Below are 144,179 nucleotides of genomic sequence, written 5' to 3'. Positions count from 1 at the left end.
TCAACCTTTAAATGTATAATAAAAAAGTTGCAGAACAGAAAATAACAATTGTATTATTGGAGGTTTATAGGAACATTGTGACTAGACCTATGTGGACAGCTGCAAGAACAAAGGATTCCTATATCAAGATATTTGCAACAACAAGCCAAACCTCCTCCTTTTTTAGTATTAAAAAATCCTGAATTCCAACTCTGGTAAAACAGTTCTTTGGGACACTAGTCCTTCATCTTCTTGGTCTGCTGGCTTTCCAAGTCTTATTACTTGTCCCGCCACCTTCTCTCTAGATTTATTGATTTGTTCTGCAGCAAGGGGTATGAACTTGGACCCAGTAACAATTATAAGCAGGAAAATTTTCATCCTTTTGTGTTTTATTCATTTTTTAAAAAGTCACTTTTAGGCTCTGTATGTATATTCATAAAATTAAAAAAATTAGAAAAATAATAATTTTGACAAAGATTAATTTAATCAAAGATTAAATAAAACAAAAATCTCATATACAACTTTTTTTTTTTGTGGATGAGAGGCAAAAGTGACAAAACTTGCTTACTCAGTTAATATCAGGAAGAGGATCTAGCTTCTTTTATTTAAAAACAAAGTAGGCAGAAAAAGGTAGGTAGTGATATTGTAAATGGAATCCTCACAAACACTTCAGGCTCAAACTCAGGTTTGGGCATTTCTATTTAAGTATCTTTTGTGTGTGTGTGTGCCTACTTTGTGTGCACATTCAAATTTTAAACCTTTTAATAAGTGATAATTTTAAAGGCAGTGACTTATCCTCTCGACACTGCAATTCAGATATATAATGGACAGTTATCTGTTGTTCTCTTCAGCAAAACTGTTTCTTTGAATGAAAAAATTCCAATTTTAAAATCTGAGATAATAAAATGAGATGTTGATCTTATCAATGAATTTATATGCTGGCGTCCAGTTAGAGTGTGTCATGAGTAAAATTTATTAATACAGAACTTTTTCTGAATTGCGTAATAGTCTGTGGATTCGAGTTTGAAATGTAGGTATATGATAGGCATGTGAAATTATTCTTTTGATTAATTGCATGGAATACATCATAAGATAGTAAATAAGAATTACCAATGGAACTCAGTAAAGAAGAGTTGACTTTGGAAAATAGTCTTCACTAAAGAAAATTCAGAAAAAAACAATATTTTTTCAGGAGATTTTTAAGCTATTTTTTGGAATAAACATATTTATACAACATTAAAAAGCCAAGGAAATATTTGGTGAGTTCTTCAAATTCATTCCCTGGTATGTTGAAATCAATTCTTAGTGTATGTAAATAAACTAAAGATGTGTTTGTTACCAAATTTTATGTGTGGACACACTAATTTTGACTTTGTTAAACTAAGCCTGTTTCTTACAGAGAGATTCTTCCTGTGTACTTGTATACATGGAAATCAGTAGACACTGGTATAGCATAGAATTCAAATCTTATTAAGTTTAATGTCTAACATATTTTGATGGTGAGTGAATCAGATTGCATAGGCTGTTGCTGACCCCAGACCGGTAATTTTTTGGAATATTAAATTCTTGTGCATTTCTTGACACCTAGGGGGAGGGAGTGACACATGCCAGAGGAGAAAACAGCTCAAAGCACACCAACTTCTAGAACCTTAGGTCAATAGAAGTTTTTCAACTACTTTATAGGTGTATCTGTCTTAAAGGACAGTTCCGCAGATGCAGTATAAGAAGCAACCACTGAATCTCAGTGATTTAGTATCAGGATATAGTTTTCTGTTCACTCTGTGTGTGCCTCAGTGATCAGCTTTGGGCTCTATGTCCCCTTGTCCTCACTGAGGGATTTTTGTTTGTTTGTTTTTTGTTTTTTAGGGCCCCACCATAACATATGGAAGTTCCCAGGCTAGGGGTCTAATCAGAGATACAGCTGCTGGCCTATGTCACAGCCACAGCAACACGCAGATCCAAACTGAATCTATAACCTACACCACAGCTCATAGCAGCCGGATCCCCAACCCACTGAATGAGGCCAGGGATCAAACCTGCATCCTCATGGATGCTAGTCAGATTCGCTCCCTCACTGAGGAATTCTGGGTGTCAGAGTGTCTGTCTGCCATTTAGGGAAGTGATCACAGGGCTTGTTACTTTCCAGTTTTCCACCTGCAAATGCGTCATAATCCCCCACTCCTCTATACTTGGCTGGCCCAAGCCATATGGCTATGCCCAGGTTTCAGGGGGCAGTTAAGCACAATTTGACCATATGACTAAGAGAGAGAGCCGAAATGGAAATAAAAATATGAAAGGGCAATACTAATTGTTATGCCTGCTTGGAAAGCTGGTAGTATCAAGTAGTAAGCTTATATTCTCCATCCTGCATAAAAATAAACATTTTCCTTCTTGTGGACAAACACAGTTCCCTAGATTACTCAGTGCTACTGTAAAAAGCCCTAGTCTTCTGAGATGAGGCAACATATAGGACATAAAGATAGGAAATGCTAGTTTTTATTTTTCCTGGACACATTTGATTCTTCACATGTTATGAGAATTAGATCTGTGGCAATTTGGACTAGACCCCTAGGTTAAGTCCTGAGGTGCCAGAAAGACTGGAGAACTCTTTTCCTAGCTATTTACATTCCAAAACCTATGAAGTCCAGGACTTGGCAACATCTCTAGGTCACAAAAGCAGGAGACATTCAGTATTTATCTGGGCCTTGGAAAGATGAATTTACATTCCAAAAGTTCAGAGTGGGAATCCAGGATTCCTGCCATCACTTCTCAAAGAAGCAAAAGTTATATATTTTTTCTCCTTTTTTTCATAAAGGGAGGTAGATAGCTGTCTCTCCAATGGATGTAACAGAAAAATGCACTGGTCTCCATTACTTTGGAGATAAAGACTGAAGTTTGGATGCATAAGACGTTATGCATGACTTTCTTCCTGTCACCTCTGGGGTAAGGATAAAGAGGTGAGGGACCACAATGCCGTTGTTTACTTTTATTTTAATTAACTAATTAATTAATTAATTTTGTTTAGGGCTGCACCTGTGGCATATGAATGTTTCCAGGATAGAGTTCAAATCAGAGCTAAAGCTACCGGCTTCCGCCACAGCCACAGCAATGTGGGATCTGAGCAGTCTGCGACCCACATAGCAACTCATGGCAATGCCAGATTCTCTGACCCACTGAGTGGGGCCAGGGATCAAAGCCGCATCCTCATGGACACTAGTCAGTTTCGCTACCACAGGGGGAACTCTATTTTCTTTTGAGGTGAAACATAACAGTCTATCTTTGATACAGAATACCTCTGCCTCATTTGGATATTCAGGATAAAATTAGTAAAGATTGATATTAAAAATCTAGCACTTCTCTCAGGGATACCAGGCAGATGCAGACTCAGCATCAAGCTCAGGCCTCTGATGATGTGCTTGTCTTCATCTCATGGGTGTGCTAGAGGGTCCATCTATGCGTCCAGCTGTGGCACCTCTGGATACAGAGATTTTTGGGGATAAAAAGTATTTGCTTTGCATACATTCAATACACAAGGACTGATTAGGTTCAGAACACCATAATAAAATGTGGGAAAAGAGAAGAATGGAAGTCACAGCCAATTTGTTCATTCAATGATGACATCTGCTGGACAATGTATCTATCACAGGCCCTCCACCCTCCCACTCCCAAGACTACTCATTTTTCGTAGTATGAAAGTTAACTGCTTACCACACCTATTATCTTCTCCATATACTCTGGACTGTGCGCTATTTGTATCTCACCACTTTGCATCCAGAACTTCCCCAGCCATGGCTGGATACACACAACAGTTAATTGAATATGCCGGATTAGAACTCAGTCAAGAATTACTTACTGAAACTAACCCTGAGCAAAGAATCACACCTGGGATGAGGTCCCTGTGAAATTCCCCATCCTCTCAAAAATATCTGATTTTTCACTGTTTGACTCTTTCAAATTGCCTTATACTGCCTGAAATTTACTTTCTATATTACAGATAATTTTTTTAGGGTTAATAATAAACACAATAATTTTTATCTCTATACACCAAACTTACATACATAGAGCCAATGTAAGAAAATAAAACATTTCTAATATCCTCTTAAGGCATCGTGTGAAAAATGACACTGAAATAAATCAAACATGCCACCCAGATGAACAGATATACAACTCTTGGAAATCAACTAAGAAAATTTAAATCAACTTTCATTCTAATTGAAAACTCTAAATTAAGGAATAGTGCTACCCACCTCCAATTTTCTTTTCTTTAATGTTTTATTGTCATTGATTTACAACATTCTGTCAATTTCTGCCGTACAACAAAGTGACCCAGTTATACATATGGAATGAAGCACTTAATGTACTTGCATGCACAGTGAGTATATAGTTTTGAATAATCTCAATAAGTGCACAATATGTATTCATGAGGTGATATAATGCTTCTTGGTTTGATAAGGCATTACTTAAAGAATTTCTTTTGGCACTCCAAAGAAATGCTTACCGATAAGACAACAGATGTTATATTTAAAATTAACCTCAAATAAAAATAGCAGGTGTGAAAACAAAAGTCAAGTGGGATTTATCTCTTGCTCCCTCCCTCTCTTGTCTCTGTCTCTTTAACTTGCTTTCTTTCCTTCCGTTATTTATAGGAGACAATTTTTATCCTTACACATTCATGCTCTCAACAAATATTCAACAAGTACCTATTATGCAATATTTCTATACAATAGTGTTCTGAGGTTTGGGCAATTTTATACATTTTGAATTAATTTTTTTTGAGTTTTTAGTGCATTCATGGAGTTCAAAAATCTACATTATATATATATATATATATGCATTTATATATATAGTCATTGATCCTGTCCCTGGCCACCCTGTATTGACTGAACATTCTTACGGAACTGTGTTTTATAAGTTCCTGTGTAACCTTCTCTATATAAATACAGGCAAATACATACCATTAATTACCTCCCTAAACAAAGGATATGGCTCTGTTACATACCTTAACTATGATCTTTGTTTGTTTGTTTTTTACTTAACTATGTATCCTGGAAAATTTCCATATCAGGGTATAAAAACCTTCTTCATTATTTAAAAATTCTTCACATATGTAGCTATACTATAGTTAATTTAATCCATCCCATTTAGATGGACATGACTAATTGTCATTGGATCGTTTGCTAACAGACAAGTACTGCAAAAAAATAACTTTCTATGTAAAAAATAATTTTAGGTGTTTCTGCAGGGAAAATTCCCATAACAGTGGCTGGACAAAAACATTTTAAATTTTGTTAGGTTTCATCAAATTCCCCTCAAGATAGGTTATGGTATTTTGTACTCCCATTAAGAATGAATGGGGAGTTCCCGTCTTGGTGCAGTGGAAACGAATTTGACTAGGAACCATGAGGTTGCGGTTGGATCCCTGGCCTTGCTCAGTGGGTGTTGCTGTGAGCTGTGGTGTAGGTTGCAGACATGGCTCGGATCTGGCATTGCTGTGGCTGTAGAATAGGCCAGCAGCTGTAGCTCTGATTGGATCCCTAGCCTGGGAACCGCCATTCCTCGTGGGTGAGGCCCTAAAAAGGCAAAAGACAAAAGACAAAAAAAAAAAAGAAAAAAAAAAAGAATGAATAGAAATGCTTTTATTTTCATATATGCTGACCAACAGAGTGTATTGTCATTTTTTTTTTTTTTTTTTTTTTTTTTTTTTTTTTTTTTTTTTTTTTTTTTTTTTTGTCTTTTTGCTTTTTTAGGGCTGCTGCCTGCGGCATATGGAGGTTCCCAGGCTAGGAGTCTAATCCAAGCTGTAGATGCAGGCCTATGCCAGAGCCACAGCAATGCGGGATCTGAGCCTCTTCTGCGTCTGTGACCTACACCACAGTTTATGGCAATGCCAGATCCTTAACCCACTGAGCGAGGCCAGGGATGGAACCTTCAGCCTCATGGTTACTAGTCAGATTCATTAACCACTGCGCCACAACGGGAACTCCATTGTCAAATATTTTGAATTTTGATAAATATTATAGGTAAAATTATCATAATATTTTAACTAAGATTTAATTTATGGTGAATGAGATTGCAAAGTTTTCATTATTTCTCAGGGGATCTTTTCATTTGATTTTCAATGACCTGTTCATGTCTTTGCTGTGTTTTCTCTTGGGTTATTGGCTTTTTTTCTTGGTTTCTAGGTATTTACATACTTGAGAGATTACACTTTGTCTGAAACAATGTTATTTTTATTTTTAGGTTGGCTAAATGTCTTTCTTTTGCTTATGATAACATTATGATCAGTTTTTCTTTTTTCTTTTTGGATGTACCTGCAGCATATGGAAGTTCTTGAGCCAGGGATCAAATCTGAGCCCCAGCTGTGACCTATACCACACACAGCTGCAGCAGTGGTAGTCCATAATCCACTGTGCCACAATGAAACCTCCTGATTAGTTTTTCTTATACTGGTATTAAAACAAACAAAATAAACAAACAAACAAAACCTCTTCTCACTTAACTTAGACTTCTGCATTTTAATGATGAGAAAGTTCTTTCTCCACTCCAAGGCTATCAAAAATGCATCTATGTTTATTTTTGATAACTTTATGGTTTCATGCTTGAAGTTAGTTGATTTTTATTCTATTGATAACTAATCTTGGAGTTTCCAATTTAGGAGTTATATTATCTGTAAAGAGTGTAGATTTTACTTTACTCTTTCATATTTTAAAACTTGTGATTAAAGAAAATTTTTCTACTACAACTGCAATGACCAGTGCCTCTAGCTCCTTGTTCATTGGTCATGTAGAAGTGAACCTTCTCTTCTTCTGGCCTCCAGTGTTGCTGTGCTGGTTTCTGGGATTGACCTGTCTGTGGACACCTGTGTGCCTATGTATGTGCTAATGAGTATTTCAGTGATTTTGATTTTGTGTTTTCTTTCTTTGTAAAATAAAAAATTATTATAAAATTTATCAAGTGCCATTTCAGCAAAGTGATCATGTAATTTTTTTCCAACTTAGATCTATAAATAGAATTAAGCATAATAAAAGATTTTTAATATTTAACTATCTTTTTATACCTGGAATAAATTTCATTTGTTATTGATGCAGGTTATTTTAATGTACTACTAGAAGGGATTGCTACCATTTTACTTAAGATTATCTTAAATATTGAAAACTGGTCAATATTTTTTGCTGATTTGTCCATGATTTTTTTAAACATTTGAAAATAAATGTAACTTATAGTTTATTAAAATAATTTGCAATCTTATTTTTTAATGTGCTATAGAATAGTTTAATTTGAATAATTTGTTTTAAAGTTTAGGAAAATTCTCTGTGAAACTGTCAAAGCCTAGCATTTTTTACTTTGGGAAATAGTTCTTTTATATATAACTTTTACATTGATTTTTTTTTTCTTTTAGGATTTATGGACATATTTGGTAAGCTGTATTTTACTTGGAAAATACTTATTTCATCCTTATTTTAATTTTGTTACACTTAGAGTTAGGAATATAGTCTTTTAATATTTTAAAAGTCTTTTAATATTTTAAAATATTTTAAAACTTCTAAGCTTATTTCTTGAAAACCTTTTTTTGTGTTTATAATTGCCTTCCTTTTTTTTTCTTTTTTAAAAATTTTGCTATAGTTGATTTACAATGTTTTGTCAATTTCTACTGTGTGGTAAAGTGACCCAGTCATCCATACATATACAATTTTTTTCTCATATTATCTCCCATCATGTTCCATCATAAGTGATTGGATATAGTTCACTGTGCTGTACAGCAGGACCTCATTTCTTATCCACTCCAAATGTAATAGTCTGCATCTACTAACCCCAAACTCCAGTCCATCCCACTTTCTCCCCCTTCCCTTGGTAACTAGAATTCTGTTCTCTATGTCCATGAGTTTTCTTCTGTTCTGTAGATAGTTTCATTTGTGCTGTATTTTAGATTCCACATATAAGTGATATCGTATGGTATTTGTCTTTCTCTTTCTGACTTGCTTCGCTTAGTATGAAAATCTCCAGTTCCATTCATGTTGCTGCAAATGGAATGATTTTGTTATTTTTATGGCTGAGTACTATTCCGTTGTGTGTATGGAGAACATCTTTTTAATCCATTCATCTGTTGATGGACATTTAGGTTGTTTCCATGTCTTGGTTATTGTGAATGGTGCTGAAAAAAAAAATATGTGTGTATATTTTGGAATGAAAGTTTTGTCTGGGTAGATGCCCAGGAATAGGACTGCTGAATCATATGGTAGATCTATATTTAGTTTTGTGAGGTTCCTCCATACTGTTTTCCATTGTGGTTGCACCCATTTACATTCCCACCAATGGTGTAGGAAGATTCCCTTTTCTCTACATTTCTCTCCAGTATTTGTTATTTGTGGACTTATTCATGATGGCCATTCTGATTGGTGTGAGGTGGTGCCTCATTGTAGTTTTGATTTTCTTTTCTCTAATAATTAGTGATGTTGAGCATTTTTTCATATGCCTATTGGTCATCTGTGTGTCTTCTTTAGAGAAATGTTTATTTCGATCTTCTGAACATTTTTCAACCAGATTGTTTTTTGTTGAGTTGTATGAGTTGTTTGCATATTTTGGAGATTAAGCCCTTGTCTATTGCATCATTTGCAACTTTTTTCTCCTATGCTGTAAGTAGTCTTTTTTTTATGGTTTCCTTTGCTGAGCAAAAGCTTGTAAGTTTGATTAGGTCCCATTGGTTTATTTTTGTTTTTATTTCGATTGCCTTGGGAGACTGAGCTAAGAAAACATTTGTATAGTTGATGTCAGGGAATGTTTTGCCCATGTTCTCTTCTAAGAGCTTTATGGTGTCTTGTCCTATGCATAAGTTGTTAAGCCATTTTGAGTTTATTTTTGTTTATGGTGTGTTTTATATTGATTTTTTTTCCTTTAGGATTTATGTAGATTCTATGGACAGCTCTAGTAAGCTATAAGCTATATTTTCCTTGGAAAATATTTATTTTATCCTTATTTTAAATTTGTTACACTTAGAGTTAGGATAGTAGTCTTTTAATATTTTTTTAATATAATAATTTTTATTTTATTTTTTTATTCTATCTGGTCTATAGTGTTCTGTCAGTTTTCCACTATGCACCATGGTGACTCAGTTACACATACATGTATACGTTCTTTTTTCTTACATTATCATGCTCCATCATTAAGTGTCCAGACATAGTTCCCAGTGCTACACAGCAGGATCTCATTGCTAATCCATTCCAAAGGCAATAGTCTGCATCTATTAAAGTTACTTTGCTTCTAAGTTTATTTCTTGAGATTTTTTTATGCACATAGTTACCTTCCTTTTTTTTCTTGATTAAAATGGTTAAGGATTAATTCTTTTATTGATTTTAAAATAACAACCTTTGCAGAGAACTATAACTAGTCACTTGTGATGGAACATGATGGAGAATAATGTGAGAAAAAAGTGTATAATAGAAAAAAATATAAATTTTTAAAAAACAAAAAATAAAACAACAAGCTTTGCTTTTTATTACCTTTATTCTAGTTTAACTAATTTTTTCTTGGTTCTAATCTGCTCCCATTTTTTGTATTTTGACTCATTTGTGTTTGCTTTTATTTCTATATTTATTCTTCTCTTCTATATGCTTTGTACCTGAAATATGTAGTACATTATCATTACATTCCTGGATATTTTTGAAGTTTTAGTTTACAGCTCTTTGATCTAAAAGTTTTTTTTATGACAAGATTTTAACTTTCAAAACTTAAATTATTTCCAAGTGGAAGGACTTTTTGTTTCTTATTTTATGTTAATTTATGGATTCATTATATTATGATTAGGGAGTGATTCTTGTATTATTTCTACATATTTGGATTTATGAGGTCTTTTTTATGACCTAATATATGCACTTGACACAGGTTCTGGGTGCCTATTATCAATGAACATATTTGCATATATGCTTCAGACTTATTTTTAAAAATATATCATTTAGGTCTTCATTAGTCTTAACTATATTTTTATCCCCCATTCTGTCTTTGATTGGCTGTGAATTTTTACAAAGAGTGTATCATGTAAGTATCTAATGCCATTCAACACAATTGAAGTGATTTTCGTATTTTTTGTATCTTTCCCATTTCTTCACATGCTTGCAATGTCATGCAGCTGTTAACTGGAGGATTTCCAGATGGTGTTTTGACTTAACTGTAATTTGTTAAAAGTCAAAAGTCAAGAACTGTCTTGTTGTCAAAGAGCAGATTCTGGACTTGGCGTTCCTGACACAATGTCACATTTGTGATTTCAATGCCATGAACATCCTCCCTTCCTCTAATGAAACTTATGAAAAGTTTAACAATTCTTTTGTTATTCCTTGAAATGAATATAATAGTTCAAGTTGATGAAAGTTACTGCCATAAATCCCTAAATGTGACTCCTGTCTACTTAAGGTCAAATTCCTTCCATTCCAATGATGTGCGTGGCACTCTTTCCCCACAAAAGAAGGCTTTGCCACAATCCATCACATTTCATTGTACTTGTGTAAGTGGGTACATCTATTATGCACAGCCAGGGCTTAGAAAGATGAATGATGTATTGGAGAAAAATGATGACTCCAATCTCTTATAAGATGTATGTATTCTCCTCAAGTTAAACATACAAACATAACAAGTATGCCTAGAGGTCACCATGAAAGAAGAAAGCAAGAACTATCCTTTTGATGCTTTTTTTTTTACATTGAATCTTGCCCTTATTTAGAAATATTGAAGAGTTACCATGACTTATTTGAAGCAAACTCCTTTAATTTTGAAAAGTGCACAAGGAATTTAAAAATATGTAAGAAAAAATTTAAAACCTTGTGCTTACAAATGTATAATAGCAATTCAAAATGCTTTAGGAACTCAATAACAAAATATGAAAAGATCTTAGAGGTAAAATTCACAGAAGGGAAATAGATCTGGCTTTAATCATATAAATCTAACATAATCTTGAAATAGTGTCTCATGTTTCTGTATAATTCTGTTGAAGTTGTTTCTTCACAAGGCAATATCAGTGATGGTAATAGTGTGGTGCAAAGGGCATTGTAATAGACTGCTGACAGGAATGCAACCCCCATTTGTGAAGAAATTTCAATATGAATATAATGGCGAAATACTCTTACCCAATAAAGCACTTCTTGGGTCCAAAGGAAATACTTAGAGATTATTTCTAATCTTTATATACAAGTATTATTGTCATTGAAATACTATTTATGACAAAGACATTCAACCCTCTTCCCTGGACATAAACTAAATGTCCATTATAGGGTTAACAGTTTAAAAAATTGTATCATATTGATAATATTAGAGATAACACAGTCATATAAAGTTAGAAGTTTCAAAGGAAATTTAACAGCATGGAAAAATACAGCATTACATCATGTAAAATGCAAGTTAGCAGCATAGTTCTATTTGCATGTTTATTTTTATATACAGACACAAAACATAAAACAATATTTTAAGAAACATGTTCTTACACAAACACGTAAAAACTAATATTATCAGAAGTAAAATACCAGGATGTTTACAGTAGATATTACTATATGATAGGATTATCTGATTTAATTTTGTCTTTAATTATTTTCCACAGATTTATTTTCACTTTACTTTTTTACTTAGTATAAAGTAAAAATTTTAACTGTATATTTTTGTTGGAGGAGGGACTTATGCTTATTTGTCTCTAATTTTAGCTAATCACCAATCATTTTTGCAGGATTATTAGATAAGCCAATAATCACCTTATTGCAGTCAATGTTATAATTCAAGGAGCTTCAAGGAGCAGGCCCAGATTCACATACTGAGCCTTCCATCTCTGCCCTTGTTTCCTGGTGATTCCTTCCAAACTCCATTCTGAAGCACCTGCATCGTTCTTTCCATCTGCATGGAAAGAAAAATGACTCTCTGTCCCTGCGTAAAGTTTAAGTAGCCATATTGTTAAAAATATAGAATAAAGAAAAAGCGTAACAAAAAATAAGCCACAATCACACAAAACACAAACACAAACAAAACAGTACAGGGCACATTTATTGCAATGAAATATATACAGACAAGGATTAAATCTATAGTACATTTGACTAAAACCATGCATAGGAAATTAAGTGGTGATCTTCATTACTATGGAATCATCTAGCCAAAAAGTTAATGTGGTGAGACTTTTCAGTTTATTAAAGTTAATGCTGGCCAGAAGATGTGTTTGAGCTGTACCTGAGTCATCTCACCTTGCAGCATTTGCTGTACTGCAGTGCTGCTTTACTAGTCTATTGTTGTTGGACTGAATGATTACTTCAAGACATCCTGAGAGGTCTTGTGATCCCAAGTAGAAACAGCCATGACTCACCTGGGAACCATCTGCGAAATGACGTTAAGATGATGGATAAGCCAAGACAGGGTTCTCTTGCCTACAGAGTTTTTGATTTCCACAAAGACTGAGGAGGTGGGGGCATGTACCAAATAGTTTTGCAGATACAGAGCACAAATGTCTGATTTAATTCTCCTCTCAAAATATTGAGCAATATAGAAGGCCATCTCACTCCCTGGATCTAAGCAAAATCTTTTGTAGCATTGTCAAATTCCACATCAATCTCCTTCAATTCTAGTACTTCAGGCAGTGATAGGTTAACATTTTCTTTGCCATATACTTAAATTTAAGACTTTTTTTTTTTGGTCTTTTTTGTCTTTTTTTTTTTTAGGGCCACACCCACAGCACATGGGGGTTCCCAGGCTAGGGGTCTAATCAGAGCTGTTGCTGCCAGCCTACACCACAGCCATAGCAATGCCAGATCCAAGCCGTGTCTGCGACCTACACCAGAGCTCATGGCAATACCAGATCCTTAAACCACTGAGCAAGGACAGGGATCCAAACCGTAACCTCATGGTTCCTAGTCAGATTCGTTTCTGCAGAGCCACGCCGGGAACTCCTAAGACATTTTTTAAAGCTTATATCTATCATCTGTCTATCTATCTATCTATCTATCTATCTATCTATCTATCTATCTATCTATCTATCTACTATCATCTATTTAAGTATCTATCTATATCTTCTATCTATCCCCTTACATGAATAGTAGTAAAGATGCATATTTATTCATGTACCACTATTTTAACACTTATCAGGTGTTATTTCCAACATATCTGTGTTAATTCCCTCTTTTTCCCTCAGAAAACAAACAAACAGGAGTTTCCGTCGTGGCGCAGTGGTTAACGAATCTGACTGGGAACCACGAAGTTGCAGGTTCGATCCCTGGCCTTGCTCAGTGGGTTAGCCATCCAGCGTTGCCATGAGCTGTGGTGTAGGTTGCAGACGCGGCTCGGATCCCACGTTGCTGTGGCTCTTGTGTAGGCCGGTGGTTACAGCTCTGATTAGACCCCTAGCCTGGGAACCTTCATATGCCGCGGGAGCGGTCCTAGAAAAGGCAAAAAGACAAAAAACAAAACAAAACAAAACAAACAAACAAAAAAAAAAACAAACAACAAAACCTGGGCCCCTGACTGGTACTCTTTAACACAGAACTTTTAGCCAACCAGATAGTTATAAGACAAAGGTATATTTTCTTATATACTTGGAATAGTATGCAAAAATGAGGAGTGATTCAAAACATTACTAAAATAGGTCCACATTCTCTTAAAAAACTGGCACCTGGTTACTGTCAGCATTAAAGACGTCTTTGAATCAAGTGCTTTTCTTGAGTTATCCAGATTGGTTTTTTGTGACCAAACCCAGCTCACATTTACATATTCTTCCAAGTCATTATAAATTTATCTGATTGGGAACTAAAATATTAGTAAAAATATTCATCTGATTTAGTTGTTATTTAACCTTATAACATGAATGTAGCATTAGCTCTTGATTTGTATAGCAAAATATTCCTCCAGGCTTCTACATTTGAGATAATCTCTATTTAAACTAGGCATTTAGATAATTAGATAGTTCTAAGATGTCTCATTTATCATGGGAGAATATAGTCACAGAATCCCAAGAAGATAATAATTAGCCCTATATAAAATTTTCACCATCTAATCTCCAAAAATGAGATTTTCCTTCCTAAGACTAATTCTTTCCATTTCAAAATTCAGTATGCAAACTTATAATAAAGAATATTCCTCCATTATTTTTAAAAATTATTATTTTTTTAATTGTTATTTCCCCCAACACACTTTTTTTTTCCCACTGTACAGCATAGGGACCCATTTACACATACATGTATACATAAATTTTTCTCCCATTGTCGTTCTCCATTGTAAGTATCTAGACATAGTTCTCAGTGCTACACAGCAGGATCTCATTGTTAATCCATTCCAAATACAATAGTTTGCATCTGTTAATCCCAAGATCCCAATCCCTCCCACTCCCTCCCCCTCCCCCTAGGTAACCACAAATCTATTCTCCAAGTCCATGATTTTCTTTTCTGTGGAGATGTTCATTTGTGCTGGATATTAGATTCCAGTTATAAGTGATAATATATGGTATTTGTCTTTCTCTTTCTGACTTACTTCACTTAGTATGAGAGCCTCTAGTTCCATCAATGTTGCTGAAAATGGCATTATTTCGTTCTTTTTTATGGCTGAGTAGAATTCTATCGTGTATAAATGCCACATCTTCCTAATCCAATAATCTGTCATGGACATTGTGTTGTTTCCATGTCTTGGCTATTGTGAATAGAGCTGCAATGAACATGTGGGTGCATGTGTCTTTTGTAAGGAAAGCTTTGTCTGGATATATGTCCAAGAGTGGGATTGCTGAATCATATGGTAGTTCTATGTATAGATTTCTAAGGTAACTCCATACTGTTCTCCATAGTGGTTGTACCAGCTTACACTCCCACCAACAGTGCAGGAGGGTTCCCTTTTCTCCATACCCCCCTCCAGCATTTGTTATTTGTGGACTTATTCATGATGGCCATTCTGCCTGGTGTGAGGTGGTATCTCATGGTAGTTTTGATTTGCATTTCTCTTATAATTAGTGATGTTGAGCATTTTTTTCATGTGCTTGTTGGCCATCTGTATATCGTCCTTGGAAAAGTGTCCATTCAAGTCTTTTGCCCATTTTTCAATTTCGTTGTTGGCCTTTTTGCTGTTGAGTTGTATAAGTTGCTTTCATATACTAGAGATTAAGCCCTTGTCAGTTGCTTCATTTGAAACGTTTTTCTCCCATTCTGTAAGTTGTCTTTTTGTTTTCTTTTTGGTTTCCTTTGCTGTGCAAAAGCTTGTCAGATTGATTGGGTCCCACTGGTTTAGCTTTGCATTTATTTCTGTTACTTTGGGAGACTGACCTAAGAAAATACTCATAAGGTTAATGTCAGAAAATGTTTTGCTTATGTTCTCTTCTAGGAGTTTGATGGTGTCTTGTCTTATATTTAAGTCTTTAAGGCATTTTGAGCTTATTTTTGTTCATGGTGTGAGGGTGTGTTCCAGTTTCATTGATTTGCATGCAGCTGTCCAGGTTTCCCAGCAATGCTTGCTGAAAAGACTGTCTTTTTCTCATGTTATGTTCTTGCCTCCTTTGTGAAAGATTAATCGACCCTAGGTGTCTGGTTTTATTTCTGGATTCTCTATTCTGTTCCATTGATCTGTATGTCTGTTTTGGTACCAGTACCACACTGTTTTGATGACTGTGGCTTGGGAACATGGCTTGAGGTCTGGGAGAGTTATGCTTCCTGCTTGGTTTTTGTTCCTTAGGATTGCTTTGGAAATTCTGGATCTTTTGTTGTTCCATATAAATTTTTGGAGTATTTGTTCTACTTCTGTGAAAAATGTCATGGGTAATTTGATTGGGATTGCATTGAATCTGTAGATTGCTTTGGGTAGTATGGCCATTTTTATATTAATTTTTACAATCCAGGAACATGGAATATCTTTCCATTTCTTTACATCTTCTTTAATTTCCTTGATTAATGTTTTATAGTTCTCAGCATATAGGTCCTTTGCCTCTTTGGTCAGGTGTATTCCCACGTATTTGATTTTGGGGGGTGCAATTTTAAAAGGTATTGTGTTTTTGTATTCCTTTTCTAAAGTTTCACTGTTAGTATACAGAAAGGTGACTGATTTCTGAATGTTAATCTTATATCCTGCTACTTTGCTGAGTTTGCTGATCAGTTCAAGTAGTTTTTGGGTTGAGTCCCTAAGGTTTTCTATACATAGTATCATTTCATCTGCATACAGTGGCAGTTTTATCTCTTCTATTCCTATTTGGAAATACAAAAAACATACAAGAATACTATGAACCATTGCATGCCTACAAATTTGATAATATGGAAGAAATGGACAACTTTCTAGAGTCTTACAGCCTGCCAAAACTGAATCAAGAAGAAACAGACCCACTGAACAGATCAATCACTAGAAATGCAATTGAATATGTCATAAAAACACTCCCTACAAACAAAAGTCCAGGACCAGATGGCTTCACAGGTGAAATCTACCAAACATACAAAGAGGAACTGGTATCCATCCTCCTTAATATTTTTCAAAGTGTTGAAGAAGAAGGAACACTCCCAAAGACGTTCTATGATTCTACCATCACCTTAATATCAAAACCAGGCAAAGGTACCACCAAAAAAGAAAACTATAGGCCAATAGCTTTGATGAACATAGATGCAAAAATTCTCAACAAAATTTTAGCCAACCAAACCCAACAACATATCAAAAAGATCATACACCAAGACCAGGTGGGATTCATCCCAGGTTCACAAGGATGGTTCTACATACACAAATCAATCAACATCATACACCACATTAACAAAAGAAAAATAAAAAAAAAATATATGATCATCTCAATAGATCCAGAAAAAGCATTTGACAAAGTCCAACAATCATTTATGATAAAAACTCTTACCAAAGTGGATATATAGGGAACGTTCCTTAACATAATCAAAGGAATTTATTACAAACCCACAGCAAATAGAAACTCAATGCAGAAAAATTGAAAACCTTTCCACTAAGTTCTGGAAAAAAGACAGGGATGCCCACTCTTACCACTGCTATTCAACATAGTATTGGAAGTCCTAGCCACAGCAATCAGACAAACAAATGAAATAAATTTCTCCATTATTGATGTTTGACTGCCAAGAGCTTTCAAAGCCCATCACCATCTCCCTGCTTTACCCTACATCTGAAAAAGCTGATAAGAAAATGCAGTTTTTCCTCCTTTGGCACAAGCAGTGAATTCAAACACTGCAAGTCCTGATCTGCCAGCAAGACTGTTCACCCCAGGCTAGTTGCCTAATTACAGTAAAAGCTAAACCCATCTCCTTTCCCTGTAATTTTTAAAGTCATTTTCACACCTTCTTGGGAGCCTGCATTGCTTTCCCCAGAAAGCCTCATTATGTGAGCAATTACCTTTCCATACCTTCTTAGTGTGTGTCTAGTGAGGCAGTATCTCTACGTCTCACCAAATTTTTAGTGGGATCCATCCTGCCTTTGTGAGCTGATCACAACACAGGTTCAATGGGTTCTACTCAGTGGTAAAAGGAAGACACCCCAGAAATAATTCTAATTCCTCTTTCATGAAGCAAACTTTGAAGTATTTGCTACTGATTATTGCTTTTCTGATTCTTTCTTCTTCAAGCTGCTTATGTCCAGTTTGTTTTGTCATCCTCTGGATCTGGTGGACAATTCACCCTGATAATTTGACCTTTCAATTGTTTTTGTTAAGAGAATTCTAATTCATAAAACCTCTTTATCTTTCCTGTAACTTTCCAGTCCAAGTGCTAGTTCATTCAAGGTGTGAGTCTTGACATGCCTGGTAACTCATCTTCTGTATTACTCTGTCTACTGTTCTTCTACTCCTGTTTCACTTCCTAGAAATTACAGTTCATTCTCTGTACCCCCATGTACTGCATCCTACTATGAAGAGGTAATTGAGTGACAAGTTCAAGGCCTTCTTAGGTTGCCCCATGGAGCTAGCATTATGCTGAGCTCCTACACCCCTCCTACACCTCACAACTACTCATAGATTATATCTCTTCTGCAGCATGATCCATGGACCACAGTTATCAAATAAAATTCCTTCTGTGAGGAGCCATATTTGTCATACATTCCCAGCCTTACACAGAACCCTAATTTAGTCATCTTGACTCCAAATCTTCCTATCTGGGGAGGATCTGAGTAAACATCAGGAATTTCTAGAATCATAATTAAAATTCATCTCTCAGATCCAAAGATATAGAGCCACTCTCTTTCTTTCCTCTTGGGTCATCAGGATGAGTCTTTGTGTGGAAAGCTTACATGCCTGTATCTTTAGGTCTTCCCCTCCATGGAGGCTCAAAGTCCATGTTTAGGGACTTCCAACTTCCTGGAGAGAGTAAAGGGTGGCTTTCAGTGTTGTAAGAACCCAGATGGAGAAGCTACAGTGTCTCAGAATTTATCATTCATTTTTCATATGTTCATGTAAATCCTATTTTTGGAATCCCCCTATTTTTGGTTTATGCTCATCTTTTCAACACATTTCTCCAAGTGTGTGGATCCTCTGTTTTTTTCTTGTCTGTAAAACATGTAGTCTTCCTGGGCTTGGGGATGGACTCTTCTCTGAAGGGGTGGGATGGAAAGGGGATCTAGATATCTAACTACTTATTAAACAGCTTTAAATGCATCCTCTTTATTTCAATATTCCTTTTATCCCAAGTTACAGAGATACTTGGTCCTATCGGTACCTAGCCAAATGAAGATTTTTGAAGTGAGGATTGGATTGGATCTGTGGTCCATATTCTCTCTAGCTTCCCCAGAAATGTTGTTGATATATTCTTCTCCTATTCACATACTTTGGTGTTTGCTTTTCTGTTTTTTATTTTTTTTTAACTTTTGTTTTTTGTTTGTTTTTTTTTTTTTTTGCTTTTTAGGGCTGCACCCATAGCATATGGAAATTCCCAGGCTAGGGTTCTAATTGGAGCTTCGGCTGCCAGCCTATGTCACAGCCACAGCAACACCAGTTCTAAGGCATGTCTGAGACCTACAGCACAGCTCATGGCAGCACTGAATCCTTAATCCACTGAGTGAGGCCAGGGATTGAACCCACAACCTCATGGTTCCTAGTTGGATTCATTTCGGCTGCGCCATGATAGGAACTCCTTAAAACGTTTTGATTTTAGTTTTAATGTAGTTTCAGGATGGGCCACATTTAGATTTATATGTTCAATCTGCTGCCTTGACTTAACCATCTACTTCTTTGTTCTTGAATTATGTCCTAATCTGGAGTCCACAGAAATATCCAAAACTAATGAAGATTCATCCTGACCCAAAAATGCCATGATCTCAGAGATTTACTTATATATGATGGGGAACATGATGGCTATCACAAACCTTACATTAACCTTGGAAGAAGAAACTACCACCCATGTTTCCTGTCAAACTCCATGCGCACGAGAACATCCACAATTCTGGACTGAGGGACAACCTCAAAAAGTTCTGGTAATACTGGAACCAACAATAGGGTAGCTGTTATGGATGGAATGTTTGTGTACTCCCAAATTCATATATTGAAACTCTGACAGGCAATCTTATGGTATGTGGAAGTGGAGCCCTTAGAGTTAGAAGATGTCTTGGGGGGGGATCCTTATGATGGGACTTATGGCTTTATAAGAAGAAGAAGAAGGATAAAATCTCTTCCTTCCTCCTTCCCTCTCCTTGTGGGCACACACTATGGAAAGACGATAGGAGGACACAGAGAGGATGAAGTTCTGTATGGAAGAGAGTTTTCTCAGCTCTTCAGAGAGAAGTAGAGATGTTAAAGCCTTTTGTCTTGTCTTGACTCTCCAAGCTAGTGGGTTTTTTTTTTTTTTTTTTTGATCTTTTGTCTTTTTAGGGCTGCACCCACAGCATATGGAGGTTTCCAGGCTAGGGGTCCAATTGCAGCTAGCTGCCAGCCTATGCAACAGCCCCAGCAACACAGGATCTGAGTCATGTCTGCAACCTACACCACAGCTCACAGCAACACCAGATCCTCAACCCCCTAAGCAAGGCCAGGGATAGAACCTGCACCCCCATGGTTCCTAGTTAGATTAGTTTCTGCTGTGCCACAATGGGAACTCCAAACTAGTGCTATTTTTACTGGAGTCATGGGACTGATTTTTTTTTTTTTTGAGGTATAGTGAACCAATAAAAACATAAAATTGTAAGGTATTTACAGTGTACAACAAGACCATTTAACACACATATACAGTGTAAAAGATTACTCCCATTGAGTTAATTAACACATCCATCATCTCATGTATTTATCAGTTGTTTTTCTTTTTGGTGAGAATACGCATGTTCTACTCTTAGCAAATTTCAATTACACAATGCAGAGTTATCAACTATAGTCACTATGCTATACATCAGAGCCTCATATTTTATTCACCTTATAACTGAATGTTTTTACCTTTTCACCAACCTTTCCTGAGTTCCCCCACCTGCTGGATCCTGACATCTGCCATTCTACATTCTGTTTCTGTGAGTTGGACTTTATTTTTAAATTCCACATATAAATGTGGTCATGAGGTGTTTGTCTTTCTTTGTCTTATTTCAGTGAGCATAATGCTCTTTAGGTTCATTTATGTTGTAGCAAATGACAGTATTTCCTTCTTTTTAAAAGGCTGAATGATATTTGAGAAATAAAAGAAATCACATTTTCTGTATCCATTCATTTAATGATGGACATCTAGGTTGTGTACATACCTTGGCTATGGACATTTAGGTTGTGTACATACCTTGGCTATTATGAATAATGCTTCTAAGTACAAGACAGAACAGATACCTTTTTGAGAAAACAAATTTGCTTCATTTGACATACACCCAGAAAAAGAGAAAATCAACCCTAAAACTTATATGGAACCATTAAAGATCCCAAATAGCCAAAGTCATCTTGAGAAAAAAGAACAAAGCTGGAGACATCCCATTTCCTGATTTCAAACTATATTATAAAGCTATAGTAACTAGAACAGTATGATATTGGCATAAAAATGACAAATGTATCAGTGGAAAAGAAGGGAGCCCAGAAATAAATCCACACATGTATGGTCAATCTATTTTTGACAAAGGAGTAAAGAATATAAAATGGAAAAATTTCAGTTTCCTCAACAAATGGTAATGGTAAAATTGGATAGCCACATGTTAAAAAAAAAGGAAAAAGGACTACTTTATAGAATATACAAAAATTAACTTAAAATGGATTAAAAACTTGAACTTAAGACCTGAAGCTATAAAGCTCCAGGAAGGAAACAATGGGTAAGCTCCTTTATATTCTTTGGCAATATTTAAAAATTTTTTTTCCTACAAGGGAAACAAAAACAAAAATAAACAGGTGGGACTACATCAAACTAAAATGCTTCTGCACAGCAAAAGGGACCACTAATAAAAAGGAAAGGAAACCTATGGAATGGGAGAAAATATTTATAAACCCAATATCCAATAAAGAGTTAATATTCAAAATTTTCAAGAGACTCATACAACTCAATAGGAAAAAAAGAGCAATAGGCCAAGTAAAAAGTATATGGATGACCTACAGATATTTTTCCAAGGGACGCATAAAAATGGCCAAAAGATACATGCAAATGTGCTCAACATCACTAGTCATCCTGAACATATAAATTAAAATCACAAGGAGGTATTACCTCACACCTATCAGAATGGCTATCATCAAAAGGACAATAATAACAAGTAGTGTTGAGAATGTAAAGAGGACTCTTAGGCATTGTTGGGAATGTGAACTGGTGTGGCCAGTTACAGAGAACAGTATGAAGTGCATTCAAGAAATTAAGAATAAGACTACCATGTGGTCCAGCAATTCCACTTCTGGGCATCTACACAAATGAAAGGGAAGGGAAGAAATAAGTTTAATGAGGAGTTGATAAAATGCATTGAGCAAAACCTTTATGACAAATACTACCCCTTGAATGAATGCTATGAGACTAGCATTTACTACAAAAGGATTCATATGCAACTATCACACCTTCCCTCATGGAGTGGTACTAAGGAGCTGTGTCCCTTAAAAAATAGCTTGAAGGAAATGACAGCCTGACAGCTGAACAAAATGAGTCACAGAGTGGGTAGGAGATAATACAGTGAAGCTATCCAATGTAAACTGTTCTGATAAGCAGGTTAGACTTGACAGGAAACCAGGAAGGGAAATAGCTTAAGTGAGAGGCAAACAGACTAGCAAAAGGTTATTTTTTCCCAGGATAAGAAATGTGAGCTTGTTTTTAAAAGAAAGAAAAAATGCCAAGAGTGAAGGGAGGTTAAAGGTAAAACAAGGGAACATGATTAAGAAATAACATTCTCAGAGCAAACAGGAAGGGAGGAGATTCAAAATACAGGAGAAGGGATTAGATTTGGACACAGGTAGGAATAGAGCTGAAAGAGATAAACAGGGTTTATGATAAGCTTCCTTGTTTGAAGGAATTCATACTGCATAGTATTTTATTTTTCAATTGGAGACTTATCTGTTAAGAATTGATATTAAACAAATTTAAAATAAAATTGTGACAACTGAGATGGAATGGGGAAGTGATATAAGGTAAATATGTTGTGGAGCAGTGCTAATGGACAAGTCTAGGGTCTGTTCTTTGCAGACCTGGCAAGACCTTTGTGGGGCTTACCTGAACATTTGCTCACCATTTCTGGTGGGTTTAGCACTGAGTTTCTACTTATGAGCTATTGAAAATTAGACTTTTATGGGAAATGAAAATTCAGTGATGACTGTTTTTATAAAGGTGATTGGTTTTGTTAGTGTTAAAATAACTGTGCAGTGATGGCATATAATGAACTGACCTGGAATTTGAAATAGATCTAAGTTTAAATGTTGGCTATGCAATTTGCAGTGTGATCTTGAGCATGCAAAGTACTCTCTGAAGCTTGGTTTTTGCAAGTTTTACTTTTTTTTTTTTTGTCTTTTTTGCTATTTCTTGGGCTGCTCCCGTGGCATATGGCGGTTCCCAGACTAGGGGTTGAATTGGAGCTGTAGCTGCTGGGCTACACCAGAGCCACAGCAATGTGGGATCTAAGCCGCATCTGCAACCTACACCACACAGCCCATGGCAATGACGGATCCTTAACCCACTGAGCAAGGCCAGGGATCGAACCCGCAACCTCATGGTTCCCAGTCGGATTTGTTAACCACTGAGCCATGATGGGAACTCCAAGTTTTATTGATTCTTTTACAGTTTGGATTCCTTTTATTTCTTTTTCTTCTCAGATTGCTGTGGCTAGAATGGTATGGGGTTAATGATGGGGTTAAGTGATATACTTTGTTATTTTATTACGTTATGATCTTTGTCATTGCTATAGATGTGTGAAAAATAAGCTTTCATGCAGTCTAGTTCTAACCTCTCAATGAAAGAAGTATGAAAGACATGTTGTCAAGAGACCATGTGGTTTGGGAGATACGGCCATGAGAGATAGTACTCCAAAGATGGTTGCAAGAGCATCCCTCAAGCCACATGATCTTCTAACTGTCTGTCTATCATATTCCTTCTATTGATAGGCTAGAATTATATACCATGCTCTTGAAACAAAGCAGACTCCTGAGACCTTTGACTAGTCAAGTTTGGCCAAAGTGTTGTTTCATCAACTCCAAGACTGGATCATGAGAGCAGTTGCAGATTCCACCTTGCTCACTGAAACACTCCTGCTGGAGTCCTGTGCTGTAATGTGAAGAGTTCTACTGCCATGATGTCACTATTCTGTCAGGAAGTCTGGTTGTCCCATCTGAAACCATCAAATGAAAATTTATAGGACTATATGAAGAGGGAGAGATGATGGATGGCCAGCCCCCAGTCCCTTTTCACCTATAATCTACCTGCAAGTTCACATGAGAATTTGGGCCAGCCTGCCCTGCCAAGTTGTCTATGGATACCTAAAAGAATCATGAGAAATAATAGCATTATCATTGTTTTATGACACTAAGTTTTGGGGAGATTTGTTTTACAGCATTAATAAATGATATGATAATTTTCCCAGCTTTTCTCAAATTTACTTCTTAAAAGGCTTCCTTGATAAATGGAAAGATTACATTCATTGTCACATTATGTGTATAGTCTTCAGAATGAGATATTTAATTTCTAAAGTTGAAATTCTTTTTCTCCTCACATTTATGGCTAGTGATGTATTTTCTTTGATCTGTGCGAGTTAGGATACTCCCTTTCCATCCCTCTTCCTTATTTCCATCTCTTTGGGGAGAAATGAATCTGAATTTCATAAATGAGAGCAACAGGAAGTGAAGGATGCATTGCTTTCTGGATCAGTATATTTACTAGAATCAGCAATCCTTCCTATAGCATTAGGTTATTTGAAGTTATCTTTATACTATGTAGAATGTATTTTCAAAGTGTTTTAATATTTCCCCATCATTTGGAGATGATTATGGTTTTCTGTTTTCTCTACTTCTGTAACCTCGTGATTTTCACCTAATTTTCACACATGGTTGACTCTTCATGTATTTTGCAATGTGGTTTCTCTGCATTTTAGTACTGTCAGTGGCCTTTTCATGTATGCTAATAGAGCTCTTACTTGCAAATGTACCTCATTTGGCCAAACTTTTTTTTCCTTTTGAAAAATTACTCAAACATTAATTAACCATTTGATGTTGGAACTCTCAAGTTTACATTTCAATTAGTTCAAGATTTGAGGAGCAAAACTTCACAAGGAGAATATGTTTGGAGGAAATTTGAGTATACTATTGAAATAAAAGAATATAAAATTAATACAGGTTGAAATTTAGACATTATTTATTCACTTCAACAAATATGTATTGACAATCTACTTGGACATGTGCTTATATGTTTAATGCTAACTTCACATATGATGACATAAAAATATTATTGATACCTTGATGAGGCTCTAATAGGTGATGTAATAGATATTGCTTATTTGGAATACTTTCTTTAGCTCCTATAGAAGATAGGATAACTTCGCCAAACATTCCATCTATTTCTTCCACATTTTCCTGGCACCATGCCATTAAGTAGGACCAAAGAAATGCTCCGCCAATGAGCTGAGGGCAGAAGTGACTTTTTTTGCTTTTCGCCAAAACATGTAAAAGCCAGTGCATAACACGCTGGTTCTTCCTCCCCTGATTATGCAATTTTTTTGGCCAAACTTTCTAAAGCACCTAGTCTCTCTGATTACTTATTGAGCTAGATGATGATGATTATGGTGGTGCTAATGATGTGAATTCTTTTTCTTCTTGTTCTTTTCCAGAGATTTCAATTTACTTGTTTAGTATTAAAGGAGTTAACTATAATTAAAATATCTTCATTCTCTTTGTATATTTTAAAATCCATAATCTTGATTAACCTTAGGAAATTTGTATCATCAAGGAATAATAGAAAGTTTTTCTCATTTTCTTGCTCAGGTAGCCCTGCTTCCTTGTCAAAAAAGGTTGCAAGACAAACTTGGGTTAGGGTTGAAGTTTGCCTTTGGCATTGCTGAGGGTACCTCCCTTTTCTCTCTCCCATTCTGGATATCAGCTCCTCATCCCACCTCTCCCAGGTCTCAGAAACCAAATGTGCTCTTTCTTAAAATCATAGAAAATATTAATCTCAAGTCATTAAATCACACTGACTGCTAATGACAACATATAATCTCTTCATAAATACTTGGAGTTCCCATCGTGGCACAGTGGTTAACGAATCCGAAGGAACCATGAGGTTGCGGGTTCGGTCCCTGCCCTTGCTCAGTGGGTTAACGATCCGGCGTTGCCGTGAGCTGTGGTGTAGGTTGCAGACGCGGCTCGGATCCCGCGTTGCTGTGGCTCTGGCGTAGGCCGGTGGCTACAGCTCCGATTCGACCCCTAGCCTGGGAACCTCCATATGCCAAGGGAGCGGCCCAAGAAATAGCAAAAAGACAAACAAACAAACAAACAAACAAACAAAAAACAAAATAAATACTTTCTTTTAAATGGTAGAACCGTGATAGAAATGAAGACCTCATTGCAGAATTACCAGTGGGTGGTGAATGTTTTTGAAGGTGGCATTTGTTCTCTTTAATGACCCTGAAATAACACTTGAAGGTGATCACTGGATAGACAAATGTGTTTCAAACACACATTCACTGGCATTTGCTTACATAAGATCACTTTTATTCAGATTTGGATCTAAATTGGCTTTTTAATCTCTAGGTAAAAAAGAATATGCATTTGATATCTTGAAACTATTGCTTTTCAACCTACAGGATTTTCCTAAATACAGGAAATACACTTCAGGTATGTGGCATAAAATGAGGACTTTAAGTTCTCAAATAGATGGCCAAAAAACACATGAAAAGATGTTTAACATCACTCATTATTAGAGAAATGCAAATCAAAACCACTCTGAGGTACCACCTTACACCACCCAGAATGGCCATCATCAAAAAGTCTACAAACAGTAAGTGCTGGAGAGGGTGTGGAGAAAAAGGAACCCGCTTTCACTGTTGGTGGGATTGCAAATTGGTGCAACCTCTGTGGAAAACAGGATGGAGATGCCTCAGAAAACTCAAAATAGAATTACCATTTGATCCAGCAATCCCACTCCTGGGCATCTATCCAGAGAAAACCATGACTTGCAAAGACACATGTACTCCGATGTTCATTGCAGTTCTATTTGCAATAGCCAAGACATGGAAACAACCTAAATGTCCATTGACAGAGGAATGGATCCAGAAGATGTGGTACATATACACAATGGAATATTACTCAGCCATTAAAATGAATGAAATACCAGCATTTTTAGCAACATGGATGGACCTAGAAATTATCATGCTAAGTGAAGTCAGCCATACAATGAGACACCAACACCAAATGCTTTCACTGACATGGGGAATCTGAAAAAAGGACAGACTGAACTTTTTTGCAGAACAGATGCTGACTAACAGACATTGAAAAACTTATGGTCTCCCGAGGAGACAGTTTTGGGGGTGAGGGGATGTGCTTGGGCTGTGGGATGGAAATCCTGTGAATGATCATTATGCAACTACAGATGTGATAAATTCATTTGAGTAATAAAAACAAATAAGTTCTCAAAGAACCTCCTCTGCTTTTTCTTCGTGAAAACAGGAAGTCTGTGTCAGTACATAGGATGAGGAGGAACATGTTTCTTACATCGCACATAAATCAGGTCATTTAAACTGCAGCCATCTTGTCCTTGGGGATGCCCCTCTGAAGATGTTTCTTAAAGAATATTCCATTTCCAGAGGGTTAGAGAGAATGTGAGTTACACTGTGTGACCTCTTCTCTTATGAATTCTGTTCCTGTGAGCATTGCTTCTTTTGGATGCTGAATACATGAGAATAATACCATTACAGGCTGGTTCAATGCTGCTGGAATCACAGTGACTGTGATTCTACTTTACTCACCACTTGGAAGCTGGATGTATGTCACAGATACAGAATTGATCTTTTTTAGTTAGTTTTATCTATTGGTTCCGTTAATATTAACACATTTTCCAGGATCCTATTGAGGGCAACATTTGCTTTTGTTTTTGGATGTCTAATTCCAGCACATGTGGTAAAACAGTTACTGATAATGAGATATTATGGGTAGAATGTATCTCCTTGTTTATTGCATTATGTTGCAAGTATTTTGACCCTGTGCTTTGTATATTATAGCAATTTAAAAATATTTGTTAAATAAATATCACTGTGTCATCAAATACCTGGATCTGAACCCCTAGTCCACCATTCCTAGTTGTGTGACATCTCTCTTTCCTAGTTTCCTCATCTATAAAAGGGTGGCTCTAATAATAGTTTCCACGCATTAGGGTGGATTGTGTTACTACAGAGAAGGCTTTTTAAGAGTGCCAGCTTATGAATAGTAAGTGAAGCCTTTACTCACCCAACTTGCCCAGAACTAGCTCCCACCCTCTTGACCATCCCAACAGAATTTTTAAATTTAATTTTAGGGCTGCACTTGTGTCATATGGAAGTTCCTGGACTAGGAGTCAAATAAGAGCTGCAGGCCTACACTGCAGCCACAGTAATACCAGATCTGAGCCACATCTGTGACCTACACTGCAGCTTGCAGCAAGGCCAGATCCTTAACCCACTGAACAAGACCAGGGATTGAACACACATCTTCACAGAGATATTCGGGTTCTTAACCCACTGAGCCACAATGGGAATTCCCATCCCAACTAAATATAATTAGAGTCTTGCAGGAAAAACTGGGAGGGCTATAAAAAATAGAGATGCCTGGGTTCCCACACTGAATGTGTTTGATTGAATTGGTTGGAGTTTGACCTGGGTATAGAGATTTACAAAGGCTTTCTCACCTATATCCTAAAATGCAACCACAGCTGAAGAAACACTGGACTAGATGGGGTAAATAAGGCCTTATCTACCACTATCTTAAGGCTTTTCCTCAGAACATTGGGAGATCACCAATAATATAACAAAATTACTCTGCTTAGATTTACAACTCCTTTTATGCTAGATGAAATCCAGACAGATAAATATCTTTATAATCTTAACATTGTTAAGGCCTGGATTCATGTCTCTTTGGCCCAGGGTATGTGGGTTGTTAAATTTGCTATTGTAGGGCCATCTCTGTGAGAAAGGAACAGCCTGATTAATGATGAATTTTACATGTGTATATACTTTAGAAGTGATGATTGCATATTTTCAAACTTCCTTTGTAGGGTCTACTGCTTTAACTTAGTATCAGGGAACAGGATGGGCTAAGACTCTGGAAAGCCATATGTTTTGCTGTAAGAATTCCTTAAGTATGATGTCAGCAACTGACAAGATGAAAAATGGCCCTGTGATTCATTTCCAGTCTCAGGCTTATAGAACCACTTAAATATTTTGAAATGCCCTCCCACATCCTGTGATTGTACTAAATCAGAACTGAAAAGATCTCAACAGTCTGAACTTGATCCAAGGGTTAAGATAGCATACTCTTTATTTTCTTTTTCACCAGACACTTAAAGCTATAAAAATAAAGTTTATAAAGAAGTATTAAGTATGCTTACCAGACACATTTGCTCTTCAAACCTACTATCATACTCAGTAATAAATTGACTCCTTAAGTTAAAAAAAAATACAGATACCCCTCATAAGATTCTAAGCATCAAGTGCACATAATGAAAAAAATAGATCCATGGGTTTTTGGAGCCATTTGCAATTCCAGACCATTTTGGACCAGTCATTAATATCTTTGGGGCTTTGATGCCTTGTGAAGTTATTCTCAAGCAATGTTCTCACTGACTCAGAGTCAGGGGCTGGGCCAGTGGGGCCCCTCAGTGTGAGGTGTTTCCATGGCATAGTAGGGCTTCTATTGTCCCCCAATATATGGACTTGGAAAGCAACACTGAGAAAATCAGATGGGAAACACATGTTGATCCTGTTTGGAAAACACGGCTCTTTCCTTAGATACAGCATAAGCTTTATATCAAGAAAGAATGCAAGGTCACTGAAGAACATCAGAATCTCACTTGAAAGATGTAAACAGCAGTGTAAGAGCCCACAAAAACAGTTCAACTAAAGTATTTTCTAGCTGTTCTTAGCAAAAAAGGGGGGAGCCTTGACATTTGCAGAGAGCTGACTCTACTATACTCAAATATCAGATTTTATTTTTAGACACAGACTTAGGACTGTAATATTCATTATGCTTTCATTCACCCAACAAGTATGGATAGAGTGCCTACCAGGTGTCAAGCATTAAGATAAGAGTTAGGACCTAGTAGTGAACAAGCCTAGCAATTCTCATTCTTCTTAGAGCCAATTATGAGCATTAGAAAAGCAGCAAGAGAAGTTCTTTTGTGTCTCAGTGGGTTAAGAACCCAACATAGTGTCCATGAGGATGCAGGTTCAATCCCTGGCCCTACTCAGTGGGTTAAGGATCCAGAATTACCGCAAGCTGTGGTGTAGGTCCCAGATGCAGCTCAGACCCCATCCTGTGTTGCTGTGTCTGTGGCATAGGTCCACAGCTGCTACTGCGATTCAATCTCTAGCCCAGGAATGTCCATAAGCTGCAGGTGCGGCTGTAAAAAGTAAAAAGACAAGCACTAAGAGGAAATTAGCAATAAAGCTGATATTGCTAGATCTACCAAAATCTGGGGGAATAGAAATATACCTATAAAACTTAACATACATAAGATACTGTTCTAAATGTCTACACCAAATAGCTCATTTAATCTTACAGCACTCTGTGAGGTGGACTGTGTTAGTAACCTTCTTTAATATTTGAGAGCAATGATACACAGAAAGACTAAGTAATTTTCCTAGGGTGACCCAGCTAGCAAGAGTTAGAGCTGGGGGGGTCTCTTCTTATCAGATGGTCTGGTTTATGTTTAATACTTTCAGCTATATTTTGGGCCAGTATTACAATGATCAGATACTCATTACAATTTTCTAAGAGAAAGCATATTAATTCAAGTGATTCTAATGCAAAAAGGCTTTGGTGTTCTTTATCTGAAACTGTAGCACAAGAACAGCAAGAAAACTTGAATGAAAAGCAACAGAAGGATGACAAAGAAAGTGCTGCTTTAAGTGCTATGCCCACTTCACTTGCTATGCCTTAATACTCAAAAATATTTTTAGAAATATTAGTTTTATAATTTCAAATATAAGAATAATCAACACTCAGAGTTCTCACTGTGGTGCAGTGGTTTGGGGATCTGGTGTTGTCTGTTCTGAGGCTCAGGTTTGATCCCCAGCCCTGCACAGTACGTTAAGGATCCAGCATTGCTGCCATCATGACATAGGTTGCAAATGCATTTCAGATTCAATCTATGGCCTGGGAACGCCCACATGCCGCAGGTGCAGCCAAAAAAAGAGAAAATTACTCATTGTAGAAGAATTGTAAATACAGAAAGGTAAAAAGGAATGAAAGCCATTAATTATTCTCTCCAAATAGAACATTTTACTTCCTTCTATTCTTTTCCTATCTGTATGATATACATGTATAATTATGACAATGTGATTGTGATTATGACTCAAATTTTTATCCTATTTATTGCATCTATGACTGTAATGTGAACATATCTTATGGCATGAAAGGTTATTACTAAACCCTATTTTCAAAAGCAGTGCCCCATACCATCTTTTCAGGAGTAGGGCCTTCCATACTATTACTTGATACCAGTATTATCTAGAACATGATGTTTGGCTGAGCCAGCTTGGTGGTTCAGGAGTTAATATGTCCTTTTTTATCTTTAATGTGTCCAGAAAGACGGTCTGGAAAAACTTAAGTTACTGCTCAATGATTACGTCAGCTATCTATCTAGTGAGTGGTGCAAATATCTCCAAATTAGTGACCACCCTCTGAAGGAGGAAATCTTCTCCATGGAGTGGGTAGTTGCTTATCCTTTGTAATATTATGATGCTACTTTCCAAAGACTGAACCCAGAGTCAGTTCCTGAACAAGTGAGATACATGGGTTATAGCATAAGTATTTTTGATTACCAAGGCATGTAATCCGAAATCATCCTGTTATTTATGTCTCCAGCATTTAATACCACAGTGCATGAATTCTTTGTTATGAATCCACTGTATTGTTGGAGAAAATAAATAATGATGCAGTTCATATAATTATCTTGGAGACTGGGCCTTTGACAAGGGAATCACACATTTAAAGGTGGGTGGCAAATGCTGCCTTGCCCATCAAGAGAATGTCTGAAAGCCTTGGCTTGTCCCTAAATGATCTTTAAAGAAAGCTTCTGTGGCACAAATGATTACAGAGGTCATATAATTTAAGCCCCAAATTCTGCTAGCAAAGCAAGACTCTTGTGTGTTATTGGGTACTTTTATTTCTTAAGGAGAGAGAAAGGTGAAAAGATAGTGAAAGTAGAAAAAGCAATTTCTCAGAGTTTCTGCTGTGGTGCAGTGGGTTAGGATCCAGCATTGTCTCTATGGTGGTGCAGGTTTGATTCCTGGCCTGGGAATTCATACACTGTGCACGAGGCCCCTCCTCCCCCAGAAAGCAATTTCTCCCCAAAACCACCACCACTACCACCAAAAATACGCCCTGCCAAATCCAGTTACAGTAGAAGAGCTGATGAAGTTGAAAGAAGAGAGTAAAAGAGGGGAAAAGGAGATGGAATGCAGGAAGAAGATCATATGGTGAGGAGTATGTGGAAATTCTACTCGGGGGGTATTAATTGAATGAATGGTCTCACCTGGCCTACTCTGTTGTTCAGGGGACTGAGGCTGCATTCAGGCTATTTCATTATGGATTTTGTAACCTTGAAATATGGTACATTTATTTTCCTGTCTTAGAGAAAAGAGCAGAATAATGAGAAACTCCATTTACCTATCAAGGCCCTTATCAGGATGTGGTACGTATTAGACAAAGCTATAAAAATCATTTAAAAATAGTAATGCGAATTCTCACTGTGCACAGCAGAAATGAATTCCACTAGTATCCATGAGGATGTGGGTTCGATCCCTGGCCTTGCGCAATGGGTCGGGGATCGGGCGTTGCCTTGATCTTTGGTGTAGGTCGCAGATGCGGCTTGGATCCTGTATTGCTGTGGCTGTGGTGTAGGCTGGCAGCTGTAGCTCCAATTCGAGTCCTAGCCTGGGAACTTCCACATGCCACAGGTGTGGCCCTAAAGTGCAAAACAACAAAAAATAGTAATGAGGCCCCTTATTGTTTAACAATAAATACCTCTTCCTATGATATTCGTGAATCTAATTTCTATCCTTAATACCTCTATGTGATTGGTACATTTACATGAGTTAAAAAAAAAAAAAAAACCCAGCTGTTTACTTGCAGAAAGTCCCATAATAGCGTGCAGTTACTGAGTGATTGCCATGAGGTCAACATGAGTCTAAAAGGTCAAGTGAATTTTCCAGTTTAATTCTCACAAATATTCCATGTGGCAGCATTCTATCCTTTTCCAGGTAGAGAAACTGAGCCTCTGGGAGGTAACTTATTCCATGGTGGGTCACAGTCTGATTCCAGAAGCTATTCTCTTATGTTCCTAACATCCATATTTGGTAAAAAGAAAATGGAAGTTTATATACATTCTTTTTCTCATATTATCTTCCATCATGTTCTTTTCCAATAGCCTGGATATAGTTCCCTGTGCTGCACGGTAGGACCTCATATATGTATGACTTGGTCACTATGCTGTACAGCAGAAATCAACTCAATGCTGTAAATTCACTATACCCTAAAAAAAAGTAAATACAAAAAATAAATAAATGGGGGCTTAAGGCATATTTAAAAATATTATTTAAATTTTCCAACATTGTTTCAAGTGATATTTTCAAGGTAGTGTGCTACACCGGCATTATCATGATAAATGATGCACACAGTGTCCGCACAAGGAGTGTAAAATGTAGAAAGATTATTAAATACAAATCATGGATTTGTTTTCCATGCATTACAATCATAAGTCTGGGTGCTCTGGGCCCCTTTTAATTTTTATACCATAACTATCACTATCAGGTTCAGTACCTTAAGATATATATTTATTTGATTTGTGAGACTTTTATTTTAAACTTCACCTCACTAGGAATGTCGACTATGTTATCAGTCAAGTTGAAACTCCTTTTTACATCAAGTATCTCATCTACCAAATGATGGTAATACCTGACACTGATGGGGGAGAAAGTAATGACATTGTTTTTAGTAGAGTTCTCAGCTCTGCGGTAGGGCAAGGCAGACAAACACAAAACTCCCTTTGTCCACCTTGAATTATATAGGAGAAGCAAATCCTTGATCTCAAGTTAATAAGAGGAAGCTACCTCAGTGGCCTAATTTGATAGGTTACAGGTTGAAGCAGATATAGAGGATCAGGAAAATAGCAGGCATACTGTGAAATAAACTTTTTTTTGTCTGCACCCACAGCATATGGAAGTTCCCAGGCCAGGGATTGAATCCCATCTGCATCTATGCCCTATGCTACAGCTGTGGCCACACCAGATCCTTAACCCAATGTGTCACAGAGGGAACTCCAGAAATAAACTTTTGCTTGCTGTGTGTTTGTTTTCCTAAGGATGTTTAAATAGTGGGTCGAAACCATGGTGACAGAGTGATGCTTTGGAGAAGCTGTTCGCTGGTGGTAACAGAGGTGAAAGGATAAAGTTGCAAACACACTAAAAAGAGGACAGAAAGAGAAGGAAATAACTCTGGCTCTAGAAGGGGAGTTTCCTGAGCTGAAGAGTGTTTCCCAGCACATAGAACATTTTGCTGTTTTTAATGTTGAAAATGAGAGTCTACATTCAAGTTGTTTAGATGTGTTCACATGCTTATGATTTTTGGAGCTCATAATAAGTGTCCTAGGAATGGCTTGTCTTAGTTTACATCAGAAAGTAATTAACATCATCACGGTGGTCAGAAGTGTTCTTCTTAGGTCCCTAAAATATGTGCTGTTTTGGTCCTGAATTACTTGCATTATTTTTTTTTTTTTCTTCTGGCTCTGCTTTCTTAGGAATAACTTAGAGATGACAAATTTTGCTTTAAGTTTTTAGCTCTTCCTCTTCCTCTCCCTCCTTCATCTTGTTGAGTATAACCATATTCTGGCTGGACAGAATTTTCTTACTTTGAAATATTCAGGATAAAATCTAAATTTTTAAATTTCCACAACTTCTGCAACCAAAATTAATGGTAGTAGAGAGTGTATTCATGTGTCAAATGGTAAATATAAATTATTATTTTGTTCATAATGTAAAAATAATGATTTCATTTAAAACTCATTTTCAGGGCATGATACATGTGCGGTGACCCTTGGGCAGGCAAAATCAGCATCACATACTATTTGGTTAAAAATGTAAATTTGTTGGTTTTATTCTAGACCAACTAAATTAGAAAATCTAAAGTTGGAGTCCAGGAATATATATTCTAACTAGCTCTTCAGGTGATTTTCATACAAATTCATTTTTTTTTTTTTTAGGGCTGCACCTGTGGCATATGGAGGTTCCCAGGCTAGGGGTCAAATTGGAGCTGTAGCCACTGGCCTACACCACAGCTACAACAACACAAGATCTGAGCCACATCTGTGACCTACACCAGAGCTCACAGCAATGCCAGATTCTTAACCCACTGAGTGGGGCCAGGGATTAAACCCACATCTTCATGGATCCTAGTTGGGTTTGTTACCACTGAGCCCTGATGGGAACTCCCAAACTTGAGCTTAAAAAGTACCAGTTCATATGCCCACTGGCTCTCTTGGGCAGACACAACCATAGGATCCCACTTGGACCCAAAGTGGAGAGGGCAGCTCGTTCCTCTGCTCCTCTGTACACAGAAGTACCCAACTTTGCCCAGAATCTTTGGTAAACAACCAGTCATCTCTAGCTAGCACAGATCTTTCAGAGGAATAGCTGTGGTGTGAGAAAATGAGTTTTAAAAGCTACTGGAAATGTGGGGCTTGCCCAGAAGCCACCCCATTTTCTTCATTTTCACTGCTTTAAATCTAAAATTTAGTGACTTTTTTTTTTTAACATGTTGTGGGCATTGTGGAAAAATATTCAACCAAAAGTCTTGATAGAGAAGAAAAAGATTTCAATGAAGAGAATTATTCTGAAAGCAGGAGCCCTGAATCTTATTTTATTTCTGTCAACTGCTGAGTGACATAATGAAAAATTGTAACATTTTAAAAATAAATGCAAATGAAAATAAAGACTTGAATATTGAGTTTACTTTCAGACGACATTTTATCACTTTCTATCACTATCACTATCACTTTTGAGTTTACTTTCAGATGACATTTTATCACTATCACAACTTAATATGTTGTGATTATAATTACATTCAGTAATTAAATGGAATGTATTAGGTTGTTTATTTTATGCTTTTCAAAGGTAGTTTCCAAGAATTAAAATCTTTGTCTAGAGACAGAGGTATTAATTACATAAATATTGAAAACAATACACATGTAATATTCCTGTCTTTTCATCAGTTTCATGTGTTTAAACTTAAAAGAAAACTTTTTACCTATCAATATAAAGTATTTACAACTTAGAATTATTCCTAATAGTGTTATAAGGTAGACCACACAGAACTTAGGAATTACGTTTTAAGTATTTTTTCATTATTGAGAATATAGTAATAAATGGGAAAAATAAGCAGTTATTCTAGGATCTAAGGAAACGGTAACTCAAACAACAATCTGGAAGGAAAGTACCTGGGAATATATACTTGTTAAATGAATGAAAAACAAAGTTTAAAGAGTTAAAGGGTAGTAATTTACATATGACACAAAGAGCCTCTTCTTAGTAATTCCCTAGAGTGCTGCGGCTGACAAGTTCTTCTTGACTTAAAGTACCTATCAAAAATGGTCTCCATGTAACCATAAGTGTAGCTGAAGAAAAATAAAAAGAGTTTGAAGTGGTTATCTCTGAAAAGAGAATCAGTGAGCAAGCAGGCACTGATTCTATGTGGAGTTTCAAAACCATCTACATGTATTAAAGTAGACAAGAAATAGAAAAACTGAGTTATAAAACTGTACTTCAAGGTCTCTCTTTCTGGAATTACATTCTGTTGCATATCTCAGTACTGAATTATTCTGCAAGCACTACCTTGCTATAAGTGAACCCATAACTTACAGTTCAAGTTCTTTACCATCACTTTAATCAAACTACCAGGAGTTCCTGTTGTGGCTCAGCAGGTTACAAACCCAACTAGCATCCATGAGGATGTGGGTTTGATCCCTGGCCTTGCTCAGTGGGTTAAGGATCCAGAGTTGCTGTGAGCTGTAGTGTAGTTTGTGAACACAGCTCAGATCCCAGGTTGCTGTGGCTGTGGCATAGGCCGGCAGCTGCAGCTCTGATTTGACCCCTAGTCCGGGAAGTTCCATATGCTGCAGGTGTGGCCCTAAAAAACAAAAGAAAAAAAGAGAAAGAAAGAAGGAAGGAAGGAAGGAAGGAAAGAGAGGAAAGAAAGAAAGAAAGAAGGAAAGAAAGAAAGAAAGAAAAACAAAAGAAAACAAAAAGAAAGAAAGAAATTGAACTACCAAATGATCTAGCAATCCCACTTCTGGGCATGTATCTGGATAAAATCATAATTTGAAAGGATACATGCACCTCGATGTACCTCATTATTGCAGCACTATTTACAATAGCCAAAACATAGAAGCAACATAAATGTCCACCCCAGATGAATGGATACAGAATATGTGTGCATATATACAGTGGAATATTACTCAGCCATAAAAAAGAATGAACTAATGCCATCTGTGGCAACATGGTGGACCTAGACAATATCATAATGAACAAAGCAAGTCAAAGACTAACATCACATGGTACCACTTACATATGGAATGTAAAAAATTGGTCCAAAAGAATTTATTAAAAAGAACAGAAAGAGATTCATAGACTTTGAAAGCAAAATTATGGTTATCAAAGGGGAAAGATGTGGGGAGGGACTGGTATATGCACATTATTATATATGGAAAGGATAGTAAGTGGGGACCTGTTGTATAGCATGGAAAACTCTACCCAATATTCTGTAATAATCTATGTGAGGAAAAAAATCTTAAAAACAATGAATGTGTGTACATGTATAATTGAATCACTTTGTTATATGGCAGAAATTATCACAACCTTGCCAATCAACTATATTTCAATAAAACTTTAAACAATGAAAAAAAGACAAAACAAAAAAAGGTGACCTCAAAAAAAAGTAAAAATCAGTCCAATTTATAAAAAGAAAAAAATAATAAATAATAATTCTGTTTGTATGTGTGAAAAGGCAAGATGAATCAAATGTATTTGAGAGAAAAAAAGCTTTCATTAAAATATTAAAAATATACCTTCAGTTGAAGAATACAATTAAAGTATTTTAGTGTCTTTTAAAATAAAAAAAATAAAACTGAGATAAATATAACTTTTTGTCCTTGATCCTTAACTCCCTGTCCCCCCCACCTGAATCAGAGCACTTCCTAGAAATCTTGGCTTATTTTTAGGAGATGGTGTCTTCTTTCTCTGATTTATAACAACAGTCTGTGTCCTCTTCAAGGCTCTTAATATGAATTACAAAGCTAAGAGTAAAGATTTGCTTTTCTATATCACAAAGGACCATGTCAGGCGATGTACAGAACAGTCCTTATGTGAAGTCTTGCTTTTGTAGTTGTTCCAGTCTAAGGAGAGAACGCCCCGCCAATAGCAGACCCTGGGTGCTAGTGGATTGTTAGCTCTCCCACTAACCCCTGGTCCCTGTCTGAGCATTTTCCATTCAAAACCATGGTGATCAGCACCCTTTGGATTGAAAACCACCTCAGCAACTGGAAACTGCCCATCAAAAGGATGCTTCAAATACTTTCTGAAACAAGATGCACCAACAGTTCACAAACCAGCAACTACCTTTTATATTCCCCTATTCACAATAACTTGCCCCAAATGAGAATTAACAAATGTCCTCTAAGTTTTTAATTTTTTTTCTAAAGCAAGTGAATGAAATTTTCTCCTTTTAAAGGATACATCAGACTCATTTAAGCAAATTTGAATGAGGAAGTTAAAATTTAATTTACTTTCTTAGAAGAAAAAAGTGAAACCATTTTTTCTTTTTGATCATTATTCAGAGTATCATGTTTCTTTGCCTGTCTCTTATCTTAATTTGAATATGAAATATCCTTAGAACTTGGTTTCCCCACTTTCAGAATAGTCCTTTAATTTCTCCTCTTTACTTGTATTTCATGTATTCTTTATTCTCATTCTCCTACTTCTCCAAATACTATGAAGTGGTAGATAATTAGCTATTGAAGGGAACTGAAAGGAAGATTTTCAGCATATTTTCAGGATGTAACATATATTCTTAATATTTACTTTTTTTCTGGATAATTTTTTCTTTCATATAATATAAAGTTTAGAATTAATAAGTCTATTCTAAAGGTCTTAAATTCCTTTATCCTAATGTCAGCTCAGAAAATTTCCAGCAGAAAAAAATACATTTTAAGAAATCATAACTTGAGAACTTGCCAAGCACAGCATGAGCATCTAACCACTGTGCTACTTTGATTTATGTCAAAAGAAAGAATCCGTTCTTACGCTCTGAAGAGTTTCTTTGGATTGATAGTTAAAGAATGAAAATTTTCTAGGAATGTATTAAACAGAGACGATATGAAGCTATTGCCTTTCTTACTAGTGGATGAAGGCAATGACAATCCAAGGGATAAATTCTTCTCCCTACAAATCTTTAAAGATCATCATTAAAGATCACGTCAGTGTTTTTCCAGAGTTACACCAGCCAATCATGTTAAATTCATTTTTTTCTTTTTTTAAAATTTTAAATGATTTTTTTCCCATTATAGCTGGTTTGCAGTGTTTTGTAAATTCTCTACTGTAGATCAAGGTGACCCAGTCACACATAAATACATACATTCTTTTTTCTCATATTATCATGCTCCATCATAAATGACTAGATATTGTTCCCAGTGCTATATGGCAGGATCTCATTGCTTATCCATTCCAAAGGCAGTAGTTTTCATCTATTAATCGCAAATTCCCAGACCATCCCACGCCCTCCCCTTCCCCTTTGGCAAATACAAGTCTGTTCTCCAAGTCCATGATATTCTTTTCTGTGGAAATGTTCATTTGTGCCCTATATTAGGTTTCATGATATCATGTATATCATAGGGTATTTGTCTTTCTCTTTCTGACTCTACTTCGCTAAGTTTGAGAGTCTCTAGTTCCATCTGTGTTTCTGCAAATGGCATTAGTTTGTTCTTTTTTATGGCTGAGTAGTATTCCATTTTGGATGTATGTACCACATCTTCTTAATCCATTCATCTGTCAATGGACATTTAGGTTGTTTCCATGTCTTGGCTATTGTGAATAGTGTTGCAATGAACATGTGGGTGCCTGTGTCTTTTTTAAGGAAAGTTTTGTCCATATATATGCCCAAGAATGGGATTGCTGGATCATATGGTAGTTCTATATTTAGTTTTCTGGGGTCCCTCCATACTGTTTTTTCCATAGTGTTTGTACCAATTTACATTCCCACCAACAGTATAGGAGAGTTCCCTTTTCTCCACACCCTCTCCAGTATTTATCATTTGTTGATTTGTTAATGATGGCTGTACTAACCGGTTTGAGGTGGTAACTCATGGTAGTTTTGATTTGAATTTCTCTAATAATCAGTGATGTTGAGCATTTTTTATGTGCTAGTTGGCCATCTGTATATCTTCCTTGGACAAATGTCTATCCAGGTCTTTTGCCCATTTTTCAGTTTGGTTGTTGGCCTTTTTGCTGTTGAGTTTTATAAGTTGCTTTCATATACTAGATATTAAGCCCTTGTCAGTTGCTTCATTTGAAATGTTTTTCTCCCATTCCGTAAGTTGTCTTTTTTCATTTCTTTTTGGTTTCCTTTGCTTTGCAAAAACATGTTAGTTTGATTAGTTCCCATTAGTTTAGTTTTGCTTTTATTTCTGTTGTTTTGGGAGACTGACCTGAGAAAACATTTTTTTGCTTTTTTATCCAGTCTCCCACTCCATGTCTTTTTATCGGAGCATTCAGTCCATTGACATCTAAGGTAGTTATTGATAAATATGTATATATTACCATTTTAAACCTTGTTTCCTAGTTGATTCTATGTTTTTCCTTTGTTCCTTTCTTTTTTCGTTGGAGAATTTCCATTTATTTTATGCTTGTGTACTTTTTTTTTTAATTTCTGTGAATGTAATGTTTGGTTTTGATTTGTGGTTGCCCTGTTTTTTAAGTATGTGAACCCCTTCCTATATCTTCTTGCTTTAACCTGATAGTCATATAGGCTCATACACATTATTAAAAGAAAAAAAGTCTATATTTTCTTACTTTCCTTCCCCACATTCTGTGATTTTGAATTCCATTTTTAACATCTTCATGTTTGTCCTTTTGCTATTCCTTGTGTTTATCATCATTTTTACAGTAGTTTTTTTTTTTTTTTTTTTTTTTTTTTTTTTTTTTTTTTTTGCTTTACCTTTTTAGTTCTGCATGCAAATTTATTTAAGCGACTGCTTTCCAGTCGTGGTTTCCTCCATCCTATTTCTTCTTCCTGCTTTTTTTTTTCTTTTAATTTAGAGAAGCTCTTTCAGTATTTCTTTAGTTGGTTTAGTATTGCTGTACACTTTTAGTTCTTGTTTGTTGGAGAAATTATTTCCCATTCTATTTTAAATGATATTCTTGCTTGGTAGAGTATTTTAGACTGCAAATATTTTCCTTTTAGAACTTTGAATATATCTTGCCACTCTCTTCTGTCCTATAGTGTTTCTGTAGAGAAATCAGCTCATAGCCTTATAGGGTTTCCCTTATAATTAATACTTTGTTTTTCTCTTGCTGCCTTTAGAATCCTCTCTTTAACTTTTGCCATTTTTGTTATAATATGTCTTGGCATGGTCCTTTTTGGGTTCAACTGGTTTGTGGCCCTCTGTGCGTCCTGTGTCTTAATATCTATTTCCCTTAGATTTGGAAAGTTTTCAGACATAATTTCTTAAAATATATTTTCAAAATATATTCCTTTTTCATCTCCTTCTGGAATATCTATAATGCATAGATTGGCCCACTTTATATTATCCCATAAATATCTTATATTGCTTTCATGTTTTTTTATTTGGTTTTCTGTCTGCCATCCTGATTGCGTGATTTCCATTATTCTATCTTCCAAGTCACTAATTCATTTCTTTGCATTATTCATTCTGCTTTTTAGTGCCTTTAGCTCAGTTTTCATCTCTGCAAATTAATTTGTTTTTTCTTCATTCTTCCTTATATTTTCTAGTTCCTTTCTAAAGGACTGTTTATATCCACTCTTAATTCCTTGATATTCAACCTTAATTCCTTCGGTATTTTCACTATCTCTCTTTTGAACTCAGTGTCTATCAGACTGCAGAGATCCATTTCATTGTTTGCTGCTTTCGATGAATTCTCCTGTTCTTTTTACTGGGAATGGTTCCTGAGCTTCTTCATCTTGCTTATGTTTCTTTTTGTGTGCATTTAGAGAAGCCCAAGTGTAATATTGGAGGGCTACTACTATGCAAGGAACACCCTTTTTTATTTTGTGGGTGGTCAATTGGCTTGGGAGTTTGGATACTTTCTATCTCTTTCTTTGGTATGGGAATTGGATATTTGCTGTCTCTTTCTTTGGTGTGAGCAGGCTGTTATCCCCAGGGTGCTGAGTGTGTTTCCAGGGAGAAGGAGGCAACAGGTAGGGCTAGTAGTCAGTGCCTGTTTACTGGGCTCTTAACAACAGCAAGGACCTGCAGGAAGGTGGTGCAGGCTACTCCTAGTTGCAGGGCCCTAGAAAGTGATAATGAGCCTTAGGCAGATTTACAAGTTTCCCAGAGCATTTGGCAGTGGCAGTGGCAGTGGCTGGGTGTGTGAGTTTCCAGGGAACTGAGAGCAAAAACAGGTAGTGTTTGGTCACAATAATGTCAGGGACACCTAGCGGCAGTGGGCCACGCCCACTTCTGGAATCACTGATAACTGCAGTGGTTTGCTCCTCCCCCATGTAGACCATGCAAAAAGCACCCTGTCCTACTTAACCCAGAAAGGAGGTGCTGCACAGGCTAATACTAGTTGCAGGGTCCTGGGAAGTGGCAGTAATCAAGAATGTGGGCACTTTCTGTAGCATTCAACAGTTGCAGCTACTCCCAGGGGAGCGAGAGCAACAACATGTGTGTTCTGTCACATCACAATGCCCTCCTCTGTGGTGCCATCTGAGGTGGTTGGGGCCTGAAGTTGTGCCTGTTTAGGCACCCCCAGTGGCGGTGGGCCACACCCACCTCTGGAGTCTGAGACAACTGTAGTGGTTTTTCCCCACCACCTGCAGACCACACAAGAACACTCCATCCTGCTTAATCCACACAGGAGGTGCTGCACAAGCTGCACCTAGTTTCAGTGTCCTGGAAAGTGACAGTGATCAAGCATGTGGGCGCTGCCCGGAGTGTTTGGCAGCAGCAGTGGCAGGGTTGGTGTGTTCCCAGGGGAGTGAGAGCAACAAAGGGTGTGCTCGGTTGCAGTGCCCCCTTTTTTTTTTTTTTTTTGCCAGCCCAGGAGGTGGCTGGGGCCTCAGGTGGAGCTCACCCACAGGACCCCCGTGGTGGCAGGCTACCCCTCCCTCTGGCCTAGACAACCACCATTGTCCATTCTTGCTGCCTGTAGAGCATGTCATACTTAGCACCCCACTGCCCTGAGCCCACACTAAAGTTTCCTGGCCACCCATAGCCCACACAAGAAGCACCTGGTCCTCCATAGCTTGAGCAAATGGCCTTTTACCACCTATAGCCTGTGAGAGAGGTACCCTGCCCTATGAGAGCTTGTGTGGGTGCAAGGAGATTCCTTGAGTGGTCAGCCCCTCCTCCTCTCACCCTCCCCCAAAATGGTGCCTTTCTTCTCCTGAGGACCCAGATCTCCTCCCAGATTCCCTCTGCCATGGTGTTCCACTCCCTAGCCCGTAGCACACCATTCTCCCACCATGGCACACTTCTCCTTAGCACTTCAGGCTGTCCCCACACAGCCAGCCCTAGTCTTATCCCTGGAACTGACCTCAGGAGCCTGAGTCTCAGGACCCAGCCCCCACTTGAACATCTCAGACTGTGAAGCCTGGAGAGGTGGTGCAGATGATCTGTGCAGTTCTCACTCTACTTTGCCCTCCTCAGGTCAGCTGCTTTTCTTTTCTCAGTGACTTTGAGGTCCCTCTATCTTGGCTGATCTCCCCCTTGGTTAGGTGGCTTCCCAGGGTATGGGTTCATTTTCTCTTTCACATCTCCCTCTCATGAATGCTAGTCCCTTTCTGATTCCTTTTCTCTTTCTCTCTCTTCTTTTCTTTTGTTCTACCCATTTATGTTGAGAGTTTCTTTCCTTTTTTGGTGTTTTAAATCTTTCTGCCAGTGTTCAGTAGATGTTCTGCGTGAATTGTTTTACATGTAGATTTTTTTTTTTGATGTGTTTGTGGGAGAAGGTGAGCACAATGTTTTACTCCTCTTTCATCTTGATCCTTCCCCTCTAGAGAGAATTTCTTAGGAGCAAACATCTAATTCAGGAAGGGTAATCAGATGAGACCACTGTGTGGTGGTAAAATCTGAGTCACTACCTGAGTTATGGAACTAAACCTGCTATCAAAAATCTTGGAAACAAGCTTTATATTGTTGAAAAATAGAAAGAAGTTCAAATTGTATGAAGATTTTAAAAAGTATTATTTGAATGAATTACTGAAAGATTGAGGTCATCATCCTTTTTTTCAAAAAACATATTCAAATGCAATCCCCAAAGAGATTCCTGCATTTATCCAACCATTTGGTTTATATTTTCTATAATCAAATTTGGTAGTCTATTAAAATTTAAAAATAATATTTTTTTCAATATCTGAATCTGGACAATGTAATTTGCAATTGAATCATAGGCATTTCCTGGATATTTTAAAGGTAATATTGGCTAACAACTTACTAAATGATTTCCCACAGAATATAAGTTTCTATCAATAAAGTTAATTCTCAAAACAAACATTCTGAGTATAACTTTCCCTGTAGTCTGGCTGATGAAACGTAAAAAATGTGGAGTAACTTGCCTAAGCTTTCAAAGAGAGTACACTGTAGAGAGTAAATTGTGGCACTTAGTAATTTGTCTTAACAGTATAAACCCATCTCTTTGGCAAATTTTAGATAAAACTTACTCCTTGAATTTATAAATGTGAATGGTTATTTATCTAACATGGTTGTATGTGTACTTAATATTCATGGATGCACTGTTTTGTAATTTCCCTCCAGACAAGACAGTGGCATGTACTTAGGCTCACATTACAAGACATATGAGGATTGGTCTCTGTGGCACCAAGGAGTCCCCTAGAGCCTTTAGCATCTCCACCATGGATGCAGGAATCAGAGCATCAGTGCTCTCAGGAGGTGGATGAAATTGCCCTATGGGTTGTCAAGTTGCAGGGCTACAGCTGACAGACAGGGCTACCATTCTTTCTCTGCTGTGTTTAGTTCAAACCTGATGAGCCCAGAATGGGGCTCATCAATTTCAAAAGAAAAGAGTCCTCTGCTTTCTTTGTTTTGGTCTCAGAAGATAAATAGTTCTTGCGTCACCTCTGACATGGCTTTGTGCCCGTGTAGGTCAGCAGTAAGTAGATGGGGTTGATGGATGAAAAGGGCAAAGCAACTGGACAGGACTCACCAAAACCCATGGTGGCCTATCCTAGAAGGGCCCATGAATCTCTCTGTAATCTTTGCCTAATGGTCAATCTGAAGCTTTTTCCACCCAAACAAATAAATATATGTCTGGAACAACTAATATTGATTCCCATCTGGGAGACCTATCAAGCAGGGGTGGTTTTATTAGGTTTGAAAGGGGCAAACATGTCACTTAGTGAAGACAGAGACATGGTGGGGTTCTTAGGGGAGGTCAGAGAGCTAGACGGAGCCAGCAGAACAGCTGCTAAAGAGCTGGAGGGCTTATTTCTGAGTGGAGGGGAAATATGTGTAGTCCTCTTAAGTTTTGTTGTCTTTTTTTTTTCCTTTCCAGAATATCAGTGATCTTTCCTCCCAACCTAAGAATTTAGCTTAGCAGAGTACGTTATATTTGTAAATGTGGGGCAATAATGGCAAAATAAAACAAAAGAGCAATAACAAGAAAATCATGTCTACTGGTTCCTACATGAGAACGGAACTAGAGAGCATTTGTACAGGCATCTAGCCACAAACAAGTACCCACAACTGTTGTGTGTGCCTATTATTTGTTGAATCTCACCAGGCTTTTCTTTTCCTTTTTTTTTTCTTTTTTTTTTTTGGCCATACCCTCAGCATGTGGAAGTTCCCAGGGCAAGGACTAAACCCATGCCACAGCAGTGGCCCAAGCTGGTAGAGTGACAATACTGGATTTTTAATCTGCTGCATCATAAAGGAACTCTTCATCAAGCTTTTTTTTTTTTTTTAAAAAAATATGTGATTTCTATACATTTTTTCTCATATAGTCATAACAAACTTACCAGCAAGTCAGTTTCTTATCTTATAGTCCATGGAATTGAGGCTTAGAGAAGTTAAATGAACCAAATTAAATAAGGAAAAGGCCAGAAATCTGTTACCTAATCCTATTAGTCTGTGTCCAGGGCCCAAGGTTATTTTTTTACATGACATTGTAAATATTTAATGTACAAAAAGTGAGATTCTCATGAATAAAAAGGCAGGAAATGGAGTAGCAATGCATGGGAACTAAAGTAGGAATAGGTTAAAACTCCATTTTCTATTAATCTCCATTTTTCCTTCTCTGATGCTATTTTTGTCTTACATGTAAGCACTCTCACTTGGGGGCTGAGATTTACATATTTTCCAGGGCTTGAGGTATTTTAGGACTTTAGAACTTGAGGCATTTGAATTCCTCTCATAAATTGTAGGGAATCATCAAGATTTTAAGAAAGCATCCTGGAAATGCATTTGCAATTAAGAGACCAACTTTAAACAATGTCGTGTGTGTGTGTGTGTGTGTGTGTGTGTGTATTTCACAACCAAAAAATCTATAATAGATACACACACAAATAAGAAAAAGCAATGTAAACACTAAAGATAGTCATCAAACAACAAGATAAGAGAACAAAAGAAGAGAAAAAAGGCCAACAAAAACAAATCCCAAAACAATTAACAAAATTAGACTAAAAACATACATATCAATAATTACCTTAAATGTAAAAATGGACTAAATGCTCCAACCAAAAGATATGGGCTATCTGAATGGATAAAACAAGACCCATATATATGCTATATAAAGAAGTGGTGGTACCTATATACAATGGAATATTACTCAGCCATAAAAAATAACGAAATAGTGCCCTTTGCAGCAACACAGATGGACCTAGAGCTTATCATACTAAGTGAAGTTAGACAGTGAAAAAGAAAGGTCAAATAATATCACTTATATGTGGAATCTAAAAAAGGATACAAATGAACTTATTACAGAACAGAAATAAACTCACAGACTTTGAAAACAAAATTATGGTTACCAAGGGGACAGGTGTGGTAGAGGGACAGATTTGGGGGTTTGGAATTGGCATATGCCCACAGTAGTATATGGAATGACTGTTCAATGGGAACCTGCTGTATAGCACAGGGAACTTTACCCAACATTCTATGATGGTCTATATGGGAAAAGACTCTGAAAAAGAATGGATGTGTGTATATGTTTAACTGAATCATTTTGTTGTAGAGCAGAAATTATCACAACATTGTAAATCAACCATACTTCAATAAAATTTTGAAGCAGAAAAAAATTGATCCTTGATTATTTTTCACAGTCCTAAATTACAATAATAGATTCAAAAAATGAGAAACCATTGAAAAAGAAAATGACAGACTGACAAGTTCTTTGTACCAAGCTCAGGAGAGTAAAAATACTTAAAGTTTCAGTTTCCAGCATTATCACTGTTGTGTATTTAATTTGGATATCCTTAAATTTAAAATAAAACACTTCCAGCAATTGTCAAGACATAAAAATGTGGATGTTATGTTGTCCATGGTATAGGTTTTCCAGAATTAATGAGGAAGTGGAGGTTCTTGGTTTGTTGCTCTGATGCAACCCAGGGAAAATGCTGTAATACAATGAATGAGCACTCAGCCAGCAGGCCACTTCCCAATAAAAACAGTTAGCATTGTGCCATAAACACATGAAAAATAGCTTATTAAGACACCAATCTGGAACCCGAATTGAGGGAAACAGAGGATGTGCTATTTTTTTCTTACATCCAAACTTAAAAATAAATGTCTCTGTTTTGGCCACCAGGATAACACCTAAAAATAGTCTTGATGATTGTTTTTGTTAGTCATGTCACTTTTCCTCTTGGGTATCAGATGGCACTGAAGCACATAAAGTAAGGCATTTAAAACCTAAACCTTCACAATAGATTGTTGTCAACTTTAAAGTACTCTTGTTTATGGGGCTTTGGAAAAGCACTACTTTCAGCCAATTCAAGTATTTGCCAAAATGGGAGTAAATAAAAAGAAAAGAAAAAATTCTGGAGGGATTTGACAAAGAAAAGTGCACAAAATTGAAACGTAATTAGGAGCCAATATCATTTAGTCTCTGTTCTGTGCAACAAGATTAAAAATAAACATAGTATTATTCAGAAATAACATTCCTGCCCAGAAAAGGAATGATATACGTAAAAAAAATAACATCACAAAACAGATATATATTTTTTGAATCCACAGTGTGACTGCTACCACTGATATCTTGTTACAGATTATTTAAATCTTGTCTAATACAGATGGATGACAAGCACATGAAAAAATGCTCAATGTCACTGATTATTAGAGAAACTCAAATCAAAACTACCATGAGTTACCACCTCACACCAGTCAGAATGGCCATCATTAACAAGTCTACAAATAACAAGTGCTGGAGAGAGTGTGGAGAAAGGATACCCTCCTATACTGTTGGTGGGAATGTAAATTGGTACAAACACTATGGAAAAAACAGTATGGAGGGACCCCAGAAAACTAAATATAGAACTACCATATGATCCAGCAATCCCATTCTTGGGCATATATATGGACAAAACTTTCCTTAAAAAAGACACAGGCACCCACATGTTCATTGCAACACTATTCACAATAGCCAAGACATGGAAACAACCTAAATGTCCATTGACAGATGAATGGATTAAGAAGATGTGGTACATACATCCAAAATGGAATACTACTCAGCCATAAAAAAGAACAAACTAATGCCATTTGCAGAAACACAGATGGAACTAGAGACTCTCAAACTTAGCGAAGTAGAGTCAGAAAGAGAAAGACAAATACCCTATGATATACATGATATCATGAAACCTAATATAGGGCACAAATGAACATTTCCACAGAAAAGAATATCATGGACTTGGAGAACAGACTTGTATTTGCCAAAGGGGAAGGGGAGGGCGTGGGATGGTCTGGGAATTTGCGATTAATAGATGAAAACTACTGCCTTTGGAATGGATAAGCAATGAGATCCTGCCATATAGCACTGGGAACAATATCTAGTCATTTATGATGGAGCATAATGATATAAGAAAAAAGAATGTATGTATTTATGTGTGACTGGGTCACCTTGATCTCCAGGAGAAAATCAACAGAACACTGTAAACCAACTATAATGGAAAAAATAAAAATCATTAAAAAATAAAAAGAGGTATTTCAATAATTTTACCAAAGAACAGAAAAAAAATAAATCCTATTTCGTGAAAGGAGGACAAAACAAATAATAAATGGTAGAAAAACAGAAACTCACTAACTAATTGGCAAACAATTTTTATTACATCTAAGAGATGCACACAACAAATTAACAAGTTGTTTTTGTTGTCAACTTTAGATATGATAATGTAAACATATTGATTCATTGGAAATGCTGGTGAGGAGGGATAGAATTTTACAAAGGAGAGAGCAGGTAAGTGAAACTTAATAGGTAAATATAATTTTCCAGGAAGAAAAGGAGAATGGACATTTGAGTCTGAAGCCCTCCAAGATTCAAGCCTTCAGAATGTGAGACTTGGGTTATGCATTGTCTGACTATAGTATAAAATTTTGGATTGGGGAAGAAGAAATCAATTGAAAATTTTAGTTAGGTTTATTTTCCAACTAGAAGTTAAAAGTGAAAGCAAATTTAATCTCAAATACCTTTAACTGAAAGATGAGTAATTAGCTTATGTGACTGAAAATCTAGGGACAGGTAAGTGTAAGCATTCTGTTTCTCCTCAATTCAGGACCTTTCTTCATCAGCAGGACTCAGTTTCTCATTTGCTTTACTCAGTTCTCCTTCTTCTCTGCTGGGTTTAGGCTTCAGTAGACACACTTCTCTACTTGTCATCCTGGGAGGGCTTTCGACCCCAGGTCCTTTCCTGTTCAAACCTGGAGAAAGAGGGCAAAGCTTCCTGTGGCCACTCCCATGCTTGACCTGTGATTCATTCTGGTTGGGTTGGTTTGGTCAGTTGCCCCTTTCTGACTCCACACTGCTCTGTATGTACCACTAATAGGGGTGGGGTTCTCCTGCAGCTGAGGGTGGAACCTGACTGGGAGAAGCAGGGGTATATGTCATGGCAGCTTTTTAAATTATTTTTTATTTACTTTTGTGCAGTGTGAGAGGTTTTTATTTCCGGCTACAAAAAGTTTCTCAGCTTAACTATTAGTCAACAATCTTTTAGTACATGAATTAATTATAAAGGGCTTATAGTTACATTTATTTTTGAAGAATTGTAAAATGTTTTAGAAATTGCATTTTGTCATTTTGTAATAAATGGAAATCCAGCAATTATCTTTAACCAGACCCACTTCCGCCACATTGCAATTTCCTTTTAATGGTCAGACATTTTGAAATAAGAATATTGCATATTTATTTTATCTTTTTTTTTTTCACTGAGCCCTTTGCATGTAAAACTTCCCACGCCAGGGATCAAACCTGAACCACAGCAGTGACACAAAGGTCTTGTCAGTTTTAAAACAATTGAGGTCTACTGTAGCCTGTTCCTTTGCCACCTAACATATGAGCAAAACTCATTCTTAAGTTATTTATCCCCAGTTATAATATATTACCAAGTTGAAGCTCATATTCCTCACTGGACAACAGGCCAATAAATCAACAGAAAAAGTGTTGGGGCAAAAATTGGAGACTTTATTTGGAAAGCCAGCAGGCAGAGAAGATGGTAGAATTGTGTGCCAAAGAACCATCTTCCTTGAGTTTTGATGCTAGCTTCTTTTATAGAACAAAGAAGAGGAGGTGAGGAGGTAAAGTGAAATAAGGCAGTAAAGTGACTGCAAATATTTCCTGGTTCCTGCCAGACTCCCAAGGGGAGTCTTTCCTGCAGCCTTTCACAGGCGGCCTGGTCAGTTTTCCTGTGAGCTAAACAAGGGAATTTTAGCTTAACCATAGTGATTAACTTGTAGCAAAAACAATGGGATGCAAAGGTTAAAGCAAAAGAAGCAGATCCACTGTGGAGTCAGACTTGCTCCTCCCTGTTACATATCAAGTTCTGAGTCTCTGCTTTTGGTTAATATCATTTCCATCCTCATGGTCCAGCAAACTAAAAGAAAGTTTAACTCCTTTCAATAACTTATCAAGACATAATGATAAAGAATAAATATCTTTGCAATAAAAATTCTATTGGATGGGGCTAGTGAGAAATAAAATACAGTGGCCGAGAGTCCATCCCATATTATCTCAAAAAATAGCAAGGGTTTTTTTGCCTTGTTTGCATGGCTGCTAAAAAGAGTTCTTTTGTTGGTATATTTAAATTAGTTGCCCTAGTTTTGCTCTTCTGGTGGTTACCCCCTCCTCCCTGCTTTTTTTTGTCCTCAGTGGTTATATGGGAGATGGGCATATGGAGAGTGTCCCACCCCTTCCTGTTGTGATAGGATGAGGAATATGGGATGTGCTTGAGAGGGATTCTTACTGTAACCTGTTGGGTTCCAGTGCTGATGGCACAACTTTCTTAAAATTTAACTGGGCTTTCAATCCGCGTGTTCCAGACAATTCCATGGGCTAGCAAAACTGTATACAAGCCCCTAAATTTTGTGTTTTGAAGTAAAAAGTTTTCCTTTAGCCACCCAGGCTTCCCCTCAGTCTCAAAAGGCTGACTCAAGAGTTAATGATTAGAAAATACTGACAGAGCTAAAAACTGGTTAAAACAGTTTCCACTATGTTATGTCCTGCCTTGGCCCACTAATTTACTCTAACTGGTTTTTCACAAATGATTTCTTCCTTGCTTAATTCCTGTCCTTTACTAATGGTTACTTTCTAGTTAGAGTTATATTGCACCTAGTGTTTTCTTTTGTAATCAGAACATTCTCTAACACCGCTTCCCTATAAGCAATCTTCTTTCCAGAAAAAAAGGTCAAGGAATGACAACCCCAAAGACAACCAGAAACCATCACTGGACCCACTGATGCCAGACTTGAGGATTCTGAAATGATCTATGGAGGGGAAAGGATGTAGATACCTAAATCAATAACCCTATCTTCTGAGCTAAACCTATAAAACCCATTGCTATCCCCTCTCAAGGCAAGACATGGTGTTGAGGCATTAGCCTGCTATGTAGCCTACTTTGCCTGGCAAAGCAATAAAGCTGCTCTTTCTGCTTCACCCAAAACTCTGTCTTGAGATTTAATTGGTGCCAGTGTAGAGAGGCTGGTTTATGCTACACTAGCACTAAAAACAAGAGACTTCCTGGAGCCAGAATTTGTATCAGAGCAAGACCCCGTATCTTTCTCCTAAGGCCCCCAGCCTCTTTGCTCTGCAACCCCCTTCATCCACGTTTTCTAAACCTTGCTTCTGCCTTGGGGCTTTTTAATACATTGACGTTGACCATAGACTGGGGCTGGGGTTGGGGGTGGGGGGGTGCCGTGACCACTCTGATTTTTGTTCCCAGGCACACATGTGTGACATCCTTGTGGTGAGGTAATCTCCCTCCTTTCTAATAGTTTAAAATAGGAGCTTCTTTGGAGGAGCCTATTGAAAATGACTTCTCACAGTTTTAATATTTTCTGCTATTGTTTCTACTTCCCTGCTTTTGTTGGCAATCACTTTAGTCTGGAGGAGAGAATTCAGCTTTCTAATCTTTCAAATTCCTCAGTGACCCTGAATGGGTTTCAGGCAAGAAAGTAAAGCCACAATTTTTTCCCCTGTCTATACTCAGAGGCACCAATTTCAACATAAGCTGGTCTTGTTGTTATAAAACTTAGAAAATCCATAAGAATAACAATCACACCCCTATCCTATGTTTTTCTTATCAGATCAGGAATGCTGTTGCCTCCCTAAGAACAAGTTCTGAACACCAAACTAGCACAAGTGTAAATTTACCCATTTCTGACTTCTGTAACCAAATATCCTCATGCCCCTGACATGGAGGCCTCAGAGTCCTCCTTACCCCTTGATTATGAATTTAGTGTCTGTCATTTGTAAGGTTGCATTCTTAGTGCCAGCTTCTTGTATCTCCTGATGGCAAGTGAGAGAAAACACTGTCCAAACTACCCACAAAAACAGTGCACTGACTCAGAGCTGAAAAGTCCATGGCTTGTGTGGTCTTGGGAGATGTTCACAGGATCAAGTTTTCTTCTCCTTGTGTTTTAGATTCCCATTTCCTGTGTTGACTCCTTTTTCAGGTAGTGTGTTGGTTTGTAATGTGTCAACTTTGCCCAAATGGAAGGACAGGGCCTTTCCTTATGTGATTCTGGATTAGGACTTGCTGAGGTAAAAGTGAGCAAGCCTGGGGCAGTGGAAAGGCACCTGCAGACATTGAGCTTTGAGAGTCAGTGTAGGAGGCCAAGTGATGGTGTAGCTTGCAGATGCTGATGGATATCTTACCTTGTTGCTGGGGGACAACCATGTGCCTGGAGCTCTCCCTACACTGCAGCCTCTTTGGGTCCAGTTAAAGCACATGTCAGCCCCATTGTCATGGAAATGCATCAGCTCTTTCAGCAGGGTACCTGTGAAGTCAAGGTTAAGGAGGTGAGAGATGGTTTTAGGCTCCAGTGCATCCTCCTGCGTTCCAGTTTTTTTGTTTGTTTGTTTGTTTTTGTTTGTTTGTGTGTACGTGTGTGTTCCTGTATGAACTCTTCTTTCATTCTCCTCCATTTTATGCCAGTTTTAATTCCTAAATGTCAATTTCAGGGCTGTCACCCGACACTGAGGCAATGTCCTTTGGCAGATTCCTTGAGGAGACTTCATAGTTGAGTAATGCTTTATCATAGTAATAAATCCTTTATTCCATAAGCTTATAGTTCTGTTCTCCTCTCAAACCTTAGCTAATACAGATGGGTTCTCTTTTTTTGTCTTCACTATGTAAGATGATAACTGCAATGCTCCCTCCCAAGTTCAAGTCTACAGGAAAAGGCAGAGTACTGAGGTCCCTTCTCATTGGCTCACCTTGGGTCATCTGGTCATTTCCTATCAACCTCTGTGACCATGAGGAGAGAATTGTCCTGTTGGCTGGGCCTGCTTCATACGTCCACCCCTGTGTGAATGACTGTTGCCCAGGGAATTCAGTATATTGACTGGCCAATTCCGAATCCCATGCTCCCATTCTAAAAACTGGTGCCCCTTTATAAGAAGAGGTTGATTTCCCAGATTTCAACATGTTTCAATCAGAGAGAGAGGAAACAGAGTGTTCATTGCAAGGGTGAGCTATCACCTGTGCAGGCTGATAGTCTAGACATATTTTACAGTAGTGGCAAGTCATCAGGACTTCTAGAAGCAGGAGACAGCTATAGCCCAGTGGACTTCTAACTCTTTAATTTTGAGAACAATATTCTATGTGATTTTTATTTCCTCCACTCTGTCATCATGCCTGCAACATGGTAGTGGATAAACAAAATCACCAGGTTGTTGAATAATATGATTTCTGTTTTTGAAAGATGGTCAGACACTGTGAGGAGGATGGATATATGGGCAGTAGTTGAGCCTGAAGGATGGACTGGGCTAGATAAAAAAAATATGGATGAGGAGAAAGTGGCGTGAGGTTGGGATTCTGAGATGCACCAAAGTTCAATAGCAAAGGAAGATGTGATGAAGGAGAGCAGAAAATAGCAGTAAAAATGGTTAAAGGAATTGGAGTTAGCTTGTTTTGTGATTTCATTAGACCAGGACACAGACTATCACCCTGAGGAAAATTGCATATGTACATGCTAAAGCAATTTTCAAAGGCACTCATGGTTGTGCATGGCTCTGGACAAATAAACAAGAAATGGATTTTTTTATATGAAGGAAATATATTTGAACTAACAACAAAACACAAAAAGATATTATTTTATTTGAAAATAAAAACATCTTTAATGACAGGACCTGAATAGAAAGTAATCTCCTCCTGGGGAAAAAAGTTGTATGAAGATTAGAGAATTTATCAAAGATTATCACAGGATGCCCATCTGAGTTGCATTTTCAGTCTGTAGTGTAACATTAACATTTAACATTTAAGATTACATGTGACATTTTTGGAATAATCCAACTTGGTTATTTATCAGTAATGCTTTTAATTATTTCTTAACAAGAAACACATGTGTCATGTATAAATTTGCTATTCTTCCGTTATTTCTGATTCTTTAGATTTAATTTTCTTAAATCAGTACCTGAGTGTTCATTTAACCAGGGTCATCAGGTAAACAGGGAACCTTTCTGTATTTCAGGCTTTGTGGTTTGTCCTGCAGCTTCCTAAGAAGGTAGACTGAAGTTGAGTCATTCTTTGTATTGTCTAATTCTTAGGGTTACAGTAAACCATGTTCTCATGGCTTGGTTCTGTAATTATAGACCTGCAAAAGCAAATCATGTCATGATTGGTTTAGGAATCTCAGCCATAAAATTGGCACTTGTCAAGTATCAATTAGAAAATTCAAAGCATTATACAGATTCTAGAGGTATTAGTTTGTTCACAGAACATCAGCACATATGCATAACAATTATTGCCATATCACGTATACTTCAAATCCCATTAGTGAGATAATGTCTGCCTCAATAATAATAGTATTTTTCTATCCTTTGTTCTTTCTGCCAAAGCATTATATTACCACTGCACAAAGGTTTTATTTTTGAGTAAATTTTTTAAAAAAGCCAACAACATATAAAGGCCCCCAGAATGATAAAACAAAATTCAAAGAAAATGTAAACTGCTGGTTAAAGATGATAAACAATTGGTTGTAGACTATTTATGAGCTGAGATAATGGTGAAATATTTCAGTGCCAGGATATCAAAGTAGGTACAACAACTCTCAGGCTTTCCTTCATATAAACTTTCTAAGTCAATTCTTTTAACACACACATAAAACTAAAACTCTGATACTATGAAGACAAAATTCAAAAAGTAAACAGCTTTTAAAGCAAAAGTAGTGAACAGAATTTGAACTCTCATTAACTCAACTTTTGAGATTAAAAAAATGTCATTAATATTTTTAATTATAAACTTATATAAATCTTTGGAAAAATAACAAAAATGAGAACCTTACACTACAAAAGTGGTATCATTGACTCAAAGCCAAACTTAGATATGATTATATGAATAAGCAATAAAACAAAAAGGAACTAAGCCTGCAATTTAGAACAGTCCACAATAAAACCTAGAAAGCACAACCTCTCTCTATCTTCCCCCAACGCTGAAAGGAGACAAAAAGGAAAAAGTAAAGGAGAAGTTATTGTAAATGAATTAAAACAAAAACAACAAGACGGGAGTTCCCGTCGTGGCGCAGTGGTTAACGAATCCGACTAGGAACCATGAGGTTGCGGGTTCGGTCCCTGCCCTTGCTCAGTGGGTCAAGGTTCCGGCGTTGCCGTGAGCTGTGGTGTAGGCCGCAGATGCGGCTCGGATCCTGCGCCGCTGTGGCTCTGGCGTAGGCTGGCAGCTGCAGCTCCGATTAGACCCCTAGCCTGGGAACCTCCATATGCCGCGGGAGCGGCCCAAGAAATGACAAAAAAAAAAGACAAAAAAAAAAAAAAAACAACAACAAGAAAATAGAGCAAACTGCAAAGGAATCATAAGAAGTGATTCTTTGGGAAAAAACTGGAAAGTTAAATTTCTGCAAACTGCCATCATGAAATTCTAATTTTTCATGAGAAAGGAGGACTAGAACAGCATATAAATAAGAGACTAAAGTTATAAGACTGTGTACTCTTCAACTTTAATGCATTTTAAAATGTTCCATGACATTTTGCGATTTTGTGAAAGATAACAACTTCTAAAAGTATACCAAGAAATAGAAAATGAAATGAAAAAATACATATATTGAAAAATTATTTCCACATAAAATTCTAAACAGAAACAGATGACATTACAAATTACAAGGAACAGAGTTAACATGTCCATGCCAGAACATGTAGCTAAAAGTATAGGAAAGAATTAATAGCATTTTGAATGCATAGAGCCGTCCAATTAATAGCATTCTGAATGCATAGAGCCGTCATTTTAGTGATTGTATAAGTTAAGTTTCAAAATAAAAACCTAACATATTGCATAAAACAGACTATTAAGTAAATGACACTATTTTCATGCAGTTTCATTCCATGAAATGAATATAATATTAGACACACACAATTGAACATATTTGTATGGCCAATAAAAAAAAAAAGGCACCCATTTCAGAAGAGGCGAAAAAGATACCTGATCACATTCAATATCTCCTATGAGTCATAGCTCTTAGAAAATGGGGACTACATAGATCTTTCTTTGATTCTAGTCTTTTTCTTGTTTCCACACCAGCCTCTTACTTTTGTGGTTCCACCCTCTACTCCACTGTCACCAGTTTCTACTTCAAACATCCCACCTTGCGCTTGCATTTTCTTTCTCTTTTCTTTTTTAAATTTTATAACGACTTTTAAAAAAGTTTTATTGAAGTATGGTTGATTTACAAGGTTATGATAATTTCTGCTGTACAACAAAGAGATTCAGTTGTACATGTACATACATCCATTCTCTTTCAGATTCTTTTCCCACATAGATTATCACAGAATATTGGGTATAGCTCCCTGTGCTCTATAGCAGGTCCCTATTGGCTAGTCATTCCATATACCTCAGTGTGCATATGCCAATCCCATCCTTTCCCCCAACTTTCCCCTTTGGTAACCATAGTTTTTTCAAATTCTGTGAGTCTCTTTCTGTTCTTCAAATAAATTCAGTTGTATCCTTTTTTTAAATTCCACATGTAAGTGGATAAAAACATTTTATTTTTCTGGGGCACTTTCTCTACTAATCCCTGGGTGACCATTGTTTGATTAATACAGGTCTTCAATTTGCTTTTCCTACCACTGTATTAGTTCCGCCCTCTGCATCATCTCATCTCTTAGCTTTTGGTTGAGGTTTTGTTTGCAGGTGAATTATCACACTCACTCCTTTGAACAGATCCATCTACTTTCTTACCCCTGGACTCTCTTGTAAAAATTACCAACACCCTAAACTCAATTAACCCAACTACCTACATGCATGGTACCTGCAACCCAATAGCTGAATACAGAAAAAGTGTAACTGATTTCACTCTAAGTAACCACAAGACTCAGAACAACACTCAACCCTCTCTGATACACCTACTTGATTCCCTCCTATTATCTGAGATGAATTTTCTACCCGGCATCTTCCTCATTACCCCACCTCCTCTGGCAAGTCTGGCTCTCAGAAGGTAATTTAGTTTTCTAATTCATGGGCTCATTCCATGCAGGGTATCAGAAGCTCTTCTTGACTCACCTAGAAATAGAATGGCATAGCTGTGTTTGTATCCATGATGCAGAATTCTGCTTGTTAAAACTGGGGAGGGCACCTGCCCCACCAGGTCAATTCTTCCATCCCTGTTGTGTTTTGTCACATTCAGACACACAGTCTAACACCTTTCTTCCTTCTACTTATGAAGATGGAGGCATCCCTGCTCTTTTCACAGGGGGCTCTTCTGTTCACCTGAATGTTATCCCTTGGTCCTTCTCAAGGACTTGTCCCCCTGCCCTCACTGTGTATCAAGACCCATCTCCCACACTCCGTTCCAGCCCACTGGTGAACAGTCAGATCCTCAGAGTGTTTCTTAACTATCTGCATTCAAAGAGCGACCGTGACCACAACAAAAACAATAGCGTTGGCCCCACGTTAATTTAGTGTCCTGTATTCTCCCAGGCAACACGATGAATCATTGTCCTCACTCACAGCCACCATGTCACTACCTCCCCTTCACTTTTTTGGACTCCTCACGAGATTATTATTTTTTTAACACAATTTTCTTGAGAAGGAGATGCATGACATGGTGCAAAATTCAAGCAGCGCCAAATGTCAAACATTTAAAAGTGATCACCAATACTTAGGCTTCTCTTTCTTGAAGGTATTTTTTTTTTCCGTTTGCTTTTGTAGCATACTTTGCTCTTTATCAGAAATGATCATTGAAATTTCTCATGGATGTGACATAAATATGCTGCGTTCCTTTTTAGGGCCACGCTTATGGCATATAGATTTCCCAGGCTAGGTGTTGAATCGGAGCTACAACTGCTGGCCTGCACCACAGCCACAGCAACATGGGATCAGAGCTGTGTCTGTGACCTACTACCACAGCTCATAGCAACACTGGATCCTTAACCCACTGAGTGAGGCCAGGGATCAAAACTGCATCCTCATGGTCATTTTTGTAACCAACTGAGTCAAAATGGGAACTCTCTGCATTCCTTTTAATGACTCTGGCTTGCTGTCACATAGATGCAGCTCTAAAAATCTTTGTAATTGTATACTTACAGCATGTGTTTATCAAATAAAACTTTTATTTTTTCTTTTTTGGCCACACTGTGGCATATGGATTTCTTGGGCCAGGGATCAGATCCAAGCTGCAGCTGTGACCTAACACTGGATCCTTACTTAACCCATTGTCTGAGCCAGGATGGAACTTGGGTCCTGGTGCTGCAGAGACACCATCCATCCTGTTGCGCCACAGTGGGAATGTCCAAATAAACTTTTAAAAGTGGAAGGACCAAATCTAAAGACATCTTTACTTACAGTTTGGATAGATGTGAAATTGTCTTCCAGAGGGTTGTGCTGACTTGTGTTCTTACCAACAGGGAATGAGAAAGGCCATTTCCCTGTGCCCTTGTTCACACAGTGTATTAAAAGGATTTTGCTTTTCACTAAGAGCATTAATTGAAAACTTGATATGTATATGTAATTTTAAAATAGCTTCATTGAGCTATAATTGATACACAAAAAACTGCGCATATTTAATGTCCATATTTCGGTGAGTTTGGAAATATGTGAACAGCCATCATCACAATTAAGGTAGTGAACATGTCCAACCATCCCAGAGTTCCCTTGTATCCCTTTGTGCATGTGCACTCATACCACTTAACCTCATATCTACCCTCTTAACAAATTTCCAGGTGAACTGTAGGTACTATGGGGGTTGTTCAATGTGCATAAACTGTCAGTTATGCAGCTGGAATGTAAACTTTATGTTCATTTTGCTGTCATTGAGGCTGACCATATTTTAAAAACTTAAAAGGCTATCCATTTTCTTCCTCTCAGTTCATGTCTTTACAGATAAGATTTTTATGGACTTATTGATGATTTTCCCATTTATTTGTATGAGCAGTGCATCTATTAAGAAAAATTAGGGAGTTCCCTTGTGTGCAGCTGGTTAAGGATCCAGCATTGTCACTGTAGTGGCTTGGGTCGCTGCTATGGAGAAAGAGAGAGAGAAAAGAAAAGAAAAAAGAAAAGAAAAGAAAAGAATTAGCTTCTTGGATTATTTTTCTTTTCTTTAATTTGGTATTCGTATATATTGTGATATGGTGACACCATCTTCTCCATATGATTCTTAACCTAACTTACCAGGAATCTTCCCTCTGTCCTATTGCTGTCCCTTCCTCCTTACATGACTTTCAAATGTGGTGATGCTGAGGGTTCTTTTTTCTCAAATAGCTGTACTCATGCTCCCCAAGCCTTCCTTCTGCCTGCCACACACCATCTAACATATTGTATCAGGATCATTGTTAGAGAGGTTTAGATATTTAAAACAAACTTTCCTCCACTGAATCACATTTCTCTAGATAAAAAAAAAGAGTTACCCATAAACCTCCAAAAGAAGGTACACAGATGCTTCTCTAACAAATTCTCAGAAGAGGTAACTGACCCCTTCAGACCTATTATGTGAGCTGTGATTTTCACATTTGACAAAATACAGCTGGCAGAATGGTGCAGAACTTCACTTTGACCCTAGAAAAAGCCATCAATAATACAGTGTCTACTCTGGCTACCCACCAAACTAGTCTAACTTCATTAGTGAAGCTTATGGACAATTGGTATCATCCTCACTTTCCACTTAATTGCCCAGGATTTATGCCACAGGAAAAACTTCCTGCTGTACCTACTACAAGAAAAAAGTATGAACCTATGATAATCTAAGAAAAAAAAATTATTCAACTTTCCAAAACAACTCTAAATGGATTTATTGCCTGGGTTTCATATGTAATACAGAATTGGCTTCAAGGTTGGTGTCAAGGATTAATAATCCTTTTGTATCTGATAACTGATTTGATGCTATTGGCAGAAGTATTCTGTCCTGAGTTTCAAATGCTGCTACACAACAACTGTCACATTGGAGTTTCACCTAATCCTACCAGGAAAAGAACATGTGACAATCCTAGTTTCACTTCAGATGGCTTTCTCTAGAAACACTTCCAGATCAGAAATATCTCACTGGGCCCCAAGGCGAAACAGAAGGAGGGCTAGTCTGGTGCTGTCATTAAGGCTGGTACGTGGGCTGGCCTGACCCTTGTAGGTGGGTCTTGTGCTTTTCTTCTGGTCATAAAGTATTTCCTAGAATATCAACACCAGACAAGGACCTTCTGTGACCAGGAAAATCAAGACAAAAGCAAGATCCTTCGTAATCAGGTCTGAATAGAGACAAAAACAAACACAGCTCCAAACTACTCCCTAGTCTTGGCTAAGATATTATTTGATATCACTTATATGTGGAATCTAAAAAATATCAATGAACTTATTTACAAAACCAAAAGAGACTCACAGACACAGAAAACATATTTCTTGTTACCAAAGGGGAAGGGGAGGTGGAGTGATAAATTAGGAGTTTGGGATTAACATATACACAGGACTGTATATAAAATTGATAACCAGAAGTTTAGGATTAACATGTACACACTCCTATATGTAAAATAGATGAACAACAAAGACCTACTGTATAATACAGAACTATACTCAGTATTTCCTAATAACCTATAAGGGAAAAGAATCTAAAAAAGAGAATATATATGTATATATATACACACATATATATCATATGTACACTACATATATACGTATATATTCTATGTATAACTGAATCACTTTGCCATACATCTGAAACTAACACAGCACTGTAAATCAACTATACTTTAAAAAAATGTAGATAAAGATGAGCCCAGTGCTGTTTTCCACTTACAGACTTAGTCTCAGTCTGGACTTCCCTCCTTCTAGATAAGATATATTACATAAACAATCATAGCTACATCTCAAAAAAAGTAAACAGTCATAAAATATCTCTTGCTTCCTGTTGGCATCTAATCCAGAGCAAAGCTCCATTTCCTCAACATGAACTCAAATGCTTTCATTGCAAGTTTTAGAGATAAAAATCCACGAACTCCAAACCATAAGGAGTTTAAAATCCTTTCTATATCTGGTTTATAATTAGGTACCTACTTAAGAAAAGTGAGTGTAGTCATCTCATGTTCCACAGAAGAAAGGAAAATCATAGCATTTTAAAGAGACATAGGCATAATCATACAATGAAATTATTTATCATTGTATCAACTGAATAAATTAAATGTAGGTGAGAACATTGTAAATCAACTATAATAGAAAAAAACAACTATCTTTAAAAAATAAAAAATGCTAATATGAGAAAAAGAATGTACATTATATGAATGGGTCACTTTTCTATAAGCAGAAATTGACAGAACATTGTAAATCAACTATAACAGAAAAAATAAATATCTTAAAATAAATAAATAAATAAATAAATAAATAAAAATGTAGGTGAAAGACAAAATTGGTGCCTGGCATGTGTCTGAATTCAAGATTTCAGTGGTAATCTTCAGTGTGAATAGTATTTCTATCACCTAATGATCCACTGCTCTATGATATTTTATACTGGTGTTTTGCACTATTTAATTTTTCACATGTTTATTTTTATACTAACTATATTTAAGTTATTGAATTCCAGTAATTTCATCATATATTTTCTTTATCTTGTTTACATCTAGTATAGGGATGTTTTTCCCCACTGAATTGTTTCGATATTATTTACTGATTCATACCAGTATCTTTTAGAATTATATTAAGTTTAGTCAAAATCAGCAATTCTTTGGACATATCATGGATCAAGTAGACACATACAATGCCAAATAATCCAACTGAAAGAGAGTAGAATTTTTTTAGATATTTGAAATGTTTAAAATAACAGAAATGAAACATTCTTTACAGTTACACCAACTAATGGCTATCTTGTCATTAAGAATACACTTTCATGTATATTGTAAATCAAGCAAGGAAGAAAAAAATACATTTTCAGAAGTCTAGAGTCCACTAAAGGACAAACATCTTCATCACTTTTGAGGTTTAGTGAAGGGTTGGCATTTTTAGTCTTGTCTCTTTCTTGGCTAACAAGCTGCTCTTCTTCCTCACCCATGCTGCTTTAATTAATCGAGACCAGTTTCAAAAGCTTGGTTTTCTGGAGAAAGAAATGAACTGGTTTGCTCTGTAAACACTTTCTGTGGGTGCCTGGATGCATGAGGAGTTGAAGGAACAAATGAAAGATCTTTCCTCACATTGCTAGTTTACCAGAAGCAAACAGAAGATGAAAGCCTCTTTGTTTTGATTTCCATCTTTTCTTCAGAGGAAATGCCTGGCTGTGACTGTTCATTGTTTATAAGTCTCAAGGAATTAGTTTTTTTCAGAGCTGATGATTATTTTTTGAAAGGGAAATGTGAGGAAAAAGGAATGCAGTGAAGACAGAAATACAGTGTGTAGGCTATGTTGTTGGATTTAAATCTCCAAATCTCCAATACTATTCCATTCTTCTCTGGCAAAAATTTGGGCAATATTGACCTTCTCAATTTTTGTAATGATTTCTGTCTGCCCTGTTTGTTTTTCACTAGGTTTTCCTCCAATGCTAAGAAATACGTTAAAGTATTACAATTTTAATTTCCTCATATTAACTCTTTGATATAACCCCCAGCTGTAATTTTGCATCCATACTCTTTCTCAACAGAAGTTAGGCTTTGAGTTCTTTTTAGTTCAACAAATATTTATTGAGGATAAACTTTATTTCTTTACGTTATTTATTGCATTATTTGTAATGTTCTGTCCATTTCTGCTGTACAGAAAAATGACCCAGTTATATATATATATATATATATATATATATATTTATGTTATTTTTCTCATATTTTCTTCTATCATATTTTGTCACCGTGGTTGGATAGAGCTCCCTGTGCTATACAGCAGGACCTCATTGCTTATCCATCCTAAATGTTTAATAGCAACTTTAAATGCCAAAGTAATGGTTCCTGTGTATGCCTTATTAAGGCATTTAGATGGCATTCTGTAGATTAAGGGAGACTTCTGAAGTTTTTTAAGCAATGGAGCAAAATAATGGTATCTCTTAGCATGCTGATAACAATGTAGATCATGTTTTTGAGAGGACCCTTAGGAAGTTACTACAAGTGACACAATCAGATCTTTTGGAAGCACGATTCAGGGAATATTTACAGCATAAAATGGCAGGGCTTGAAAGTTCTCATTGTGGTAGAGTGGAAAAAATCTGACTAGTATCCATTTGGATGCAGTTTTGATCCCTGGCTGTACTTAGTGGGTAGGGGAATCCAGTGTTGCTGTAGCTGTTGTGTAGGCCAGCAGCTGCAGCTCTGATTTGACTCAGCCTGGGAACTTCCATATCCTGACTAAAAAGCAAAACAAACAAACAAACAAAAAGATCAGGACTTTGTGGTAGGTTTTGGGGGGCTATGAGAGAGAGGAAATCGTTATATCTCTTTCCATTGAGCATGGAGTGAGGCACTGTCTCCAGGACAGGAAGTAGAGGTAAGAAGGGGAGGAGCAGATTTGAGAGAGATGGGATGAGTTCAACTCTGAACATGGTGACCCTGAGATGTTTCCCAGTGCTGGAACCCTGGGGAAATGTGCAGCAGCGAATTGGTTACAGGGAGAAATACTGGCTAGAATATAAGTGTGGTTGTCATGAGTAGTGAAGTGAAATTTAGTTTTACAGTCATGATGAAAAACTTTTTATATGTATATTATGTTTTTATTTATTTTTTTCATTATAGCTGGTTTACAGTGTTGTGTCAATTTTCTGCTGTACAGCATGGTGACCCAGTTACACATATATGTAGAGATTCTTTAATAATGCCATTTGCAACAACATGAGTGGAACTAGAGACTCCCATACTAAGTGAAGTAGAGTCAGAAAGAAAAAGACAAATACCATATGATATCACTTGTATCTGGAATCTAATATATGGCACAAGTGAACCTTTCCACAGAAAAGAAAATCATAAACTTGGAGAAAAGACTTGTGGTTGCCAAGGGGGAAAGGGAGGGAGCAGGATGGATTGGGAATTTGGGGTTAATAGATGCAGACTATTGCCTTTGGAATGGATTAGCAATGAGATCCTGCTGTGTAGCACTGGGAACTATATCTAGTCACTTATGACGAAGCATGATAATGTGAGAAAAAATGTTTTCTTGCACCCCACCTTCTTTTTCTTTGTGTTCTCTCTTATGTCTTACTTAAGAAGCCTTCAAACTAATATCTTTTTCCCCCTCCTACAAATAAATAGGAAGCCTGTAATGATATCCAGAGGCTTTTGTTCCTATTTTTTCATGTGTTCCTCCATTTCCAAATGGACCAGCTCCAAACACATTTACTTGTTTGATAAGTACCTTTGTTACTCTAATTTCTAAGTTCCAAGGAAACAAACTACAACATTGCCAAGATTTCAATAGGCACTAAGTCAAGGCAGCATAACGGAGTGGAGTCAAGGTCAATGTAAGAAGGGCAACATTTTAAAACAAACACGATTTTATTTTTGTTAATTGACAAAATTACATTACATTCTGTTACCTCGTGTGTTATATTTCCAAAGAAATCCCTATAAAATTTGATCTTTTCTGGGATCTTAAAACTACTAAAATAAACACTGAGATAATACTAAAGAATTAGGACTTCCAGCGCATTTTATTATAATTTTGAGACATGGAATGAGAGCAGAGTATATCACTCAAAGGAGAATTAGTAATAAGTTTAGAATCCTCTTCCAATGTGAAGAGAATAGAGGTTCATTTAATGATTTGTAAATATGTATATACAATAAATTGAGAATTTAAAAAGGAAAAGGTAGATTATTGTGAGACTTTCTTATTAGTTTATTAAAATACTATAAAATATTTTCTATTAGTAATTATAATTTATGTAATATTTTTTCCACTTACAAATATTATATAATATCACTTACATGTGGAATATAAAAAATAGTACAAATGAACTTATTTACAAAACAGAAATAAACTCACAGACGTAGAAAATAAACTTATGATTACCAAAAGAGAAGGAGGGAGAAGAGGGTTAGAGTTATAAAAAATAATACATATATGTGGATATTTGTATATAATTGAATCTCTTTGCTGTACGTCTGAAACTAAAACAGTATTATAAATTAACACTTCATTAAAAATATTTTTGTCTTTATAAATATTTGTATTTTTCTTAAAGACCCAGAAAATAAGCCTGTATTTAAAGAGATGTAAATCTGTTTCATTTTGGCTGCTCTAGATGGGGAAACAAAAATCATTAGGAAATATCTGGTCACTCTGAAGAAGCAGAAATCCCCTAGAAAATATCAGTGGACTTATTTCCTAACTATTTCTTTAAAAAAATTGCAACTACCATAATCCTTGGGAAGTAACTGAATAAAAGTGTAGCTCTCCTTTGCCTGAGGATATTCATTATTCACTGACAATCAAATTAAAGTGGCAGTCAACCTTCCCAAGATGGCAGGATGGGGCAACTTTTTATTGCAAGATGATGTAAAAGCATATATATACTTTATGGTTCACAGAAACATTTGGGGAAAGCGTTGGTATTTCTAGAACTTTCAGTCTCATTACCCTGCATTAAGAATTAGCATTTGAATTCATAACTTTTTCCCCGATCTTTGCTGCCCTCTAGTGACAAATATTGCACTTTTTTCTGCTTAAGTCTAATTTAAATCTAATTAATGTTCTAATTGTTGTGCTCAACTAAATATGTATGGGTAGCCAATGTTTTAAGGTTTTCAGTGTCCAGGTAAAACATCAACATTGCCTTAAGGTTAATCCCAGTGGTCTCACAGAGTAAATTGGCTGAGTTACTCCCCATAACTGACAAAATTGTTTGAGAGAAGCTATATTCCAAGTTATTAAAATCATAGCAATGAAAATGTAAATTGTCATATTCTTGGGGGGGTGGGGCACTGTGACAGTGCTTAATGGAGTCATACAAAATTTTCACATCTTATGACAAGTAATGCCATATTAGATATGATTAATACTTAAGAAACTAACTGAATGCTAAACCAAAATAAACTTAAACATTTTTACAAAGATATTAGTAACTTTAATAGAAATAATAGCACAAAATTAAGAATTAAGAATATACTATATGGTCAAAATTGAGAAATTTGTATAGAAGCGTGTGTGTACATATATACATATCTATATATGTGTCTATATATGTATGTATATGTGTATATATACATATATATGTAAAAAGTGGTGTGTCATCACATTACATTTAAAATTATGGATAAGCAATGAGATCCTTCTGTATAGCACTGGGAACTATATCTAGTTACTTATGATGGAGCATAATACTGTGAGAAAAAGAATGTAGATATGTATGTGTGACTGGGTCACGTTGCTGTACAGTAGAAAATTGACAGAACACTGTAAACCAGCTATTATGAAGAAAATAAAAATCATTTCAAAATAAATAAATGAAATTGAAAGTATATAAATTGTATAATTGCATGATTCTCTCAACCATATAGAATAAAGTATCTAAAGTATAAAGTAGTCAGCATATAAAAATGAAGAACGATAAAATTTAAAAATGGGTCTTACCACTTGTAAGTAAAAAGGGAATTTGTATGTTTATATGTGTGCTGATTTGTTTTTTCTGTATGAATGAATAATACACATGAAAAATAAATTAAAAGAAATGGCATGTGCGTGACTGAGCAGGCTTGGTAAAATATTGTCAATTATTTCCATTTCACCTTTCTTGGATCACAGCTGAGCTGTAAAGATTTAGAGTACTGGGGGAATAGCCACCTGGCTATCATGAAAAATTCATGCCTCAGACAAGATTTCAATCATTGTCACATTTCCGAAGGTGAAAAATAAGAGACCCATCTTTATCCACACTTACGCTCCCAAATGGTGACATCTATACTTTGACATCTACCATGATTTAATGAAAAAGAGAGGACAAAAAGCTCATCTTTGGTGAATTCTACAACTTTTTAATTTGTTCTGCTATAATCATTTTTCTACTTACATTCGAAAGTTATTATTGAATTTATAATACCACCAAACTCTTCATAAAATTTTAAAGTCAAGTGGATGAACAGGACCAAGCTGTTCTAGTTTTAGAAACTCATACATTCACTATCCTAGTTTTCCCTCTTGGAAATACTCATCTATGACTATTTGCTACCTCCTTTTCTTTTTCCCTTAGGGTAGGCATTTCTAGTTTTGGCCTCTGTCTTTCCATTTCCACCTCTCTCCTCTTAATCTTTCAAGCCTTAATGATCTCCACATGACTACCTCTCCAATCAGCCTCTCCACTCCTGACTGCCTTCTTAATTCATAGTCGTCTTTAGCATGCTTGGTCATTCCACTGACAACTGCAACTTAAGTTCCTCTTAGACAAATTGGAAGGATGTTGGAGATCATTGAATTTAACTCCCTCGGTTTTAAGATAAAGTGAATTTTCTTTTCTTTTCCTTTTCCTTTTTTATTTTTTAAATTTAATGTAATTTTTTTGTCTTTTTGCTATTTCTTGGGCCGCTCTCTCGGCATATGGAGGTTCCCAGGCTAGGGGTCGAATCTGAGCTGTAGCCGCTGACCTACACCAGAGCCACAGCAACGCCAGATCCGAGCCACATCTGCAACCTACACCACAGCTCACGGCAATGCCGGATCCTTTAACCCACTGAGCAAGGGCAGGGATCGAACCTGCAACCTCATGGTTCCTAGTCGGATTCGTTAACCACTGCACCACAACGGGAACTCCTTCTTTTCCTTTTTTAGAATTGAAGTTTCAGGTGTACAACAAAGTGATTCAGTGATTCACACACCCACACATCTATTCTTTTTCAGATTCTTTTCCAGTATAAGTCATTGCAAGATATTGAGTAGAGTTCTCTGTGCTACACAGTAGGTCTATTTTATGTATGGTAATGTGTATACGTTAATCCTGAACTCTTAATTTATCTTTCCCCAGCCCCTTTCCCCTTCAGTAACCATAGGTTTGTTTTCTATGTCTACTAAATTTCTTTTTAAATTTTTTTTTTACAGCCACAAAAGTGGCATATGGAAGTTTCCAGGCTAGGGGTCGAGTTCTAACTTCAGCTATGGCCTATGCCACAGCTTGCGGCAACACTGGATGCTTAACCCACTGAACAAGGCCAGGGATCAAACTGCAATCTCACAGAGACAACGTTTGGTCCTTAACCCACCGAGCCACAATGGGAACTCCTGTATCTTTTTTTAGATTCACATATAAGTAGTATCATGTGATATTTGTCTTTGTCTGAATTATTTCACTTAACATGATAAAGATGCTGTGAGATATATATCTATATCTCTATATAATATATAAAATGGAATATTAGCCATAGAAAAGAATGAAATGGTGCCATTTGCAGCAACATGAATGGACCTAGAGAAAGTGAGTGTTAGAAGTAAATTTATGTGACCAAACTCACAGAGTAATTGGGGATGGAATGAGAATTAGAAATCATGTTGTCTGCCTGCCAGCCAGTCCGGTGTACTTACTACAGCACTGAATGCCTCATTCTCCTGCTAATTTAAGATTTCCTCTCCATTATTCTAAATTCTCTTCAGTCGTGCAGGCATGAAATCATAGTGTCATTTTAAAATTTCTCATTCTTGGTAGGAAGAGTTCAGAAAGAAGTTTATAAGCCACAGTAAAGAGTTTAAAATATTTGGGAAAAAAACTGGGAGCCACTGAATGATTTAAGCAGGGAACTGCTATAATTAAATTTTCACTTTCTGAAAACTTGCTTTGGCTATAAAGTAGATAAGATGGATTCAAGTGAACTCAGAAGCCCATTGATACAGTTTCAGGTGAGAAGTGATGAAAGATCACAAGAGATTTCAGGTTTATGGGAGCCCTGTTTTCAAATGGAGCACATGTGAGAATCCCTGGAGAGCCAGAAGTTACTTGGGGCCAATCTAAGCCTTCTTTAGTTAAAATAACTCTGCCTAACACACAATGTGATGGGTTTTAAACATAGGAACAGGGTATCTTTCCTACTAGAGATGCTTCTGTGAAACCAGAGACTAAGTGTCTGGAGTCAGATAACCATGGGATTAAATTTAGCCTCTACTACTTCCTCAGGTATGTGATTTGATGAATAAAACTGGAATAATGCACTGGGAACTATGTCTAGTCACTTATGATGATGCATGATAATGGGAGAAAAAAGAATGTATACATGTATGTGTATCTGGGTCACCATGTTTTACAGTAGAAAACTGACAGAACACTGTAAACCAGCTATAATGAAAAAAATAAAAATCATCATATTAAAAAAAATTTCTCATTCTTTGCTCCAATGTCTAGTCATTCTCTTTTACTCCATTGATCCACTGATTCTTCTATGCAATTACATCCATATTTACCCCTTTCTTTAAAAACATTAATCACATGAAGCAATGTCGATGAGTTCTACAAGGTGTACAGCAAAACACAATAGATCATATCTACATTTCTTTTTCATCCTTGAATTCTGTCCCAAGATGGAGTTTTGAATAATTTACCTGTTGTGTCTCTAAAACAGGCATATACTATTATTTTGTGATTTTTTCATCTCTTGGAGTTCCCATTGTGGCTTGGTGGGTTAAGAACTCGACACAGTATCTGTGAGAATGTGGATTCGATCCCTGACCTCACTCAGTGGGTTAAGGATCCAATGTTGCCGCAAGCTGAAGCATAGGTTACAGATGTGGCTCGGATTTAGTGTTGCAGTGGCTGTGGTGTGGACTGCAGTTCCAGCTCTGGTTTGACCCCTAGCTTGGAAACTTCCATATGCCACAAGTGTGGCCTTAAAAAGAAAAAAAAAAAATATATATATATATCCTCCCTTGAAAGATAAGAATTTATTTCCTAAAATGTTAACCTTATTCCCATCTCATCTTTTTCAATGATGTAGTTATTTATTTTTTGGTTAATTGGTATTTTCATCATTGCATTTATATCCATGTCATGTACACCTGAGTCACATACGTGCACTGTGATTACACCTTCTTCCTTGTGAATTTTTGGTTTTCTTGAGAATTAGTAATGGTTGTATTTTTGTTTAAGTTTTCTATGTGCCTGTTACCTGGTTTCATCTATAGATGCCTGGAGAGAAGAGGAAGTCTTCCTCAAACCATTGGACATATCAGATAATTTATAAGTTTTTATTTATTCTCAGGGACCTTCCTCCTGCACTCCTGTGTACATCTCTGATCTAGAACTATTGCCCAGCTCCTTCTCCTGGGCTTCCCCTCACTCTCACTGTGGAAGTGATGTAACCTTCTCTCATCTGTTAGACCTCCCATCAGAATTCCAGGTTTCCTGCTTCTTGGTTATGCTCTCATTTTACTTTATTTTATGTCATATTTATTAATTTATTTATCTGGCCACACCCATGACATGCAGAAGATCCCGGGCCAGGGATCAAACCCACACCACAGCAGTGACAACATCAGACCCTTAACCCTCTGCATCATCAGGGAACTCCTATTATTTCATTTTAATGAAGTTCATCTTCCTGTAGCGTTTTGAGAAGTGTATGGGAGATAATTTTTGTAAAGGACTTGCTAAAATTAAAAAGCTTTTATTTTACCATTCTGATTTGATTGAAAGTTTGTCTGGGTTCAAAATCTAGCCTGAAAATCATTTTTCACAAAATATTGAAGGCATGCAGCCTTCTTTCAGCTTCAAAGTTGCTTTGAGAAGCCTGCTGCCATGCCGGTTGCCTGTTTTCCTCTGTATCTCACTTCCCTGAAGTTTTACTGTACTGTGCTTTGCTGTTAAACATTTTCTTTTGATAAATATTAATCAGCCCTTTTAATCTACAAATCCAAACATTGAAATCCTGAGTGTTTTCTTATTTCTTGTATTATTACCTCCCCACCCCCGCCGCCCCATTTCTTTTTCGTCTTTTCCTGGGACTTTATTATTTAGATTTTAGGATTAAACCTCTAAATTTTTATCTATTCTTATCTATTTCTCATTTTGCCTTTTGGTATTCCTTCTGAAAATTTCCTTCTCCTTTATATTTCAAGCTTTCTAGTTAATCTTGTTACTGCTACTGTATTTTTTTTTTTTTTGGTCTTTTGTCTTTCTAGGGCTGCACCTGTGGCATATGGAGGTTCCCAGGCTAGGGGTCCAATCGGAGCTGTAGCCACCGGCCTACGCCAGAGCCACAGCAACGCGGGATCTGAGCCACATCTGCAACCTACACCACAGCTCACGGGAAACGCCGGACTGTTAACCCACTGAGCAAGGGCAGGGACCGAACCTGCAATCCCAAGGTTCCTAGTCGGATTCGTTAACCACTGCGCCATGACGGGAACTCCAGAAAATGAGTTTTAAAAGATACTGGAAATGTGGGGCTTGCCCAGAAGCCACCCCATTTTCTTCATTTTCACTGCTTTAATCTAAAATTTACTGATATTTTTTGTTTTTTTTTTTTGCATGTTGTGGGCATTGAGCAAAAATATTCAACCAAAAGTCTTGATAGAGAAGAAAAGATTTCAATGAAGAAAATTATTCCGAACGCAGGAGCCCTGAATCTTATTTTACTTCTGTCAACTGCTGAGTGACATAATGAAAAGTTGTAACATTTTAAAAATAAATTCAAATGAAAATAAAGACTTGAATATTGAGTTTACTTTGAGACTTGACAGTTTAACACTTTCTAATGTTAATATGTTGTGATTATAATTAGCTACTGTATTTTTAATTTCTAAGAGTTTTAGAATTGAATGCCTCTCTCCCATTTTAATATAATATTCTCACTATCTTCATTTTATGGATACATACACATTTATCCATCTGAGGCTATTACATTTAGGGTTTTTTTGAATGCTTTCTTGCTTTTCCTCCAGTTTTACACATTGCTTATTCTCTTTATCCTTTGCATTTCTGGTTAGTGGCATGGCTTTCCTGATCCTTGCTTGTTATTTGACATTCAAGAGTAGGGACCTTGAAATGGATTAAAAGCTTTGTGTGCAATGTGAGGTCTTATTGACTGGTGGACTTTCCTGTAAGGTAATTAGGAATCCAGTTGTTTTCATTGACATTTCCTCTTTCCCACTGTCAAGTGTTTTTTTCTTGAACCACTGAGGTTCTGAGGAGATGAATGTCTTAGCATTCCACCTGTGAGGGAGGCGTGGTTGCTAAAGTTCTGGAAAGTGGGAAAGTAGTATATGGGTCTCACTGTTCATTTTGTGGACCTTCCTAGAATTCCCCTTGATTTCTGTGTGGTCTCCATCCCCTGACCGTGTCTGCCTCTGGGTCCAAGTCTCTCTAAAGAATTAACTTCCATTTTCTCTTAGCTTGGGACAAAGTTAGTATCTGACTTTTCTTGTTTAAAATTAGAGGGAATGCAAAGGTCTAAATTCTTCTCATGGAAAGTTCCAACCAGTCTTTGTGTGGTCTGTCTGGTCTAAGCACCAGCCTTCAGGGAGCCTAATGCCTCCACCTCACGGGTCCTCCTGGATTCCAGAATGTGAGTTCACAAGCATCTTGACTCCCCAGGCTTGCAGACATTATCTTTCTTTTTCCTCTAGTCTTTGTCTTATGCTTTATATCTTGCAGGGGTTTTTTTTGGCATCTCAGTTTTCTAGTCCTCATTTCTTTTGTAATTCATCCATTTAAAAAATCCCTGCACTGAATCTTTGTGGAACTGTAGGGAGAAATGAAAGTTAATTCTACATGATTCCCCCAAATTCGGTTCCTCTTTTTTATCCAATTGCCATTGTCTTATTTCACCACTAATCACTTACTGCTGGGATAATTAAATTGGTTGCTGGCTAACTAGTTTCCCTCCCTCAAGTTCTTTTCTTCAACTAGTATGTCTAAGTGACCACCACCAAAGACAGGTCTAAGGCATCACCCCAACTATATCACTTGCCTGCTCAAAAAGCTACAGATATTTTCAAATGCTCCAAAAAAGTAATTTTCCAACCCATCCATAATCTACCCAAATTTCCAGACTTTTCTTCATTCTTCAATATAAACACTTTCCTCATGTATAAACTTTAGTTCTTGTTTCTGAGAATATGAATCTGTCTTCCCATTGTTTTAAGAAAAACTCATCCCTCTTCATTTAACCTTATTTACTCTTCTTATATCCTCCAAGAAGTCTTTTCTGATGCCACCAGCAATATATATATATATATATATATATATATATATATATATATATATATATATTTATGCCAATTTTACACTCTATTCCTTTCCTTACAGCATCTGTAATGCTTAGGTTCCATATTTTATCTTTCTCTATTAGATTCTAAGTTGCATTGATGGCAGAGAATTGGATTTTTCAATAAATACTGAGCACCACTGTGTGTCACGTCCTATACTTAAAGTTCTTCAAGCTTTCCTAGGCCTTTGTCTGTCTTTACAGACAAAGACAGGTAGGGAGTAATTTCAGAAAGAGAGAAAGCTAAGAATGGGATCCCAATGGTCAGCTGGCCTTCAGAAAGCAGACTTGAGTTTCTGGAGGATGAATGAAGCCTCATCTGAAGTCCTACAGAACATGAAAATAAGCTAAGGACCCAATTCTTTGAATGATATCTATAAACAGATGATGAATAAGGACAGTTCCTCCTTGTTATTCAAGGGATCATAGGTCAGAGTTGGACTAAGAGCATGAGAATGATGATATAATTAATAGCGTTGAGCATCTTTGAATATGCCTGTTGGCCATCTATATGTCTTTGGAGAAATGTCTATCTAGGTTTTCTTCCCATTTCTTGATTTTTTTTTTATATATTGGGCTGTATGAGCTGTTTGTATGTTTTGGAGATTAATCTCTTGTCAGTTGCATCATTTGCAAATATTTTTTCTCAGTCTGTAGGTGGTCTTTTCATTTTGTTTATTGTTTTCTTTGCTGTGCAAAAGCTTTTACATTTACTTATGTCCCTTTTGTTTACTTTTGTTTTTACTTCCATTATTCTAGACAATGGATCTGAAAAGATACTGGTACAATTTTTATCAAAGAGTGTTCTGCCTGTGTTTTCCTCTGAGAGTTTTACAATATCCAGTCTTATCTTTGGGTCTTTAATCCATTTTGGGTTCATTTTTGTGTATGGTGCTATAGAGAATGTTCATATTTTGATTAGGCATCATCTCACACTGGTCAAAATGGCCATCATCAAAAAAAAAATCTACAAATAATAAATACTGGAGAGGGTGTGGAGAAAAAAAAGAACCTCTTACACTGTTGGTGGGAATGTAAATTGGGGCAGCCACTATGGAAAACACTATGAAGCTTCCTTAATAAACTAAAAAGTAGAGCTACCATGTGATCCTTCAATCCCACTCCTAGGTATATATCTGGAGAGGACCATCATAATTCAAAAAGATAGATGCACCACTATGTTCATTGCAACATTATTCACAATAGCCAAGACATGGAAGCAACATAAATGTCCATCAACTGAAGAATGGATACAGGGGTTCCCATCATGGCTCAGTGAAAACAAATCTGACTAGGATCCATGAGGGCACAGGTTCAATCCCTGGCCTCGCTCAGGGGGTTAAGGATCCAGCGTTGCTGTGAGCTGTGGTGTAGGTCACAGTTGTGATTTGGATCTGGCATTGTTGTGTCTGTGGTGTAGGCCAGTGGCCACAGAATGGATACAGAAGATGTAGTATATATACAATGGAATACTATTCATCCATAAAAAAGAATGAAATAATGCCATTTGTAGCAACACTGATGGACTCAGAGATTATCATGTGAAGTGAATGAGCCATAGAAAACAATTTCATATGATATTACTTATATGTGGAATATAAAGAAAAATGATACAAATGAACTTATACACAAAACAGAAATTGACCCACAGGCATAGAACACAAACTTATGTTGACCAAAGGGGAACAGTGGGGGAAATTTGGGATTAACAGATATGAACTACTTTATAGAAAACAGCCAACAAGGACCTACTGTATAGCGCAGGAACTATTTTCAGTATTTTGTAATAACCTACAAGGGAAAAGAGAATATGAAAAAGAATATATATACATATATATACATATATATGTATATATATTCAGAATCACCGTGCTATACACTTGCAACTAACACAACATTGTAAATCGACTGTACTTCAATAAAAAAAGAGAATGACTCGATATGAAATTGATTTGAGTTGTTGAATGGAGCCTTGACATCCCTTTATTTCACACAGGGTAGGTGTTCAAGTGCCCTAGAGTTTGCAGGAGGAAGCTACTGTGAGTCAGCGAAACACTTGGAACTGTGAAAAATTAGATTCCTCTAAACCTCACAGGAAGCCTTTTGACTCTTAAGATGTGAATGTTACTCTTTTTTTTTCAAGGAAGAGTTCTTTCTATATTCTTCTCCTAAGGACTTTCAAGGGAAGATTCTTTATGCTTAAGAAGGTTACCTTGCTTCTTGTTGAATTTTAAATTAAATTTATATGGTAAAGAAGTTGTCCATATGCTAATCATAATAGTCTTGCATTATTTAGTCTAATTATGAAGATTTTTAGATTTCTACATTGTTCAACCTCATATTGACTATGATTTTATAAAGTTATAGTCTTTTAAGACTTAAAAAATTCTACCCATCTATAAATTATTGGAGTGTAGGGACTGTGGCCATTCATCTTTGACAGCATGTTTAACATATTGAAAATGCCAAACAAGTATAGTGGGGAAAACAGTCCTTTTTAGCATCAGAATATACAAGTTTGTACATCAACAATTCTGTTGACTGATTGTGTAGTTTCAGTCAACTCCCTAACCTCTCAGGGTCTCAGTTTTCTCACTTGTTAATGCAGGAGAATGTCCCTTGCAAATAGGTGGCTGTGAGGATTAAATAAGAAATACCTGAAAATAAGTTTTGACCACCAAAGCATGCCAACCATAGAGCTTTTAGGTATTAATTGAGATGAACAAATGAACAAAGGGTTGACTCTGGTTGACTCCTGTAAGTTATTTTTCTCTTACAGCTGTAACAGAAGAAACTTTCTGCTTGATTAATGGTGATGTCATACAAAAGAATGATTAAAGACTGTTGAAATGTTACTTTTCCTACAGAATTTCCGGTTATCTCTCTGAGAGTATGCCTATTAGAATAAAACTATGCAATATGAATAGTTTTAGTCTTGTTTTCCATTTTTCCTACTCAGTTTTGGGACTTCAATAGACACCTGTTACTATAAAAAAAAGTAGCACAGGGGGAGGTGAATTAATAATGCATGAATAGCCATTTACATATTGTATAGATTAATGCAGTAGCAGAGAGTGGAACCTAAAGAAAAAAAATCCTAAGGAAGATGAGAATAAAAGACCTATACTTCTCTAGAGTAAAAATTAACTAAGATTCTGGGGATAAACAAAAAATGGTATTTTGAGCACATGAATTCCTTTTACTTACTACTTCCTAACTTCGGTTTACTGGATAACTAGTTGTTCTCTCTCTCTCTTGATATTTTTATTGCGTTGACTGCAGTAGATTTATAAAAAAGTTAAGGCTCCTTTGAAAACGTGGTAAAAATTTTATCTACTGCCTAGGAATACTTGCCAAGCCCTCAGAAAGATTATTTGTAGTAAATATTTTCTTAGTTTTGCCCTGTCATAAGGTGCAGTATTGACTAAACCCCCTTAAGAATTTTTAAAAGTTTACCGAAATAGACGAAGTTGAAATAAAGATAGGTATGATTTGCGATTCTATTTAATTCGTTCTTTATGCTATGTAATTTATTATTTTTGAAAGCTATGTACCCCCCCCCATTTTCAGTACCTTCTGAGAAGTACAAACCTCATGAAATTGTAGCCATTCTTGGGTTCTGACCTGCTCTCTTTCTCACCCTGTCAATATGAACTCAGTGAATGAAATACATATTATATATCATCTCTAGTATGTAGTTATCTTTAATGCATGAATCAACGATCATTTATTAAATGCCTGTTAAGTTTAAAATACTCTGTTAGGACAAGTCTGTGCAGCTGTGGGTATGTGTATGGAATGTGGGTAGGTATAAGGAAATGAATAGATTACCTCTTCAGCTTTCTTTTTTCTATTTTTTTTTTTTTTTTGAGTGCATGGCATGTGCTTGACTTTTTACTGGGTACTCGAGCTATAATTTAATCTCTGCTCTCACACAGCTCACATTATAGTGGAGAGGCAGACAATAAACAAGAAGGGTAAATACACAATGCTATACGGTAAAGAGTGCTACGGAGGAAAAGAAAGCAGGCAAGGAGAACAGAGGAGTCCAGAGTGAGATTTGTAATCCAAATAGAGTCAACAAGGAAGGCTTCTCTGACAAAGTGACATAGGATGAAAAATCCTAAGAGGTGAAGGAACCAGCTCTGAGGACATCTGAAAGAAGACTGTTGCAGGCAGAGCAGACAGCAAGTGCAGAGGCCCTGAGGCAAGAACACGCCCCAAATTCATGGTTCAGCAAAGTGGCCAACACAGACAAAGCAGAGCTGGAGAGAAAATGCATAACAAGAATGGTATCAAAGAGAAAAGAGGAGAGTAGATACTTTACCTCCTCTAAATGCCAGGGACTTTAGTTTTCATTATGGATGATGAGGACAGTTCCTGGTGATTTGAAGAACAGAAGTGACATACTATGATGAATTTTAATAAGAAAAATAAAGTGGGAGCTTGTGGATGTTTTATTCTGATTGCTTCATTAAAAAAATTAAAGAACCCAAGAAGAAGAAGTTAAAGATCAGGAGAGGGTTATTTATGCAGTCGACATTGACTTCCTATAGGTGTGAAGGTGGTGAGACATGAGCAGGCTTTGTAATAAATGAAGACCCATCTTACAGGGTTTTCTAATGAAATATATAGGAAGGTGAAAGGGGGAGTTAGAAATAATTTCAGGCTTTAAGGTCTGAGAAACTGTCAGGGAGGTGTTTCCATTAAGAGCAATGAAGAAGAGATGAATGTATCCAGCTTTACGAGAAAAATTAGGAATTTGGTTTTGAACCTGTTGGTGTGGTGATTAGACTTCCCAGTGGAACGTAGGGTAGGTAGTAGGATGTGTGAACCTAAGGTTGAGGAAAGAGGTCTGAGCTAGAATTATATTAGAAATACAACATTCAGGGACTTTGTATTTAAGTAATATTTAATACTGGATGATATCACCAGTGGAAGGAACATCTTTTTCTCTTTTTCTTTGATTGAAATCTTTCCAATGGTAAGGGTTTGGGGAGGTAGAGAGAGAGTAATGGGAGAGATTGAGATGAAGAAATCAGTAATGGAGGAGGAAAACCAGGGTGATATCTAGGGAGTGAGGCAGAGTCCATCAATCTGCCAAGGACTTTCCATGGATCCTCATGCAGACTCAACATCAATCTCCAGATTTGTCATTGAGAAGCTCTTTGGAACCATCTTCAAGAATAACTTTGATGGAGAGTAGAAGTCTTATTGGCATGGGAGAACAAGAGGAATTAATAAGGGAGAAGTAGGTGTTCCTGTTGTGGCCCAGAGTGTTAAGAACCTGACACAGTGTCTGCGAGGATGTGGGTTTAATCTCTGGCCTTGCTCAGTGGGTTAAGAATCTGGTGTTACAGTGTAGGTTGCAGATGCGGCTCAGATCTGGTGTTGCTGTGCCTGTGGTATAGGCCTGCAGCTGCAACTCTGGTTTGACCCCTAACCCAGGCACTACTCTATGCCCCAGGAGCAGCTGTAAAAATAAAAAAAAAAAAATTAAAAAAAGAAGGGTGAAGTAAAAGCATGGTTTATGCTGGTGAAAATAATCTAGAAGAAGAAGGAAGAGAGGAAAATTGTGGAAGCCACATCTTTGAGTCAGTGAGAGGTCTAGGATCTCATGTAAGATTTAGTGTGAGTGTAGGATTTAGCATTCCCAAGGAACATTGTATATGGAATGGACGGTCAACAGAACCTGCTGTGCAGCACAGGGAACTCTACCCAGTATTTTGTAATAACACATACGAGAAAAGAATGTGGAATGTATATGGGCATATGTATAATTGAATCACTTTCTTGTACAGCAGAAATTATCACAATATTGTAAATCAACTATATTCAAGAAGACTTAAAAACAAAAACAAATGAGGGGGTTAGATACACCCAGTTGAAATTAGATGGGGAGATATAGAGGTGGGGGCTTGTGGGGAACTCTATTCTGACAGCTTCTACTTTCTCAGTCATATAAGAAGCATGGTGGTAGGCTTACGCTCTCCTGGAGTTTAAAATAGAGTCAAGGGCACAGAGGAACATACTAAATCAAGGCGTAATGCAATCAGGGCTAACACAGATGTACGTGTTGTGTTGCACAAATAGGACTCATTGGATGTTATCATAAAACAACTTTATTTTTATCTTCCCTTAAATTCCTTCTATGGGATCCATGTTGCTTCCCACTAGATGAAAATTAGAGCAAGTCACTACATTACCCCAGTAATTTTCATTCATAAAAATTCCTTGATGTGTAATTAATATGCCCAGAATAATAATCAAAATTTTGAAATTTAATAAAAGTTAAAATGATTTCTCCAATACAGGTTAGTGAGAAAGAGGCCACATAGGCTTATTTGATGTTCTATTTTCAATCCCCTGTCATCCCCCCAGCACATGCACACACACAGACACACACAAACACTCACTCACACACACCGCCACTTCTAACCCCTCCAGAGTTTGACCACGATAGTATGGGAGGCAGAGGAAAGAGGGGGGAAGTTCTTGTGTTATTTAACATTATTAGGAGCTGGTATTATGTAGTGGGGGCCTGCGAGGTATTTAAAACTCACTTGACTTCTCTTGGGGAATCTAGCTCCCTAATGTGTGTGACCCATTCCGGAGGCTGGTGACTGACATCTCATTAAAAAACTGGAAATCAATTGCCTTGTGGCTTCAGCTGAAGCAGAGACTAAATTAGTTCCATTACAGCATTCTGTGGCGTAAATGGCAAATCAAATGTTATTGGTATGTAGATGAGAAAGATAGAGAGAGAGAGGAAAGTGATTTTTTTTCTTAGGAATATGAGGGCAAACAGAAGGGTCCTTTGAGCTGGTCAATGGGATGTAATTATACCGATGATCTTAGAGATTTGCACTCACAATTCTTATATCTCCAAGTAAGAAAGCAGCTGGTGGCTGGTTACTATGGTTACTATGTGCTCTGCTATCTAACTCTGCTACTTCAAGTACATGTGATTGAACAGGGGATGAGGTCTTGAAACAAAGGCCACTACCAACAAGGTTGCCTTTTACAAGTTTTCTATCCAGTACGGGTTCTTTCATGGGGTGCTGACTATTACCCATCAAGCTCACATTCAGAGAATTAAACTAGGATTTTCAAGTCTCTTCTCTATGTCTGTGAGTCTATTTCTATTCCATAAATAGGTATTTTGTGTTATATTCTAGATTCCACATATAAGTGTTACCATATGGTATTTGTCTTTCTCTTTCTGACTAACTTAATTTAGTATGAGAATCTCTAGTTGCATCCATGTTGCCACAAATGCCATTATTTCATTCTTTTTTATGACTGAGTAATGTTCCATTGTGTATATGTACCACATCTTCTTAATCCATTCTTCTGTCATGGTTGTTTCCATGTCTTAGGTATTGTGAATAGTGCAGCTATGAATATTGGGGTGCAAAAATAAATAAAATAATTTAGATGTGAAAAACAGAAGTTCCTGTTATGGCTCAGTGGTTAACAAATCTGACTAGGAACCATGAAGTTGTGGGTTCAATCCCTGGCCTCGCTCTGTGGGTTAAGCATCTGGCATTGCCATGAGCTGTGGTGTAGGTCGCAGACACGGCTCGGATTCCATGTTGCTGTGGCTGTGGTATAGGCCAGTGGCTACAGCTCTGATTCGACCCCTAGCCTGGGAACCTCCCTATGCCATGGGTGCAGCCCTAGAAAAGACAAAAAGACCAGAAAAAGAAAAAAAAGAAGTGAAAAACAGAACAAGGATTTTCAGAATGTGTCAACAGACAATGTGCAAAGAAGAAACTCAACAGTAAGATATTGAGTAGACCACAGGACAAAATAAAACATAAGGAACCAGGTTTCACAGAGACAACAGAGGAGTTAGAAGGAGCTCATTCATTGAAAGGTACGTAACAGAGGCAGATTCATGGTTGTTGGATCATCAGAACAGGGAAACACGAGACTCTCCAGCTGCCTCCACAACATGACTGTGAGTTCATAGCTGTGCGGGCACCTCACTGATGGCTCAGAGGAGCTCAAGGTAAACACCCAGCTGCTCAGGATCATCTCATAAGCAAAGCTGAGCAGGGTCTCCTTCTCCACCCTACACTAGGTGCCCGTGTTCTTTTCCTCCCAGGGAAAGACATGGCCACCCACCAGCTTCCTGAATCTAAACCCATGGGCTTACTCTTTATTTCTCTTTCTCTGGCCCATCCACCAATCAGTGCCCACTCGACACAGGTGTGCAGTAGATCCCCTTCTCCTCTCCACTGATACTCCTTTAATGCATGTGAAAACGGGACCTCTCCATCTATTCCTACCTCACCCACTCCCAATTTACTCTCCATTCAGCAGCCACCTGACATTTATTTATTTATTTTTTCTTTTTAGGACTGCACCTGAAGCATATGGAAGTTCCCAGGCTAGGGATAGAATTGGAGCTGCAGCTGCAGGCCTACACCACAGCGACAGCAGTGCCAGATCTGAGCTGCATCTGTGACCTAAACTGCAGCTCAAGGTAATGCCAGATCCTTAACCCACTGAATGAGGCCATTGATCAAACTCTCATCCTCATGGACACTATGTCACATTCTTAACCTGCTGGGCCACAGTGGGAACTCCCACCTGATCTTTACAACAATGTAAACCTGATTATTTTACTCAAAATGATGGCTCTTACCTAGCAGACATAGAGGACGGTTGGTCACTCATAAAACTTAGATTGTCTAAACCACTTTAATGTCAATATCACCATTTCTAGTTTGTTTTTACCTCTAACTAGTAGGATTTATGCTTCCTATTACTGATTATATCCAAAGGATATAAAATGACTCAGAATTTCTAGCTCCTATGGCTTATATCTATCCCCTAGTACTTGATGATTTTGAGGAGCTTCTGCAGCCAAGCACATGACGTAGTCTTTCTCATGAACAAACCCTGAGCTTAGGCTCAGATATGATAATTAAGTTTTATATTTTCTTCTGGCACCAGAAAAGACCTCGCACAACTCTTTTTGCTCCTGTTTTCTCCTGTTCAGGTAGAGGAGGTGAAGCTCAACCCCAAAGACTGGATCTCCTCCCACAGACCGCTCTGGTGTCCAACTGCTGTCTTCACTGATTACAGCCTGGATTTCCAGTTCTTATGTTAATCTGGTTGGGGAATTCTATTTCACCTTGTTAAACTACCCTGAAGCTGGGTGTCATTTAAAAATAGACTCACAGACAGAGAGGACAGACTTGGGATTGCCAAAGGAAAGGGGTGTGAAGGCTGGGAGTCTGGGATTAGCAGAGGTAAACTACTGTATAGACGATGGATAAACAACAAGGTCTTACTGTATAGCACAGGGAGCTATATTCAACATCCTATAATATACAAAATATAATGAAAAAGAATATGAAAAGAATATGCATGTGTGTGTGTGTGTGTGTGTGTGTGTGTGTGTAAGTATGACTAATCATTTGGTTATATACCAGGGATTAACACAACATTGTAAATCAAGTATACTTCAATAAAATAAATTAAAAAAATAAAGGTTTGGTTGCAACTCACTGAGAAGTTGCCTCAGAGCAAATTAAATAAAAATCCTTTTTTTTTTTTCTTAAATAACAAAAATCCTGGAGATATGTGGTGCCTGATTTTGCTTCAGGACTCAAAGTAGCGGAGCTAGTGTTCTGGTCCTTTCCATCAGGTTTGTAGTGTGGATGATTCAGCTCTAGAAACCGAGGCTGGAAGAAAGGGTAAGGTGTCTGAAAATAATTCTTGCTTGACTTGGTTGTTCCCTGCTGTATGTATTATTACTTTCCTATTTGAAAAGCTAAATATTTGTAAAATATTTAAAGACAAGTGGATGTGTATTCATTAAATAGAAGTTTTATTGGGTAAATGCTTGCATTTATATGTATTGCTTCTTAAATATTATGCTGTAAAAATGTGCTCTGATTTACAGGTTAGACAGTTGTTGCTTTCATTTAGTCTCTAAGCCTTGATTTTTTTCAACCCAGCAGAAAATTTGTCTTAAAAATTCCTTTCCAGGGTTAAGAATATAATTAGTGCAAGAACAATTTTCCCTAATGACAAGCTGACCAGCTAAGAAGAAAAACTTGAGAGACATCTCAGAAAAATTTATGTCTCTTTTGGTTAAAAAAAAAATCATTCTTGACACATACTCAATTTTGGCCCACTCACCATTCTTTCCATTAATTTATTTATTGAATTTATGAAGAACTTTTTCCTTCACTAACTCAATTTAATTTCCTCCAGCTTTGTGGCTGTCAGAGTTCATATTTGTCTATCTGAAGGTTTCAAGCCTGGTCAGGTTTAATTTGGTAAGAACATCAGTCCTTGTTTTCCTTACGCACACGGATATTGGTCACTGGAAGATAATGAAGAGTTAATGTACTTGGAAACAATTCTGAACTCATATTCTAACACCTTTACATTCTAACTGATTAATTGTCCCTTAAAGCAAAGTGGATTTGGATCATAAACTTACAGTTTTTAGGCTTCTGATTTACATTTTCTTCTTTTCCTTGTCTACTAAATCTGCTTATAATAGCAAACATCATTGCTCTACATACCTATCAACAGACATCTTCAAGGCAAAATGCAAGATGTGCTAAATTAAGATTTCCTTCCTTTCTGCAGCTAAAAGAAATTATTCTTTATATTCTCTACAGGGATGATATTGGATTCAGCTATCTAAATAGAGGCAACTAAGGCAGCCCATTCTTAGCATGTCCTGGCTGGCTCATACAGTACAAGGCTTCTAGAAGTTTCTGGTTAAGCTTGTGGGGATAAGAAGTGCTAAGTCAGTGAGAAAAGGCAGAGCTGGAGTGGGAATGAACAGACGGGGTGGATGGGAATTTTGTAAATAATGGCTGGAGCCATGGGCTCTAACAGTAGATGCCAGCAAATGACTCTCAAAGGCCAGAAAGAGCCAGAATCATCAGAAGTTACAGGTTAAGATCATGTACATCACCTGCAGTGGGGACCATCAAAGGAGATCCTGTGGGTCATGGTGGGTCATTAGTTCCCAGGGAAGGGTGATTCTTGTAGACAGCTCAGAGTTTATACAGGTGTGGCCTTCTCAGTCCTGGAGAGATGGCGGCCCTACTGTTGAAGGAATGTCCCACACATAGAAACCTCCAAGAGGCAAAACATTCAGGTCCTATTGTCCCAGTGTTGCTCTAAATACTGGTTACCTCAGTTCTTAGGAGCAGTTGACACAGTCCTGAGTGAGAAATGGTCCTGCTCTCATGGAAATACCAAGCCCACTGAACCTAGACTGACTGGGGCAATCACAGAAACATGAGCGACAACTAAATCCTGATTTGCTCTAGCCCTCAACTGCCCCCCTTATCCTCACCTTTTCAAACATACCCACTACAAAAAAAAGATGTGAAGACAGAAATCTATATTACCTATTTATATAAATGAACGTTAATAACGCTTTTTTGTTGTTTTTTTTTAGCTTTATTGAAGTAGATTTACAATGCTGTGATCATTTCTGGTGCGCAGCAAAGTGATGCAGTTATACATGTACACACATCCATTCTTTTTCAGATTATTTTCCCACATAATGCTTGTAATAGGCTGAAATTTTTAAAAAATTTTAAAATTAAAATGTAGTTGATTTACAACATTCTATCAATTTCTGCTGTACAGCATAGTAACTCAGTCATATGTATCTTATCCTATCGTCCATTATGTTCTATCACAAGTGATTGGATATAGTTCCCTGTGCTATACAGTAGGGCCTTATTGTTTATCCAATGTAAATATAATAACTCCCAATCTGTTCCCTCCTCGCCCCTTGGCAACCACAAATATGTTCTCTGTGTCTGTGAGTCTGTTCTGTACTGTAGGTAGGTTCATCTATGCCATATTTTAGATTCCACATCTTACATACTGTTAAAATGTCAATTCTAGGGTCCCTTATCCTCACAGAACAGAGTGCTTGGATAATGAACATTTCACTCTAGAACAATAAAAAAATGAATTAAATGGCCATGATTGGTGACAGTTTGCTAATCTGCTTTACTTTTTGTCTTAGTATTTTTGCTACTTGGCATTATGAGGGCAATATGTTTGCCCTTTGGGCATTTAAGTAATAATATTTGAGAGTTGCTAACCAGGTGACCATAGAGTTTATCACATAAACCAATTCATTTTGAGAACAAAAGGATGGTAATAATGTCACAAGACGCTTAAACTGGGTCTCTCTTTGGCAAAATGCGGCGTGTTCTTACACTCTGGTATTCCCTCTATGGAAATAGTCGGCGTAAAAATATGAGTTTCTTACAGAGGGGTACCTCGTGGTCTTTAAATTTTATAGAGGGCACTGCATTCTCAAACTTTGTCCATCCTAATGTCTACATTTAACGCTGCAATTGAAATTTTTTTTTTGTGGGGGAGCATTTGAAATGACTCCAGCAGTTTTGTAACTCATGGATTTTAAGCATCCACTCTCCACATGTCCTTCTTTTACGAAATTGACTGTTGAAGGAAAGGCGAAAGGAAGCGAACAAAGGATGCAGAGAAGAAGGAAAGGAAGATAAAGGGAAGGTAGTCAAGAATCAGCTATGTAATAAAAGCATCCAAGTACTGTTAAATGTTTCAGGCAGAAAGCACAAAAAAATCTGGCAAAATGCGGAGATTACGTCTTCTCCTGATGAGACAAAATCGCGGTGGTAACTCAGCAAAGACAGTCCCAGTCTCTGTGATGCTTAAAATGGTGCCTTTTGCTTTCCAGGTGGTGGAAGCCTCTAAATAATTTGGTTCTGAACCACTAGAGGGCAGTAGAGCACCGGGGAGAAAATAGTCTCGAACAAAGAACCTTCCCTCAGTGCCCCCACGCCCGCCCCCAGATAAATCACACATCATTAAAAAGGAGAAGAAAGATAGAAGCCATAGGAAGAAACAGGACAGTAGAAATAAGACGCTTCTCTTTTAAGTACTGACGTCCAGGGAAGAGGGAAGGATTGTTTAAACACGTCCCAACAAAGAATCGAAAGGCAAATTCTCACATCTTATAAGATGAATTATAGGGAGAGTAATGAATTATAAGTTGAGAATTATAGGAATCCTCCCCTGCCCCCATTTCTTTGGGCAGATGACCAAGGATACAAAATGGATTTTTGAAATTCCAAAAAAATGAGAAAATATAGTGAATTGGGTTGTAATCATGGATTTGAAACCATACAGATCTCATATTTTGGAAGTCTTTCTTTTGGTACTTTTTGTAACATTAATAAAAGTAAATGTGGGACTTAGATAATGAAACTCCCCCATCCCCTTTTGTCTTTCCTCCTGATGAATAGTTCAAAAATCTAATTATTATCTTTCAATTGTGTAGGTCATGATAGAGATAGGGACTGAGTTTCTATTGTTTTAGATGATTTAAAAAATCTCCATGTAAAACAAGAGATTATATATATTTTAACAAGAACAGTTTGTTTCCCCTTACCCCCCCGCCCCCACAAAGAACAAGTCATTTTTGTGACTATGTTCTACTGTATCATCCTTAAAATTCAGAGATTTCTCAGTTTCTAATGTATTCTTAGTATCGAGGCATCTGGTTTTTAGTACAGCATATGTTTTAGAGAATTATAGAGATGGCGTTTTGTTCTGATTTAGAAAAGAATCTAGAGAAAAGACTTGTACTCTTAGGGAGAAATATCAGTTCCTATCATTACTATTTAGACTGTTTATATGTTTGCATGTTTTATTCATTCATTACTTAAAAATTAAGACACTGCTGTGTGCTATTGGAAAAAATGTGTTGCTAGATTCTCCAGAGTATGTATCAAATTTACAGAGAAAGAAAGAGTAGAAAAGAATTTGCCTATATGGATCCTTGCTTTAAGTAATACTTGTATTCTACAAAATATATCTGTCAATTGATTTTTTCTAAATAGAATCATATTTTTTATTTGACTTATATGAAAATTTCAGAGATGCTCTAGTTTTATTTGTCAGTGATTTCTAACATTTAGCTCTGAGATATTTCTGTCTGAAAAAACAAACACCCCCATACACCAAACTACTTAATTAAAGAACTCTGGAAATTTACTTTCAAAGTTAAAAGAAAATTGGCAAATATGAAAAAATAATCCTAATTTATCTCTTTCATAAAATGTAGTCTTCCATTCTTAGTTTTCTGGAAAGTGTTTCTACCTCTTGTTTATACTTTCTGGGCAAGGATCATACTTACCAAACACTTCTAAAGTATTACTAGATATAAATGGGAGGTTTAATTACAATAGCTCAGAAATACCCTGTTCTCCCTTAAAGAATTCTTAAGAGTTATATTTTCCAAGAATTCTTTTGTAATTTTCTGAACTATTTCATAGTTCTATTTCTCTTTAAATGGGGGAAATTTCTGAGGGGAAAATATTTTCTGGGCTTTCCATTCAATGACTGTCAGCTGAATTCTGTTATTTTTCCCTAGTAAGTAGGAACTTATTGTTGAAATAATTTTTACCAGGAAATCAAATGATGTTGTTCAGGACTACCTTTTCTGGGACTAGGACCTTTGAGACTTGGAAGAAAGAGCTTCGAATTTAGTGTATTTGTTTCAATTTTCTAAAATAGCAACCTCTTGCCTGAAAAAAGGAAGGCAGAATATCAAGACTGTTGGGCAATACAGAACAGAAATGTTTGAGATCTAGTTATTCACAGATGCTTGTCCCCTCCTCAAAGAATCTGGGATATAGAAACACTGGATATGACAAAGTAATTGAAATATACAGAATAAATGTGATAGTCAAATCAACCTATATTTAGATAAAGTTGCATTAAGTATATAGCTTCTATTATTCTCAACAATCTAACATTTTTTGAAAAATGAAACTAAGATTTTATGAATTTAAAATTCTAGCATAGGAGCTTGTGTATATACTATATTCAGATCTAAGGTATCAGGTATTGAATGGAATCATCATAGTATTAAAGCAGAATTAATTATAACCCTAAATTTTCTTTCTCTCTTTATCATAACAAAGATGCTAGGAGAATATGTGTGTGTGTGTGTGTGTGTATGTGTGTGTTGGAGTTGTGGTTCCCTATAAAGTTAACTTAGAGAAAGATGAGTAATATATTTATTCATGTGATAGGTCATTAGTTAGATATCCCACTTTTACCACTATGTTCATATTTCTACAAGTAAAAATCATATTGAAACATAATATATAATATCGTATTTATGCAGTTTAAGGAGTTTGTATTATGCTGCTTTATACTGAGGAGGTACAAACATTTAAAATATATATATATATTATACATAAAAGAGTTTTGATTTCACTAGGAATACACAATACATACAAGCTGAGAGACAAGGCAGTAGAAATAATCACTACATCTACTGAATGAGGCATTGTTCTCAGTACTTCATTAGTGCTGTTTTCTTTACAGCTTCATAAGGTACTGGTATGATGCACATTTTACCAATAAGTAAACTGAGGAACAGAGAGATTGATTAAATTATCCAAGATAACACAGCAGATTAATGGAGAAGCCAGAGGTCAAGCCTAGACACTGTGGTCCCATACTTCATGCTCTTCATCATAGCATCCCACTGCCTCTTCATACGTGATTAAACAACCAGGAGTTGCGCTGACCCTCAAGTTCATGGACTTGTATCTGAGTCCCAATAGTAATATTCATTATTGAAATGGTGAACCAACAGATTCAGCATTTGGGTGAACAATTCATATTGCCTTCCTTTCATGCCCCACCTGTGCCCATACTTTAATTGGCATTAAATTAAATTAATTGCTTAGTATTAACGGTGTTTTATGTCTTTTTTTGGGGGGAGGGCACACCCACGGTGTGTGAAAGTTTCCAGGCTTGGGGTTGAATCAGAGCTGCAGCTGCCAGCCTACACCACGGCCATAGCAACACAAAATCTGAGCCCTGTCTGCAACCTTCACCAGAGTTCATGGCAATGTCTGATCACCAACCCACCGAGTGAGGCCAGGGATTGAACTTGCTTCCTCATGGATACTAGTTGGGTTTATTACCCTTGAGTCATGACAGAACTCCCTGTTTATGGTTTTCTTAAATTTTGTCTAAATTAAAAATTACAGAGTTTCTCATATCTACCCATTTTGAGAAGGACTTAATATTGTCTGGCATTTTAACTAGATAAATTAGGAGCAGTTTTCATGGTAGTTATAAAAAAGGCAAAGCTTTTAGTTTTAGAAAGCTTTTTAGTTTTAGAAGAAGTCTTTATTTCTGTCCAGCCATTAATCAAAAAGAAAGGTAAAGCTAGATCTCTTCTGATTGTTTAAGTCAATGACTGTCTTATGATAACATGATAGTGGACTTTTTCATTGCTTAGTTGAATTTTGGGGATCTCAGAGGTCAACATGATGAAATCACTTATTCAGAAACTTCCATCAACAATATAGAGTACTGTTTGGGATAGTTATTTGGTATAGTTCTATAAAAGAAAAGTTTGATACAGTTGTTTGTTGGTATATATTGCTTTTATGTAGATCACATTTGTGCAGCATTCTCAGTTTACTCGAGTTTTATATTGAATAATTGGATGAAAAATAGGATTAGTATAAGCATATGAAGGTTGATAAATCAAGCCATGGGCAAGATTTTTCTTTCTTGTTCTGTGCTATGAATATTTTACATAAAATTGAGTGAAATAAATACAATACATACATATTTTTCTTATAAATTATTTTTATTTCTTAAAAATCTAGTGTTTTTGGCTGATAGGATATTTAGAGACATATTTGCATTGCAACCATAAAAGATATAGCATTACAAGTTACTTTTACCTGCGCTCTCTGTCCTGGCATTCTGTTATTTTGTTTAGCGTGTCTGTTGATTTAATTCTTTTAATCTCTATGTTCCAGGCTTCATTATATAGATATATAGACATTAAATGCAATACCTAGCCCTGTTCAATGATTTTTTTTTTTTGCTCTAATTTCAAGTTATTCAAGTTCTCATTGGGGTGGAAAGAAACGGGAAGACATAAATCTCAAGATGATAAAACAAAAACCATAAATCATTCATTTTCTTTGTCCTTTAGAGTCTCTTGACCTCACAGGTCATGGAGGACTCAGAGGTATGAAATCTGATTACTTCTTACATATTGTAATCATCAAGATTTCCAGTGGGAAGAGGAGGAGTAGATGGTCTGAAAGCATTATTTTTATGGTAAAAATCAAAACTTAACTTCCATGCTCTGCCTCACCTGCCACTACTCACCTTGGAGGCTCCAGATGTGATTTTATGTGGGTTTGAGCTACCATGACATCTCTTGAGGCACCTCAACTTCTACTTTGTCCTGTTCACCTGACTTCTTTTTTAGATGCCAAGAACAAGATGTTGAAAATCACAATTCAGTAGAATCTCCTCCAGGAGAATCAGCAGCCCTGAGCCATCATCATGGCCAGCATGAATTTACCTAGAAAAGACAGATTTATCTTCTCCCATTTCCTAATAACTTATATTTTAAATTTTTTTGTGTGTTTTTAGGGTAGTACCCGGCATATGGAGATTCTCAGGCTAGGGGTCGAATTGGGCCTGTAGCTGCCAGCCTACACCACAGCCACAGCAAGGTGGGATCTGAGCTGCATCTGCAGTCTACACCATAGCTCATGGAAATGCCAGATTCTTAACCCACTGAGTGAGGCCAGGGTTCAAACCCATGTCCTCATGGATGCCAGTCAGATTCGTTTCCACTGAGCCACGATGGAACTGCTCATTTCTTAATAATTTAAATATTTAATAACATATGAATTGAGCTTCAATTATTATTGCACTAGTCATTCTGCCATATTTCATGAGTTGTTGTGTTCCATTATAATCTTGAGTCATACACACACACACTCACACACACACACACACACCTTGTGTTGAAAGGAGGAGATAGAAAATTAAGCAAATAAATAACTAAGGTAATTATCAGTTTTGAGAATTGGAGAAGGTAGGCTAGCTATACCTCTGGGAAGATCTCCATGAGGGTTTCATGAGTATATCAATGTATATATGCTGGTTTTATTATTATTTGGTTGCTTAATAGCTTTCAAGTGAATTCAAAACTTTTATGAAAATAGCAGTATATAAATAACATAGAACAGAAAGTGCTAGCTTCCAAACTAGTGATATAGATATAAATAATATGAAGTCTGGGACTATAAAAAGAAACATAATTTGTAAACTAGTTTCTAAATCAGTGTAGGTAATCTCAGTTACATGACCAGCAGGTGCCTGGCATTAAAATCCTACAAATCCTGTATCTAGAGTGTTTACTCCTATTGAAATCTTCTAGGGTTTCTACATAAAGAGAAAGGAGGTGAAGTAAGCTCTGACATGGAGCACAGAGGATTTGTGCAAGCTCATTCCAAATATCAATGCATGTGCCTTGAACAATGCTAAGATTACAGAAGAAGAAAATATATTGAGTGTGCTTTAAGATCATCAGATAGAGAAAACATTGGATGGGCCTTGCTATATTACAGGGATTTACTAGCCTTCTTCAGGCTCAATTAGAAGTTTCCAGGCACAGAAGTTATCAAATCTCCCACAGAGGCTGAAAAGGAGGGCAAAGAACACAGAGACAAACTCCTACCATGTTTGGCTAAGTCATTAATTTTAACTATGCTGCAGTATGAGGTCTGTTATAAAAGGACTGAAGTGTCAGAGAGAAGCAGTGAAATAGTGGGAACTAGTTAAAAAGTAGGATTTCTGTGACAAGCAGAGGGCCACCTGGAATGACTGTGGTTTAAGAAGTCTTGACTACTTTTGAGGAAAGCAAGTACAGAAACAGTTTTTGGCAGTATATATGATTGATATATATATATATACACACACACACATATATATGTGATAAATATATATTCTAAATATAAATGTATATATAACATATAAATGTTGATATATAAATATATATGTGTATGTGATAAACAGCACTGGATAATAACCTTCTAGGGATTTAACCACATACATACTTCAATTATGTTGAAAGATAAAAAAGAAAAAAAAATTCCTACAATGTAAATGAAGACTCAAAGATTTTATTAATCATTAAGAAAATGTAATTATGTATATAAAAGAGTATCTTCATTCAAAACAAACTGGAAATCCTTTCTGATTTGCTTTATGAAAAATCTGTAAAAGTCAGGGTCAAAGGCATATCCTCAATACCCTTCATATTCATTTACATTTTGTCCTTCAGGCCTCTGACTATTGGGTAATGGTTATTATCTCCTTTTTACCCAGGCTTTCAAAGGTCCTATTGACATCTAGAAGACAGCTTATTTATAGACACCATTTAATAATGTCAATCCACTAAAAGACATAGCCTTAATAATGGCTAAGAAAGGGGTAATCTTACTATTATTTACATAAGGAAATGAATAAGGTAATAATTTATAATACCTATCTGATTGATAAAAGAAAATAATTACAAATGTAAGTTATTTATGATAGGCAACTGAGTACAGTTTCTAATGTGTTAATATAACCACAAGGAAAGATTTGTTCTAGGTTAAATTACAAAATAAATGAACTATTATGAGTGTTTCTCTGTACTGGTTGTTTATTGTAGCATACCAAATGCCCATAAAGTTATTGGCTAAAAGCAACCCCCACCTACTGCCTCCCAGTTTCTGGGGTCAGGAATCTGGGCATGGAGCTGTTGGGTCCTGGGCCTTAGCAGATCTCAGGATCAAGGTGTTGACCAGTGTTAAGATCTCATTTGAAGCCTGGACTGGGGAAGGAGCTACTGCCAAACTTACTTGTATGGTTGTTGACAGGATTCAGTTTCTTTTATTTTATATTATTTAATTTTTTAATTGAAGCATAATTGACTTACAATGTTGCATCAATTTTAGATGTACAGCAAACTGATTCAGTTATACATGCAAATGTTCTACTTTTTTCAGATTTTTTCCTTGCATATTATTAAAGATATTGAGTGCAGTTCCCTGTGCTATACAGTAGATCCTTGTTGGTTATCTATTTTATATACAGTAATGTATATAAATTCTCAATTCCTAGTTCAACACCCCCTTCCCCTTTGGTAACCATAATTGTTTTCTTTGTCTGTGGGTCTGTTTCTGATCTGTATATAAAAGTTCATATGTATCAGTTTTCTTTAGTTTCCACATATAAGCAGTATGACATAACTGTATTTCTGTTTGGCTTACTTCACTTAGTATGCTCATCTCTATGTCCATACATGTAGTTGCAAATGAAAACTTCATTCTTTCTTATGGCTGATAACAGGATTCAATTTTTTGATGATAGTGAAACTGAGGATGGAAGTTCCCATTGTGGCTCAGAGGTAGTAAAACCAACTGGTATTCATGAGGATTCACATTTGATCCCTGCCCTTGCTCAGTGAGTTAAGGGTCTGGCATTGCCATGAGATGTGGTATAGGTCACAGACATGGCTCAGATCTGGCCTTGCTGTAGCTGTGGTGTAGGTCAGCAGTTGCAGCTCTGATTGAACCCCTAGCCTGGGAACTTCCATATGCCTCCAGTGCAGCCCTAAAAAGCAAAAAAACAAAAAAACAAAAAAACAAAAAAAAAAGAAAAAAGGCAAGATGGAAAGGAAGAAACTGAAGGCATGAATTCCTGATGGCTCTTAGCTGGAAGTTTGTTGCTAGAGTGTCTTCAACATGGCAACTTAATTCCTTCATCAATCAGTGAGAGAGAGAGCACACCTTTCGGCAGGGTAGAATTCACTATCTTTTTTTTTTTTTTTAAATTGCTGATTACTGATTGTACCTTCTAAATGTCCTACTATGTTGTTGTTGTTGTTGTTTTGTCTTTTGTTGTGCTGCCGACCTATACCACAGCCACAGCAATACCATATCCAAGCCGTGTCTGTGACCCATACCACAGCTCATGGCAATGCCTGATCCTTAACCCACTGAGCGAGGCCAGGAATCAAACCCATAACCTCATGGTTCCTAGTGAGATTTGTTTCTGCTGCACTATGACAGGAACTCCAGAAGTCATTATCTCATGTAACTTAATCACAGACATGATACCCTTCCCTCTGTGACATATTCTATTGCTTGCAAGCGAGTCCTAGGTCCCAGGACACTCAAGTAGAGGGCATTACATGGAATATGAATCCCGGAGGTGAGGGGCATCACTGGGGTCCATGCTGGAGGCTGCATTCTCCAAGTTCCTTCCCTGAGTTCGCCATTTCTCTGCTTCCTGATGTCTTCACATGCTGAATTTTTATGAAAAACCCAAAACAAAACAACAACAACAAAAAACTAGCCACATAATTCTATTTAAGAATAACCCATTCATCTTTGTCTTTCTGGTTCATTTCACTCAGTATGAGATTCTCTAGTTCCATCCATGTTGCTGCAAATGGCATTATGTCATTCTTTTTTATGGCTGAGTAGTATTTCATTGTGTATATATACCACTTCTTCCGAATCCAATCATCTGTCAATGGACATTTGGGTTGTTTCCATGTCCTGGTTATTGTGAATAGTGCTGCAATGAACATGCGGGTGCATGTGTCTCTTTTGAGTAGAGTTTTGTCCGGATATATGCCCAAGAGTGGGATTGCTGGGTCATATGGAAGTTCTATGTATAGATTTCTAAGGTATCTCCAAACTGTTCTCCATAACTGGAATCTAATATGCAACACAAATGAACATATCTTCAGAAAAGAAAATCATGTACTTGGAGAAAAGACTTGTGGCTGCCTGATGGGAGGGGGAGGGAGTGGGAGGGATCGGGAGCTTGGGCTTATCAGACACAATTTAGAATAGATTTACAAGGAGATTCTGCTGAATAGCATTGAGAACTTTGTCTAGATACTCATGTTGCAACAGAACAAAGGGTAGGGAAAAAATGTAATTGTAATGTATACATGTAAGGATAACTTGATCCCCTTGCTGTACAGTGGGAAAAAAAAAATTAACCAGAAACATAAAAAAAAAAGAAAGAATAACCCATTCAGCAGTTCCCGTTGTGGCGCAGTGGTTAACAAATCCGACTAGGAACCACGAGGTTGAGGGTTTGATCCCTGGGCTTGCTCAGTGGGTTAAGGAGCAGGTGTTGCCGTGAGCTGTGGTGTGGGTCTCAGAGGCGGCTTGGCTGTGGCTCTGGTGTAGGCTGGTGGCTACAGCTCCGATTGGACCCCTAGCCTGGGAAAATCCATATGCCACGGGAGTGGCTCAAGAAAAGGCAAAAAGACAAAAAAAAAGAATAACCCATTCAAAAAATGGGCAGAAGACATACATAGACTTTTGTCCAAAGAAGACATATGGATGACCAATAGGCACATGAAAAAATGCTTAACATCACTAATTATTAGAGAAATACAAATCAAAATGACAGTAGGGTAACATTCGTACCAGTCAGAATGGCCATCATTAACAAGTCTACAAATAACAAATGCTAGAGCGGGTGTGGAGTAAAGGGAACCCTCCTTCATTGCTGGTGGGAATGTAAATTGGTACAACCAGTACGGAAAACAGTATGGAAGTTCCTCAGTAAACTAAGTATAGACCTACCATAAGATCCAGCAATCCCACTCCTGGGCATTCATCCAGACAAAACTATGATTCAGAAAGATACATGCACCCCTATGTTCATTGAAGCACTATTTACAATAGCCAAGACATGGAAACAATCTAAATGTCCATCAACAGATGAATGGATTAAGAATGGACACGTGCATATGTATAACTGGGACACTTTTTTTTGCACAGCAGAAATTACCACAGCCTTGTAAGTTAACTATATTTCAATAAAACTTCAAAAAATGTAGTACATATATAGAATGGAACACTACTCAGATATAATAAAAGAATGAAATAATGTCATTTGTAGCAACATGGATGCAATAGAGATTCTCATACTAAGTGAAGTAAATCAGAAAGAGAAAGACTAATATCATATGCTATCACTTATATGTGGAATTTAAAGTGTAGTGCAAATGAAACTATTTACAAAAAAGAAACAGACTCACAGACATAGAGAACAAACTTAAGTTTGCCAAGAGGGGAGAGAGTGGGATGGATGGGGAGTTTGGGGTTGGTAGATGCAAACTATTACATTTAGAATTGAAAAGCAATGATGTCCTACTGTAGAACACAGGGAACTAGAGACAATTTCTTGGGACAGAAGATGATGGAAGATAATATGAGAAAAAGAATATATATATATATGTATATGTGTGTGTATACATCTATATCTATATCTATATATCTTTGTCACTATGCTCTATAGCAGAAATTGGCACAACATTGTAAATCAACTATACTTTAATAAAAAAGAAATGAATAATTCTATTTTGTTTTTAAAACATATAATACCTCTGCTACAGAGAATATGAGGTGACTTCTAGCACAGGCAATGGAGAAAAACCACAGAAAATATAAAGTAGAAGGGATTGTCAAGATGACATGGGAGAAAAATAGAATGTGTTTTTTATTTGATACATAAGGTTTCATACAGGTGTTATTGCTGCCCTGAGAATTTAGCTTTAATTATCTGGGAGGTTTTAAAGCAGTAAGGAAGAAAAAAAATGACTGTTTACATAGTTCTCCATGTCTTCGAATAAATCGTGTACTATTCTTTAAGGGAAACAAAATCTCTCCTAGTGTTTACTCTAAAATAATATGTTTTTGTTTGGTTTGGTTTTTCGTGGGTCTTTAGGTGAAGGAAACCTAAATAAGTCATTTTTTCAACAAATGAAGATCTCAGTTTGGATAAGTTATTTTTGGTATAATTTTTTCTTGATGAAATTGAGAGCCTACTTTAAACATATAACTTACAGGGGAGTAATTCTGTAGAGGCAAATATAATAGAATTAAGAAAGTTTCTCAAGCTTAGCTTGAGCCCTAAAAATAATTGAGTCTATGTAGATTCCAAGTCTTGCAATGAACTCTAGCGTAGATTATATATATTTTAGCTGGGTTTTCATAACCTCTCATCAGTGGACAGTTGGATGCTTCAGTCTGTAACTTAGGCCAGGTGTGCAGCTCTCTAGTGTGAGAGTTAAGGGTGAATTCACTTGTTCTGGGGATCACATGAAGGTGGTAAAGTTGACATTGATTGAGAAAATAGAAGAAATAGCAATATACTTTAACCTGTTTTCCTAGAAAAGGCAAATAAATTCAGCTAAATAAATTCATAAGCTAAATAAATTCATCTGCTGTTATAAAATTTTAAGTGTGCTGACACACGACTGGGATCTGTTATTTTAAGTACGGCTGTAGATGGAAGAGCTAAGTAATTAGAGGCCTTCCAGGCCATGAATACTCTTCATTTAGGCTTGTCTGCTCACAAAGATTTCTTTGCTTGAGGACTGTTGGGTGGAATCAACTACTTTCTAATCTATTATACTTGTGACTCCAGGGGAAACAGAGGGAAAAAAAAAAAAAAACTTTATTTGCCTCTTAGACACTAAAAATACTGATAGTAACAGAATAGGAGCAGGATTATAGCAGCCAATATTTGAGTTCACATTCTGAAACTTCAATGTAATCGATAAGAAATTTTGTCTTTGACTTAGATTCTTTTGGTTAATATTTACTCAAGGTAGAAATGTCAAAATTACATAGTCTTCTAAAAGAGTAGTGGGCAGAATGGCATTTAGTGTCTTTTTATTATTAAAGATAAAACTAATAACAAAATTTTCAAGGAGGTTGGCATGTGCATAGGATATTTTTACATTTATTCTAAATTTATGTAGAAAATGGATGACTGTATTATTTTGATTTTTGTTTTGATTAGTTTATTTCTTTTTGTTTGTAAACATTAGCATCATAAATTTTACCAACAAATATTTGCTCAGTATCTCTTAAGTGAATGTAACTACTATAGGTCCCATAATCCATTATTACTTAAATAAATAGAATCTAGTTGGAGAATCAGCTTATTAATGATAAATACATAATATATTTATCATATTTTATATTAAGCATATGTCCTTATTACATATTAATAAAAGCCAAATGAGTTATGATGTGACAAGTGCTATTGAACTTGATGATAAGAATTAAAATCCTTCTGGACCAAAGAGGCAAGCATCTCATTAGTTCTCTGTAAAGCTATCTAGACACAATCTACATCATAAATAGGCCATTCAAATTACATGGAAAATAAAAGTAGAGTTAGGAAGAAACAGATTCCATCTGTCCTATTTCCCTGACTATTCTCTATGGCCTAAAGCTACAGAGTATTATTGGAATGAGTATAAGTTACATAAATGGCATTATAATATGTTGGTTTAAAAATTGTCTCTCCACTATGAAGAGCCATTTTTAACACTAAAAGCATGTCTTTTTGTACAGGGAAACACATTACTGCTGTAGAATCAACATGCATTCTCTCTTTTGCGATGAATCAAGATGGCACAAATAGAAACCAACAATACATCAGGGCTGAATAAGGGGGCAATCATGTACAGCTTGGTTATATTTTTGCTGTGTTGTTTAGATTTGGGGATAAAGATATATGATTAAAGAAGTCTGTGGTGCAGCAGTTTTTACTGACAGAATGCGAATTGATTTCGTGCCTACTGTGCAGTCAAATGATAGAGGAATCAATGTTTCTTGATTTTGAGGAGCTTTTCTATGGTCTGGGAACCCAAATACAAACAGAGGAAACAATACAAGCATAAATACAGGGGTAGTCAAGTGTGAACATTTTTAGCTGTTTATGACGAATGTTAAAAGGATATAGCTAATTCTCCAAAAGCAAGGAACGGGAAGACTTTTAAGAAAGCATCCAAATTGAGCCTTTTTTGCTACCAAATCATTCACTACTTGTTATGTTTATTATGCTGGCAAAAAGCTTCTATTATCATATTTTTAGGGCCCCACCCATGGCACGCAAAAGTGCCCAGGCCAGGGAGCAAACTCAAGCTACAACAGTGGCAATGTCAGATCCTTAACTTGCTAAGCCACCAGGGAACTCCACTATCAATCATATTCTTAATGTAATAACATTAATATTTGCATAGTACTTCATCATAAATAACTTAAACATTTTATTTTATCTTATTTATGGCAACACCTGTGGCATATGGAAATTCCCAGCCTAGGAATTGAATTGGAACTGCATGAAGTCTACACCACAGCTTGTGGCCATGCCAAATCCTTAACCCACTGAGTGAGGCCAGGTATTGAACCCACATCCTCACTACTACGTTGTGTCCTTAACTCCCTGAGCCACAACAGGACCACCTAAACATTTTATTATATTTGATTCTCACAATAATCATTTGAGGTAGGTATGTAATTTTGATAATCATTATTCATTTAAAAATTATATAAATTAGTAATGAAAGTAAAAGTTGAATAAGTTATTTATTTTCAAATGCCATTGTTTTAGGAAAATTTTGTTTGGCTTTACCTTTTTTACTTCTGGAAGGAAATCTGTTTACCTTTGTTATTTTTAAGGTGGTTGTGTTGGCTAGAAATTCTTATTTGCTTGGTTATACCCCAAGATACACTTTTCTTGCCCACCTAACTTTTGGCTCATCAGAGCATGGCAGGTAGATACTACTTGACTGGAAGATGCTGGAGAGCAAGCCTTTATCCTCTTATTAGTTTCTAGTCAAAGGCAGTTTGCTTGGGAGGCAAGTGGCCACTGTAAGCCCCTTGTCAGAATAAGGAAGAATAGGAAGTTACAGATGTTTACTTAATGCCATTCTGGACTCAATTGGGGAGAATGAAAATAAACATTCTTAATTTAAACTGCCTAAGGGAAAAGCCCAAAGAATTACTAACTCAGTATTGTATTTTCATGAAGTACTGCTATTAAAATCTCAAGTCCCTGCCAAACATGATTTAGTAGTTTATATTGTTTCTCACAGAAATAATGTCTGATTATCAAACTTCACAATTGGTTCAATATACTTTTAAACATTGAATAATGTTATTGATTTCAGAAGGATCTGAAAAGTGTTGATTAAGGTGAAAATAGCAAAATTATTTAATATGTAAGAACTGGTTAAGCAATAATTAAAAGGAAAAAATATATTTATTCAGCTTCGTATGCCTTTTAAGTTTTGTAGATAGAGATAATTGATATATATTTGTGGTTATTATAAAAAGATATCCATGATAATGGAAGGACAATAAAGAAACAGGAGACTAAGTTGTGTCAGAGTTCATGCTGGGATATTGTGAATGCTCACTAAATAATTCAATGGATTCATGGGATTAGGGATATCATGTATGACTTTAAAGGAAAATAAACATTTCTTGTAGAGTGAAGTAAAATATACACAAGCAGTAAGTTTAATCATTTTTCTAACAAATCTTATTTTTCTTGATCCTGACTATTTTATCAGCACAAGGGAAACCATACACTTTATTTCAGGAATTTTGAGTACAATTTCTGTTGTATGCTTCTTGTTTTATGGAATTTTTTTTCTACATCTCAAATTTATGCTTTGTTTTTGAGTAGGAGAAACTCTTCCATTTTTCCAATTAATCTTTTAGATTGTCAGGGATATGGTTTTTATTCTTTCCAGAAAATAGTTAATTTGTTTATTCATGGCTAGAACATATTTTCTTGTCTAAATGCTTGCCCCAGTATAGATCCTGTATTTTTAGACTATTCTTTATGGATCCATGGAGCTTCTCTTTCTTATCAGGCTTTCTTTAAATATATTTAGGAAGTGGAGTTTAATATTTTTAAATTCAAATGGGAGGTTTCGATGGTTAGCTTACAGTTAAGATGAGAAAACAGCCACTCTGGCTTTTGTTTCCATAGCAGGAGAAGAGGAAAGGAAGGCACCCACACATATCCAATTCCACTTCACTTCTACCTAGGGGTCATTAACTATTAATGTTTTTAGTTGCTGACTATAGAATTACATGGTAGTCATTACCGAGATTTACTTAAATGTCACTAAACTAATCAAAAACATTAATACAGATTTAGGGATGAATGGTTGGAAATTCCATATCATGTCAAAGAAGGAATGGTTTCTCCAGAGCTTTAAAATTGTATTAAAAATCAATGGTAAAAGGAAGATTTATTCAGTATGAAGAGAAATCATAGTTATAACTGAAAAATACAGACACTAATTAAAAAAGAAACATGTACCTCAATGTTCATAGTGGTATTATTTACAATTGCCAAGATACAGAAGCAATCTAAATGCCTATCAACAGATGGGTGTATAAAGAAGATGTGGTGCATATGTACAATTGAATATTATTCAGCCATGAAAAAGAATCAAATTTTGCCTTCTCCAGCAACATGGCTGGACTTGGAGGGCATTATACTGAGTGAAATAAGTCAGTCAGGGAAAGACAAATACTGTATGATGTCACTTATATACAGCATTTAAAAAACAACAAACTAGTGAATATAATAAAAAAGAATCAGACCCCAGACTTAGAGAAAAAAAATAGTGGTTACCAAAGAGGAAAGGAAGGGGGGAAGGACAACTTAGGGGCAGGGAAGTATGGGGAGTAAGACAGGCTCAAGGATTTTTTGTACAACACAGGGAATATAGCCAATATTCTGTAGTAACTATTAATGTAAAATAACTTTTAAAATAGTATAAAAGTAAAAAATGAAAAATTCATTGTAGTGAAAAGAAAGAAGAAGAAAATCAATGGTACACGTCAGAAAGAGAGAGAAGCTGGTGACTGGTTTTTGATAATTGTCAAAAAGCAGTAGACTTTGGCCTCTGGCCTCCATTTAAAAATAGTTGATTTAATTGCTTATCTGAAACTGTCTGCTCTTAGGCTGTAACTTTGGCGAAGCACCTGTGAGAGATTTCCAACTTTCTAGCCCTCCAGTCCCCCTCACCTGAAAACTGTCTTTCTCCATCCTCACAGCAGTGCTGTTCTCCAGCAGGGTAGTGTTTACCAGTGGGTTGGAGAAGCTCAGCAGATAGAATAATGGGATGTACTTTCAGAACTTGATATAAACTACCAAATCTGTACCCTGAGTGAAGGCCAAGTTTTCCACAGATGAAAGGTAATTCAGCCTTGGCTTTCATCCCATTTCCCCTCAGGAAAAAATAAATAAATAAATAAAATAAAATAAAACTGCCAATTGAGCTGTTTTGGTTTAAAACAGGATGTCAGGCTAATTTTATCTTTTTTTTTTTTTCTTGTGTTACTTCTTTGTCCAGCTCAGCAATCTGATGTTCCTATTTATGCATAAGACTGCAGCTCAGAGTGAGGAAATGATGGTCTTAGCAAAAGGACAAAACATTCGCTTGGCAGTACAGGAAAAGTCATTCTAATCAAGTACTTCAACATGTCTTGTTTTCTTCCATAGAAATAAACACTTGAGCAGGATGTATGGCTTTCAAGTAAAAAGACCACATTTTTCTTCTTTTCATGTTTCTCTGGGGAAGGGGTTCTAGTCAGGGGGGTGTAAAAGGAAGTGGACTGGGACAGCCTCTAGGACCTTCCTCTCAGAAACACTGGAGGAGGCAGTGTTTTTTCCCTGTATCTCCCTTTTTTCCATCCTGTGGTTTCAAGGTAGGCTGTCCCCGAATGGGCCACTTTGGCAAGTGGATATTTCAAGCTGAAGAGATTTACAGCCCAGATGACTCAGGAAGAGCTTTTTAACCTCCCCCTTAACTGCCCAAAGGAATTTAGACAGGGAGCCTATACCAGGTAGAGGGCTAGTAGTGCAGATAAAGTCTTACATCTGAAAGATTTACCTGCATGGCAGCACAAACACGTGTTTACCAAACATTTACTCTTCCCATCTTCCTATGAAGTGCTTCTTTTTGAAGCCTCAGATCCCTGTCCCATTTTTCTTAGCTCAGGGTGATATATAAGCCTCAGTTGCCTGAATGTCTGGGAGTCTCCTGTCTTTGTGGAATTCCCATGTGTACATAATTAATTTTTTTTCTTTCTCCTGTTAATATGCCTTAGGTCAATTTACTTGCTGGGCTACCAAAGAACCTAGAAGAGAAGAAGGGAAAATCTTTCCTTCCCAACAGGGACATGGACATGATGGCTGGTGCTCCATCACAGTCCTGAGGTCCTCGAATAAGGGAGGAGAAAGTCATAAGAAGTATGTGTATCTGAGGTCTTTGTAGAGTTTTTTGTTGGCTTTGGAGGATGACAAGGGACTTTATAGGCTGCTTTTCCACCTCAAAACTGTAAAAATCCAGACTTACACAAGAGGGGGTATTAAACATCTGACTTATGGAGATTATAGTTTGAATCTTATGTTATTCACAGCTGAAACTAATATTAATTAATGCTTTAAAATTATTTTGTTTCAAAGTAATCATTTTGTTTTAAAAAATGTGTTTATGGAGTTCCTGTCATGGCTCAGCGGAAATGAATCTGACTAGCATCTATGAGGCTGCAGGTTCAATCCCTGGCCTTACTCAGTGGGTTAAGGATCCCGAGCTTGAGGATCCTGTTGCTACAGCTCTGATTCGACCCCTAGCCAGGGAACCTCCCTATGCCATGGGTACAGCCTTCAAATACAAAAAAAAAAAAAAAAAAAAAAAAAAGTGTTTATGAGTTTTGTTTTAAAGTCATTAATATTTCAAACAGTTTTTTTTTATGTGTGTGTTCCAATTGGTCAGGCAGGATTAAATTAAGCATGCCATAAATACCCATAGATTTTTAAAAATTGTACTTTGAAAGCCTACTCTACAACATTACGGAGCTTTAAGGAGTGTTCTTGAAATACATGTATTTTCAAAGGCAGATTTATTCAAATATGAGACAAATCTAGCTTCTGTGTCATAGTTTAATGCAATTATACATGCCTGACAATGGTCCCTACAAAATTACCACCAGTAAGAATTTAAATAATACCATTTATTTCAATTAAGCATTTTAGAGTAGGGATTTTATTTGGAATCCTAAAATTCTCTAATGTGAGTAACAATATTTACACTGGCCATGGCCAAATAAAGCTTTTAAACAACTTGCCTGAAATACAAACTAGAGGAAATTGTATTTTCATATGTTGGTTTCTTCACTAATTTAGTTTTAATCAATAAGTATTACTTTCATTAAAGAGAAGTGGGCGTCTGGACTGAATAGGTATGTCCCCCTAAAATTCATATGTAGAAGTGCACCCTACCCTAATATGATGGTGTTGGGAAATGAGAGTTTGGAGAAGAATTTAGAGTTAGTTTAGGTTATGAGGGTGGGTCTTCATGGTAGGATTAGTGGCTTTAGAAGGTGAAAGAGATCTCTCTACTTATGTAAACTCCCAGCCCCACATCTCCAAAGGAAAGACTATGTGGGACACAGTGAGAAGAAGGCCATCTGGAAGCCAAGAAGAGGGTCTCAGACTTCCAGCACCCAGAACAGTGGGAAGTAAGTGTTGCTTTACATCATTTTTGGCAGCGTGAGTGGACTTAGTGTCTTATTTGATAATAACACATGTAGCCATTATAACACAGGGACGGTGAGTCATTTCAGTGGGACTGATATTTCTTGTTGGCAAATTACAGTCTCCAGTATGTGCTAATTTTTCTCTCTCTGTAGCCAAGGTTTTGTAGGAAATAACTGGGTTATATACAGTAACATTACTGTCAGGTTTTAGAAGCCCTTCTCAGATATTGATTTTTCTATGAAATTAAAATTCCTGTGTATGGTCATACATTTCTCAACATTCTTCTAAGTTTTCCCTCCATAGCTTCAGGTATGTCCATCGTAGTCTTTCAGGATGATTGTGATTTTTTAGTCAGTACTCTCCAGCCCTTCCAGGATGTCTTTGTCTTCCTCCTCCCTTCAACCTTTCTCTTAACTTTGCAGTATCCTCTGGAAACCAATAGAAAGAAACACATGCCGCTTCCACCTCCTTCAAAATATTTTTCATGTAAAAAATCAGTAGAAGAGTTCCTGCTGTGGTGCAATGGATTAAGAATTCAATGTTGCCACAGCTGTGGTATAGACTGCAGATGTGGCTCAATCCCTGGCCATGGAAATTCCATATGCAATGGGTGTCCCCCAAAAGGAGAAAAATAAAATAAGATAAAATAAAATAAAATAAATTCAGTATAAATGTGTGGGAGAGCACTGAGTTTTTAATAAGTTTTTACAAAACTGTGATCTGCACATTCCAATTGGTTGTCAACCAGAAAAGAAAGGTGAAGATAGCATAAGGGGCCATGTTCCTAATTCTGCTTGATTGTCATATTTTATTCATTGGATCATTCTACCCAGAGTCTATTAATATGAGGTTAACATTTGATATGATAATATGCAGTTAACATTTGAAAATAAGCTAATTATACCAATCTTATTTCTTCAAAATTATAGACCATTGTTATAATTTGGTGAAACAGACATTTCGCAGACTTCCCCCCCACCCAATGGTAACAAACCACCAGAGAAATGTTATATGAGTGGCTGATGACAAAGAGAATTCAGTTGGTATCTCAGGAGCATTCTTATTTTGGCTACAATATCAAGATGCTCTTAATAAAATATATTATTCAGACTTGACTATGCTTCACTGACTGTGTTACTTTAGGTATGAATTCATTATTTAAAAGACAGCCTGATATAGGATTCATGTTACCTTGCTATGATTTCTGACAACTCCTAAGTCAGCTAAACAAATCAGCTAAAAATGATTGTGTTGCATTTTACATAAATGGCAGAGCATATTTACAGGAGGAAAGTTAAAACATCAGTTTCATTGTCTATCTTACTCTCTGTACAATGTTTTTTGACAATCACATGGCTTCCTAAACAGGACTTTTACAATTTTCTGCAGCCCTTGGACTTGTATCTTTTAGAGAGAATGGTCTGATTTGTGTGTTTATGAGCCTTGAAAACAAATGGAACTAGATTAACATTTTCTAAGTATCTTCCTTGCAGATTCAGGTTAATCATCATTTATATTAAATATTTTCATCTTAAACTAGTTGTGTTTTAAATAATGCTTTTGAACTTATGACTCTATCAATGTGAGACAATTGAGAAGTTCCCATTTTGGTTCAGTGGCTAAGAAACTGACTAGTATCATTTGGATATGGATACAATCCCGGTCCTAGTTCAGTGGGTTAAGATCTGGCATTGCCACAAGCTTCAAGCTGCAGTGTAAGTCACAGATGTGGCTCAGATCTGGCTTTGCCATGATTGTGGTATAGGTGGGCGGTTACAGTTCTGATTCAACCCCTAACCTGGGAACTTCCCTACATCTCAGGTGCAGCCCTAAACAGCAAAGCAAAACAAAAGACAAATACAAGAGACAACTGAACTTAGAAGAATATAAAACAATATTTTTCTGAATCAAGTTTCCCACATGTATCTGATCTTAAAAAAAAAAAAAAACTTAGTCAATATACATTGATGTAAAAGATCTAATAAGGAACTCAAAAAGCCAAAAAAAATTCAACTGAAGGATGATCGTAGCACCTAAATTAGGTATCTGATTCTGCTCTACCCATTTTCTCTAACTCTATACAGAAATTTTCAAGCCTATGCTTATGGAATTAAGTGAGGTTTGACTGCCTATAATTATGAATTGCCCAATTTAGTAAACTTTATGTCTTTAGTTAAATTAAAAAGAGCTGAAGGAATATATACATTGCAATAACTTAGTTGTTCTTGTTTAGCCCCCAACAATCTGCTTGCAATTAATCTAAATAAAGAGAAAGATGAAAAGTTTGTGTCCCAAAATTATAGCTAAAACTCACTGTCAATCTCTAAATCATAAGCCATTTCCTAATGGTGTTACTCATGAAATGTCATGATTATTTCTTGTGTTAACTGACAACTTCAAACTTCTTGTTGGGTATCAATCAAAATAAAATTTCACTTGCACTCCAAGTGTTAGATTGTTAGGATCCATATGCTGTTAGCAAAGAGGAGCAGGTTGGCTGTGATATTTACCAGGCTACCATGTGATTCCAATACAAACAGGAAACTTTTTAAAATATGTATGTAATATGAAACTTTAATATCAATTTCACTGATTCATCGTGGTTTTAATATTTTCAAAATGCACTTTTGTAATTTTTTAACCTACTTAATCTGAAAAAAGTCACTTGATCCTCATATCTTCCTTATCCCCCAAATGAAAATAAACTAATTTTATTATAATAGAAGTTAAGATTTTCTCTAATGAACATCTGTTTAGTCAATCATTCATTTATTTAACAAATTGTTATTGGGTACCCACTACAGGCTATACTCTATAAACATCAGCTTTTCCTCTATAACCTTTCAATCATAAATCATACAGCTTTATAGCATCTAGGGTAATTTCTGAGTATCATACACAAAAAAACTTAAAAACAAACTTTATAGTAAAGTATTTTCATGTTAAATTTTGTTAATAAGGCTTTTGAGCTTATGACTCTCAATGAACAAGAGACAATTAGATTTGAAAGAGTATGAGATAAAGTTTTTTTGAATCAATTCCTCCCCCAAATCTGATCTTAAAAAAATATATAAAGCACAGAGAATTATATTCAATATCCTATGACAAACCATAATGAAAAGAATATGAAAAAGAATATATGTATAAAACTGAATCACTTTGATATATAGCAGAAATTAACACAACCTTGTAAATCAACTACATTTCAATAAAATAAATTTTTAAAAATTATATGATAAAAAAGTAGGACAGAATCCCCCTACACACAGAGCTATGTCTAATAGCTCAGTTTCTGTGTATAAGCTTTATGTGTATGAACTAAAATTTGAGAAAATAAGGCATATTAAAAATATTTCACTGAATATCTAGTTGCTTTTAAAATAATTTTCTATAAATGTCATAATTTGTATTATTTCTAAAAATTCTTATCTTTTTTTTGATGCCACATGGACACACTTTCTAATAGCACTTTAAAAATACTGCCTTTGTATTATGGAAGATTTTTTGAATTGCTTTGTGTTGAGCTAGTTTTATAGTTATGAAAAATAAATTGAAGGAAATAGAAAAATTGAGAACTCTTCTTTTAAGATGGTTTTCTGCTTTTATTTATTTATTTATTTTTCTGAATCCATGGAATGGAGGTCCAAACCTGCACCATAGCACTGACCTGAGCCACAGCACTGACAACCACTGGATCCTTAACCACTAGACCACCAGAGACCTCTTGTTTTTCTGCTCTTAAAAAAAACCCAAGTCCATATTTCCATTTAGGACCCAGATAATTCATCTTTTTTTTTTTTCTTTTCTTTTAATCATGAACATATGATGAGTCAGATGATAACTTTGCTCTGGTCAACGTGACACAGCCTGGCCCTTAAGTCTGTCTTGGTCAGCAAGAGAGAAGCTGAAGCAGATATGATGAGCTCTCTTTCACTCCCCTACACACCACACACACATGAATCTCATCACACCTCCTCTGCTTGGCTCTAAGGAGGCTCCAAGTAAAGGAAACACAAGCTTCCAACCTAGGAAGTAATATCTTTGGGGCAGAAGGACCAGGGAGGGAGAAGCTGGCATTACTCTGAACAGGAATTTGGTGTTATTGAAGATCCGAGCTCTAGGAAGTTCCCTTCATGGCTCAGTGGTTAATGAACCCGACTAAGAACCATGAGGATGAGGGTTCTATACCTGGCCTCACTCAGTGCTTCATTGCTGTGACTGTTATGTAGGCCAGCAGCTATAGCTCCAGTTCAAGATTCAACCCCTAGTCTGGAAATTCCACATGCTGCAGGTGTTGCCCTAGTTAAGGAAAAAAAAAAAAAAAAAAAAAAAAAAAAAGACCTGAGCTTTAGGATCAGAGTGAGGCTGGTCTTGGCATGTTACGCACATCCTGTTAGGATGATGTTGGAGGGCTGGTCCTCTGTTCATCTCAGAACAAGACCAATGAGGACCAGGGAAGGAGTGAGGTTGTCCTGAAGGAACCAAAACATGTCCTTTTTAGTGGCATTTATCTCAAGGGGAAGGAGGCCTGGGTATTTGAAAACTGTCCCCTTGTGACACTTTAATTTCAGTTTTTCCTTTTTGTCCACACATCCACTGAATAAGTCACTTCATTTTTCAGAGCCATGTGTTAAATACAGCTTGATTCTACCAAACCAGGCAAATGACCAAGTTAGACGGGGACTCAATGGATACCATAATTCACATAAAAACCCATCCAAGTCAGTATCCATCAAAGCTTTTTTTTGTGTGTGTGTGGTTATTTCCTGGTAAGCAAAGTAGAGAATATTTTAGTAAAACATACTACATGATATTTCTTTTTAGGTAAAGAAAATTTGGAAAAAAGACAAAAATGAGGATTCCTTGAGCTAGCATAGATGATTTTTTTTTCTATCTCTCCACCATTGTCTAGTTAATTGTGGAACCTCCCTAACCAGTTCGAATCTTTGCAAATGTGACTACAGCTTTCACAGCTCATGGCACACCCTTTTGGTAGTACCTATTTGAAGATATTTTTCTAGTTCTTAAAAATACAATTAGCAATCCTCTTTAGTAGTCTAATTTTGTTAATATATAATATAGAATCCTATCACTTTACAAGCAAATATTACATATTAGACTGCTCTGATGTCTTAAAATACATTTCTTCTATCAACCCTATCAAACCACTCATCCATCCAACTTCCTCCTCCCTCCCCTTTGGCAACCACAATTCTGTTCTTTGTGTCTGTGAGTCTGTTTTTGTTTGGTAGATAGGTTCAATTGTGCCATATTTTAGATTCCACATATACATGATATCATATAGTATTTGGCTTTCTCTTTCTGATTTTCTTCACTTAGTATGAGGATCTCTAGTTGCATCCATGGTGTTGCAATGGCAAATGGAAGGAGTAGTATTCCATTGTATGTCTGTACCACATCTTCTTAATCCATTCATCTGTTGATGGACATTTAGGTTGTTTCTATGTCTTGGTTATTGTGAATAGTGCTACAATGAACATAGCAGTGCATGTTTCTCTTCAAATTATAATTTTGTCCATATAGATGCCCAGGAGGGGGATTGCTGGATCATATGGTAGTTCTATATTTAGTTTTCTGAGGAAACGCCAAACTATTAAATTTAGAATGGGTAAGGATTAAGCCCTTGTCCGTTGCATCATTTGACACAATTTTCTCCCATTCTGTAAGTTGTCTTTTTGTTTTCTTTTGGGTTTCCTTTGCTGTGCAAAAGCTTGTCAGTTTGATGAGGTCCCATGGGTTTATTTTTGCTCTTATTTTGATTGCTTTGGGAGACTGACCTGAGAAAATATTGATGATGTTGATGTCAGAGAGTGTTTTGCCTATGTTCTCTTCTAGGAGTTTGATGGTGTCCTGTCTTATATTTAAGTCTTTTAGCCATTTGGAGTTTATTTTTGTGCATGGTGTGAGGGTGTGTTCTAATTTCATTGGTTTGCATGCAGCTGTCCAGGTTTCCCAGCAATGCTTGCTGAATAGAATTTCTTTATCCCATTTTATGTTCTTGCCTCCCTTGTCAAAGTTTAATTGACCATAGGTGTCAGGGTTTATTTCCAGGTTCTCTATTCTGTTCCATTGGTCTGTCTGTCTATTTTGATACCAGTACCACACTGTTTTGATGACTGTGGCCTTGTAATATTGCTTGAAGTCTGGGAGAGTTATGCCTCCTGCTTGGTTTTTGTTTCTCAGGATTGCTTTGGTGATTCTGGGTCTTTTGTTGTTCCATATAAATTTTTGGATTGTTTGTTCTAGTTCTGTGAAAAATGTCATGGGTAATTTGATTGGGATTGCATTGAATCTGTCGATTGCTTTGGGTAGTATGGCCATTTTTACAATATTGATTTTTCCAATCCACAAACGTGGAATATCTTTCCATTTCTTTACATCTTTGATTTTTTTGATTAAAGTTTTATAGTTCTCAGCATATAAGTCCTTTACCTCCTTGGTCAGGTGTATTCCGAGGTATTTGATTTTTTGGGGGGTGCAATTTTAAAAGGTATTTTATTTTTATGTTCCTTTTCTGATATTTCATTGCTGGTATACAGAAATGCAACTGACTTCTGAATGTTAATCTTATATCCTGCTACTTTGCTGAATTTATTAATCAGTTCAAGTAGTTTTTGGGTTGAGTCCTTAGGGTTTTCTAGGTATAGTATCATGTCGTCTGCATACAGTGACAGTTTTATCTCTCTCTTCCTATATGGATACCCTTTATTTCTTTTGTTGGTCTAATTGCTGTGGCTAGGACTTCCAAAACTATGTTGAAGAGCAGTGGTGAGAGTGGGCATCCCTGTCTTGTTCCAGATTTGAGTGAGAAGGCTTTCAGTTTTTCCCCACTGAGTATTATATTTGCTGTGGGTTTATTGCAAATGGCTTTGATTATGTTCAGGAATGTTCCCTCTATATCCACTTTGGCGAGGGTCTTGATCATGAATGGATGGATGTTGGACTTTGTCAAATGCTTTTTCTGCGTCTATTGAGATGATTATATGATTTTTGACTTTTCTTTTGTTAATGTGGTGTATGATGTTGATTGACTTGTGTATGTTGAACCATCCTTGTGAACCTGGGATGAACCCTACCTGGTTATGGTGTATGTTTTCTTTGATATGTTTTTGGATTTGGTTGGCTAAGATTTTGTTGAGAATTTTTGCATCTATATTTATCACAGATATTGGCCGATAGTTTTCTTTTTTGGTGGTATCTCTGTCTGGTTTTGGAATTAGGGTGATGGTGGCATCATAGAATGTCTAAGGGCTTAATCTCTAGACTATATAAGCAACTTATACAACTCAACAGCAAAAAAACCAATCAATCAATGGAAAAATGGGCAAAAGACCTGAATAGACTGTTCTCCAAGGAAGATATACACATGGCCAGCAAACACATGAAAAAATGCTCAACATCGCTGATCATAAGAGAAATGCAAATTAAAACTACCACGAGATACCACCTCACACCAGTCAGAATGGCCCTCATTAATAAGTCCACAAATAACAAGTGCTAGAGGGGGTGTGGAGAAAAGGGAACCCTCCTGAACTGTTGGTGGGAATGTAAACTGGTACAGCCACTATGGAGAACAGTTTGGAGATACCTTAGAAATCTATACATAGACCTTCCATATGACCCTGCAATCCCACTCTTGGGCATCTATCCGGACAAAGCTCTACTTAAAAGAGACACATGCACCCGCATGTTCATTGCAGCCCTATTCACAATAGCCAGGACATGGAAACAACCCAAATGTCCATCGACAGATGATTGGATTCAGAAGAAGTGGTATATATACACAATGGAATACTACTCAGCCATAAAAAAGAATGACATAATGCCATTTGCAGCAACATGGATGGAACTAGAGAATCTCATACTGAGTGAAATGAGCCAGAAAGACAAAGACAAATACCATATGATATCACTTATAACTGGAATATAATATTCATTGCAAATGAACCTTTCCACAGAAAAGAAAATCATGGACTTGGAAAATAGACTTGTGGCTGCTGGGATGGGAGGGGGAGGGAGTGGGAGGGATCGGGAGCTTGGGCTTATTGAATACAATTTGGAATAGATTTACAAGGAGATCCTGCTGAGTAGCATTGAGAACTATGTCTAGATACTAATGTTGCAACAGAACAAAGTGTGGGGAAAAATGTATACATGTAAGGATAACTTGATCCCCATGCTGTACAGCAGGGAAAAAAAAAAGTCCATATTATACAGCAATTTAAGAAAAGGGAAATTGGCTGATCCTGGTAAACAAACAAACATAAATTATAATTAAAATATTTGAAAGTTAGTTTTCTACATTTTAGAACTTTTATTATGAGAAGTGATACCAAGAGTTTCTCATGCTAAAATTAATTTTTGACATATGAATAAATCCAGGAGAAAATAAATCCATCTATTGGAAATGAAAATCAAAACTTCAAGTGCCCACTGTTCAAAATAGTTTGCCAGTAGGATTGGAAAATTTAATATCCCAAATAGGCATTTCTGTGAGTCAAAGACTGGTGTTTATTAGGCATCTTTCTTTCTTTTTCCATCTACAGAGCTCTTTGTGGGGGGGAGAGCCCTGCCAGTAAAGTGGTTATAATTCAGATCAAATCTTATCTTGGAAAAGTTACAAACCTGGGGCCTCCAGTGTTTTCTATAGATTCTCCCCTGATGAGTAAACTATTCAGGCATCTGTTCCTGCATGAGGTAATAAATCACAAAAACTTTTCTCTACACGTTACTTTAGATTATTTTAGTATAATTCTAGAAATTAGAGTCTATTAAGTCTTAGAGCTAAATGACACTGTTAAAATAATTTGAGTGAATGTCTGGAAGTAGAAAGCAATGTATTCTTTAGTTTAGGGAACTGCTTGTTAATCCAGATTATCATGTCATTAAATGGTCTTTGGACATTGACACACTCACACATGTGAGAGCCCATGTTTATAGAACAAATGAGTCAAACCACACTGGATTCAGTTAGGTTACCTGCTATGGACTAAATTCATGTGTTGAAGTCCTAACTCCCAGGGTGGTGGTACTTGCTGGTGAAGATGTAAACTTTGGGAGGTAATTAGGTTTGATTATGCCATGAAGTTGAGGTCCTCATAAAGGGTTTAGCACCCTCATAAAGAGAGACACCAGGGGGGTTGCAGGATCTCTTTCCACCATGGCAGGACACAGTGGTCATCTGCAAGCCAGGATGAGCATCCTCATTAGAGAACAACCTAACTGACCCCTAATCTTGGACTTTTCAGCCTCCAGAATTGTGAGAAAATAAATGTCTGTTGTTCAAGTCATCCTGTCCATGGTCTTTTTTAATGGCAGCCCAAGCAGAGTAAGACAGCATCTCCTTCTGATTGTACAGGTAAGAAACAGATTTCATTATAAATCTGACCATGACTTAAGAAAGAAATTGCAGAGCTCTGAGTTCTTATTTATTCCCATACTCATGCTTGTCTGTAGTTTAGGCTTATAGGAGTGACTAACTCAAAACAAGTCCTTCTGGCCAGTATGATGTGTTAACTAGATATAAGGTGTGTATGAGGCACCTCAAAGTTATACATTTGAAACTCTTTCACTGAGGTTTTGTGTACAATATAAATAAAATGTTGTTTTCATTTTGTTCTCAAATGATATAGGTGCCTGCCTTCATTTTCTACTTTACTTTCCATGTGATCTGCAACATAAGAAACAGTGAAATTAATACTGTGTCCCTTAGTATCTGTGTGGAAGGGTTGGGGGGAAGGTGTGGGTTCTAGGACCTGACACAGTACCAAAGTCCATGGAAGTTCACGTAACATAGTTCATATCTGTGTTTCTGCATCCTTGGAGTCAACCAACTGCAGATCCTGTAATACTGTACGTATTTACTGGGAAAAAAAATCCATGTATAAGGGGATCCACACCATTCACACGTATATTCTTTAAAGGCCCACTGAAATTTTGTCTACTTAGTTTTTATCACTAAAAATTAATATACATTATAAAAAATGGTTATACTTTTTTGGAGGAAACTTACACAAACATTTAAAATGTTTTCTTTGTTGTAAGTGAAAACTGACAATTTAGCTAAGTACCTGATTTTACAAAAAATATATTATTTCTGGTTCTATTAAAATGACATTGAAAATGCAAGAGATCAGTTTAGCTTAGCTGAAATGTATTTGGTAGCTACTATTTGCTGTGCACTGGATAAATATTGTTATTGTCTATCTTTGTTGTTATTGTCTGAGTTTCATATAAAGTTGATTTTGAGGAAATATTATGTATATGATTTTTGTTTCTTCTTTAGGAGAAATAGGTTTAGAAGGAATCAGAAATGATCAAAACCTGTCTTAGTTTTCTCAGAGTGAAAATAAGTGAGGTTAAATTATTTTTATGGATTACTTTAAATAATGTAAGGTAAGGAGGAATTCCCATTGTGGCTCAGTGGTTAACGGATCCGACTGGAAACCATGGGGTTGCAGGTTAGATCCCTGGCCTTGCTCAGTAAGTTAAAGATCTGGTGTTGCCATGAGGTGTGTGGTGTGGGTTGCTGACATGGCTTGGATCCCGTGTTGCTGCTGCTGTTGCTGTGGCTGTGGCGTAGGCCGGCGGCTACAGCTTGGATTAGACCCCTAGCCTGGGAACCTCCATATGCCATGGGAGCGGTGCTAGAAAAAGAAAAAAGAAAAAAAGGCAAATAAATAAATAAATAAATGAAAATGATGAAATAGTGTCCCCAAAATTATTGCTAATATTTGATGGCATAATAGAGTAATCTTACATTGTCAAATTAAAAATGATGCAAAAGCACATGCTGTTATTTTTATATTCAGATTTTCTAGACTGAATATATATTAGTGTTCTATTCAGCAATCCCACCAATATGTGTTATTAAAAATGGATCATCAAGGCAGTCCTTAGGTTAAGCTGGAGTACATTTAAAGATAACATGATTCATGGTGTTTATTTTCCAGTGCTTCCATAGGAGCCTGGATAATCTATAAAATAAATTTTTCACACTCTAGACTAGCATTATCCGAAATAACTTTCTGCCACAATGGAGATGTTCTTATATCTATTCTGAATGAAATGTGGCTAGTGCAACTGAATAATTAAATGTTTAATTTTAATTATTTTTGATTTAAATATAAAAATAATAGTATATTAAAATATTTTCCATTAATAAAACTTTATTGTTTTGGAGAGACTACATTTCACTGTTACCTTTGCATAGTGTAGGATATTATTTTATTGGAGTGTGCACATGTATTAGTGGTGTGCATATTTCTGTTATTTCACATAGATACATCTTGTATCTAGTTGTAATCAATAGATTGAATCAGTTCAAAAGAATTTTTTTCTCTTACTGATGTAACATAGTTATGTATTTTTTTGATATTTTATGCAGACAAAATGAATTTTAGGAATATCCATATAAATTAGAATTGGTATTTTAATTGAAATACTTGAAATTTTGATTATAATGTGACTACATTTTTTGCTAATTAAAAAGAATAAGTATGGACAAAATTTTAAATTAAAAATAAGATGTGCCATTAATACATATTTGAGTAGAGATATAGAAGCTGGTGCTACTGCCAGACAGTATAGAAGAAAAGAGAACAAAAAAAAGTTATGCTACAAATTTCACAGTAAATAACACCAGCCATTTGCTGTGGCAGAACAAAATTAAAAAATGATATTGCTGTAAAAATAATAAAATAAAATATATGTTAGCAGATATGTAATGAATTTTTTAATGTGTTTTCTTTTGATGGTCAAAAAGAATCAACAAAATTAGTCTCTTGAAATCATAATTGCAAAACAATTGAAAATTATTTTTAATAATAGACAAGCTTAATTTTATTATAAATGGTTAGAATATGTGCATAAAAAAAGAAATTCACATAGTTCCTACCATGGCACAGTGGGTTCAAAATCTGACTGCAGTGGCTTGGGTCATTGCTGAGGTGTGTGTTTGATTCCTGGCTCAGCTCATTGGGTTAAAGGATCTGGTTTTGCCACTGCTGTGGTATAGGTCATAGCTGCTGTCTGGATTTGATCCCTGACCCAGGAACTTCCATATGCCATGAATGTGGCCAAAAATTAAAAGAAAATAAATAAAATAAAAGTTTTAAAAAGAAATTCCCTTTTAGATAGAGAGATGGCGAAGCATGTACTTCAGTTGTAGAAATTCTATTAGAAAATTATGAAGAAAAGACTAAAAATGATTTCAGAAAAATATAAAGATCTTTAAGCTACCAAGCAGTTGCAAAAAATCTTTAGAATACAATAAACTTTCTATCAATATCAAATATCAAATTATTTCAACATTTAGAATGTTCTAAGAATTTTTCTTCACTTTTAGATGTCTTCTAACATGAGACATTGTCCGATTAATACTTTGGATACATTTTTCCAAATTTGTAAAGAAATGCTTTCAATTTTGGCCCCAAATATTAAACTGTGGCATATATATTTTAAAATATTATATATCTGTTAAAGAAGAATTCTCCATTATAATGAGAAACTTAGTTTCAATTGTGGTAGATGATGTTCTAGCTAGGTTAGGTACAAAATCAAATTTTAAAGTAAAAGATTACAAGGTTGTGATAATTTCTGCTGTACAACAATGTGAAAAATAAAGTAAAAGATTACTATTTCCCTTATTGCTTTATTCAACTCTATGATAGATGAAACTATATGTGAAAAAATTATTCATGATGTCCTGAAACTGATTCGACAAAGTATGTCCTGGATTAGGTTCTTAGAATCATTTGCTACGTAAAAAATGTTGGAAAAGTAGAAGACAATGTGTTATAGCTAGTGCTTGTTGTACTGTATCGTTACTCAGGTTGAGGAGTTTCCTAAGGAAAAGAAATGTTGCCAAACATTTAATAACCAAAGACAAAATGAGTGTGATTTTTCTTTTCACCAATATTCATTGCATATGAATAAGATTCATTTGAAATCCTGAAGGAAAATTAGAACTTATTGTCACTTTGCTCGACAGGTATGAAACTTCAGTTGAAATTAAAACTTTACCTAGTATGAATCAATAATAATTATATTACATATTTTTGAGCATGAATGCAAAAGATTTTAATCGTAGTTAATCATGTTATGCAAATGCGTTTCACTACAAGAAACATTTGAAGAAAATGTTATTGGTGCAAATACACCTAGAGTTGCCTTTTGATTTATGCAATTCCCTTTTGTGTTCTATGTTAATAATATTGAGTTCATACAAGAATTATTTAATTCACTTGACAGATTCGTTTTGACTTGACATGCTTTGGCTTCAGTTGAATCAACTCTAAAATAAACACACTAACTTTGTCAATATGGAAGACAATATTAAATGAAATGATTTGTACTCAGTTCAGCATTAGGATAAGTATTTAAACTATTTAAGGTCCCTGGTGGCCTTGTGGGTTAAGGATCCAGCATTGTCATTGCTGTGGCACAGGTTTGATCTCTGACCCAGGAGCTTCTGCATGCTATAGGTGTGATAAAACAAAAAACAAAAAACAAGGAGAGAAAAACCATTTAAACTATTAAAAAACTGTTATAATAATTATGTTATTTTTACATATGTTTGAAATGTGTTGGGTGTCAGAATCTACTAAAACAGATCAAGTAGTTGCCAAAAATTTTAGCACCTGAATTAAAATGTGCTGTAAGTATAAAGTACATATTAGACATTGAAGTTTTAATATAAATTATAGGATATAAAATATTTCATTAATAATTTTTACATTGATTAAATATTAAAATTATAATTTTCTGGATATATTGGGTTAAACACAATGTATTATTAAAATTAATTTCTTCTGTTTTGTTTTCCTTTTTTTAATGTGGCTATTAGGAAATGTAAAATTATTTATGTACTTTGCATAGATTTATACTGGACAGAACTGTTCTAGACACTCAACTATCATGAATAAAATATGTTATATAAAAACATACCTAGGATTCCAAATTTCCGTAATAACTTTTTTCTTTTTTTTATTCAGTTGAAAACTCTTCAAAGGCAAGAATTATGTGTTGATTTCTGCATTTTAATTTTCTTGCAAAGTATCTAATATATGATATATAATCAATAAATATCTTTAGGGTATAGAAAAATTATTAAATGAATGAAGAAATGTGCAATTATCAGTCAGGCAAAGATAAATTATATTTAATTTAATATTGATATATTTTTATAGTTATTATTAAACATTGGCTGTATTTCCCATAACAATACATCTTTGTAGCTTATTTTATATGTAATAGTTTATACTGCCTACCCCTCTACCCCTATGTTGCCCCTCCCCTCTCCCCACTGGTAACTGCTAGTATGCTCTCTATATCTGAGTCTGCTTCTTTTTTGTTATATTCACCATTTTATTGTAATTTTTTAGATTCCATATATATGTGATATCAGACCTTTGTCTTTCTCTGCCTGATTTATTTCACTGAGCATAATGCCCTCCAGTTCAACCTATGTTGCTGCAAACGGCAAAATTTTTTTAGTGGTTGAGTAGTACTCCATTATATATGTCTATCACATCTTTATCCATTCATCTGTTAATGGAAGCAAGTTGATTCCACATCTTGGCTACTGTAAATAATGCTGCTATGACAATTGAAGTACATGTATTTTTTCAAATTAGAGGAGTGTTTTCGTCTTTTTTTTTTTTTTTTTTTTTTTTAGATATGTACCCAGAAGTGGAATTTCTAGGTCATAGAGTACATTTATTTTTAATTTTTGGAGAAACTTTTATATTGTTTTCCACAGTGGCCGGACCAAATTACATTCCTACCAACTATCTATGAGAGTTTCCTTTTCTCCACTTTCTCATCAACATTTGCAACATTGTGTTCTTTTTGATGACAGTTATTCTGACAGGTGTGAGGTGATATCTCACTGTGATTTTGATTTGCATTTCCCTGATGATTAGTGATGTTGAGCATCTTTTCATGTGCCTGCTGGCCATCTGCATTTCTTCTTTGGAAAAATGTCTACTCAGTTCTTCTGCCCATTTTTAAATTAAGTTATTTGTTTTTTTTTGATGTTGAGTTGTATGAGTTGCTTATATATGTTGGATATCAATCCTTTATTGGTCATATAATTCACAAATACTTTCTCCCATTCAATAGGTTATCTTTTCTTTTAGTAGATGATTTCCTTTTCTGTGCAAAAGCCTTTAGGTTTAATTAGATTCCATTTATTTATTTTTGCTTTTATTTCCTTTACTTTAGGAGATGGATAAAAAAAAAAATATTGCTGCAATATATGTCAAAGAATGTTCTGCCTATGCTTTCCTCTCAGAGTTTTATAGTATCTGGCCTTACACTTAGGCTTTTAATACATTTTTTTTCTTTTTTTCATTTTAAAAAAGCTTGATTGAAGTATAGTTGATTTACAATGTTGTGATAATTTCTTCTGTGCATATAAACAATCCATTCTTTTTCAGATTCTTGAGTTTATTTTTGTGTATGATGTTAGAGAATGTACTAATTTCATTATTTATCTGAAGCTGTCCAGCTTTCCCAGCACCATTTATTAAAGAGACTGCCCTTTCTCCATTGTATATTCTTGCCCATTTTATCATAGATTAATTGACCATAAGTGCATGGTTTTATTTATCAGCAAAGATGTAGTTTTTGTAGTTGTAGTCTGAATGAATAAATCTTTCTGTGTGATGCCACAGCTTGGCAACTGCTCCTTCAACCCCTTTTCTATATATCAAATAAGTTCCCAAGGATAAAGTGTTCTTACTAGTTTGACCATGTGTCCCAGTTTTCTCAGGAGAATTCCACTGCACACAGGATTTTCTGTTGTCCTAAATAACTCCTATTCAACTATCGGTGAGAGAAGCATTCTTGCCCTAGGACTATGGAGATGGTCAAATGCGTGACCCCGGCCTTGGACAGATAAGATTGACAGATGTTAATTAATCACATGTACTCACAGCCTGGTGAAGAGGACATTGCATACAGAACAGGACCACACAGGCTTTGATTTGGAAGCAGATTGAATGCCCAGGAGCTGTGGGAGTCAGGCTTTGCAGGAAGTAGAACATGAGTGTTCACTGGTTTCTGTGGAAGGATGTCCCTGAAATGTTTGGATAATTCTGCAGGGGACTGAAACCTGCCACTCAGGCACAGGCAGAAACCACCTCTTTCCCACTAAGAAGGGGTGTTTGGCTGGGAGACCTGGAGCAGAGTAAGTAGAGGAACTTGGAGTATGGTCCCTGGAGGCCTTCCATATGACTTCACCAGATGTCAAGGCAACACACCACATGGAACCTTCATTTTAGACCTTATACCATAGCTCCCCTCCCCCAGCAACAATGTTCTGTTTTGAACTATAAATTATAAGGTTATCCTGGGACTCATAAATTCATTGATTTCTTGGCCCAGGGTGGGACAAAATGAAATCATCATGTCTCTGATGTTATTTCTCTGGTTTCTAAAGCAAGTGCATATGTATATGTAGGTTTCACGTTTGACAATTAAAAAAATAATGAGTAAAACATCATCTTCCACTCTTTCTGCCTTTTGATGTTCATCTATCTCTAGCTAATACATACCATTTCCTTCCCTCTTAGACATTATAAATGCTATATGTTGATAATATTCTTTATAGACATAAATACCTGAAAGACTCTTTTGTATTTAAGTAGCATATTGAAATTTAAATAATCAGTTGGGCATTCTGTCTTTGGACTTTAAAATGAGGCCATGGATTGTCTTTTGAAAAAATATGAGCGAAGATGGGAGTCAGATGAGTAGGTGGGGGTGGAGGGTGAGAGGATGCAAACTTAGGTTCACACTCTTTCTCCTTTTGTCAACAGGGATGGCCCTCCAGAGTATTAGTTAGGAAAAGAAGACAGTTCAAACTACTCTGAAGTAAGTGGGTTGTAAAAGGAAAGAAACTGGAAAAGAAGTGAAAAGTCCTGAACTATAGACCATGGAAGAGAGTGGGGGTTTCTGCCCTGGAGCCACTGGAATGTGAGAGAACATTTTTTTTTTTACTTCCTCCAATGTACTTTTTGTCTACAACAGCCCCTCCAAACATGCCCCCCTTCTGGAAAAGTCTTCCCTCTGTTTAACTTTAGAGTCTTGCATGTGGTTCACAATAATTGCATGTCCCAAATTGTAATTCTTTGCTGCTTCTGAATAAATTCTCCTTTTCTGGTAAAATAACTGATGATTTTATTGTTTTTGGTTACACATGTCATGGCATAGGCTCAAGTAGGTGCTGTCAAACAATTTTCCAATGTGGTTGTACCATATCCCCAATCCCAATAGTCAGGTAAGGGAGCTCCAGTGAAATGCTCCACACTCTCACTAACACTGGTTTATGTGGTTTCATTTTGGTGGTATCTTTGTCTGGTTTTGGAATTAGGGTGATTGTGGCATCATAGAATGTCTTTGGGAGTGTTCCTTCTCCAACCTTTTGAAAAAGTTTAAGGAGGATGGGTATAAATTCCTCTTTGTATGTTTGGTAGAATTCGCCTGTGAAGCCATCTGGCCCTGGACTTTTATTTGTATGGAGTGGTTTTTTGACATATTCAATTTCCTTTCTAGTGATTGGTCTGTTCACTTGATCTATTTCTTCTTGATTCAATTTTGGTAGGGTGCAAATCTCTAGAAATTTGTCCATTTCTTCTAGGTTGTCAAATTTGTTAGCATACAATTGTTCATAGTATTTTCTCATGGCTTTTTGTATTTCCATAGTGTCCATTGTGACTTCTTTTTCATTTCTGATTTTGTTTATTTGGGTTTTTTCCTCTCCTCTTCTTGGTGAGTCTAGCCAGAGGTTTGTCAATTTTGTTTATCTTTTCAAAGAACCAGCTCTTGGTTTTATTGATTTTTTCTATTGTTTTTTTAATCTCTATTTTATTGATTTCCTCTTTGATCTTTATGATTTTCTTCCTTTTGCTGACTTTTGGTTTTGTTTGTTCTTATTCTTCTAATGCATTTACATGGTGGGTTAAGCTGTTGATTTGAAATTTTCTTTTTTGTGGAAGCCCTGTATTGCTATGAACTTCCCTCTGAGCACTGCTTTTGTGGCATCCCACAGATTTTGAATGGTTTTTTCTTCATTATCATTTGTCTTGAGGCATTTTTAAATTTCCTTCTTGATTTCCTTTTTAACCCATTGGTTTTTTAGTAGGATGTTGTTTAGTCTCCATGTAGTAAGTTTTTTTTCATTTCTTAGGAGGAGCCATGAAAAACTAGAAAATTCATTTGCAGAGATAGAAACTGAGCTAAAGGCAATAAAGCCCAGAATGAATAATGTAGAGGAACGAATTAGTGACATGGAAGATAAAATAATGGAAATCACCCAAAAAGGACGGCAGACAGAAAACCAAATGAAAAAAACATGAAAGCAATACAAGGGCCCTATGGGATAATATAAAGAAGGCCAATCTGTGAATAAGGGAATTCCAGAGGGAGAAGAAAAAGAAAAGGAGATTTGAAGAGATTATGGCTGAAAACTTTCCAAATCCAAAGGATACTGATTTCAAGATACAGGAAGCACAGAAGACCCCAAATGAGTTGAACTCAAACAGGCCCACATCAAGACATATTATAATAAAAATGGCAAAATTTATATGCTGCTGCGTAGCGCTGGGATCTATATCTGGTCACTTATAATGGAGCATGATAATGTGAGAAAAAAGAATGTATACATGTTTGTGTAACTGGGTCGACATGCTGTACAGTAGAAAATTGACAGAACCCTGTAAACCAGCTATAATGGAAAGAAATAAAAATCATTATATAAAAAAATAACAAAGTTACAGATAAAGAGAGGTTTCTAATGGCAGCAATAGAAAAGCAAAGCATTAGTTATAAGGGAGCCCCAGTAGACTATCAGCTGATTTTTCTACAGAAACACTACAGGCCAGAAGAGAGTGGCAAGATATATTTAAAATTCTGAAAGGAAAAAATCTGCAACCTAGAATACTCTATCCAGCAATAATATCATTTAAAATAGAAGGGAAAATAAAGAATTTCTGCAACAAACAAAAGCTAAAAGAGTACAGCAATACTAAACCCATTCTAAAAGAAATACTACAAGGGCTTCTCTAAATTTCCAAAAAAAAAAAAAAAAGGAAGAACTAGAATGGAGGAAACCACAATTTGAAAGCAGTCACTTAAGCCAGCATACAGATCCAAACATGAAGATATTAAAAAAAAAGACATCAAAATCATACAATGTGAGAAAGGGAAGTAAAAAAAATATAGATTCTTTTTTATTTTAATGATGTGTTTGAGCCTATGTGACTATCAGGCTAAAGTAAGTAGATATAGGAAGGGGTTAAGATACACAAAAAACAGGGCAACCACAAATCAAAACAGAACATTACATTCACAAAAACTGAAAAGAACGGTACTCAAGCATAAAATAAGTGGAAACCATCCAACCAAAAAAAGAAAGGAAGAAAAGAGAAACAGAACCAACTGGAAAACGAGGTTTAAAATAGCTATATATACATATCTATAAATAATCACATTAAATGTCAATGAACTGAATGCTCCAATCAGAAGACACAGAGTGGCTTGATTGGATAAAGAAGGAAAAACCTTCAGTCTGCTGTATACAAGAAACTCTCCTTAGTGCAAAGGACATATAGATTGAAAGTGAGGGAACAGGAAAAGATATTTCATGCCAATGGACAAGACAGGAAAGCAGGAGTTTCAATACTCATATCAGACAAAATAGACTTTAAAACAAAGGCCATAAAGAAATACAAAGAAGGACACTATTTTATGGTAAAAGGATCCATTCAAGAAGAGGATATTACAATCATCAATATATATGCCTCTGATATAGGAGCACCCAGATACCTACAACAAATACTAACAGACATAAAAGGAGAAATTGATGGGACTACAATCATAGCAGGAGAATTTAACACCCCACTCCCATCAATGGACAGATCCTCTAGACAGAAAATCAAAATCAATAAGGCAACAGAGATCCTACAGGACACAATAGAAATGTTATACTTAATCAATATTTTCAGGACATTACATCCAAAAAAAAAAATCAGAATACACATTCTTCTCAAATGAGCATGGAACATTATCAAGAATCGATCACATATTGGGGGCACAAAGCCAACCTCTGCAAATTTAAAAGTATAGAAATCATTTCAGGTATCTTCTCTGATCAAATGGCATGAAAATAGAAACCACATCTTCTTAATGCACTCGTCTGTTTATGGACATTTAGGTGGCTTCCATTCCTTAGCTATTGTAAATAGTAATTTGCAATGAACACAGGGTGCAAATATCTTTTTGAATTATAGTTTTGTTCAGATATATGTCCAAATGTGAGATTGCTGGATTATATGGTAGTTCTATATTCAATTTTCCAAGGAATCTCCATACTGTTTTCCACAGTGGTTGTACCAATTTATATTACCATCAACAGTGAGATAATTTAAATTTTTCTGCATGGTATATATGTAATCTTAGAGTATTTTGAAAGGAGGTTATTAGAAGTTGATATTATAATATCTTTTTACAAATATTTCATGTCTTACCTATTTTCTATAAAATTAAGCCAAGATTTTAGTGTATTTGGAAAAGGAAACATCTATCTGGAGTAGGCTGGTAAGTATTTTCAGTAGAATTTTGACCACTGAAAGCAACTAAGTCTTCCTCCACCACTGCCACACTGAGCTGACAAATTTCCAAGTGTGGATAATTCAGTTCTCTAGGAAGTTCATGCCTGTACACCAGCCGCATACACACCAATCACATACATAGAGCAGACAAATAGTCTATGGGAAAACTGAAAGAGAAAGCAACTTATTAAAGTTATAAGAAAATATGGAGTGTTTCCAATTTATGAATAACTTGAATGCTTCATGCTTAAGTGGTTTGCAAGACAAAAGATGTCTTTGAAAAAGCAAATGAAGAGAGCAGTAAAGAAACAGGATTTATTTCAAATTATGTATTTAATTCATATTAGGTATCAATACTTTTATACTCACTGTGTTAATTAACTCATTTAATCCTCAGAAAGTTCTTGCAGAGTACATACTCTTGTTATTTGTATTTTATAGTTGAGGAATTGCAGTTAAGATCAATCGAGGGAGAGCAGAGTTCCATCAGGATGGGCGTTTGTGTGAGTAGAAAGGTTGAGTGGCTCTATACCTACTAATTTCAGCTTCCACTCATGAGCATATTTAAAAATAACTTTTATTTCAGACAATATACCATTTCCTATTATTTAGGGCACTGTGGGAATGTGTGAAACAATTATTACAAAATATTTCCTGGAGTTCCCGTCATGGCGCAGTGGTTGGCGCATCCGACTAGGAACCATGAGGTTGCGGGTTCGGTCCCTGCCCTTGCTCAGTGGGTTGACGATCTGGCGTTGCCATGAGCTGTGGTGTAGGTTGCAGACACAGCTTGGCTCCCGCGTTGCTGTGGCTCTGGCGTAGGCTGGCAGCTACGGCTCCGATTGGACCCCCAGCCTGGGAACCTCCATACGCAGCGAGAGCAGCCCAAGAAATGGCAAAAAGGCAAAAAGGCAAAAAAAAAAAAAAAATTTCCTAATCTGTAGAAAATTTTTACCAGTATTACAGATATTGACCCAGTGCTAGCTCCCACACATCTACTGAAGTTTCTTCATGCAAATCATGAATTTGGCCAAGAATAGTTCAAAAACATCTAACCAATGTGAATTTAGCATAGCAAGCTAGGAGAGTCAAAAAAAAACATTTAAACATATGTGTGGTTAGAGAATATTTTTAGACCTAAGGGAATACTCTAATATAAAAGACTTTGACTTTAAATATTGTCATATTGTTATTTACGTATTTTGTTTTTAGCCCTTCTCACCTCATAAAAGAACACGTATAATGCATTAAATTGTCTCATTTTTATTTTATTTTAAAATCAACCCAGAGCTTTCTTCAGATGATGCATGAGACTGTACGTTTTTCAATTAAGAAAGGACAGGCTAAATGACCCTGCAATCCAATTCCTGGGCATATATCCAGACAGAGCTCTAATTCAAAGGATACACACACCCCTATGTTCATTGCTGCACTATTCACAATAGCCAAGACATGGAAATGACCTAAATGTCCATCAACAGATCAATGGATAAAGAAGATGTACACAATGGAATGCTACTCAGCCAAAAAAAGAATGAAATAATGCTGCTTGCAGCAATAAGGATGGACCTAGAGATTATCATATAAACTGAAGTAATTTACAGAGAAAAAGAAAGATACCATAGGATATCACTTATATGTGGAATTGAAATATTATACAAATGAATTTATCAATGAAATAGAAACAGATTTACAGACATAGAGGATAGACTTGTGGTTGCCAAAGGGGAGGGTTGGGAAAGGTTTGGGAAGAGAGGGAGTGGGAGTTTGGCAATAGTAGATGCAAGCTATTATATACAGAATGGATAAATAGTAAGGTCCTACTGTATAGTACAGGAAACTATATTTAATATCCCATAATGAAACATAGATAAAAAATTATGAAAAAGAATATGTACATATATGTATGTGTATATAGATATATACATATATGTATACCTGAATCACTTTTCTGTGCAGTAGAAACTAACAAAACATTGTACATCAAATATACTTTAACAAAATAAATTCAAAAAAAAGGACATTCTACTAATATGGCACATATGACTTTGGCTCCATAATTTTATTCATGATGATGCAAAAATATAGAAATATTTGGTGAAAATATTATATGTGAAGTTAACCATGTACTTTAGTGCCTGTTGTTTGAATTGCCATTGGTATCAATTATATTTAAAGAAAATGAATTGATTATTTATTTCACAACTTAATTTGAAGACAGTTTTAGCAGCAAAGCTAAGGATTGATGGCCCCAGAACAGTCAAATTAGAGAAAGGAAGGAAAGAGAAACTGCTTGGGAAGTGAACAAAGAAAACCAAACAGTTGGGAAGAAAACACAAGGCCCAGCTTTTGTGTTAGCTCAGGTCTTAGCTCCTGTTGATAAGGGATGTGTGTCACTAAAATTGTGTTTTAGGGAGGCATTTATAGTAATTTAATCTGGTTTCAGACAGTTTATCTTCAGGAAAAGTGTAGAGGAACATAAGATGATGGGGTAAAGAAACAGTTGAATCAGGATTTCTTTTTTTCCAACATATTTAAAAATCTGTGGAAATTTCCTCCAAACCCAATTGTGTATCTATCATCAAGACCTGAAATTAAAGCGGTCTTGTTTAATATCTAATCTCAGAAAATACAGGACTTTCCAGATAAAAAGAAAGATGTATTCATCAGTTTCAGAAAGCTAACACAACATTTTTGGTAATAGGACCTGGCATGAAATCTTTGTGTTATCAGATCTGTGCAATTATATGAATGGTTTGGAGATGATATAGAAAAGTTATCTGAATTGTCAGATATGAAGAAAGTGAAAACATTTTTTCTTGAATTTTTTTATTGAATTACAGTTGATTTATGAAAGTGAAAACTTTTAAGATGATTTTCAAAATTCTTTATCCTCTCCAAGTGTCAATCAACTGATATTTATGAGGATAGGACAATAAATCAACTTGATCCAGGAAACACAAATGCAATTAATTTCAGTGGGCATACTTTATTTCCTTGGAGTGATTTATCATTCCTTTCTTTTGTGTGTGTGTGTTTGTGTGAGTGTGTGTCTTTTTAGGACTGTACCCTGGGCATATGGAAGTTCTTAGGTCAAATTAGAGCTGTAGCTGCCACCAACACCACAGCCACAGCAACACAGGATCCAAGCTATGTCTGCGACCTACACCACAGCCCATGGCAACGCCAGATGATTAACCCACTGAGCAAAGCCAGGGATTACACCCACGTCCTCATGAATGGTAGTCGGGTTCATTACTGCTGAGACACGAGGGGAACTCTCCTTTCTATTTTTAATAGAGGACTATGTATAAAGTATGACAGTGAAATTAGACATTTAAATCTTATTCAAATCTATACAGGTCTATAATAATAATAATAATAAAAACAATTTTCTCTTCTAGCAATTTATTATAGACATGCTTATTTCTTATTGGTTGGCTACTAAGTTATTCCACTAACACACTCCCAGAAAAAAACTTTCATGAAATAAGGACACATTTTCAATATCTTTCTAACTCAATCATTTGTGCTTAAAAAATCAGAACATAAACCCCCTGAACTTTAATTTAGTTAATCATCAGTTATATCATTTTGGAGTTCCCCTTGTGGCTCAGCAGCTTAAGAACACAACATAGTGTCTGTGAGAATGTGGGTTTGATCCCTGTCCTCACTCAGTGGGTTAAGGATGTGGCATTGCCACCAGCTGCATTGTAGGTTGCAGATGTGGGCTCTGATTCAACTCCGAGCACAGAAACTTTCACATGCCACAGGGGCGGCTGTAAAAAGAAAAAAAATTAATCATCTTTTCTTGAATAAAATCTGGTGTGAACATTCTTTATTCTCGTGGCTGATGCCTCTCTGTATTTGTGCAGGCATTTCCTTATCAGACTGATCACCTGACTCACCACCTCACTGAAGCAAATCCTGGTAGGTCTCAAGATCTAAGAATTGGGTCTCAAAGTTAAGCCTCAGTCACTTATAGGCTTTCTGGAGAACTCTCCGTTTTAGTCCATTCAATTCATTATTTTATTTTTTTCTCAGAGTCAGAGCATAATTTTCAGGTATTTTAAATAGAAATTTGGAGAAGATAACTTTAAAACCCTCAAGAGACATGAATAATGCCTATTGTCTATCATTTATTTAATTAAGATTTTTTCCGTGCAGTAAATAAATTAACTGACTTTAGCATAAAACGTTCTATATTTGGTGGTACAAAAGCTCATAATTCTGTAGTTCTTGGGCCAGTCCTATACCTGTTACTGGTAACTGGCATGGTTTTCCTCCCTTTCAAAGACCTCTTTAAAAGCACTGTGGGTATACTGCTTTGCTGACAGCCACCCAGATGTGGACTCAGTGATCAAGGAAGCTCTCATATCCTTTGGTTTCCCTTGATCTGGGCAGCCTTCTTGACCCTTGGCGTCTTCATCTTCCTCATTGTTTACCTTGATTTATTTCCCCTAGTGTTTGAACCCACTGCCCTATAGTTGCCTGTGCCATAACTATTCATTTTCAGTGAGCCTCTCTATGTGTACAAAGTTAAGTAATTTTTTCCTAATAATAGAAAATCAAATGATCTTGCTGTCTTCATATAAATATGACCTATGAATATAAAAATTTAACAATTTACCCCTAAATTGTGTTTGGGCTATACAGTTGTTGACTGAGTTCTCATTTCACATTAGGATCCCTTGTTAGAACAAGTGAAGAAACAGTTCCAATTGAAAATTTGTAGTGTTAACTCAGAAGTTAGAAGAATGAAAATCTCATTACATTAGAAATAGTGAGTCCCAAGGACGGTAGCTAGGTTCAATACTGTACCCAAGCACAATAAAGGAACAGTGGAAGGATGCGTAGGAACATAAGAATAGTGGGTACCCAGTAGAGTTTGGGGACGGGAACCAGGCAGAAAGGGGAAAGTCTGGCAGAGGGATTTTTTTTCACTATATACCCGAATATACTAGCTGTTCAAAAAATTGAAAACAAATAAAGCAAATCACAGACTGTCGGACAAGATATGACCTTCTCTTGCCTTACATCACTGTTCTTTCTGTTTGAATGGCAGTACTATGAAAAAATTGGCATGGCAGCTTCTGTGTTGATCGGTAGTCATAGCCTTAGCCATACTAGAAAAAGGTCAATTTTCCCTACAACCAGGAAGGGATGTTGAATGGTCAGAGGTGGCAGCCTTGAGTAAGGGCATTAACAATAAGAAGTGAACAGAATGGAGAAAGTCTTTTAAATGGCTGCACATTCTAGATAGAGTGTAGAGAACCAAGAAATTTTGTCTAATGACATGTCCAGAAGTTCCTAGGATTTGCATCTTAAATGCTGGATCCCCCTCCCCAACCAACCCATACAAGGCACTAGCACTCCCTCTCCTTCTCCAATACCTTACAATATGTCTGTGGTCAATTTGACATCTGGCTTGCCCACTGTTTCTATAAAGAAACCTTTATTGTAATCCAGCCAATCTCACTTGTTTTTATATTGTCTGTGGCTACTTTTGCATGAAAAGGGCATAATTGATTTATTATAATGAGACCATATGGTCTGCAAAGCCTCAAATATTTACTACTTGGCCCTTTACAGGAAAAAGTTGGTCCATTCCCTGCTCTGAAAGATGTAGGCATTCTTTCCTCCTGGTCTAGAGATATTGCCTCAGACACAAAGAGGAAGAAAGGAAAGAAGAGAGAGAGGAAGAAGGGAGAGATGAAGGAAGGGAGGCCAGAAGGGTATTGCATTGGTCAAGGTTACCCAAGAAACCCAAGCCTCTGAGATGGAGATTTGGAGCAGGAAGTTCACTAAGGATGGGTCTCAGCAGTACCAGTGAAGGAATGAGAGGCTGGGGACAGGTAGAAGGTGAATTGAAATGCACATCCCCATCATTGCCACCATGACCAATGCATGAGATGCCCACTGGAGCTGTCATTATGCTGGCAAGTTGATGTCAACTAGCCCTGCCATTTCATCTACTTGGCCATTTAATACTTTAGTGTTGGCTGCCCTCTGGGCAGTGCTATAAGATCTCACATGTCAAGATCCTCCTGTAACTTCCTCACATTTTCTTGCCTCAATATTCTAATCTCCTCCCAGGCCTCCGTCTAACTAACCAAACCATTAACCACCACCTTTGGGTCAATGTATATTTTTCTTGCAGGCTGCTCTTTGTCTATAAAGTGGATGACCAAGTCAATGATAAAAGCCCCTTGGGTGAATTTCTTCTCAATGTTGTCTTTCAGGGCCAACAGGCAGCCACAGTTTATTTTTGATTTTTACTCACCCATCGAGCCAACTCACTGCTTAATCCAGCTGAGAAGTTAGGTCGCATAGTTTCATATAAGGACATTGTACATGGGTGAGCTGAAGGAGAAGCTCTGGGGCAGACCAGAGGGTTTGGGCCACTTGCTCATGTAGCTTTCCTGTACATTCTAGCTCTGCCATATCCCTCATGTACAAGTCATATCTTTTTTTGTCTTTTTCTTTTTTTTATCTTTTTAAGTTCCATTAAAGTAGAGTTGATTTACAAGGTTTTGATAATTTCTGCTCTACAACAAAGTGACTCAGTTATACATGTCCACACATCCTTTCTCTTTCAGATTCTTTTCCCATATAGATTATCACAGAATATTGGGTAGAATAACATCGTATGATATCACTTATATGTAGAATCTTAAGGATACAGATGAATTTATTTGTGGAACAGAGACAGACTCACAGTCTTTGAAAACAAAATTATGGTTACCTAGGGACATAGGTGGTAGGGGTGGACTGGGGGTTTGGAATTGGCACGTGTGCTCTTCTAGTACAAGTTCTATCCTATGACAAACTGCTTCTGAGGCTGCCTGGCCTTAAGACATTGCTAGTGTGGCAGAACCCGGTTCCTAGGGTAGTGCTGGCTTCACAGTCTCCTCATATCTAATGGTCAGTTGCTCTGCTTCTATTAAAACTCAGAAGAAGACCAAGAACTTTTAAATTTTTATTTTTATTTATTTACTTTATTTTCTTTTTAGGGCCGCACTGGCAGCATATGGAAGTTCCCAGGCTAGGGATTGAATCAGAGCTGTAGCCACTGGCTTAGGCCACAGCCACAGCAACATGGGATCTGAGCTGCATCTGCAGTCTTCACCAGAGCTCACAGCAATGCTGTATCCTTAACCCACTGAGCGAGGCCAGGGATCGAACTTGGGTCCTCATGGATGCCAGTCAGGTTCCTTAACCTCTGAGCCATGATGGGAACTCCAACCACCAGTATTTAATCCTCTGTTGTAGATTGCTGGGCTTGCCAAAGAATCCTAGGTGATCCATTGTGATTCTCCTCTGCTCCGACCTTTATATGACATTTTTTTCCCTCACAGGTATCTGAAACCACCCTTTCTTCCATATCCTCTGGTCAAGCAGCAGGGCAGCTGACCCCCCTGACAGGTCACAAGAAGGGCCTCTTCTTGTTCTGAGTTCCCTGTCATTCAGTAACAGTCAGTCAGGGTTCTGTTGTACCCAGACCACTAGACCCCTAAAACTGCACTGATGTGCAGCTCTTTGCACCATTATGTGTTTTAGTTTCCAGCCTCTGGAGTGCACCTGTCTAATCAAAGCCTTTTACATTTAGCTACTTCTTGCTGGTGCAATTGACTAGCATGATGTCATTCATATGTAGGACTGATGTAATGTTTTGAAGAATGCCCAGATAAGTGGCAGAAGGTGATTTCATATGTTATTTTTTTCATTCAAATGTTTTAAATTTGCAAACTAGGTAAAGTATTACAAAAATGGCATTTTCTCTAACATTTATAACATTTTTGGAGTTTAGTTTAATTTCATTAAAATAGAAAAATATTTTGCAGAGAGCCCATTGGATTCAACAGGAGCTGTATTTAGTGCCATCCTTTGGCTCTGTAGGAGGGCCTCTTCACTGGGCCCCATATCTTGGAGGTTTACTCGCCACAAGAGGTGTCTGCATTGCCATGGGCTATGCCCACAGAGAACAGCTTCCCCCATCTTCCAGACCCCCACACCAGCTTCAGCAATCTTGGAATTTCTTACCCAAACATCCCAAGCACCTTATAGATCCTGTGGCTCTTTTCCTGGATCTGTCTTCCTACGCCTCATTCCTCTTTGTCCCTTGAAAGATTAGGTATTTTCTTTAATATAGAACTGTTCAAAACAGACAAAAGAATATTTAAGGGGATATTTATTTGATCTCCAGTTGCAGGGAGAGAGATCTGTTTATATAAAACTGCAGTGGGAAAGCTTTGTCCAATTTTTCAGTTTCAGAAACATTTCACTTCTTGCTTGGGAGCAGAATGACATTCAGTGCTTGATTGAACATCTGCATTCCAGACATGCTGCACACACCTCAGTGTTTTCCCAGAGAAAGTAGACATATACTCTGATCTAATCCTTATGAAACAGACACAAAAATAGGAGAACCAATGTGCATTGATTAGAACAGACTATTTGCATATAAATAATATATAATATGCATTATATGCATATATTTTATAATTTGTATTAAAATTTTGGTTATTTTTATTGTTTAGAAACTTCAATCTTAAGTGTCATAATTGCACGGTAGTTTTTATACAGAGATAACTCCTATTTGGGTTGCTTTGAGTAGTTTTTCTCACAAAAGCAGGCATAAGGAGTTAATAAATATGCGTCAGTGCTGACGATGAGAATGCTGGTTGAAGATGCTATGCTTCAATATTTTTTTCAACACTCCTCTAGAAGGTGTAATTATAGCAGACAAAGAGCTCTGTTTGAAAGAATGTGATGTATTCCTTATAACTTGCAACAAAACTATGTAATTATTCTGTTATTTAAATTTAAGGATTTGTTCCCTTGAAGCCTGAGAACCCATCTGTTCCTGAGTCAAATTTCCCTGATGTTAAATGCTGTAGCACTCAATGTTGGCATCATCTACACCGCAGAAGCTATATTCAAATTACAGCAGTTTTCATTAGCTGTAAATGGAAAGCCATCTTTCTGTTTCTTGAGTTTTCCTAAACGTGGTTCTTAAGTCTCATATGTGCACCAACAAATTCACCTTGTCTGTTTTGTGAGATGCGCCATCAGCTGATGGGTCTCACTTCCTGAGACCTAACTCCTCATATCGCCTGGAGACCAGTCAGTGTGAGCTGTGAGCAGAAGGTAAGCGACATCAAGATGTGCTATGACAGCCATACTCTACTCATTTCATTCATATCAGAATAAATTTTAATTTCTTAGGCCTCAAACAAAACAAACCAAACCAAAAATTCCAAATTCGAGAAGCCCTCACCTCATTTGAAGGCACTTCAGGATAGATGCTTTTCCTACAGAAATCAAGCTCCCAATCCTCCATCTAGTCCATAAAGATTATTCATCATAATTGAGAGTTTAGCTACTGGTACTAACATATGGCTACATGGTGGCCCAAGCATAGTCATGGGGACTAAGAAAATGATCATCAATCTGTACTGTTTTTAGTTTTCTTCTTTTTCCCCATTCTCAGTATGCAAAATATATCGTTTCCACAATTATTTGGAAAGGAAAAAGCAATTGCTCCTCCAGGATGCTTATAATTTCTCAAGCAAGATGTTCCATTTCCTCCTTGTTCTCTTCCTAATTTTTTTTTTCTTTTTTCTTTTGAAGTCTGTACCTGCAGGCATATGAAGTTCCCAGGCCAGGGGTTGAATCAAGAGCTGAAGCTGATGGCTTACACCACAGCCACAGCAACCTGGGATCTGAGTCAATCAAATCTGTGACCTATACCACAGCTCATGCAATGCTGTTTCCCTGACCCACTGATCAAGGCCAGGGATCGAACCCACAATCTCATGGATACTAGTCTGATTTGTATCCGCTGTGCCACAATGGGAACTCCCTTTTCTCCCAACTTTATGTGACGAGATTTTTAGATTATGTTCACTTCTTACATCTCCCTGCCTTTTCTTATGAGGAGAGCTTTGGAAAGTTGACCTATCCACCTCCATCAAGCCAAGTCCTTTATTTTCTTAACTGATTCAATACTCCCAGTTCGATAATGTTATTAGAGTTTCTGCTATACTGTACTTCATCTGTCTCAAGAATTTTATTGAATTTTCTGTTGCCTATTGCCAGGTAGTCTATTTTTTTTTCAAGATTTAATTTTTCTGTGTTTATTCATTGTAAGCAAAAGTTGTGCAAGACTTTGAAAAGTAATGGGGGCCCTGACAAGCTCTACCATCTGGATTGTAGCTGTCTTTGTCTCTGAGTGGGCTGTTTCATGACTCTGCAGAGAGAAATGTTAATTTGTAGAAAACCGAGAGTAATGCAAATAATTTCTGTCCATTGAAATGCAAATCACATCAGATAGAATGTAATTAAGTTACTGCCCTGAGAATATTGACTAGTTCTGCCAGTTTCTCATCCTTTTGTAAATTCATTCCCCATGCTTTATCTGATTATAAATAAGCTTCATTTATCAGGTCTCTTTTAACCATGTGCCATTTTTCTCTTTTCCGCATTCATTAAATAGTAATACTTATTAATTTGATGAAACTTTTGACAGATGTTAATTTTAAATTTAATGAGAGTCAGGATTTTGCCTTATTTTGGAGAATTATTCTTTATGATCCTTTCCAAGGCTTCAACCTGCTTCTCTTGAAATGTACCCAGCCTATTTGGAGAAAACAAACAAACCTTTGCTCTCCTCTTTTCTACTGGAAGCCACCAGAGGCCACACCTTCCCTTGTGCTGTGCTCACCTGCTCTTAAGTCCCAAGTGCAGCTTTAATCAGGAACAGCAGACAGCTTAGGTTTGGGAATGATGCAATGGGAAAGGTCTTCAGCTCTTCTGCATCCCAGAAACTTTGCCTCCTTTACTGGTTTTAATAGTCTCTCCTGGGTGCTAGACAATTTGTATTTCAAAGGCAGATGACTAACAACCCTGCAAGAAAAATGTATCTGAATAATTATCAGATATTATAAATAAATGTATCTTTAAAAATTATCATGTGCTCCTTATTTTAAAAGAATATTGAATCACTCATGTGTTTGAGTTACTTATATACAGAATGCTGAGCTGAAAGGACCCTTAAAAGATTACAAGGTCAGATTCCATGCCCAGAGATATTTATATGTCATAGGTAAAATTATTAGGTCATCCTTTAAACATATCTTGTTCAGTCTCAATTTTAAACTTTCTTGGTTAGAACTTTGCTTCTTTCTCCTTTATTTTCTTTTTAATAGACCTATATTTGTCCTTATACTTTTTAAAGTGTTGGTCATGCAGATTTGATTACTGAGGAGAACCAGCCCATGAAGTTACATATTTTCCAAAGCAACCTGCTTTTAAAAACATATTTTCAGAAATAATATTCATTATATAACATATGAGTTGGCTAAAAGAAAGTCCTGTATCATCTAATGCTGATTTATATTATTTTTTAATTCTCTTGTATTTTGAAAATTTCTAAAAAGCAATTTATCATTTCCAGCAAATTAGACTCTCTGTCATCTCCCTTTCACAGCTTTGAAACCAAAAGGAACCAAGAACTCAAGATTTCAGGGACTAAGTTTATAAGTACTTTCAAAGCAAGCCCTAGGTAGCATTAGGTTTTCTGCCATCTGTCACTTCGCTTTGCCTCCCTATGTCTCATCATCTTTCTCACTGCAAGTTTAGTGAAGGCAGATTCCATCATTTTTTTATAATTCCTTAGGATCATACAGGGGCACACGGTTTGATTGCTGGCTTTAGCACATCAATCTTGTGCCCTCTGCTCTGTGAAATAGGGCTAGGCAGCTTAACCCTCCTAAGCACAGGGCATGGGTAAGAATCAGTGGATTGCACAGTTGATGTGAAAAGCAAAGATAGGCACAATGTTCAGCATGAGTAAATGATGGAATGAATGCCTATTAGATTGGACTGGCATCTAAAATTTTATGGATTCATTTTTGGAGCTTTATTGTTCTTTGTCTTCAAACTTGTAAGGGTGACGAGAAGGGGTGGCAACTAAAGCTCTAAGAGTTGGTGTAACTGGCCCTCTGAACCAATATAAACAAAACACCCTATGGCTTAGGAGTGCTTTAGTCTTTTATGTTGACACACAAGCTGGGATCCATGATTTTAAAGCTATATTTATGGTAAAGTAATTCACAGCATTGTATCTATCATTACAAAACTGAGAGCATCTGCAATTTCTGTGTTATTGATTGAAATAATCATATATAATTAAAATGACCTATATGAAATTTCTTTTGAAAACCTAAGATTTCAGTAGGTTTGTATGTCCCACATGACAGCTTCATACTCAATTCACATTTCCCCCTACTAAATAATAGAAACCTGATATTGTTCAGTGTAGTAATAGGTGGAGTTAAAAAAAATTTTCAAAAAAAAAAGTTTTTCATTAAATAACAGTAATCTGTTGCTGGGAAAAAAAATGTTCTGTAAGTCAAAGGTATTAAATAGGATAAATTTAAATGTTTACATTTAAAAACTCAAACAATATCTTAATGTAATTGACTCATTAAAATGCCCATATAATCTTTAAATGGCTCAGTATCTTCTTAAATCGGATGGTGAAACACTAGGTTTTCAGGTCCTCTAAGGCAAAAAAAAGAATGCCTTGTTTATTCTTTTGTCCCTTACTCATTGCCTGGAATACTACAGGTGCACAATAAACACTTGAGAGTATTTTTAAAAATGCCTATATATGTAAAATATATATGAATGTGTAAGTGCAGCAAAGTAGCATGTTAGGATATAAAATGTTGGGACCAACACATCCTACTCAAAAGTTAGTGCTGTTAGAGAAACAGCTTTTTTAAATCCATTAACATGGGATCTTTAGCATCCAACAATATGTGAGAGACATCTTTTAGATTCTGAGGTCCATTTATTAATGTTCAGTGTGCTTATTAAAATGTCTACACTTGACTCCTCAAGTTGTATTTGGAAGTAACTTAAAATTATTCTCCACATTTTTGGTATATAAATTTAAAAAGTATGTATCTTAGCTTATAAGTATATTAACAGATACATACATTCAATGAAGCTTAAATATTAAAATCGTCTTTCTTCCTTTTTTTCCTTTTTTTTTTTTTTTTTCCTGCTGTACCCACAGCATATGGAAATTCCTGGGCCAGACATCAAACCTGCACCAAAACAGTGATCTGAGCCAACAGGGATCTCCTTAAAATCCAGCTTCTTCTCCCCTTCTATGGGGTGTCCTTTCATTTTATTTATGGTTTCCTTTGCTGTGCAAAATATTTTAAGTTTAATCAGATCCTGTTTGTTTATTTTTTGTTTTTGTTTTCATTACTCTAGAATTGTATCCAAAAAGATACTGGTGCAGTGTTCTGCCTATGATTTCCTTTAAGAATTTTATAGTATCTGGTCTTATATTTAGGTCTTTAACTCATTTTGAACTTATTTTTAGGTATGGTGTTATAGAGTGTTCTAATTCCCCAGATATACAAACAACTCATGAAGCGCAACGTCAAAAACAAATAACCTAATCAAAAATTAGAAAGAAGACCTCAGTAGACATTTTTCCAAATAAGACATACAGATGGCAAAAAAAAAAAAAATCATGAAAATATGCTCAACATCGCTAATTATTACAGAAATGCAAATCAAATCTATGATGAAGTATCACCTCAAACCAGTCACAATGGCCATCAGTAAAAAGTCTACAAACAGGAGAAACAAATCTGACTGGTATTCATGAAGACACAGTTTTGATCCCTGGCCTCACTCCGTGTTTTGGATCCAGCATTGCAGTGAGCTCTGGTGTATGTTGCAGAGGTGGCTAGGATTCCTAGCCTGGAAACCTCCTTATGCAGTGGGTGCAGGCCTGAAAAGAAAAAAAAAAAAAAAGTCTACAAACAATAAGTGCTGGAGAGAGTATGGAGGAAAGGAAATCCTCCTTCACTGTTGTTAGGAATGTAAATTGGTGCAACTAATATGGAAAAAATTCTTCAAAAAGCTAACAATAGAACTACCATATGATCCAACAATCCCACTTCTGGGCATCTGAAAAGACAAAAAAGAAAAAGAAAAAGAGAGAGATATTGAGAAGACCCTAAAGGTAGAAATAGTCAATGTTTGTCAATTTCTACTGATGTTGGATTTCATGGTCAAATGTACTTTGACTATCATGATTTAAGCATATTTTATAATGTCACATGAGGGATATCATGGGTTTTTGGCAACTGCCACATGATTGAAGTTTTCATCTTGTGAGTTCACCTATTTCTTCTTTATAGAATAGCCTCTGTTCCACAGAGGATATGTCTTCTTAACATTTCAATTCTCCTGACCTTGATAGAATTTTAAAATGTTTGGGAAATTAAAAATTATATTTGGAACAAACATGTCCATTTTAAAGCTCTCCAACCAGATAAGGAGAATGTACTTCCCATTTTTCCTTCCTTAATTTCCCCTATGATTCTTCTGCTTAGAGTGTTTTACATCCATTATTTAGTTCGGCATTACATTCTCATAAATTTTATGGTAATATTCTATATTTTGATGCTCATCTCTTTATGTTATTGTGATTACAATGAATTTATTGCAAGAATTCAATAGGAGATACATTATTTGCATATGACAAATGTAAAGCAATCTTAATTTTTTTGAACACAGTTTTAAATCTTTTTTATTTATGTGCTAGTCTTCCTATTCATCTCTAATGGACTGAGGTATTCTTTTTGGCCAACAGAGATATTTTGTTATTCTAGTAAAGGGCATGTTTATGTTGTGATTATTGAACTCATGCCAAAAAATAAAATGAAAAATATATGCATATGGGATTCTGAAGCAGTTGGGGATTTGCAGCATGCCCTCTTTTGAACATCGCTGAGTCTAAGGACCTAAGGTTTATACATAGAGAGAGATGACAACAGAATAATCCCCCAAATATTTTATTCTCCATGACAGCTATATGTGGGGCAATAAAATGCAATGATGTAAAGGTTATACGGATGCTTATGATGCCCTTGACATTTTGCCAAATTATCAAGCTGATCACGAATGTTACAACAAAGGGTGTTCTTATCTTCAGAGTTTGAACAATATGATTGAAGCAGTAGCAGTCACTTTGAAGTTGAGACTGAAGAGGATTTTTTTTTTCAAATGAACTCTTCAATAACAGTTTTACCAGAGACTGCCATAAATTTTGTGAGATTCCCATCCATCATGTCGCCAAGTGTTTCCTTAGGCCTCTTTAGCCCTAATAAAAATAATCATTCTTGAGCTGAAGCACTACTTTTGGTCAAATAAAGTAGAGCAATATGTTGACAAGGCATATGACCCATCAGTTTCACTGTGTGTTCTGTGAGTGGCAGAGGGATCAGCAGGATTTTCCAAAACTACATTTTGAAATATGCACAGAGTATCAATCCAGGTTTTTTCTATATGGGAGGATCTTTGGCCATCTAGAATCCCATGTGTTATGAACTTAAAAAGATGTTGATTTGGGAGTTCCCATCGTGGCGCAGTGGTTAACGAATCCGACTAGGAACCATGAGGTTGCGGGTTCGGTCCCTGCCCTTGCTCAGTGGGTTAACGATCCGGCGTTGCCGTGAGCTGTGGTGTAGGTCGCAGACGCGGCTCGGATCCCGCGTTGCTGTGGCTCTGGCGTAGGCCGGTGGCTACAGCTCCGATTAGACCCCTAGCCTGGGAACCTCCATATGCCGCGGGAGCGGCCCAAGAAATAGCAACAACAGCAACAACAACAACAAAAGACAAAAAAAAAAAAAAAAAAAAAGATGTTGATTTGTACACCTGAAACTAATACAACATGGCAAATAAACTGTATTGCAATTTAAAAAATAAATAATTTGTTTTCCTTTTATGGTTGCACCCATGGCATATGGAGATTCCCAGGCTAAGGGGTCGAATCAGAGCTGCAGCTGCAAGCCTATGCCACAGTCACAGCAACATTGGATCTAAGCCACATCTGCAACCTAAACTGCAGATTGTGGCAATGCTGGATCATTAACCCAGAGAGCAAGGCCAGAGAGAGATAGAACCTGCATCTTGACAGAGATGTCAGGTTCTTAACCCATTGAGCCACAATGGGAACTCCATAAATAAATAAATAAATTTTTTGAAAGAGTAAAAAAAATATATATAAAAAAGTCCATTCCCCACCCCCCAAAAAAATTGTTGAAAGCATAGGGATTATTTGTTTGTTTATCCTCTAAATGAGGAAACTTTTATTAGCCTCTCTTTTTCAAATAAGAGAAAAAAGGCAGGGAAGTTTTGGCAAATTATGAAAAGAGATAGAACCTTGGATATGACTCCCTCCAAATCCAGGGTCCTATTTGCCTCTTTGAGGTGAAGCTCTATGTTTTACTTCTTAAAAGATTAGTTCAGGGGAGTTCCCATCATGGCACAGCAGAAATGAATCCAACTAGGAACCATGAGGTTGTGGGTTTGATCCCTGGACTCGCTCAGGGGGTTGAGAGTCTGGCATTGCCATGAGCTGTGGTATAGGTCGCAGACACAGCTCAGAACTGGCGTAACTGTGGCTCTGCAGAGGCCAGCAGCTGTAGCTCTGATTAGACCCCTAGCCTGGGAACCTCCATATGCCATGGCATGGCCCTAAAAAGACAAAAGAAAAAAAAATTAGTCCAATATCTCTTGTCCCATCTTTAATTTATGCCAATTACAAATTAATTTATTTTAATTGACTCCTTATAAAATTTTAGATCACCTGCTTAACTCATATTTTGGAAATTGGTTCTTTGCACGTGAATGACTTGAGTTGTTAGTTATGAGGTCTTAGAGATGAGTACCTGTATCCAGTATCACAGTAATCTCTGTGACTTCCCTTGATTATTTTGGGCCTTTTAGACATTTCCAGAAATTTTGACCATACAAAGTAGCACTTTCTGGTCTTATTTTAGATAATAATCCCTTTACCTGAGCCAAAACTTTCTTCCTGAGGTTTTATTTATTTATTTACTTATTTATTTATTTATTTTTAGGTAAATCAATGAATTAAATTATTTAAAGAATGAAACTTTGGGGTCAGATGGCCAAGGACCCCCTTCTTAAGTGGCAAACCACTTGCATAAAATTTAAATTGATACTTGTGAGAACGAGTTGTCCGAATCGTCCTCCTTTAAGGAATTTGGACCGAGAGGGATCACTTGTCTTTCCCACACTGCATCCAAGGTCACTCTGAAGGTCATCGTTTTTCCTGCCATCAGATGTTGAGAAGATCATAGTCATAAAAGGGCATGTGTGAGTCATTTTTATTGGCCGTGCCCAAAAGTGGAGAGTGACACTTTCAGTAAAAGTTCATTAGCTTGAACTTAGTCCTGTGGCTACATCTAGTAACAGAAGAGGCTGGGAGATAAAGTCTGGATGCGGGACAAGAAAAGAAGATACAAAACTAGAATCTACTAGTCATCTAGCAATTTCTACCACAAAAATATGGTTGTTTCTTCTTCTTTTTTAAGGCATGTCTAATTATAAAATTAACACAAAAATATTGTCTCATGAATAATCAGAGCAGTAGAGAGAAATGTTAAAACTTCCTTTGATTACTACCAAAATTTCTTCTAGTTCTCCTTCAGGCATAACTGCAGTAAAATGTTTAATTGTCAATTCTTGCAGATTCAATTTCCTTTAATGTAAGAGACACAATCACTCTCGGAATCTAGGTCAAAGGATATATGGAGAAGCTGGTGTAATAACATTAATCACATAATGCTCACTACATGCATATGCTCTTCAAAGAGCTTGGCACATATCAATTCACTTAATCATAACAGCCCATCATTTAGTAGGTACCACTGTTATCATCCCTTCTTTCTTTTTTTTTTTTTAAATGAACAAAAGGCATAAGAAACCAAAGACACTGTTCTAGCTCACAGATTTAGTGCTTTGTAGATTGACATTGAACAGTATCATTTTCCACCAAAATCAGTGTACTTGACCAGTGTACCTGACTGCCTCCACCCCAAATGATATAGGAAGAACTCTGGTCACAAGAGAGTAATAAAGGCTGGAGTTATCCTCCTGTCATCAGCAAATAGAAAACTGGACAAAATGTGGAATAGGTGTACTGGAAGATGGGATAATAGGCAACGTAGATATGTGATCCTTAGGAGTAGAGAAACAAATGGGTTACATCTTAAAACAGCCTTTACTTATCAGCTGGAAGCAAACTTTTTTTTTTTTTTTTTTTTTTTTTTGTCTTTTTAGGCCCGCACCTACAGCATATGATAGTTCCCAGGCTAGGGGTTGAATCAGAGCTTCAGCTGCCAGCTTATACCACAGCCACAGCAA

General features: G+C 36.4%; 1 long non-coding RNA gene across 1 annotated transcript; it reads right to left on the bottom strand.

The window, feature by feature from the left end:
- LOC106504649 lies at positions 49,037-102,840 on the bottom strand. Its single transcript, XR_001298287.2, has 5 exons — positions 102,760-102,840; positions 91,207-91,405; positions 54,849-55,028; positions 53,089-53,210; positions 49,037-49,640 (listed from the first exon to the last, which is right to left on the bottom strand). It is a non-coding gene; the product is annotated as an uncharacterized LOC106504649 (long non-coding RNA).

This window comes from Sus scrofa, chromosome 8 (genome assembly GCF_000003025.6).
Source record: "Sus scrofa isolate TJ Tabasco breed Duroc chromosome 8, Sscrofa11.1, whole genome shotgun sequence".
Taxonomy (NCBI): Eukaryota; Metazoa; Chordata; class Mammalia; order Artiodactyla; family Suidae; genus Sus; species Sus scrofa.
This window is presented reverse-complemented; position numbering and strand designations above follow the sequence as displayed.